Source organism: Panicum virgatum, chromosome 9N, assembly GCF_016808335.1.
Source record: "Panicum virgatum strain AP13 chromosome 9N, P.virgatum_v5, whole genome shotgun sequence".
In the NCBI taxonomy this organism is placed as follows: domain Eukaryota; kingdom Viridiplantae; phylum Streptophyta; class Magnoliopsida; order Poales; family Poaceae; genus Panicum; species Panicum virgatum.
This window is the reverse complement of record NC_053153.1, coordinates 17271866-17414004: the sequence shown is the minus strand read 5'-3', so window position 1 is coordinate 17414004 and position 142139 is coordinate 17271866. Positions and strand designations below refer to the sequence as shown.

General features: G+C 46.3%; 8 protein-coding genes, 2 long non-coding RNA genes, 1 other non-coding gene and 2 pseudogenes across 16 annotated transcripts; 7 read left to right on the top strand and 6 right to left on the bottom strand.

The window, feature by feature from the left end:
- Positions 1-4221: 4221 nt before the first annotated feature.
- LOC120692137 (fructokinase-like 2, chloroplastic) lies at positions 4222-7910 on the top strand. Of its 2 annotated transcripts, none has more exons than XM_039975373.1 (5): positions 4222-4409; positions 4589-4884; positions 4976-5634; positions 6533-7004; positions 7434-7910. In XM_039975373.1, the coding sequence occupies exons 1-5, from the start codon at positions 4393-4395 to the stop codon at positions 7697-7699; spliced, it is 1710 nt and encodes a 569-aa protein (XP_039831307.1). In that variant the 5' UTR covers positions 4222-4392; the 3' UTR covers positions 7700-7910. The 2 variants fall into 2 exon arrangements, with proteins under 2 accessions (XP_039831307.1, XP_039831305.1); XM_039975371.1 differs by having other exon boundaries at positions 4257-4409; positions 4538-4884.
- A 7712-nt stretch (positions 7911-15622) lies between these two features.
- On the bottom strand, positions 15623-17888 carry LOC120693435. The gene is made up of 2 exons (XR_005682986.1): positions 17181-17888; positions 15623-17102 (listed from the first exon to the last, which is right to left on the bottom strand). It is a non-coding gene; the product is annotated as an uncharacterized LOC120693435 (long non-coding RNA).
- A 50526-nt stretch (positions 17889-68414) lies between these two features.
- Positions 68415-68487, top strand: TRNAR-ACG. Its single transcript has one exon. It is a non-coding gene; the product is annotated as a tRNA-Arg (tRNA).
- Positions 68488-68894: 407 nt separating this feature from the next.
- On the top strand, positions 68895-71735 carry LOC120691458 (mitochondrial import receptor subunit TOM5 homolog). Its single transcript, XM_039974532.1, has 2 exons — positions 68895-69076; positions 71395-71735. Exons 1-2 carry the CDS (start codon positions 68996-68998, stop codon positions 71470-71472), a joined length of 159 nt encoding a protein of 52 aa, XP_039830466.1. The 5' UTR covers positions 68895-68995; the 3' UTR covers positions 71473-71735.
- A 1127-nt stretch (positions 71736-72862) lies between these two features.
- Positions 72863-75796, top strand: LOC120690723 (glycerophosphodiester phosphodiesterase GDPD6-like). 2 transcript variants are annotated; one of them, XM_039973503.1, is made up of 8 exons: positions 72863-73075; positions 73516-73709; positions 74046-74229; positions 74317-74391; positions 74518-74627; positions 74748-74966; positions 75050-75205; positions 75312-75796. In XM_039973503.1, the coding sequence occupies exons 1-8, from the start codon at positions 73063-73065 to the stop codon at positions 75546-75548; spliced, it is 1188 nt and encodes a 395-aa protein (XP_039829437.1). In that variant the 5' UTR covers positions 72863-73062; the 3' UTR covers positions 75549-75796. The 2 variants fall into 2 exon arrangements, with proteins under 2 accessions (XP_039829437.1, XP_039829439.1); XM_039973505.1 differs by having other exon boundaries at positions 72867-73075; positions 73528-73709.
- A 367-nt stretch (positions 75797-76163) lies between these two features.
- LOC120690725 lies at positions 76164-78438 on the bottom strand. Of its 2 annotated transcripts, none has more exons than XM_039973507.1 (3): positions 78143-78438; positions 76577-76653; positions 76164-76458 (listed from the first exon to the last, which is right to left on the bottom strand). In XM_039973507.1, the coding sequence occupies exons 1-2, from the start codon at positions 78316-78318 to the stop codon at positions 76578-76580; spliced, it is 252 nt and encodes an 83-aa protein (XP_039829441.1). In that variant the 5' UTR covers positions 78319-78438; the 3' UTR covers positions 76164-76458; position 76577. The 2 variants fall into 2 exon arrangements, with proteins under 2 accessions (XP_039829441.1, XP_039829440.1); XM_039973506.1 differs by having other exon boundaries at positions 76164-76444; positions 78143-78436.
- A 3002-nt stretch (positions 78439-81440) lies between these two features.
- On the top strand, positions 81441-94462 carry LOC120687981 (annotated as a pseudogene).
- A 350-nt stretch (positions 94463-94812) lies between these two features.
- Positions 94813-96466, top strand: LOC120687982 (presenilin-like protein At2g29900). The gene has a single exon (XM_039970098.1). The coding sequence runs from the start codon at positions 94880-94882 to the stop codon at positions 96224-96226; it is 1347 nt and encodes a 448-aa protein (XP_039826032.1). The 5' UTR covers positions 94813-94879; the 3' UTR covers positions 96227-96466.
- A 4113-nt stretch (positions 96467-100579) lies between these two features.
- On the bottom strand, positions 100580-102056 carry LOC120688786. Its single transcript, XM_039971159.1, has one exon. It carries the CDS (start codon positions 102054-102056, stop codon positions 100881-100883), a length of 1176 nt encoding a protein of 391 aa, XP_039827093.1. The 3' UTR covers positions 100580-100880.
- Positions 102057-104614: 2558 nt separating this feature from the next.
- LOC120692779 (UDP-glucose 6-dehydrogenase 2) lies at positions 104615-109333 on the bottom strand. Of its 2 annotated transcripts, none has more exons than XM_039976165.1 (3): positions 109182-109333; positions 106351-108822; positions 104615-105811 (listed from the first exon to the last, which is right to left on the bottom strand). In XM_039976165.1, exon 2 carries the CDS (start codon positions 108798-108800, stop codon positions 107355-107357), a length of 1446 nt encoding a protein of 481 aa, XP_039832099.1. In that variant the 5' UTR covers positions 108801-108822; positions 109182-109333; the 3' UTR covers positions 104615-105811; positions 106351-107354. The 2 variants fall into 2 exon arrangements, with proteins under 2 accessions (XP_039832099.1, XP_039832098.1); XM_039976164.1 differs by having other exon boundaries at positions 109008-109321.
- Positions 109334-111735: 2402 nt separating this feature from the next.
- On the bottom strand, positions 111736-112997 carry LOC120691423. Its single transcript, XR_005682222.1, has 2 exons — positions 112811-112997; positions 111736-112742 (listed from the first exon to the last, which is right to left on the bottom strand). It is a non-coding gene; the product is annotated as an uncharacterized LOC120691423 (long non-coding RNA).
- Positions 112998-126572: 13575 nt separating this feature from the next.
- LOC120687556 lies at positions 126573-128262 on the top strand (annotated as a pseudogene).
- Positions 128263-129208: 946 nt separating this feature from the next.
- Positions 129209-135690, bottom strand: LOC120691752. 2 transcript variants are annotated; one of them, XM_039974933.1, is made up of 5 exons: positions 135338-135690; positions 132154-132318; positions 131756-131928; positions 129695-131645; positions 129209-129599 (listed from the first exon to the last, which is right to left on the bottom strand). In XM_039974933.1, exons 1-5 carry the CDS (start codon positions 135602-135604, stop codon positions 129540-129542), a joined length of 2616 nt encoding a protein of 871 aa, XP_039830867.1. In that variant the 5' UTR covers positions 135605-135690; the 3' UTR covers positions 129209-129539. The 2 variants fall into 2 exon arrangements, with proteins under 2 accessions (XP_039830867.1, XP_039830868.1); XM_039974934.1 differs by lacking the exon at positions 135338-135690 and adding an exon at positions 133305-133755.
- Between the last annotated feature and the right edge of the window lie 6449 nt (positions 135691-142139).

Below are 142139 nucleotides of genomic sequence, written 5' to 3'. Positions count from 1 at the left end.
TGGGGGGGGTGTTGACGGCCATTATCTCACATTTTGACCGTCAACTTCTTGGGAATAAATTGAGTTTTGCACCATGTTCCATGCATATTTTATTTGATTCTAATAAGTTCCACAAGTTTTGGATGTGTTGTGCTTGCAGGAATTCACTGTCCAAAGATGGTCGAAATCAGAGAAAATCCCGGCCGCCCAGCACATTCTGTGCCGACCGACCTGACACCTCCACATACATGGGTCCAATACTTTTACTGGAGCAATGTGACACGTTCATAAGGTTCCAGAACAAGGCGAACATCTCATATCCTGTCGGTGGACCCGAAAGGCACAAGATTCAACCCAAAGACCCACATGTCCATGCCAAGATCGTCAAATGGGGAAACCACCCATCCCAGAGGCAATGTGGAGTGTTGATCTGCAATGTCGGCAAAACGGAGGGCTGAGAGGCTCCTGAGGTAGTCCGCCCGGCCTCCCCCGGGCCGCCCGGCCTAAGGAATAAGCATCAGAGGAATATACCCGAAGAACCGACGTCCAGGAGGGATCAAAGGCCGTCCACAGAAGGTCGGTGCCAGGTGGCACAATCCTAGACCGGCCGGCCTAGGATGGGCCGCCCGGCCCCACTTGGCAGCCTCTCAACTCCCGGCTTCGCGTGGAAGTTAAGCACCGCCTCTACAGTTGCGTGCACCGGGCGCTACCTGAATTTACGGCCTTCTACCGACCTTGGAAGCCTATAAATAGCACTCTCCCCCTCACTTGTAAACACACACTCAAAGGAGCAATTCTCTCTTCTCAAGTCTAGAGTAGGTAAGTAGTTGGGAGTTAGAGTCGAGTCGAGCTTGTCTCGGGGATCCGGAGTCGTCATCGGAGCTCGGTATAAGCTCTTGTATCTTTTCCTTTGACTATTTAAATATAAGTTATCTTCTTTATTTATTTGAGTCAGCTTTACTTTCCGCAAGTATTTATCTTTCCAAGTACTAGTACTTGTCTGCGGTAGTAAGTTTTTACCTCTAGTTCAGTTTAAGTTCTCTTTCTTGCTTGTCGGAGTTAGTCTTACGGGTTTTCTCGCCCGTACTAGTGTAACTCAAGTTAGTTCACAAGGTTGAGGGGGATTTCTCTTGAAGGCCTCAAGAGAAATCCTAGTACCGAGAATAGACGTGGTGTCTGACTCAGTGCTAGCTAGAAAGTGTGTTCCACCCCACGGTACTGCAGTGGTCGGCGGCAAGTAGTGACAGCCTTGTCCGTCCCTCGTAGTGCACCATGTTCGGGTGTTTTCATAGCATTAGGATTGCCAAAAGTATATTGGGCCCCTTCTCACCCCTGTTTGCGCCCTTCGCTTAGGCCGCCGAAGTAAGCTCCTGGTTCCGACATCAAGTTAGAAGCTTAGATTAGTTCCAGTGAGGCTAGCTCAGTAGTTTAGAAGTGTTTCAGGAGTCCTTTCTCGCTCGTTGTCCTCCCAACTGCTACATCTCTAAGGTATAGAATCTCTTGTGTGTCACGCGGTCATAGTTTGGCCATTTACCTAATCAGTTATCTGGCTTACCCCTGCTGAATTAGTCGGTCGATAACTCCAGTAAAGGTTGTCACTACAATTTACGATACACTTTACCATAGTGCTTCCCTGAGGATTTCACGATACCCTGGAATACTCCAAGGTGAAGTGCTACACAGGTGAATTCTGTGCGCTTGTAGAATACCTATTCAGATTGAGCATAAGAGACACCAACACTGAGCATTCACGATTTACCCTTTATCCCTATGTAGGGTTAGCAGAAAGAGATTTACTCCTTTTAAGGTGACTTAGATCTTATATTTGCGTAAATTACCAACATGGACCGTTGGATCCCGTCTGGGATCGATCTGTGTGTTTTGTTTTCTTTTGTTTTTGTTTTCTTTTGTTTTGCTTTTATGTCCTGTTTTTGTGTCTAGTGTTACAACTGACAAACGAGAATGTAATATCTAATTCACGTAATGAGGAGACAGATCCCAGCAGAAAAGCTTAAGACTCACGAGCTATTTATATATAAACATGCTAAAAATTCAATTCAAACTAAGCACTATACTTAGAATTAAGCCAAGCTTTGACCTAACCTGGAGCTCGCAAGCTCCATGATCCGATATTGAGGTATTCGATGAAGCTCGACTATTTCAATTTTGTGTGCCATGTGCATGCACCATGCTATCTCTATTAACTAAATTTCCAACCATTGAAAACTAAAATAATATAGCTCGAGGTGAGTCTTGCATTAGCCAGCCAGCTACTATATTGCACAAGCTAAAATAGATACAAAATAATACTTGCTCAATTCTATTTTGATAGTTCTATTTCACTTGGTATGAAAATCAAGAGAAGAACTATGCTTAATCACGAATCCTCGTTTCGATGTTATCATATACTACGCTGATATTTTTTTTCAACATAAGTCACTTTGCACAGGAATCGAACGACCGTCCATATTATTTCTAAGATATCATCTTGTATGCGACTATCAAAATAGAATAATGCAATTTTGGAGACATGCCTATAAAAAGAAAATAGAGAATAAAGTTAAATATTCAAATATGCTTCTGTTTCCATTATTTATCGAATTAAATTTGTCTTTTAGGTCAATCTCCATGCATAGTTTCAGTCACTATTAGGAAGACTATGAATTTGGTAACCGAACCGGATGAGTGTGTATGAGGATGAAACTTCTCTCATATCCATGGAACTCCCCGTCTCTTCTCGTAGTGATCATACCATATTAGCAATTTTTTTTATGTTGTATAATATTTACTGAAACTAGCCTTATATGTGCGTCTCCTTATATATAATCAATATTGCTATCGTGAAGGTTCTATTGTGGTCTTCATAAAACTTAAAGGGTCTATTTGGAACGTAGGAACGCAAAATATAGGAACACAGAAAATGCAGGAATCATGTGAACTAAAACATGGAAAACTACAGAATTTTAAAACACAAGAATGAAAAATTTAGGTCGTTTGGATCCTAGAAAAATATAAAACTTTTTCAAATGCTAATGAAACAAGGTTCCAGCAGTTCACTCTAATTAAACTAGATTTACATGCTAAAACATGAGAATAAATTCTTATTATATATTCCTTTCTCAAATCTCCTCTTTGTTTCTTCCATAATAATCATATCCTTTCTCATTCCCTTTTAGTTATTCTTGTTTCTAAAGCTCGCACGTGTTACTATTTAAATTGATGAGACATTAGGCTCAATGCAAAGATTCATAGTTAGACCTAAACACAGTAATATAGTTAGATATACTCTCCAGTAGGATATCTTGATGAATTGCCGTAGGATTTTTTTCCCCTATCCTGATTCTACAGTCGACCGTGAGTTCCCAACCTCACGGTCAATTCAACTTCCGCTTCCCCTTCCCACTCACTCTTCCCGTCTCTCCTCTCTTTTCCCCTTTCCTTTACTCCCTCTCCCCCCTCCATTTTCTCCGGCGGAGGTACCCTCCAGGACGCGCTCGCTGCGGCATCCCTCCCCCTCCGTCGCCGCACCTCTGCGGCCTCCCTCCCCCTCCGCCGCCGCACCTCCTGCCTCCCTCTGGTGGCCCGACGACCGGCTCTCCAGTAGCGCCGGATCCGCGGTGGCAGGATCCGCAGCGGCCCGTGGCGCCGAATCCGCGGTGGAGCGACGTGCTCGGGTGGGGCCGCAGCGGTGGAGCGGCGCGCGGCGGGGAGGCGGCTCGCCGGTAAGTGATTTTTTTTGTTGCAAAATTTTTCTACAAAATGTTTCATCTGAATTATTTTATTTTGGATGCAAAAATTTTTACCTGATCTTTTCTTTTTGTTTTGGATGCAAGAAAAATTTTATCTGAGTTTTTTTGTTTTGAATGTAAAAATTTTCTCTTCATGTTTTAAAGTTTGTTTCTTAAAATTTTTTCTTCCAAAATTTTCTCCCTCAAATTTTTCTCGCCTCTTGATTTTTTCCCTTGAAAATTTTTTATCAAAAAACAATAAAAAAGTTACTAAAAAACGGTCGATAAATCGACCGTACAAATCGCAAGTTATGGTCGCCCGTAAACTAGAATCACCCATTTTTTGGATTCTGTTGAATGCTTTTTTCCTTATGTTTTGTGAAGGAACAAAAAAACCTTTCCTTAGGGATGATGGAAATCAGTTTTCCTCCCTCCGAAACACCTAAGCAGAAAATTTTCCTGAAAGATATGTTTATTTGGGTTTTTTCTATGAAAAAATACTCCATTCTAAACAGCCCCTGTTTGATGAACCTCGGCTCGGGATCCCGCTCAGGGCCTCTGGTTATCCTCCCTCAGGTTCATCTTCTCTCGGACTCTCTCCTCCCTTGCTCTTCCTTCCCCGGCGGCGACGACTTGGCGAGCGGCGGCGCCATTTGTCCTATCTTCGCCCAGCCCTTTGCCGGCGATGAGCGCATCCTCCAGGTATGCCCGCCCCTTCTCTTCCCTTCTGCTGTGCGAGACGGAGCACCCCAAACCCTATAAAAACTATTTGTATTCGGATCTGAATCAGTTACAATATAGTACCTACTAACTTCAATTTCGTTTGCAAGAATTATCGGGTGTCCATGTTCTATGCTGGGTCCGCCCCTGCCTGTGTGCAGGAGTCAAATACATTACAAGACAAACATTTTGGGGAAGAACATGGCTAAGCCTACATTCCGGTTGCTTAACCGAACTGTGAATGCTGCGTCAAGGACTTCTCAAAATCCTGTGGAAGGTTCAAGCGATGAAGATAGTGACAGTGAAACTTCAACTAAAAAGAAAAGAGCTCCAAGACGCGGGAGAAAGAAAGCCACCACAGAAACATTGGAAGGTGAAAGAAAAGAAAGCCAAATAAGCTCTGGACAAGAATCCCCTGAAGAGACTAAGAAAGTTAAGAGGCGAGGCCGTAAGAAAGGTAAATTTATGTACTTGTTGCAGTTCTAGTCATCTGGAGCACTTTCTTTCTATATGTTGCAGCATCATATTTTTTCTCTGTTATGTTACAGCTGCTACTACTGCAAGCTCAGAGGAGGGGATGGACAAGGCAAAGGAGCCAAAGAAGAGGGGAAGAAGAAAAGATAAGACTACAGTGGAATCTAGTGACAATGAAGGAGATGACCAGGGCAAAGATCTGATGCCCTCTAATGAAAGAGAATATCAGACTGTGATAAAGAATTTGGCCGATGACCTGGAAACTAAAATAGAGTTAACATTGCAGGAAGATATTGGAACGGTTGATAGTTTAATGCCACTAGTGTGCTGCTTTGGACCTGCTAAGTACTCATTTATTCCTTCTGGAAGACCTGCTAATAGGCTGATAGATCATGAGATTCATGATAGAATGAAGGACATGTTTTGGTCTACAGATAAATTTATGAGGGCACCAGGAGGGCCTTCATCCAATGTTGCTCTAGCTTTAGCAGCGATTGGTGGCAGGGTTGCATTCATGGGAAAATTAGGTGATGACGAGTATGGTCAAAGTTTGCTGTACTACTTAAACATCAATGGAGTTCAAACACGAGCAGTCTGTATGGACCCTTCAGCGCCAACTGCCGTGTCCTTGATGAAGGTCACAAGCAAAGGCAGTCTGAAGACAAACTGTGTTAAACCTTGCGCTGAAGATTGTTTTCTGCAGTCTGATATCAACCCAGCGGTTCTAAAGGAGGTACGTATCAAACCATCAAATATTAAATTTGTGACATACTTTCTTCTCTATAATACTTTGTCATTTTTAGATGCTCTGTGTAATTATTATTTGTTATTTATTAATAGTGGTATGAAAACATCCGATTCTAATGTGTCTAGTTTATGTTCCTGGAAAAAGTTTAGGTGTTCACTTTGTACACATAGAGATGTGGGTTGCCTCTTATTTCAGTTTATAAGGATGTATTTTCAAAATATTTAATATTGCAGTAAGTCGTATTCTCAACTTGCATTCATATTTTTCTAGTTCTCTTATCCAGGTGCTCGCATGTCATGGGAGTACCCCCCCTAAAGGATTTGGTACTCCCCTCTCCTAAACAATATCAGCGGAATGTCTTGTCCCCATGGTTGATTTTTTTCTTTTATTTTTCCAGTTCTTTGATATATTCTCATGTAGTTTATGTTGTGTTACATGTTCTGAAGCAAATACTAACAGTTAACTGCTAGATCTAATAAAATTTGTCATAATCAATTGTAAAGCATGACTCATGTCGCTTTAAGTTTGCTAAAGATGATATCCATCATAAATGGATAAATATCATTATGACATCGAAATATTTGATGCACAGGTGAGGGTTAACCTGTTTCATAGTTAGGCCCAGTAGGAACCAAATATAGGAACCCATTTATTGTTCTGCTTTACTATCCGTTTTTGCAGGCCATGTCTTAACTTGATTCTGTAATCCACATTAAAAATCACTATACCAGTGATATGTTCTATACCATATCACATGTGCGAGAACAAATAAATGATACTAAGAATTGCATAAGAACCTATTAGTGTCAAGGCACTGACAGCTGCTGCACACAGAACATGTATGATAATATCTTCTCTAACTTTCTTCTTCATCTTAATACAGGCTAAGATGTTTTATTATAACTCGACAGCTTTGCTTGAGCCCACTACACAGTCATCATTGTTAAAAGCCATTGATGTTTCAAAGAAATTTGGTGGTATAATATTCTTTGATCTTAATCTTCCACTTCCACTATGGTCATCCAGTAAAGAAACCATGTCACTCATCAAGGAGGCATGGGAAGCTGCCGATATCATTGAAGTCACGAAACAAGAACTCGAGTTTCTCTGCGATATTAAGCCATCTGAGAAATTTGACACAAATGATAATGATAAGTCCAAATTTACGCACTACAGTCCAGAAGTTATTATGAAATTGTGGCATGATAATCTCAAGGTCCTCTTTGTGACAAACGGTACCTCCAAGATTCACTATTACACAGAAAAGCACAATGGCTGGGTTTGTGGGACAGAAGATGCACCGATCACTCCTTTCACCAGTGAAATGTCTCAATCGGGTGATGCCATTGTTGCAGGTACCTCATTTTTTTTGCCCTTTATACTCCTAAAGGATATTTTACTGTTTCATAAATGATGTCATACATTATAGGCACTGAATCTCTAAATATGACCTTGTGCATTATAATGTCAGTCACAATAAGCTTTACGATAACTGGAAAATAAATCTAGCAGACATAGCCTATTACTATATCTCCACCTGTGCTTGGCAAAGAACTCAGAGACTGTACCCTCCTAAGTTCTGCACGCAGTGAGGGCCATTTTGCGGTCATCCTCCAGCTGCAATAAAGACCATATAACGTGCTTTCTGGTGACAATATTCCAGCTTGATTACAAAGTGTTTGACTCCACTTCATCTTTTCTGTTTATGTGATTCTAAGGCCCATGTTGTTAGTCTGACATGCATTCGTCTGGGTTAACATCTAGTGTCTTTTTAAATTTTTCAGCCCTCATGAGGATGCTCGCAATTAACCCTCACCTGATGACAGACAAGGTTTACTTGCACAAGGCAGTGAAACATGCTATTAAATGTGGTGTCATCGATCAGTGGGTGCTTGCACGAGAGCGGGGCTTCCTCCCCAAAGAGAGAGCAGACGACCCAACCAGTGAGCAATATGAAGTGAGGTCCATCACAGAGAGGGAATATCGCACACTTCCTGATGCCTTGCAATCAGAACACTCGTCAACCAGTGAACTTGCATATGTGGAGTAAAAGGAGAGGCCATCAGGGTCTATATACTGGATTCCTATATTTTTTACGGGAATTGGCCTGGCTGTGGTTAGCTAAAGTTGGGATTCAGAAGTATTAGCATATATAAACCGCATTGAATGTTCATGGACAGACGTATAAGTTCCTTTCTGATTCAGTTTAGACATTTCAACTGCCAATGAGTGCCTTCTTAACATATTTTGCCATCTTCTAATCTGAATGCTTCTTGGAGTGGGAAATCGAAGTTGCAGTTTCTTTTACAGAGTATTTCGTTTAGATTAAGTTCCTGCTTCTGATAGGTTCCAGATACAAATTTTACTTTATCCAAGCAGGAACTCCTTTCTAATATAATATAACACAAAACTTCAGAATCTTTATCATATAAATAAGCGTGGTTACTTGTAAAGTCTAAGTGAAAACATCTAGGTCAATACGCAGAGATGATTCAGGGAGGTTTCTCCTTACTTTATTTCTTCAGTCTTTCATTACTTGCAGCAAAGCAATGCTGATACATCGACTAATAAAGTATTTACTGCTTGTACTTGTCAACCAACTAACCACTATGTGTACTTAGCAACTATATGTATATTGTCCTTTCAAATCATGGTACAATAATCTATGTATGAATCTTGCTACACTTGTGTCATACAGACGGCTAAAGGGCACTGAAACATTTTCCATCAAATATTAATGGTACATTCATCTGTTACCGGCAATGCTGAGGCGAGCAGTGACAAACTGAGTAATAACTGAGAATGGTATCATCCATCTCCATTGTTATCCTGTTCATCCTGACGAACTGCGCAAAATCCAGCTGCTTGGTGAACTCTAATCTTAGATGGACATCCCAGAAAGACCACTGGATTCACAAGGAAGGCATCGACCAGCAAATATCGAAGAATGGCTCTTAGGTAAAATTGGAGGTATTTAGTGTCCCAGCACCATACAATGCTACTACAGACTACACAGAGTTCTGAGTCAGCAATGCGAATGCCTCTGCCTCACCAGCAGCCACCACCTTTTCAGTTCCAACTGCCCTATCGTAGCTCTAGGTTCAAACTGCCCTATCCTTGATGCGGATACCGAAGACGCACGGTGGGGGCCATGAATCCCTTCCTCGCGGCGGAAGTAGGTGACACTCCACTGTGGTGTCCGAGATGGTCGTTGTTGGCGCCGGCTCAGTGTCGTTCCTCAACCTCCTATCTGCTAACTGAGCATGTTGGTGCTGGAGACGAAACTGGGGAGCTTTTTGCTATTCCTGGTGTCTCCGATTCCTGTTTTAACTTCTCCAAGATGCATGTCATGGGCTATCTTTCCTTCCCCGGTCTTCCATCCCATGGTCACTGGCAGCGATCATAGGAGGATGTATATACATGTTGCCGAGACGCCAGCGGTGTTGGTTGCGCTTATGAACACTGATGGGAACTCATTGATGCGCATTACAATCAGCAGCATGACAGCATCACTTTTCGCACCATGAAATCACTAAAAAAATGAATGCGAAGATAACGTCTTGTTCTGTTGTACGATTGCTTTTTATCATATTAAAATGAAAAGTACCAAAAAATTATCACATCATAACACAACTTTGGATGGCCAACTATGCTATGGTCCATATAAGCGGTCACGTCGACCAACCATTGGTGGGTATAGATATATGGTGACTCCAACTATTAGTAGTTGAAGTGGTATCGGTAAAATAAATTTTTACCGGCCGTTAATTGGGTGGATGGTAATTTGGTGTTTTGGTATAGTGTCAAGCAGAATAACTTAGCTGAGATAGCTAATAATAATGGTGTCGCCTGCCTTCATTCTTTTACTATTGTTCAGGCTAATGAATTGCAAAAAGATCGTTTGGGTTCATAACAAAGGCATCAAACAGCAAATATCGAAGAACAAATCTTAGATAAACTTGATGGAGGCCTATTTAGTGTCACAGCTCTAAGAAGCAACATCACCGGGAGTTCTAATTCTTCAATGTGGATGCCTGGGCTTCGCCGTCCACGGTCCACCACCTCTTGGCCTCCCCTGCTGTTTGTTCGTGTACCAATCGTCACCAAACCATTTTCACCTGCTGCTGCTCAGTGCTTACTCGTTAGGGGCTTTGGACGATCGATCCCCTTCTCCTAAGTCTAAGGCTTGGATGCACGGTGTCCGATCGAGAGATGGTCCTTCTTGTTGGCTCCGGCCTCCGGCTAGACATTGTTCCTCAACCTCTCTAGTCTCTATCGTTGGATCTGGCATGGATTGGATGCTCCCATCCAAGAGATTTGATGATCCTGGTGCCTCCAACTCCCGATAACTTGGTCAGGTAACTGAGGGGGTCTGAGGCCATGGAGTAGTATTTTCCATGTGAGCGTGTGTTTGTTTTATAAGGCGGCGAGATGAAGTGCGCATATTCTTAATGGGAGACTGATCATCAGAATATGCACATTCAAGCACGTAGCAATCAGGAGCATCATCCAATGAATTGTATGCAGACGAAGAGCCTCCCTGAGGCCAAATCATCGAGGGGATTCGCAGGAAGACGTGGCTGAAAAGTTATTTGGCCCAGCTCCCCTGCAGCTCTGCGGTCTGCCCCAACCCCAATTCGGTTCGACGAGAGATTGCGCTGCCCCGTGAGCCGCCACGGCACGAACCGATTACAGATGCAACGGAATCGTCAAGGCATCGAACAGACCCCACCGCGCATAGGCGGAGGCGCGACCTGTGCCGTCGAGTGCTAGTGTCGCTGGAACTGCAAGGAATCGCTGGGAGCCTGGGACCTGCACGCTAGAGCCTGGAGTATGTAGCTCTGTCTAGTTTCACCGTCAGGCTTGTGGCAGGCCCGTCCTGAATCCTGACCCAACAGAATTCGCTAGAGCCTGGAGCGCCATCCGTCATTCCCTCTTCGTTCCACCGGTAACTTGGGCTTGTTTGGATCCAGGAGCTAGAAATTAGCCCCTCTCCTTTAGGAGCTAAAATTTAGAGAGCTAACTCAATATCTAAACTTTAGTTCTCAAATTAGCTCAAGGACTAGAGATCCAAACAGGGTCTTGGTAACAGCTCGTATCCAATTGCCTGATTAAATGTTGATTGCTTCATCCCTTGATGTCCTCATTTGTTCTATTTGTTATTGGCTGCTTAATTATGAAGGGAAGCGCAAGGCCAACACCAAAATGAGAGGTACTTATTGCAATTTGGAATTTATTTTACATATCAATTTTAGCACAAAATTATTTGCTATTTATCTGATGCTAGGTTGGTGGATCATTATATCTTGTGCGTGTATTGTCACATCCTGAAATCAGAATGGGATTGAAATCAAAAGTAAATCAACAATTTTCTTTTATATTTTTTAAAAAATTCTCAACATATATTCTGGAAAATTAGTATAAGAAAAATAATAATAATTGGTTGTTCTAAAGTAAATTTGGTTGTTCTTCTTGTGTTGCATTCATGTTGCACGTACTGTAATGCTTACTTGTTTGAGTTTCAGTTTGAATTTGAATTTCTTGAATTAAAATTTAAATTGAATTTGCTAGATCTTTATTTCAAAACCTAATTCTTTTTCCTTTCTTCCCTTTCTCTCTTTTAGCCCAACCCAAATCCCTCTTCCTTTCCTTTTTCTTTCCCCGCAGCCCAACCCGCGCCAGCCTATTCTTTTTCTTTTTCCTGGCCCAGTCCGCCACTCCCCTCTCTTCTCCCTCTCTGCCACCGACAGGAAGGTCCCACCTATCAGGGCCGTCTTCTTTCTGTGCTCGACCCAGACTCGAGCAGAGTCTGGTCGGCGCCCGTGCCTCTCCGCGCCGCCTCCCTTGGTGCGCACACCGAGGCCACCTCCTCACCCCTATAAAGGGTAGCACCGCAGCCCCAAACCCTACCGAGCTTGTGTCGCCGCCTTCGCCTCGCCAAACCCTAACCCTAGCGCCACCTCTCCGCCCTAGCCCGCCGTTGCACCTCGGGCCACTGCGGAACCATCGCTCTGCCATCCGTCTTCGACAACCGATCGTCGTTGAAGCTCCACTACATGGTAAAGCCCCTCCTCACCTAGTTTCCCTCTCTCTTGCACATTCCCGAGCCCGGAATGGCTCGCCGGAGCACCCCGACCGCCCCTCACCGCCATGCGCCCTTGACACCGCTCTGTCTCGCTGAGACGATGCCCTAGATGAGTTCGCCCTGACACGCTCTCTCTCCCAGTCAAAACCATGCCCAAAACCGAGCCTGGAGCACCGAAATGGTGAAGTCCGGCGGGTCGCCACCGCCTGTCACCACCGCCGACGAGCGCCCCCCCACCCATGACCGCCGTTGGATCGGGATCTAACGGATCCAATCCGATCTAACCCTGGCCGTCCGATCAAGATCCAAGGGCCCAGATCCAATCTAACCTTAGTCAATGGTCCAATACTGGTCAACCCTAGGTTGTTTTGCAAATAAACCCCTACGCTTTTATAAAATCCAACCCGCAGTCTAGGACCCCTAGTTTTGCAGGCTAGTCCCCGAAGTTTAGGTTTAGTTATGTTTTAGTCCCTAGTTTCTTTTAGTCAGAGCCCTTCTTCTTCCAAATCTTTCACAGATAAGCTCTGGAACCTTGTTTTAGCCATAACTTCTTCGTGTTACCTCTGTTTTCATCAATTCTTGCGCTCACGTGATCCTTGCAACGTGTACAATAGCTTTACCACCATTTTATCTTCTGTGAGCACAACTTGGTGTGTCTTGCAAGTCTTTCCTGCTATCCCTTCACGTCTATAGTTAATCGCAATTAGATCCCCGAGTCACCATTTAGCTCGTAGAATCGTCGATTTAGATCCGTTTCAACTCGCTTTTGTTGCGTTAGTTTTGTTTTAAAGTAAGCTACCATTTAGTAGTATCGTGGTACGCAGTTCTCATTTTAAAATTAAATATAGATTTAATTTGATTAATGTTTCATCATATAGTTTTTCTAAAGAAAATCCATTTAAGTCTCTACCTCCCGTTTTCATAATTAGTGTTAACTTGATTAGTACCAATTTAAATATGTTTTCAATTATACTTTGTTGTTTCAACATGAATCATAAAGTTGTGCGTTTATATGCTCTCATATGTTCATTTTGAATTAATTATTTAATTGGAATAATTTTTACAAAATAAATTATAAATAAAATATGACTAAGTGCTACTTTGCCTTTATAAATACAAATATAATATGAGTTCATCATAACTAGGGATATTTCTTTTAAATATCCTTCACCTTTGTTTTCTAATTAAAATAATTGAAGCTTATAGTTCTTTTATTTTCTTTCATAATGCAAATCTTTTGATAGTTGTACTTTTGAACCCTAGCTTCATTGTTCACGTTTCTAGCGCTAGCGTGACCGTAGCAACGAGCCCAATCCTTTAGTACGCTCTTTTAAAGTTTTTTTTTTGTTTTGGTGTACTGTTTTTAGTTGTGTTTGTTGTTTGTTTTGTATGGTTGCTGTATGATTGAGGATCGTTGTTCGAAGTTTAAAGAATCAAGAATTCCAAATGAGCAAGAGCTGAGCAGTAAGAGTAGTTTTTAGTTGGAGAAAGGCAAATGACACTAATCATCCTTCTATCTATGCTTATTTACAAGAATATTTTGTTTAATCGGAACATGAAGAACCACCCAAGAAAATAATGCAACTACAATACTATATGTCTCTTATCTTGGCTAATTAATTAGACACTATAGTTTGTGAGAGTCTTACTGAAAAAGGGCAAGAGAGGATGCATCAACGTCGTGGTATAGCTCAATCCTGTTGAGGCTTTGATTTTGTTTATGGTCCTTGGCTAAGGTACCGCCTCATTAAGAAGTGTTATGACCGCTTTGTAGCGGATTGTCACTTGTTAGAGAATCTTTGTAAATGCCTCATAGAGTCTCTATGCAATCACACTTCGGAAGTGTGGTATTGTACCTAGCTAGCACAGCACGGTTTTGGGTCCAAAGTTATTCAGAACTTTTATGCGAATTGTGGTGAAAGTGTATAATCTCTGCAGAGTGTAAAATTGATATATTAGCTGTGCTCACGGTTAAGAGCGGTTTGAACCCTCACATGATTAATAAACTTAAAGATGGATTTAAATCATATTCTGGTTATTTCTTGTGGCTTTACTGAGTACCAATCATAAATATACTCACCCTTACTGCTGCTCAGAAGAGAAAGTTATTGTGAAACATTTTGAAGTTGATGCTGAATTCTAGGCTTACGCAACCCCTGGTCGATTGCCTATGAAGTTTGAAGCCTCTTTTCCAGTATAAGCTATATAACTCTGATAGTCTTTTAATCGTTTATAATTCTCTTTTTTGTGATATTATTACTTAATATTCACTTATAATATCACTATATGTATGGAACTTGATTCTACATTTTCTGCTCCAAAAAAGTATCTCACTGCAGTACCTTAATTTTTTTTTCCCGTCCTTCACCACTGACTGTGGACATGGAGCTTGTAGGGTGGCGGCCATGGATCCCCTAATCCGCACGAAGTGTTTGAGCGGCCCACTGTGACGTCGGAGGAAGTCCTTGTTGGTGCCCTCATGATGTTGTTCCTCCAACTCTTATTTGCGAACTGAGCATTCTAGTGCTAAGGAGGAAAGGTTCCGGCACTTTGATGCTCCCGGTGTCTCTGATTCCTATTTTCTTTTGGAACTTTTGCGGATGCATGCCGCCATTGGCTACCTTTCCTTCCCGGCCGGTATTCCACCCATGGTCACCAGTGATCACCGGAGGAAGAAGAATATATATATATATATATATATATATATATATATATATATATATATATATATATATATATATATATATATATATATATGACAGGGCTAATCTCTACTCTGGGTATGAAATAGTTATTCCATACCCGAGACAACCCACCCCGAGCCCACGCACCGTGCTCGCGCTGGCGCTAGGCGTGCGCCTGGTTTTTTTCCCCTCACGTTGGTTTTTTCCCATAGCGGTTTTCCTCCGTCCCTCAAGCGCACATCTCGGTCAGTTGCAGAGAAACTCATCCTCGCTCCTCGGGCCGACGGCGCTGCCATTGGACGCGACGGACGGGGAGCTCGCTGGCTTCTGCGTCTGCAGCGGCGTCCTCTTCGCGGGCGACGCCACGCTCTCGCACATGATGGTCAAGTTCGCCGGCTTTTAGCTCCACAACAGCGTCCTCATCCCGGACAACGCCAACGCCTACACCAAGACGGTGAGGAGGAAGGACGAGCTCATCGTGTTCCCGCAGGGCCTGCTGCAAATCCAGGTCAACACCGACACAACCGCCGTGGCGTTCAGCACGTACATCAGCGCCAACCCCGGCCTGCAGATCACCGACTACACACTCTTTGCCAACCTCCTGCTAGAGGATGTGGTGACCAAGGTCACCTTCATCTGTGAAGCTGAGGTCAGGAGGCTGAAGGCGTTCTTCGGCCTCGTGAACAAGGCTGCCTTCTTCATCAGTATCCCGGACGACGACGCTCCATCCTCCCATTCCCGACGCCGGAATCTGCGATTGTGCACAGGTGCCCGCCGAACAACAACGACGCCCAACCACAGTAGCAGCAGCAGCAGCAGCGAGGTGATGTCCTGCTGCTTCCTGCTGGATGAGCTACTGATCGCCGCCGGTGCCATCATGTCAATTAACAAGCAGCTCTATCTGCTTGATCGATGAGAATATGAGATGATGGCTGCTCCAATTTGATCGATTTATTTGCAGCTAGAAATGGAGGCCATAGTACTGGACAAATTTTGGAGGCTAGCTAGATCGTTCGCTCGCTTATTATTAACTAACAGGGGGCTGGCAATAATTTGACCGGCAGCAAGTTGCTTTTAATTTCAACCGCGATGACTCCTTGCTGTGGAACGTGCATTGGTTTCCTTCCATCCACTGGTCAGCTATCTCTAGTACTAGCTAGTATCTATCCTTCTTATTAATTGATATAGTCGATTGCAGAGACAATAATACAGAGACAAAGAGCAGCATATAGGATCACATGGAATATTCCTAAATAATTTACTTGTACAAGCCACATCGATTCTTGTGGTTCTTCAGAATTTCTGGTACAGCTGTAAAGGTTCCTGCAAATTCTTACATATTGTATTCCAAACATGCCCTACATGGTTAACACAACACTAACAAAATTTTGCCTGCCATATCATTGTTCCGTGTTTCCACCAGACATCTCCATCAGGCGAAGAACACTTGGAACAAAATAACTAAGAGAGATTTAATTTCTCTATGCTCTTTGGAGCTCTTACGGAATCATGACACCATCAAGACATGTTACAAGTACAAAGATGCAGCGAATACTATTGCCTCTTGATCTTGCTGATGGTCAAGCTCAATTATGTACTTGTTCAAATAAGCATTCAGCCCATTCTGTTCCAAGTACCTGACAATAAAGGAATGTGACAATAATTAATGCTGATGCTTCAAAAAGTTCTGCAGATATAGCAGCAGTAATGGTCTCATGACAGAATATATCAGCAGATATGAACAAACGTATCAACAAGTAAATGTGCCGGCATGGACTAAAAGTAAACAACTAATTAATTTCCAGAGTATAAGTTCACTCAAAAACGAATAGTCCAAACTGTTGTTTCTGAATGCAATGGGACTAAGAGTGACAGATAAAACGATGTTACTGGATAGATCACATGGGAAACATAAGCAACATATATAGTAGAAAGATTAATAAGAACCTAACTCAAATTTAGATTGAAGGGATATATTTTTTAGAAAGAGTTTAAGATCGCAAATGGAAATTAGGAGCTGAACGAGTGGACATGATTACCCCATATGCAGGGACATGTTTCTGCCATGTGAAATTAAATTCCACGATAGCATAATAAATTGCAAGAACAGAATGAACACCGCAATACCATAGCCCTAATCGACCACACAAATCCTTCACCTGCATCCCAAAACTTTCTTCACCTATAGTAAGTAATTTGCAGCCTTACAGCAGGGAAGGAATAGTATCATAGCACGGAAGTCGGAAGGAACAAAAAGAAATGAATTCACTCATATCTAAGCATGAGCAGAGATATCTACTGGAAAACGCAACATGAAAATTAATCAATCCAAACCAAGAACCCCTACTGCTCAACCACGATATACCTTATGGATGTGGATCCTTAAGTCTAAAGCACATACACTAGCCAGTATGTCTCTCCTCTCCCTTACCGCTGTCGCTGCTCCGATGCGCCTCTACAGAGTCGCACAGTTGGATGAGGCGCCAAGGTGGCATCGTCAGCACGGCAGTGGAGAAAAACGAGGAACTAGGTGTCCAAGAGTGGTCCGCTGACGCGGGCGAGATCGAACACGGGTACGATAATGACGGCCACCGGCAAATCCAACACTAGATGCTCAGATTGGGAGATTATGCTCACAATTAATCAACAGATCAGCTCCTTCTATTTTCGGAGAGGGTCTCTGACTGCAAGCGACAAAGAAACATTAGGATTGGAAATCCATTTGTCACTCGTAGGATCAAAGAATTCCTCTCTGCAATTACCTTCGGTCGATGCTTCCTTCAACTCCAAAGTCTGGAACAATGGGTTCTGATGCAATTAACCTGGATCTAGCTGTCCTGACGGCGGTGCCGGCAAGAGAAAACGGAGGCAGTGCTAATGACTCCACAATCGCCTCGCCGCCGCAGTCGAGGGCTCGAGGCGGAGTTGGGTGACTAGCTATAAAAAATATGCGCAAACAACTGAACCATCAGGGGCAGGATCTACCTGACGAGTGCCAGACTGCCCATGGCTGGGGTAGCAGGTGGAGTCCGTGTAGACGAGATCCGTGCGTTGCTTCCGCGGGTCCAGTGCAAGCAACCGGAGATGCAGCGTGGTGAGGAAGCTTGATGCACGCAGCGCCGATTCCGGCGGAGCGGTGTCGCGAAACGGATCGCGAATTGGGAGGAGGGAGCTCCGTCGGAGGAGGGGAGCGCCATCGGGAGGGAGGGGCAACGGCGGGAGGAGGGAGCATGCCGTCGGGAGGAGCGGCGGCGTCGGGAACTGGAGGAGGGAGCGCCGTCGGGATCTGCTCGCGACCTGGGGGCACCCTGCTGCATTGGGCGAACGCTCGGGTGGAGGCGGCAACGGTGGATGGCCGGCTAGGGCCGGCGGGAGCAGGCGCGGCAGCTCGCCGGGCGGCACGGACGCCGACGGCGCAGTGAATCGCGCTGCCGGTGATGCAGGGCGGGGCGGGCGCAGGGAAACGCCCGGCGGCGCTGTGCATCTGCGAGCTGGGGAGGGGGGGGGGGACCGCTCGGTCGTGGGGGAACCGCTCGCTCGGTCGTGGGTCGAGGACGGCACGAGCGTTCGGGTCGGGTGCGGGGGTCGAGCGCGGTGGGCGGGCTCGGGTACTCAATAGTTTAGTTTATTCAGTACCCAGGTATCTAATAGATCTACTATATATATATATACATAGCTGTTGATAAGATAACAGCTAGCAGTATTGGTTGCGCATACAAGTGAGAAACTGAGTGACATATGTTGAGATGCATTATTATTGTTTGCACTTTGCAAGTGAGAAACTGAGTGACATCTGTCGAGATGCATTATTATTGTTTGCACTTTGCAGCATCACTCCTTAATTGTAGCATCGAATCACTGGTAATGAATGAGACAAATAACTGATCTGAACATGAAGACAGTCCTCGCCCTGTCGCACAGTAGTTGGTTTTATGAAACTGAATTCTAAAGTGACTAGTACCTCACAATCGCATTTAACTTCATTGGTGATATATTTTTCCTAATAAACTATTGACAAGGTGCAGAAGATAGAAGATAGATATGGAAGATGTTCTTTGGTTGATTGGTCCGATGACTAAGCACTTGTGTTTCAGATTTCTTGACGGGGACTCATCACAAGGACGTTCTGATGCATCAGCCAAACATTTCGATTTTGTGGCAAGGGGTTAGCATTGTTCTTTCGGTTGTGAGCGTAAGACAGTTTAGATGCTTTATTTCATAATAGGAAAAAAGAACCTGTGCTACAAAAACGAGGGCTAAAAATTGCTCCTTTTTTCTTTAAACAAATAATATATACAGTGCTACTGCATGGCAGCGTCATCATGTAGACATATCTGAACAGAATGTCATGTTAATTCAGATAATCCCTACGTGAATTTTGTTGATCCCGGCCTTTTTTATATGTGAAGACATTCAGACACGCTTGCAGGATTGTAGGTGCAGTACTGTACACCTCCGGTTCAAGCAGATCCGAAGCATGACGATAACGTTATGATGCTCATAGCGTGCTTTGCTGTCAGCAGTGGGCCCGATGTTATGTCTGCAAAGGTACTAGCAGCGGAGGCGATTGTCGCAGCGGACTTCAAATTGGAGTTGAGAGATGTCATGCCGCAAGAGATGTCGAGCTAACGATGAACTGGTGTCTGCGGCTGTGGAATCTCACCTGGCCTGGATGCTCCTATGGAAGAGATTTGATGTTCCCGGTGCCTCCTACTCCCTGTCACTACTAAAAAAAGACTTTTATTTCAGGTCATTTGTCCTGGCTGTCTTTTGACCCGGGATAATAGGTGGCTTTTGTCCCGGGTCCAACGGCTATCCGGGCCAGCAGGGAGGGGGGAGGGGACAGATGACTTTTGTCCAGATTGGAGGCACCAACCGGGACAAAAGGGGTGCCTTTTATCCCGGTTGGTGGCTCCAACCGGGACAAAAGGCCCGTGCAGCCTTTTGTCCCGGTTGGAGCCACCAACCGGGATAAAAGGCCCCCTTTTTGTCCCGGTTGGTATCTCCAACCGGGACAAAACTCCTTGGCCCCCTTATCCCCTTCCCTCTCCCTCCGTCCGAGCCATTCAGCTCACTTGTTCTTGCTGTTTTTGGTTCGGGAGAGGGGAGTTCTTGCTCATTTCTTCACCACATTTGTGAAGATCTTTGATTCCCCCGTCCATCCATCGGCGCTAAAGGTTTGGGGCTTATTTTTCTCTTCTTCCTTGGCTTGTATAGCTCATTTCATGCTTTAGAAATAGAGAAAATGTATAGCTAGCTCATTTCTTGGACATTTAGATTGCATATGTAGGTGTGATTTTCTTTTAGATTTAGATGAGTATGTGGATAGTAGAAATTTTTAGAATGAGTGTAGACACTTCATGTGATGTACTTGTATATATGACTATATTGTGGATAGTTGATTTTTGTATTCATGAATGAATTAATGAAATGAGTATATTAGAATTTTTTCATTATGAATGAATTATTTTGACACTCTAGTGATGTATTCATTCATGCTCACACTGAAACCATCTAGAAGCTTAAAAAATCTTTATTTCAAAACAAGTATACGTCGTTAATCTCCATTCAACGGTGATGTCACTACATTTCGGGGATACACGATGCGTTATAAGGACGTCACCAATGGGCTGGTCGCAAAACCAGCACTTGCGGTTAATATGAACACAGCATTTGGCACAGTCAGCGTGGCCGTTGTTGCACTGAGAGCATATCAACGAGCATACTGCCTATGCCAAGTGCTGTGTTCCTATCAACCGTAAATGTTGGTGTTGCGACTGGCCTATTGGTGATGTACTTATATAGCACCATGTCCCCCCGAAAGGTAGTGTCATCACCGCAGGGTCGAGGTTACCGACATATACATTTTCTGAAATAAAGTTTATTTTTTCTTCTAGAGGGTTTCTGGATATTGAAAAGGGTGTTCTCCTGGAACTGAAGGGTGTCAAAATAATTAGGAGTTATAGATATTTCGTATTTTTTATATGATTTTATTGTTATTTGCAAGAGTTATTAATCTGATCATTGTAATTGTAATAGTAAATAATATTTGCATTGTAATGGTAAGAATTTATATTTTTGTGAAAAATAAAGGTATTTTCCAGTAAAATATGGCTTCAGCAGCTGGAGGGAGTGGCGCCAGTGGGGGTGATCGTTGTCCTTCTGGAGAGAAGGGCACAACTCTAGGTCGTCGGTTCAAGAAACCTAGTGCTTTTCATAGGGCACCGCTCCGTTATTTGGAAAAAGAATATAGAGAATGTGTGGCAAGGGGCGAGGAACCTCCGTTTGATCTTGAGAATTTATTGCGGCATTACGATTCGTCACCACCAAACTCGGAGGTTTCAGCTCCACCATCTTCTTCTGCGCCAGCAAGAAATCCGTTAGAGCATTATGTGTTCCCACGCAAGGACGGTTGAAAACCTATGTGTTGTTGTCCGAATTTTTAAGTTTCATGTTGAGTACTCCTTTGTTAAGTTCTGTAATGGATTAAGTACTCCTTTTAATTAATCAAGATATATGATGGATATTGCAGATCTTTTAATTATTCATATTATGTTACATTTAGTTTAATTTAGGTTTGATATATTTTATTTATTCGATACGTGTAAAGAATTCAAATCGATTTCTTTAAAATGTAGATGGACCGGCAATGGATGTACAATGCTAACCGACGTTCGAACGAATTCATTGAAGGCCTGCATTATTTTTTATCTGTGGCTGAGGCAAACAAGCAGAATAGTTTTATGTGCTGCCCGTGTGTTCATTGCAACAACAACAAGGATTACTCATCTTCAAGAATCCTACACAGCCACATTTTCGCAAATGGTTTCATGGAGAAGTATGTTTGTTGGACGAAGCACGGAGAACAGGGGGTTACCATGGAAGACAATGAAGAAGAAGATTTTGACGATCACTTTTCCGGGAATGCTGGGTTCGGTGCATTTGATGACGATATTCCCATGGAAGAGCCCGAAGTAGATGTAGCAGAAAATGATCCCAGCGACGATCTGGGGCAGACATTGCACAATGTGCAGGCAGACTGTGAGAGTGAAACGGAGAGGTTGAAGTTCCAGAAGATGTTAGAGGACCACCGTAAGTTGTTGTACCCAGATTGTCAAAATGGATTGAAGAAACTTGGCACCACCTTAGAGTTGCTCCATTGGAAGGCGACAAATGGTGTATCCGACAAGGAATTTGGTGAATTACTCAAACTTGTTAAAAAAATGCTTCCTAAGGACAACGAATTGCCTGCCACAACGTATGAAGCCAAACCACTTGTTTGCCCTCTAGGATTGGAAGTGCAAAAGATACATGCATGTCCCAACGACTGCATCCTCTACCGAGGCCAGTACGAGAATTTGGATGCATGTCCCGTATGCAGTGCATTGCGTTACAAGATTAGAAAAGATGATCCTAGCGATGTCGAGGGGGAGCCTCCCCAGAAGAGAGTTCCTGCGAAGGTCATGTGATATTCGCCTATAATACCACGTTTGAAGCGTCTGTTTAGAAATAAAGATAATGCTAAGTTGATGCGATGGCACAGAGGAACACAAGCAAGACTCGATGTTGAGACACCCCGCTGATGGGTCGCAGTGGAGAAAAATAGATAGAACGTATCCTGAATTTGATTTGGATGCGAGAAACATAAGGTTTGGTTTGAGTACGGATGGCATGAATCCTTTTGGTGAGATGAGCAGTGGTCATAGCACTTGGCCTGTGACTTTTTGTATGTACAATCTTCCACCATGGCTCTGCATGAAACGGAAGTTCATGATGATGCCAGTGCTTATCCCGGGCCCAAAACAGCCCGAAAATGACATTGATGTGTATCTAAGACCATTGGTCGAAGAACTCTTATTGCTCTGGGGCGATGAAGGTGTACGGATGTGGGATGAATACAAACATGAAAACTTCAACCTACGAGAATTGCTGTTCGTAACGATCAATGACTGGCCTGCTCTTAGTAACGTGTCAGGACATTCGAACAAGGGATATAAAGCATGCACACACTGTTTAGATGATACCGATAATATATGGTTGACTCACTATAAGAAGGTTGTATACATGGGTCATCATCGGTTTCTTCCCATCAGGCATGTGGTACGAAAGAATCGCAAGCATTTCAAAGGCCAAGCGGACCACCGAACAAAACCGATGCACCCTAGTGGTAAAGACGTCTTCAACATGGTAAAAGATCTAGAAGTTATTTTTGGAAAGGGACCTGATAGCCAACCTGTTTCGAACAAAAACGGAATGGCGCCCATGTGGAAGAAGAAATCTATATTTTGGGAGCTACCGTATTGGGAAGTCTTAAATGTTCGTCATGCAATTGATGTGATGCACCTCACGAAGAATCTTTGCGTTAACCTGATAGCATTCTGAGGAGTTTACGGAAAGACAAAAGATATAGTAGAAGCACGTCAAGAATTGCAACGTATGGAAGAACGAGATGCCTTACATCCACAACAGCGAGATAATGGACGAGAATACTTAAGTCTTGCCAGCTATACTTTTAGCAAGGAAGAGAAGGAAACCATGTTTGACTGCTTGAGCAGTATAAAGGTTCCATCTTGATACTCATCCAATATAAAAGGAATCTTAAATTTGGCAGAGAAGAAATTTACAAATCTCAAGTCCCATGACTGCCACGTGCTTATGACCGAACTTCTTCCGGTTGTGCTGCGGGGGATTCTGCCTAATAACGTCCGGTTAACCATCGTGAAGCAATGTGCCTCCTCAACGCAGTTTCTCAGAAGGTAATTGTCCCGGATAATTTGATAAAGCTACAAAACGATGGGGTGCAATGCCTTGTTGGCTTTGGGCTGATATTTTCACCATCTTTCTTCAACATCATGACACATCTTCTAGTGCAACTTGTGAAAGAGATTGATATCCTCGGACTAGTATTTCTACACAACATATTCCCATTCGAAAGGTTTATGGGGGTACTCAAGAAATGTGTTCGTAATCGAGCTCGTCCAGAAGGAAGCATCGCTAGTGCCTACGGAACTGAGGAGGTCATTGACTTTTGTGTTGACTTTATTGATGACCTTAAACCGATTGGGGTCCCTGAATCGCGATATGAGGGGAGACTAACTGGAAAGGGTAAATTAGGAAAGAAATCTTATGTCTGCACAGATGATTTTTCATTTAAGAAAGCGCATTATGCGGTTCTTCAACAATCATCTTTGGTTGACCCGTATATCGAGGAACACAAGAAAATTCTGCTCTCCGAATTCCCGGAAAAGTCTGAGGCATGGATTACACGTGAGCACATGAACACTTTCGGCAGCTGGTTGCGGAAGCATCTAATGCATAACATGGATATAAGTGAACAACTGTTCTTATTGGCTAGGGGACCATCTTGAAATATCTTAACATACCAAGGGTACGAGGTAAATGGAAACACATTTTATACGATAGCCCAAGATAAAAAGAGTACCAACCAAAACAGCAGTGTTCGTATGGATGCCACGGACAATAATGGAAAAAAGGGCACATATTATGGCTACATTGAAGAGATATGTGAGCTGGATTATGGTCCCAATTTCAAAGTGCCTCTATTTCGTTGCCAATGGGTTAAGCTATCTAGAGGAGGGGTAACAAAAGATGAGTATGGGATGACAATAGTTGATCTCAACAATCTTGGATATAGAGACGAGCCGTTTATCCTAGCACGGGATGTCGCTCAGCTTTTCTACATTAAAGACATGTCTAGCAAGGCAAAGAAGGGAATAAACAAGCAAAAGGATCATGAGCTAGTTCTATCAGGGAAGAGAAACATCGTTGGAGTGGAGGACAAGACAGACTTGTCAGAAGAATATAATAACTTTGTTGCCATTCCATCTTTCGAAGTAAATGCTGATCCATACATCCTGCTAGCCAATGATGATGCTCCATACTTGCGCCGTGATCATAATCAAGGGACATTTGTCAAGAGAAAGTCTGTTACCGCTAATCTTTCATGTACTTGAATCAATTTCTATTATTATATACAAAAGTAATGACAATTCGAATACTTTTATTATATATGTACTGTACCATTATCATTTTTTATAATTCTCACTTAATTATCCGACTCCAGTATAATTTTCAAACAATAATATGGATTACTCAACTAATTTTATTTATTTCATGAAATTACATTCAAATTAACACACTATACTCTCTCACTAACACACACAATCTCACTAACACACACACTATCTCACAAACTCACACAATACTCATTAATATCATGAAATTGCTTAATTTTATGTAAAATTCACTTTTTAAATGTTAAATATCATGATAGAATCCACTTTCTGTCGAAAAGCAAGAGTTTGAAAAAATTTGTCTCCGCCACCCCGAGCCCCCACCCCTAGCGCCGACGTCGTCCCTCCTCCCCGCTCGCGCCCGTCATCCACCGACGCGCCGCTTGCGCCGTCGTCGTCCTCGACCTCCGCCTCGCCCGTGCGCCGCCCCGAGCTCGCCGTCCCGACCTCGCCCCGAGCTGCATTAGGTGAAAACGGTGCCGACCATGGGCCGCCGCCACCCCGGCCCCCAAACCCTAAATTTTGTGCAAATTTTAGTGAATTAGGTGTTAATTTTATTTATTATATATTAAGTATAATTCAATTATTAGAATTAGGTGTAAATTTTGTGCAAATATTTTTAGAATTAAATTTTGGATATATTATTAGAATTCAATTATAGATATATTAGTAGAATTCAATTATGGAAATATTATTAGAATTCAATTTTGGATATATTATTAGAATTTAATTATGGAAATATTATTAGAATTCAATTTTGGATATATTATTAGAATTCAATTTTAATGTATCATGTATTTATTATTTAATGTATCATGTATTTATTATTTAATTATGTCATTTATAATACTTCTCGAGCTCGCAAACTCGCGCTAACACACAAATGTTTCCAATAGTTTCCGATCGTTACCAATCCCGACCGAATCGTTTCCTATAGTTTTCGATCGTTACAGATACCGACCGAATCGTTTCCGATAGTTTCCGATCGTTACCGATACCGACCGAATCGTTTCCGATCGTTTCCGATAGTTTCCGATCGTTACCGATCTAAATATGTGGATTATTTAGAGAATTTTCTTAAAGGTTTTATTTGTATTCATATTTTAATTACGATGGACCCGCGACACACAGACGTGGAAGACGAACAGTTCCTGATGAATATGGTTGCCGAAGGTCAAGAAGATGCCCCTGAACAAGCTGATGATGGCTGCAATACCGACATATATTTGAATATGTCCGATGACGGAATTGAGACACCATCTTTTCAGGATGACACTGCTGGTGAACAAAGTGCTAATGTACATATCACAACTATACATACTTGTATTGAAAATCATATTTTCATCTGAATCTATATGAATACTATGAATGTTTTTTTATAGCCATCTGGATCATCGTCGCAGCAGAAAAAGACGAAGTGAGGCCCGACAAAAAAACTGGAAGTGTGGTTCATTATAATCCGGAAGTATTGTCCGGGACCACATCCCGATTAGCTTCAGGCTATGGAAAGCTTCCAATCCAAGCGACGAATGGGATGCGGTACCCGAAAGAGAAAAAGAATGGTGCTGGCAGGAGCTTAAGAAAAACTTCACGGTTCCAGCTGAATCCGAAGAGATATGCAAGCGCTGGACCCTGAGCAAGATGGCCCTGCAATCATTCAAGAAAACTTTGACGAAGAAATATTTCAAGACCGGGACCACGCCCGTGTTTACCGGCGAGCTCGAAAAGCTCAGGGGTCACTGGGATGCATTTGTGCAATACAAGTCTTCAGAGCTTGGGCTACAGAAGATGCAGAAGGCCAAAGACAACGCCTCGAAGAAAGTGTACCATCACACTCTAGGCCAAGGAGGCTACAAGCTTGCAATACCCAAATGGGAGAAGATGGAGCAGGATCTACTTAACAGAGACATCCAACCTGCTACCATGAACTGGCCTGAAAGGTCAAGGACCTGGTTTTATGGTCACGGGGGAATCTTGGACCCATTGAATGGAGCCTGCATCTATGGGCCAAACATCCAGCTAGCAGCCCAAAGACTATAGGAGGCCATACAAGCAGCGGCCGAGGGAACATTCCAGCCGGATAGAGAGAGGGACGAGCTGACTTACGCCCTTGGGAATCCAGAGCATCCGGGCCACACAAGAGGCAAAGGCGTGGTTCCGTGGAAGTATGGGTTCAGGGATTACATTGAATCATATAGAAGCCGGCAAAGAAGAAAGAATGATGAGCAGGAGCACTTGCAAAGGCTAGAGGAACGGCTCATGTCACACGATCAAAGACTGGAGGAAGAGGTTCAATGCCAAGTGGCCATAGCAATGAGCCAGCTATAGCAAGCACAACCGGTGCCTCCAGAGCCTAATGTCGCAGCCGACCATCTATCTCAGCGGAAAAGCAGCTGCGCTTCCACAGACGTCGCAGTCGAGCCAACGGGGATCCAGGCCACAGTTGAAGCGACGGCCCCGCAGTGATTTCCAGTGGATGAGATCACCCAGCAGACACCTTGTGACCTGCAGACTGCCATTAAGAACTTAATGTTCACTGTTGCGTACGGTACCGCCATGCCAACCCAACCAGGCGATGTGTACCACGGGCAGCAAATTCCGGCAGGATATACAAGAGTTGGCGTGGAGCATATGTGCCAGAGTTGGGAGACGCTCGAGCTTGATATTCCTGGAGGTGATGGGAGAGGACACTAGTAGAAGCCATTCATGGCTACATCCTATGGGATAAGCACTACATTGCCCTAAAGTCGGATGATCGAACACCAAGACCGGCATCTTAGCATGCCTCTCCAAGGCCGTCATCTCCGCAAAACTCCCCAAGGGTAGCACGGTCTCGGCAAGGTTCACCGGCACATTCTCCATCACCATCATCTCATGCGCCGATGAATACTCAAGCGTCACCGTCGCCTCCATGGTCACCCTGTCCGCCGCTGGCAAAGAAGCAGATAAAGCCGCCGGCAAAGAAGGTAGCTGCACCGGCTAAGGAGCCTTCAAAGAAGAAGGAAAAGAAGAAAAAACCAAGGAGGCTCCTATTAAACCCTGGGACCTGAGTATTGAAGAATGCAATCAGAGGACTACTGAAAGAGTTAAAGAGCACTTCAAGCCGAAGCTGAAGCCGGAGCCCGAGAAAGTGATAAATCCAGGAGATTTGAAATTTTTTAAGGGAATGTGGGAAGCAAATAAGAGAAAATTCATTCCGAGAGATCCCCCTTCAGACTATGACCGCACAATTATCAAAACTACTGAGAAAAAGAAGAGACAATCAAAGTCGTCGTCATCCGACGTTCCACAGCTCGGAGCCCAAAAGAAACAATCAATAGAGCCTCTCGTAGTTGGACAGACGACGCAACAACAAGACTTTGTTACATTTTTGAAAGAATCAAACCTGACGGCGGTTCAGATTGCAGGGGGAGAAGATATTCCAAAGGCCGATGTGCTCGTCAAATGGACGTATGAGCTGGACAAATCTCTTGTACCCCCCGAAGTAGTGTCCGTGCTTCCAACACAAATGTATAAGCTGCACCAGCACTACATGCGTGCGATGGCCGATTGCATCTTCATGCAGGGTGCAAAGATTAAAGATGATGATTTCTTACGGGGGGAGGCCATTATATGGATAAACTAGGAAGAAGTTTACCAACTATTCCATCAGGAGGACCTCGACATCTCTATGGTCGGCTTGTGGGTTCTGTAAGTATTTTACTCTCCTTACGTATTGTTTTGCATGATCTCAACATACTGATCCCTTGATTTATTCGGTATCATATAGAATGGAGATACAAACTTGCAGGAGAAAGGGATACTCTCACCTCGGCTTCATTGACCCAAATACTTGTAATTGGAGGCTTCTACGCGATAATTCTGATGAGATATTCCAAAACTTGTTCAAGTACATAAGCATTCATCACAACAAGCAAATGATATTGTTTCCTTACAACTTTGCGTGAGTGATTCCTTCCGTCTAACTCTTTCTATTCTGTAATCGAATTGTTTAAATCTTAACTATTAAGAACTGCCTCCGTATAATCTTGCAGTGAACACTGGGTCCTAATTGTCATAATTCCCTAGAAGAGCCTACTCGTGGATATGGACTCATTGAGCAGAAATCCAGAACAATACGAAGATCTTCTTAATATGATAAAAAAGTAATTCTACCACTACTCCGTCGATGACCGATAATTTGAATCACGTTGTTACTTGACTATAATTGTTCTAATCATGCACAGGGTTTGGAAACAAGTCGCTAAAAATCATCCAGGCAAATTGGACAAGGAATTAAAGATCAAGACAGATTTTGCGGTACGCACTTGGATGATTCGTTGCACATTTCATTAGTTTTATTATATATTCATGTAAATACCTGATAATTTCTTCTCTCTTAAAGTGTATGAGGCAGAAACAAGACACTAATTTATGTGCATACTATGTATGCGAGAACATCCATGGTCTGGTAGGTCCTCCAAAGGCCTTGGCAGATTGGGAGGAGGAAGTAAGTAAAAAACTTGTTAATGTTTGAACTCATATTTTAATTAGTCGAAATTAATTATCCTCCTTTTCCATAGGTCGAGGAGATGCGCAATAAACTCATACCGGAGGAAAAGATTATGGCGATTCAAAAACAATTGTCCGGATTTATTGTTGAGCAAGTGCTCGATCCAAAAGGCGAATTCTACGATGATGGGCAATCTCACATTGACGATCGCAACAAATATGATAATATACGCGTATATATATAATTAAGAACGAATATACCTATGTAAATATATATGTGTGTGTATGTATTATATTTCTATTTATGAGTATGTATTTATTATATATTTAAGCCCTCCAATAATATATGTGTGTGTGTGTGTATATATATGGAAACTATCTAGGACAAATATTATATAATTAACTATATATATATGTATATATTAGTGGAGATCTTACACACTGAATTCCAAAACATAAGTTTAATTGAAATGTAAAAGTATAATTGAAATAGAAAAATAATTGAGAAAAGAGAAACAAGAAAAAAATGGACCTTTTGTCCCGGTTGGTAACACCAACGGGGACAAAAGAGTGCTTTTTGTCCCGGTTGCCAGACCCGGGACAAAAAGGCATCCCTTTTTTTCCCGGCCTGGCGTTCCCGGTTGGGAAATCGAGACAACAGGAGTTTCCCAACCGGAACAAATCAGCATTTCTGTAGTAGTGAGTAGCTTGTAGTTGAAGCCCTGGAGTAGTACATTTTCCATGTGTGTGCGTTTTACGAGGAAACTAAGAGAGATGAAGTGTGCCTATATATATCTACATAAGAGACTGATCAGAGCATGCACATTCAACCGCCTTGCACGGTCAGGAGCATCAACCAATGAATTGTATGAAGTGCAGTCTACGGTAATTTTGGCTTATCATGAATGGATGCAATAAATAAATGACTATATGGGTAATGTACCTGGATTTGTTGTTGAGACTGCTTTCATCAAACACCCAGTTATATTTATAGATATTACTAGAGTCGCGAGGAAAACATTACGGTCCTGCTTACACCCATAGCATCTGTATCTGATCTTCTTTTGTTATCTTTGTGTTCCCTCATGTAGTTTTTGGTATTATGATATTGATATTGGTTACGTTTTCTTATCCTTTGTCGTACATAATGACTCTTAACCGCCTAAAAGCTGACTATAATGGAGAAACAAGGAACAAAGTAGACTGGTTATTAAAATTTTAGCAGATATGGCGATGTACTTGTATCAATAATTATTCACATGGTAATACAGGGCATTATTGCCAACTGTCGTAGAGAAACCTTGATCGACATTACCATGTCATCTATCAAGCTCCGGATTTGTGGTGAGAGTTAAGAATTGTGTTTTCGATGCATGGTTCATTTCATAGAAGGAAAAGTGAAATTATTAATTATGCCATAATGGAGGATTAAAATACTCTCTTTGTTGTCCAAAAATAATGTCGTGCGCTTGCATGGCTACAACATATATGTGTGACACTACTACGAAAAAGATTTTCATGGGTGGATAAAACACATTTGTAGGGGCAGGTGCGGTACCCGCGCCTGCTTCTCACAGTTAAATAGGCGTCTTTTTCAAGGGTGAAATGCTTTTCTAGGAGCGGTGCGGTAGGTATAGTACCCAGCTCCATTTCTAGGAGCGAATTATATTCTTGACCCACCTCTGGAAACAAAATCGGGATGTTTCTACAAATTATTTTTGTAGTAGTGACATTAGAAATGCATGAGTAAAACATCACAAAAAACATGGTATAGGAGATTACCCCCACGTGAATTTTGAGTTTTTGGTATGCGAAGAAATAATTAGAGGTCGGGAGCCCTACTTATTCTGAGCTATTTGAAGTCAGTGCACCTTAAATTATAACCATAAATCATTGCCAAGTTACAGAAGACCACAAGGCAACACTAGATGGAGAAAGTTGCGGAGCTCGAGGCAATAATTTGGTAAGATACAGTAGACAATTTGATAAAATAAAGTTTAATACCAAGCAATTTAATACACAAGGGTAAATAACTGAAACCATGGTGATATATTTAAATGATCTCTTAATATCTAAAATCGCTCAACGAACAAGAGGAGGCTAGCATGACTGCTAGGTCGCCATAAGGTTGAATTGAATAAGCACTTTCTAGAACACAAGAATGAGTTATGTGATTAAAATTATAAAAGTATGTTACACCTGAGCAGAGTATCTTACTATTACTAATTAGAGGTTTATTTGAAACCTCCACGTGATGCCATCTATTGATCCTAGGTGGATACTCTAGATTTTCTAGAGTATCCTAGAAATTTTCACAAAAATCAGATTCATCTAGTCATGAATCCAATAGAACTAATCATAATAGTTGTTGGATTTGTTATCTTTTCTAATTAATTACCCACCTCTACCACTATAAAGTAGACTAATGTAACCCACTAAACATGTATCTAAATTACTCACCTCTGCTATTATAAAACAAAAGTAACCCCCTAATCTTTATATAAATTACCCATCTATACCATTATAAAAATAATACAAAATAATCCCCTAAATTTGCAAACAAATTATCCAATTATATCATTATTAAAAGTTAAACTAACCTCTAAATATGACTCTAAATTATATAATTATAATAAAATATTAAAGTGCACCAATATAAAATTTTAAATTACTATTTCTACCATTTTGAATATATTATTATGTTATTGTTTATATAAAAATACTACCCACTATATGCGTCATGTATGGTGGAAGAGATAAGAATACTAATTCGCAAACAAATGATTCAATTAAATATATATATCAAACACACATGGAGGTGTGTTGTAAAACAAAAACTATTGCAACTAGATAATTATGTATTTTAGAATATAAATATTTAATAGATGAAAGAGAAGGTGAGATAGATAATTCTAATCATTAGCTATAAACTTTATTTTTATATTAATTATATTAGTTCGTGCAGGAGCACGGTTGATAGGCTAGTTTGGATTAATTTGGACATGACCTGGTGTCTGGCAGTTTCTCAAAATCAGAAAACTAGCAAACTTTGCAACTATAGTAACAATTGCTAGTTGTTGTATCTTTTAAAAATAAGTCTAGAAGTTTGATATAACAGATGCAGTCCAATCGGTGGTGGTCTGGTCATTTCATCACCAGCACCAATGCTGCCATTCCCATCTACAGAAGCATGCAAATCAACGGACATGCAAATCAACAGATGTCCTCGCGTCCAGTTTTGCTACTTGAGCTAGCCTGAGGGTTTAGTCCAGATGCTGCCGCTTGCAGTCACTGGAGGGTGGGCGAGCAGCACTCAAAAGCGAAAAAGTTGGGTGGGCACGAATACTGATCAGCGGCAAGTACATATGGGCTGCCTCTATTGGCCGGATTTTGCAGGGTATGCCGAGGCCTAACCGGCGTACCCAGTAAATCCACCTCTACCTTGCCTTGAATCAGGCCCGTTTTTAGGCCCGTGCGGTCCGTACAATCGCATAAAGCCTCCAAATTTTAAGAACCCCAAAATATACGGTATAGTCATATAGTAGGTTTTGTTTTAGTTGTTTTTTAGTTCAATACGAAGCAAACTGTAGTCCAAATATGCCACAGAAGAGGAAACGTGGCACTCGATTGTTGCCTTTCGATCCAATCCGCAGACCGCAACGCAATTGTTTCCACTTCCGTCGTCACCACTCGCCAAGCATGATGCGAGTCGCGACGTTTGCACTTCCATCTTCCAAACTTTGCTGGGCACTTGCAGGTCACAGCGACTGAGCAGCGATTGAGCGACCCAACACTCAAGTGTCCCGCTTGCATGGTGACTGTGTCTGTCACTAGGGCCCCAATTCATGATTTCGCACAAGGCCTCCGGATTTGCCGGTACGACCTGCCTTGGACGTTACAGTAGACATCAAGGATATTACAGTAGACATCAAGGATATCGTCAGGGTTGCCACGCAGCAAGATACTGAGCTTGCCATGAAATTGTCCGAGCGGTCCTTCAAGGTCTCGTAGCACGGATGGCCCCCTCAATGAGCCTTGGTGTTCCTGGTGGCTCCTAACCCCCGGTTACTTGGTAAGAGAGCTGAGGCCATGGACTGGTACTTCTATTAGCACGCCTCCTAGATCTCCCATCTCATCTCATGGTTACTATTAACCACTTGAGTGATATATGTGTGTTTTATTTATGAGACCGCGGGATGAAGTGTGCATATATAGATGGGAGACTGATCAAAACACACACATTCAGCAGCACTACAATCAGCAGCATTAACCACTGAATCTGTACAAAGTGCATTGATCAGTGCGGGTCCTAACGAATCACTCATAATGTACCGAACCTTGCCCGCTCCATTGTTCAGATGCTTTCATCAAATACCGCGGGGGGGGGGGGGGGGGTGTAAACAATTGCGCTTGGACCAGATGTTATTTTGGTGGGATAACTGTACTTTGCATTGGCAACTATGTTATCCTTTTAAAAGGATTCATGTATGAATTTTCTTAATTAACTTGTATCATACAAACAAGACTAAAGGGTACTGAAATATTTTCCACCATATATTAATGGTACATTCATTTCTGCCTTCAGTGCTGATCGAGATAACGACTATTGGCAAATTGAGTAACCAACAATGGTGTCGCCTGTCTCCATTGTTATGTTGTTCATAGGCTAATGAACTGCAAAAAGACCAGCTGCTTGACAAACTCTAATCTTAGATGGACAATCTGGAAAGATCACTGGATTTATAACAAAGGCATCGACTAGCAAATATGGAAGAATGACTCCTATATAAACTTGATGGAGGTACTTAGTGTCACCAACTGTTAGAAAGTGCCATCACCGAGAGTTCTGAACTTCTGATTCATCAGTGTGAATGCCTTGGCCTCGCCATCCACCACCTCTTTGGGCCCACCCTGCCTGCCATTGTTTATCTGTGTATCAATCGTCACAGAACCATTTTCACTTGATGTTGCTTACTCACTGGGGGCATTGATCCCCTCCTCCTAAGGCAAGCATTGGTTGCACGCAGTGTCCGAGATGGTCCTTGGCTCGGGCTAGACATTTTTTTATGAAACTGGAGGGGCAAGCCCCTACAGAAAATAAATAAAATTATAAAAGGTTTTAAGATTACAAAGGAAGCAGCAAAGAGAGGGTGTAAAGGGAAAAAAAGAAAGGGAGGAAAAGGGAGGAAATCAGACTAAGCAAGAGGAAAACAAAAATAAAACCCATGGGTTACAAAGAGTTGAGCCAGTTCTGCATAGCCAGGGAACAAGAGCTACTTGATCTGAGAATGACAAAATTGAACTCCTTGAAGAAGTGTGCCCTGCAACTTTGAACTGAAGGATCAATACCCTGGAAGAGCCAATCATTCCTTTCTTTCCAAATACACGATGCCATAACAATGATGATCTCCATAAAAAAGGATACCTGTAGCTGGTTCTTTATGTTGTTGAAGATTTGAAGAGGGGTTCTGGTTCTAACAAATGAAATGCCGATGGATTCCTAGCAAGCCCTAGCAAAATTACATCTACAAAACAAGTGAGCAACTGTCTCTCTTTTCTGTAAGATGCACATTTCGCAGGTGTATGATTCCAAGACCATGTTTCTCTGAAGAAGATCTCTTGTACTGAGCCTATCCTTGAGTAGCAGCCAGAAGAAGACCTTGTGCTTCATTTGGCATCTTGATTTCCAGATCCAGTTATAGATTGGATGAATTTGCCTATGTCCAATAAGTGCTTTGTATGCTTTACTAACAGAGAAAATCCGACTTCCCCAAATATAGACCCACTGGTCCTGATCATCTGAGAGATTTAAATTTTGCAAAATCTGACTTAGCTGAAGGAACAGATTGTGAGCTTGTACTGATAATGGTAGGTGGAAGTGTTTTGTGAGAGGGCTATTCATGATATTGCTGATCGATATTACCCGGTTGATTGCAAAGGAGAAGAGCTCAGGAAAGACAAGCTGTGGGACTTGTCCATTCCAAAGGTCCTGCCATACGAGGATTGTGGCTCGGGCTAGACGTTGTTCCTCAACCCCCTATTTCCTACCGTTCGACGTTAGTGCTTGGGATAGAAGATGGGAGTTCTTCACTGTTCCCGGTGTCTCCAATTCCTCTTTTCTTTGGGAACTTTGCTAATTCGCGCCATGGACTCCTAAGTGACAAATTGATTGAAACTATCGATCATTGAGGCACATTACAATCTGCAACATCACTCCTTTTTTTCCTAGAAAAAGGAATGAGCCCCAGCCTATGCGACTGCACACAGCCTACTTTCTAAAATGACAAGTGCCTCACATAGATCAAAAGGAGTAACTGAGCTGAGATAGAACTTCTAGGGGATGGATTTATAAGGAAGTGTTCCCATAGGCCATAGCATAAGGTGTTCCTACATCCCACCTATCAGGCTAACACAACATGCACGGTCCCTTCCTCACTGTAGGTGTGCAATTTGCGCAAAGAATGGCAAGAACTATCGATGTGAACTAGTTTGAGTAGAAAACATTTTTTGTCACAAAAAAATGGCTTAAGCCGACTGAGTTATTAATCTAATTATTACAGTGCGTTTGTCGCATAATGAACCGCTCACAGAGAACAACTGCAATAGTCCCTTATCACAGTAATTTCTTTGGCGGATGGCGGAGTTGTTATAAGCTGTGGAGCTGTTGAATATTATTGAAGATATTCACGGTAATTATCCTCACATGGATGTTCCGCACTTCTGTTCAGTGTTCACCACATTTGCTTCCTCACCAACTAAAACGGTCTGCTCCTTGAATATTATTGAGTCACGGTAAGGTGCAAATTTTACCACGACTCATTAAACCAATTTTACTACTATTAGTCTTTTTCTCAACCCCTATAAACAAGTATCTCGCATGGAGACACGGTTCTAATTTTTTTTCTATCTCTAATTGAAGATATTCAGAGTATCTCTGACATAGTTATTCTAAAAGCCTAAACCTGATAGGAGAGGCCCTCAATCCACTCCCATGAACACACAACAGTTGTAGTTTTTTATTTTACAAAGTTTTCTTCTATACACACTATTCTATGAAAAATAAATTAGCAAATGTGGTGAAAATTTTCGTAAATAATCATAATCGTAGTTTTAGCTGGGTCTTTTATTTTTTTTACCGGCTGGCAAGCGTCTTGTCCTAGCATAAGCATATTATTAGGAGAAAAAAAAAGATCTTCAAATTTTATAAGGACCTTGACTTGTCTAAGGAAATTGATGGTGGACTAGTGGTTGCCACCACACGAAATAAAAAATGAAACAAAATGATTTGCTTTCTAAGCTCACTAATTAGTTAGCCTATTACTAGGCAAATACGCTCGTGCATAGCTACGGACAAACAGCCTGTTCGGCTGGCTTGATCAGCCACCGCTGGTGGCTTATTTGTTACTGTAGCTATAGTGCTTCATCTCGGCAAAAGAAACCAGCACCAGCGGCTTGGTCTGGCTTTTTTTCCGAGCTGAGCATGGCCAAAGTTGATATAAGTATTGGATAAGTATAGTTGTTCGTGCGTTAATTTGTAGAGATCTACGTTATCGAGTCATGGATTGAGATCTAGCCCAACTCGCATACAGGATGTCCTAAGGCCCATCTATCAACGACACGAGATGGACCAAACCAAAAATTTAGGTGAAAACTTTATATGCTTTAGAAATATATAATATAAATTAAAGCATCATGCTACAACCCATGAACCCCTTAACAACATGGTATGCTCAACTCTCAAATTTGTTGACACTCTCTAGTGACATGTTATTTGTATCGCAAGATGATGTTCCATTAACGTCAGTGAACATGCCCAAATAAATGTGCCCCGTCGAACCAGCATGTATTGATAGGGCAGGACAAAGACATGTACAAATAGATAAAGAAAATTAAAGCAAGCAAAAAAATAAAACCAAAAAAGCTCAGGTGCAGCTCCAAGAGCAAGATAGAAGCCTAAGCCCCTTGGCACCGGCCAAGCAGCACGCCGCTGCCTCCTCGTTAATCCTAGCCAACAGTGGTTCTGTTCATCACTACTATAAAAATGATTTGTAGGAACATTTCGATTTTTTTTAGAGCGGACCAAAATTTCACCCGTTGCTACAAATAGAATGTGGTTACTGTAGCATTCAACCCGCCCCTAGAAAAATATTTTTAGGGGCGTGTTACCCCCTCACCCGCTCCTAAAAATGAGCACCACTTTTAGGGGTGATTTATGGCTTCATTCGCCCCTAAAAAAGAGCATTTTTAGGGGCGGGTGATGCCATGAACAGCCTCTAAAAACGGTGGCATTTGTAGGGGCGGGTCATGGCCTCACCCGTTCCTACAAATCTATTTTTAGGGGCGGGTGATGGCATGGCCCGAACCTACAAATGGTTCCACGCAAAAAAAAATCATAACTATTTTTTATGATCTTGGATGAAGTCAAATTGTAGAGAATTATGAGATCTAAAACTTTGTAGTTCACAACTTTTTCATTTAAGGTCATCTAATAGTCCAAAAAAATAATATAAGTTCTCCAATAGCTATAACTATATAGTATCTCATATAACTCAAGTCATAATTTGAAGTTTCCACAATCTTAATCTTTATATACACTGAAATATTCTTAGCATATTTTTTATGTTTCTACTGTTCACAATAACCATAGTGTAGAAGTTTCACATTTTTAATTTGATTTGCTATATGTAAATAATTAAATAAATTTTCATATAAAATAGAAAAAAAAATTAGGCGCGGGTGGTGGCATCACCTGCCCCTACAAATGATTTGTAGGGACGGGTGATGGCGTCACCCGCCCGTACAAATCAATTTCAAAATTAATATAAAATAATAGCATACCTTGTAGAGTCACGAGTGACTGTGTAGTGTGGTGATAAGGAATGTACGCGCGAGTCTTGAGGTTGGCGGTTCGAATCCCGGTTTACGCAAGTGTGCATATCTCGTTAAAAAATTGTAACTCAATAGGAGAGGGGCTTGTGGCGGTAGCCAGTTAGTAGGGAGGGTCGGTCAAATCTGATTTTTAGTTGCAAAAACTAGAGGCGGGTATCACAGCCGCCCCTAAAAATCGTTTTTGACGAGTGACTGTGCTTTAGTGCTTGAAGCTGAAAAACTCTCGCATCGTGTTTCTTCCAGATCTCCCAAACCCCACGAGGAGCAACAATGAGGATGGCCGGCGTGCTTGCGGACTTGCCAACCGTACGCCACCAGTCGATCTCAGGATTGGTTGCCAATTGCCATGGTGCAAGCGATGTTGAGCAAGCCAAGTAGCCATGACTTCTGTCTCTACCCTCTACTGCAGGAGGCCATGGAGTCGTACCATTTCCATGTTGAGAAGCCAAGTAGCCATCCAAGAGAGATTTTGATGTTCCTGGTGCCTCCAACTCCCAATAACTTGGTCAGATAGCTGAGGCCATGGAGTCGTACCGTTCCCATGCGTGCGTGTGTGTTTTATGAGGCAGCCAGATGAAGTGTGCATGTTCTAGCTAGATGGGAGACTGATCATCAGAACATGCACATGTTCTAGCTAGATGGGAGACTGATAATCAGAACATGCACATTCAACCACATTCAACCAATGAATTGTACAAAGTGCAATCTACAATCTTCACTCATCATACAAATGAATAAATGCAATAGAGATAAGTGTGTGAACATGCAGATTTTGTGCCTTGCTCTGTGTTCAGATGCTTTCGTCAAATACTCTGTGTTTATGTCCAGGAGGTTTGGTCCAATTTACTTCGCAGATAGAATTGGTTTAGGTTGGCCGCTGAGTTGTCAACTCACTTGAAGTTTACTGATTGGATATGGTCAAGGAAGCAAGTGCACGCGGACGACAGAAAAGCTTTCGACACTCTGCTAGTGTTAGTTGTCTGGCTGCTTTGGAAAGAAAGGAACAATCGCATCTTCCAAAACTCTAACATGCTAGCTTCTGATTTGGTACTGAGGATAACTGAGGAAGGCAAGGCTTGGGCTTATGCTGGTTTCAGGCATCTTCAGAAGTTTTCCAAGATGCTCTTAGATTAAGGTCGCAAAATTTGTTGCATGTAATAGCGCTTTGGACCACGACTTGGTTAAAGGAGCTCGCCATCGCGAGTTCCTTTGAACCTGCTGTATTTTCTCTTTCTCCTCTTAATGAAATACGTACTTAGACACGGTCGCGAAAAAAAATACTAGAGAAAAAAGTGGGCTCGGACAGGCGATGCCTCTGTCCCTATATAATATAGTGCTCACTTAAATATAAGTCGTGAGAACAACATTGTGGCCCTGCTTTACTGCTTACACTCGTAGCATCTTCTGTATTCTTTTTGCCAGAGCTGACAAAGGCAACGTATGGAGAGAAGGAAACAAATGATGCCGTGGCCCAATGACTAGCGATGGTCTATGGAACCAGAGATTCCAGGTCTGATCCTTCAGCCTACTTGGTTTATTAATTTCTCAATTAATTAAAAATTCCATTTTTAAAATTGAATCCACACGTTGATTGAATTGTAGCGGGTTTCAGAAAGCCGCACTCGTCTCTACCCCATCGAAGGCAACTCACGACCCGGAAATTCCCGATCCCGAGTCCTGACGCCATGGTATGCTCTTGAGCACGCATGGCTGGTGGAGCGCGGCACCAGTCGCCATTGCTAGCGGGGAAGAGTGGATGCTGGAGAGTGGGTGCGTGTGGCTATGCACGCGGATCTGGCGGTGACCTCGCCCGATCGACCTCGGCTTGTGCGAATGGTCGAGAATTGCTTGCGCGACTGATCGAGAATGGAGATAGAGCATGTATGGTTGCGGCAATGACTCCCCTGATCCGGAGGAAGTTTTTCGGCGGCGCACTATGACGTCGAAGATAGTCGTTGTTGGTGCTTGCGACATGTTGTTCGTCAACCTCCTATTTGCGAACTAAACAAGGTTGGGGACCTTTGATGCTCCCGGTGTCTCTGATTCCTATTTTCTGTGGGAACTTTTGCTGGTGCATGCTATTGACTACCTTTCCTTCCCCGAATTCCACCCCATGGTCACCGAATTCCACCCCATGGTCACCGGTGATCACCAGAGGAAGAGGAAGGATATATATAGATGTTGCTAAGAGAACAACAGTGTTGCATTGGTTGCGCATACAAGTGAGAAACTGATTCATGGAACTCCATGAGGCGCATTGTTATTGTTTGCAGCATCACTCCTTGTACCATGAAATCACTCGTAATGAATGAAACAAATAAATGAACATGAAGACAGTCCTTGCTCTGTCTTATACAGTTGCTTTTCTCTCACTTTTTTTAGATAATAGAAATGAATTCCCGCTTCTACAAAGTATACACAGCCAAATGATTATTACAAAACATAGTCGCTTATTGGCTACCTGGTGGAGTGAACAAAGGGAAAATGATCTAAACCAATTTTAAGGTTATGCTTCCACTCATGATTGGCTATCTCCAACGTGACAACCTCCATTGCAAGATTCGCCCTTCGAAACATCACCTTTATCGTATCTTTATGCTGCAGTTGCGCTCATAAGCGCAACTGGTAGGTCTCTCTGAAAACAGCCTGCATAAATGATGAATAGTTGGTTTTGTTAAAAATAAAATTATTACGGCATCTCAAAATAGCCCAACACAATGCAGCTCACACTTGAAGTCTAAAGTGACCAGTACCTCACACTAATCTCATTCAACTTGTTGATATGGTTGTATATGTTTCCTAATAAACTATTGGCAAGGTGCAGAAGATAGGAGAAAGAGAGACGGAAGAGGTTTTGTGGTTGATTGGTCCGCTTCACTAATAAGCACTTCTGTTTTTCAGATTTTGTGACGTGGACTCAAGAGATGGTCTGATGCATCAGCCAAACACAATTAGATTTTGTGGCAGCATTTTTCTTTTGGTCGCATTACTACAAAAAAATAATTTACTACAACCCTTTTTTAGCACCTCTAAGGCGGGCATAAAAAATAACTGTCTCAGTTAATGCTATTAACTGAGGCGGTCATTTCTTTTTAACTGAGGCGGTTAAAAAACTGCCTCGCAAAATCGATTAACAGAGACGGTCACCTTTACGATGACCGCCTCTGTTAATACTCCTATTTTCAAAAATGGTTTTCTTATAAACCTCGCTTCAGTTAATGGACCGAGCCTAATAAAACCCATATACCCGAGCCAAACCCTAACTTCAATCTCTCTCTCCCTCCCTCCACTCAGATCCGCTCCCTCCATTGCTGCCGCCCCTTGCTCCGCTTAGATCCGCTCGCTCCACTCGTGCTCGGCGGCAGCGCGGCGGCGAGCGGCGCCGGCAGCTCAGATGGGCTTGGCGGGCCCATGATGGACTCAGCGGGCTCGCCACGAGTTTTTCCTTTTTTTATTATTTTTATTTTATTAACTGAGGCGGGCACAAAACCGCCTCATAAAATATGCTATTTACTGTGAAGTTTGGTTTGAGGCGGTTGCGAAAACCGTCTTTGTTAATCATTTTTGCCCGCCTCAGTTAAGTTTTTTTAGTAGTGTCGTGAGCGTTAAGGCAGAGTTATGTTTTAGATGGTTTATTTCATAGTTGGAAAAATGAACCTATGCCTTATAAAGGAGGTTTAAATTACTCCTTTTTAAAAAACAAAATAATACAGTGCTACTGCATGGCTGTAGAAATGCATGGACAAAAGGTAAAAAAATACATGTTAAATCAGATAAATCCCTACGTGATTTTCCCACCCTTCCTGATATGTGAAGAGATGCATGCAAGCACTCTTTGCATCCAGACGTGCACTCAAAGGATCAGTACACTTCCGATTCAAGCAGATCCGAAAAGCATGGTGATGACGTGTTATGGACGCTCGCAAGAGACTTGATGTCGGCAGTGTGCGGGGGCACCGGGCATTGTGTTTCCAATGTACCAGCAACCGATGCGTTGTGCCACCCAGCACACTCTAAGGACGAGGCGAGGGTTGCCACACGGCAGGAAATGTCGAGCTAATGATGATGAACTGGTCTCTATGCTGGCTGAAGAAGAACACCTGGCCCGGATGCCCCCATGGAAGAGATTTGATGTTCCTGGTGCCTCCAACTCCCGGTGCCTGTAACACCGAGTGTTAAAAATTGGGCTTAACTGATTAATTAGTGACCTGAGTTAATCCGTCGCAAAATCAAGTCGAAAACTCTGCTCAAACTCAGTTTCATTTTCTGGAGTCTGCGGAAAACCGGAACCTCCGGAATTTGTACCCGGAACTTCCGGAAATATCCGGATACTCCGGGTATTAAACCGGAAACTCCGGATTAACCCGGATACTCCGGACCTGGAGTGGTATATCACGTGTTTTGGGTTTGGTGACTGTTCCCAAACGTTATTACTCCGTTTTTCACTCCTCCTCACTCTCTCCACGAGCTCTTCCTCTCTCCTTAGCCCTAAACTCCAAATCCTTCCCTCCCAATCCATTTCCAAGGCCAAAGAAGCTCAAATCGACGTGGGGAATCATCTTCTCCAGGTATTCCACCTTGGGGTGGTTTCATTTTCGAGTTTTTCTTGCAAGGGAAGCTTCCTCAAGGTACCCAAGCTAGGGCTAAGTGGTTTGATCGTTTTAGGATGTGTTAAGCGATTTCCTTTGGGTCAATCATCTTCTTATGAATCACTTTACTAGGGTCTAGAAGGGTTTCAAATTTTGTGGGTTGGTTTTGCCTCAATCAAAGTTTCAGTTTTGGGGGCGAAAGTTGTGCCAAACCCGGATACTCTGGGTATTAATCCGGATACTCCGGAAATTCCGGATATTCCGGGTATTAATCCGGTTATTCTGGGTTTTGCAGGATTTTGAACGTCGGGTTGTTCGGGTAGCAGTATTGGTACTCGGTTAAGGTTTATTTCAAAGTTTCAAATTATGTTGCATACATTCTCATATCATATGCATATGTGTAGACGCCGCCGCTGAAGGAGTCGTGTACGAGGTGGTTGCGGAGCCACAGGAGCCGCAGGGGCAAGCCCCGCAACAGGAGGGTCGCGAGGAGTCGGCCCAAGGCCCATCTCACCCTAGTACTGAGCAGCAGACGCAAGTCAAGCCCCGGTGCATGTCCTATTATTTTAAATTATGATTCACTATGTATATGTTTTATTTATTACTTGCACATTACGTATTAGGAATTGATTGGAACCCTAGCTGCATAATCCCTAGGTTTCCTTGAGTTTTTACTAGTATGTCTAGGTCGATAGCGGTGCTAGGCTAAATAAGTCCGGTAGAAGTCGGGTGACTTCGTGTCACTTGCGAGACACAAGAAAACTTTAGAAGACGAGTAATTGCCGGTTACTCGCGAGATGCATTATTATCTTTATACTTCAGTATTTGAGAAATGGATCGAAATGGATACGAAGGTGGGAGACCGGGCGGGGATGATGGTATTAGGTTTGGCAGCAGGACAGGGTTCCTGGGTGTCTTAGCCCCGCCCGTGTCGGTTAAGGACCGGTCGTTGTGGCAGTGCTGATCGGGGATTGAATTGTATTAACCGCATGCCGGGAGTAGGAGGTAGTCGAAACCGGTAAGCCGAGTACTGCTTTACTTCGAAAGTACAGGAACCCGCACCCAACTCCTGGGGCGAGTAGAGTAGTCGCGGAGAATTGGGATGCATATGTTTACTTTTGGTGGTCCCACGTTGAGCTTGGCTGACCATATGTCGTTGGGCTGGTTCCTGTAGTTCGAGGCGGGGTGGGGAAAGGTTGGTGCGTGGAGTCCGACGGGGCTTTTGCGTGCCGTTGGTTAGGTCCACATTGTAAGGTTAAATCGGATCGATTCGCCATATCTCGCGGTCATGAGGGCCTTGATCTCATTGCTGCATCGTAGCAGAATGTTATAATGTTAGTTATGTATAATTATATAAAATGTTGAGCACATTGAATCATGTTTGCTTGCACCACCATGATTGTTATAGAGGGTCTATGCAAATATTAGGTGAGAGTTCATTTATATAGAACCTGGAGCTAAAATAATGAAAGTAAGGAAACTACTTTAGTCGATCTTTCTGCAAAAATAACCACCAGCCAAAAGCCTTGCATGTCTAGTTATGTGGGCTAAGTTATACCCACTGGTCGGGTAAGCCTTGCTGAGTATTAGAATACTCAGAGTTTGTTGCCACATTTATTATTACAGGACACCCGGACGTCGACTTCTGCCCCTGTTGTGTCAAGTTCATCCGCCGGGATGCAGAGGGGTGGCATGTCGAGGAGCGAGACCCTTAGGCTAGGGCTTTGTCGGGTTGTACACTTGTGGGCAGAGTGTTCAGCCTTTCTGTTTTTGCGCAGGCCGGTCTGACCGGTCATGGTTAGTCAGGGCTTTTGAAGACTAGTGTAGATGTAGGATCTAGTCTATTTGAATTCCAGTACGTCGGATGTAAAGTTTGTAAATTATGCAACTTTTGTAATTATGTGTATATTTGAACTCGGGATGTAAAACCTAATGTTTCGTCCTCCTATAGTGTTTGTATTTTCAAGTATCATGTTGTGCTTGTACCATCTGCGCCCTCCTTCGCGGGGGACTACTGGTGTTGTTTCGATCGGGCCGTGGGTTGAGAAAGGATCGCCAAATTAAGCCGTTAAGCTAATGCGCCCGATGTGTTCAAATGACGGCCATTACGCTTAATTAGAGATTTAATTTGGCGGTTCTATCACAGCTGGTATCAGAGCCGAAACGCACTGGGGATGGTACGAGTACGACTATTTTGTTAAAAATTTCTTGAGTTAAAAGTGAGTTTCTGATTTAAAGTAAAATTGGGTGGGGTTATTCGTACTAAGCCCTATAGAGTTAGTATTAGAGTCGCGTGTAGACAGTGGATTTGGGCTGAGAGGTTACCGTAGGATGATCATGCATTGTGCATCATGCCATTCATTGATTTAAAAGGATTCTTGCATTTAGTGGGTGGGAATAATGTAAACGTGACATGAATACCCGGATACTCCGGATATAGTTCCGGATATTCCGGGTGGGGGTACCCGGATATTCCGGGTGAAAATCCGGATAGTCCGGATTTAGTTGCAAAAAGAGTTCCGGCTTTTTGATTTAAATTGCGCTTTCTGCCTTCTTTCATGGTTGATTGTTTGTAATCAAAATTATGGGACTAATCCAACCATGGCTGGATGCAGAATGGGGGAACCACCGAACCCTCCGGATTTGGCTCAGGCCATTGCGGCCATGTTGACTGGGCGCGACGAGCAGACGGCACTCCTTCGTCGGCTCGTGGAGTAAGGGGCAGCGCCACGGCCATGACACCACCCACCACCTGTTCCTGGGTACCAAGAGTTCCTGGGGACCCAGCCGCCGCTCTTTCACAAAGCGGACGAACCATTGGAAGCCGACAGCTGGCTTAAGACCATCGAGTCCAAATTCACGCTATACCCATACAATGATGGGGACAAAGCTGCCTTTGCAGCACAGCAGCTCCGAGGTCCCGCACATACGTGGTGGGACAACCACATGGCTATGTTTCCTGCTGGCACTCAATTCTCGTGGGCAGAGTTCAAGGAAGCCTTCAGGGCGCATCATGTTCCAGCAAGGGTAATTAGAACAGTGTGATGCAGGGCAACAAAATTAACCGAGTTCTTGGCCCTAAAGCAGGGCAACAACAGTGTGATGCAGTATGCCCAGACATTCAACACCCTATCCCAATATGCTGGTTATCATGTAGACACTGATGAGAAGAAACAAGCGTGTTTCAGGCAGGGGCTTAGCAGCAAGCTTTAGGATCGCCTGGCAATGTTCAAGTTCAAAACGTTCAGTGAGCTGGCAAATGGGGCTATCATACAGGAGGACGCCCACCTGGCTCATAAGGCTGAGAAAAAGAGAAAAGCACCGGCAGCAGGATCTTCGAGCAGCGCCCCACAGCAGTTTTGCCTTGTCCAGTTGGGCCCACAGCGAGCCTCTTTTCAGCACCAACCACAGTAGCAGTGGGGGTATCGGCCACCCCAGTACACACAGTCTCAGGGGACGGTCAGGCCTCCTGTGCCTCAGCAGAGCGAGTAGAAGGTCTGGGAGCAGCAGCCGGGGGTATGTCCCAATTTCTTTCCGTGTTACAACTGTGGGCAGACGGGGCACTTTGCACGGAACTGCCCGATGCCACCAAAACAGGGCCAGCAGTCCGGTCAGCAGAGCCAGAAGCAGCACGTGGCCCATTTTTAGCCGGGGCAAGTGCACTACACCACCCTCGAGGGTATTCCTGAGGGCGCTCCAGTGATGGCGGGTACGTTATCAGTAAACGATCGACCCGTTATAGTATTATTTGATTCAGGGGCATCCCATACTTTTATTAGCAAAGAATGTGCAGTTAGATTAGGGCTGAAGATAGAGAGTATGCCCAAGCCGTACCATATTCACTCACCTGGGGGAAAGTTAATCACCAATTAATTTGTCAAGCAAGTACCCCTACAGTTAAAAGGAAAAAAATTTCCTACAGCCCTGATAATGTTACCCACCCAAAGGATTGATTTGATATTGGGCATGAACTGGATGGAGGGTCAGGGAGTTAGTCTGGACACGACCTCACAGTCTGTGCACATCAAATCTTCTATCCATGGTAGTATGACCTTGAACTTGAGGGATCACATGTCAGTGTGTAACATCCCGAAAATTACCTAAAATAAATCGTGCGCTAAAATTTTGCTTCGTCGTTGAGCTCGAGATCCCTCCTTAAAACCCTAACCCCAGTTTTCCGGAATCCTCCCTGTTCCGCCGGATCTCCCGATTCCCCAAAGACCCGACACCCGTATCTAGCACCCTGTTTTCCCTCGACCTGCGCGTCGCGCTCTCGCGCGCCCGGACGCCAAGCGTGGCCGACCGGCTCCGCGATCAGCGCCGTGATCCCGGCGCGGATCCATCTCTCTCCCCCTCTTTTTCTCCCTCCATTTCTTTTTTTTCCATTTTCTTTTCTTTTCCTTTTCCCTCTCCTTCCCTCTCTCTCTCTCCTTCCTTTCTTCTCTGCCGCGCGCGTGACCCGGCCCCTCCTGCCCCCTGCTCCACCCGGCCGCGCCCTCCACCGGGACACGCCGCCTTGGACCCCGCTCCGGCCACGCAGCGCGCCTGGCCCGGCCCGGTCCTCCTCCCCTCGCACGCCGCCCGGTCCCGCTCGGCCCCCCCCCCTCTGCGCTGGCCCGCTCCCGAGCACGCCCCCGCGCGCCGCTCGCCGCGCGCGCATCAGGCTCGCCCCGGCCCGCGCCACCGGCCGCTCCCTCGCGCGCCGCCGGTCCCGCTCAAGCCGCTCGCACGCAGCCGTACCGAGCGAACCCCGCGCGCTCATGCTACGCCGCCGACCGTCGTTGACGCGGTACAGCGGTAACGACCCACGCACAGCACCACCGGCGACCCGCCGTCGTGTCCCATCCCGCTCGCCGGCCCCGCCTGCCCCGCTCCACCGCCTTGGCTGCCTATAAAGGGGGCCAAGGAGCACCCCCAGCGCTCCCACGAACCGCAGAGCCACCGCCCGCTGCCTCCTTGCCCTCCTAGCGCCGCCGCCAGCACCGCCTAGCGCCGCCGCCACTGGTACCGCGGAGGCCCCTCCCCACTGCTCAACGGCACGAATCAAGGTAGGGGATGGCACCCCTATGGCCTCCTGATGCTTTTCCCCCTTCCCCCATCCGCTATCGTGGCCCAGAGCCGCCGGCCAAGCTCCATCGCCGCCCGTTGCCGCCGGCCACCGTGGCTAGGCCACCTCGGGCCACCTCGGTCTGAGCCATGGCCGGGAGTCGAACCCTCCCAGCCCCCACCTCCTTTTTCCCTTACCCCGGAGCCGCCTCGGGCCCTTGGCCGCCGGGTTTGGCCACACCGGCGAGCCGCCGGCCCCTCCCCTGTTTTCCCAGCGCGGGGAAGGAAGAGGACTGGCATTTTGCCAAGAACCCCCTCCACTTTCCTATATTCACTAAGGAAACCCCACCCCTTTAAAGCCTTTTTCAATTAAAACCCCTTCTTTTGTTATATTCTCAAAATAAACCCCCACCATATAAAGTTAATTACAACTAAGCCCCTGACTCTTTCAGATTAACCCAAGAAACTTCTAAAATATAAACCAAGCCCCTGCCTACTTAATCTTAATTACAATTAGGTCCCTGGACCCCTGTTTAGGGCCTAAACGCTTCCCTGACCTATCATTTTATGTGCCTAACGACCCCGGCTTAACTTAAAATTTTACCCCGCCTCTCCTAACTCAGTTTTGGCCATACCATTCAGAAACCATTCAAAAATAACAATCTATGCTTTATATTTCATGTGTTCCCGTTTCGAGCTCGACGACAAATCTTTGTTTTGATTGTGTGCTTGTTTGTGTGCGCTGTAGACCACGGAGTGAACGAAGGAGAACCCGTCAACGAGCCGTGCTGTGAGCAGGAGAATGAGGACCAATTCCACGACCCCGAGACCGAAGGACAAGACCTCCCCGAAGGCTACAAAGACGGCAAGTTCAATCCCATCCTTTGATGCATGTTTCTGTCCTAGTTTTTATAAACACAACCCAATGGCCTGTTTTACAAAATTGCATATGTTTTACTTGCATGAAAACACGGTTGGATAGCCACCCCTTGATTTGTGATGACCATTCCTTGACTACCTAGATTAATGTCTAATTTTGCTTGGACGTTAATCGAGAACGCTTAGGGCTCTACCCATAATACTATTTGATTTACAAAGAAAATGTGTGTGTGTGGGAAGGGATAAAATGTGGATTTTCGAAAGATGAGTATGGACGAGATGGACGGCATTTCTGTGTGATTTGCCGATTGGTGTGCTTGTGCCTGTGTGGCAAGGCAAAGAAGAGAGATATCCATCTTGTCGCGTCTAAGGACCGAGTTGGTGTGTCATCTCACCTAACTCCACTATCATGCAAGCCACTCGACCGTTGAATGGGCAACGGCGTAGCATAAATCCCACTAGTTGGTGTGATAGCCATCAGGAGAGCTGAGAGCAACGGGTGACTAAAGAGAAGGGATAAGCCCAGAGTGACTTATGCCCGGTTATACCTAAGTGAATGGTCGATGACCCCTTGGTGCATCCCGTGATGGCTAGTCAGGCTTAGCTATGGTGGGTAATGGCTATGTTGGGATCTACACCGACACGACGGTGTTCGAGTTGTGGTATCCTACTTGTGGGTAAAGTTGCACACCTCTGCAGAGTTAAGAATCTATTCGAATAGCCGTGCCCACCGTATTGGGCGAGTTATGGTGTGGTCACATAACTAGTGTTTCTTTGGGACGGGCTGGTGTGAGTTGTTTTGGAATTGTGTCCGGCAGTTGTGCCGTGTGCTACGACGGACGGGGAGTCCGGTAGCAGTTTAAAATTTGAAACCCCGTGTTACTCCTGGAACTGGTTGTTCATAAAGGTTTTTTTTAAAATAAACCCCTGCATAAAATATCGTTTTTCTGCAAATTAAACCGTAACCTTATCCTTGATTTATCTATGCATATTATTCTGTTTTAACCCCCTCCGTGGGTGTGGTTGGACTTGCTGAGTACGTTTGTACTCACCCCACTCTTACTTTTACAGAAGAAGATCCAGACTTCGTGCCAGACGACACCGAGTAGGGTTATCGTTCTACACCCAACCTTGCATATGGAACCGGCCCTGTCGAGATGCCTCCGCTGTCGCAGTACTCTGAGCCCGTGGTAGACCCTATGTGGTTTGCAGTCTGGTGTTATGTCGTAGCTTGGTTAGTTATTATCATCATCTGTATCGAGTGTCCTCCAAGGTTTGTACGGTTTTGAACCATCTGATGTAATAAATGTGGCATCAGCCTCCTGGGACTGATGTTTTGTATCACATTTAAGTTCTCTCTTATGAGGGGACGCTTCAGGTGGTATCAGAGCCGTAGGTTGGCCGTAGGACGTGACCCTAGGAGCGAAACCCGTTTTTAGGACCTAGCATCTTAGGACTTTTCTATCCTTAATCCTTTTCTCACACAAACACTTACCGTTGGTTCTTGCCCTGTTCCAGATGGCTGACAATGGATGGATCGGCGGAATCTGTTTCGCAGAGCCCGGCCTTCCTAAGTTGTTGATACTCAGCCTGGAACGCATTGGAGTTGTGGATCCGCCAGAGTTTCTTTACCGGGAATACGACTCCAAGGGCACTCTTCGGTGTGACCTGATGATCTTCATAGCAAGGAGCACCCGCTACCCTGATGTGGACCCTTGGTTCATCTCCACCACTGGATTCCGTTTCCCGGATACCTATCGGAAAGCCGCCCGCAAAGCCCTACGACGTCTGCGTGTGATCTACAGGCATCACCTCTAGCGGACTCCTATGGGATTTTTCCCGCCGACTGAAGGAAGAGGACGCACATGGATTGCCAGGATGAGAGGACTTGGAAGAGAAGAAGAAGACCTAGAAGACACGGTCTCTCACCTATCCATCTATCTCACCGGCCTGGATGAGCTCTATCGCGAGCAAGCAGCACAACTGAAGTAGCAAGTCCACAGAGCAGAAAAGGCAACCCAGGAGCTGGATGAACAACGGTCGAGGACCGTACATGCCGAGTATTCCCTAGCCGCCCTCCAAGTCCAAATGGATGAAAAAGAGGAAGAACTGGAAGAACAGCAGGCAAGAGCCGCACGCGCCGAGGACTCGCTAGCCGCTCTTCAAGCTCGTATGCGGAGGTACGAGGCTCGCTGGGGAATAGGCGGATGGATAGAAGAAGACGCAGAAGAAGAACCCGAAGAGGCTCAATGGGATGTAGGCATTCAGGCCGAAGAGGAAGAGCCCATGGAAACCCATTGGGATGTTGGAACTCAAACCGAAGAAGAAGAACCCGAGGAAACCCATTGGGACAAAGGTACTCAGACCGAGGATGACTTGATGGATCAGTATCTTCCACTGAAGAAGCGCTCCCTTAGGTTTGAGGAAGAATCCCCATGATAGGAGTTGTCTCCAAGCTAGAACCTTTGCTCTAATAATAATCATGTACCCATGAAGTTGTACCCCACCATGGTGCCATAAATAAAAATCATCTATCCCTTTGTGTACCCCAAAAAAATTTGTGCAAGTTCTTTACCCTACCTTTGTTTTCAGATGGCTGAGGAAGGTTGGACCCAGGGCGATTGCCAAGCTGCACCTGGCTTCCCCAGCCTGTTGATCAACGCCCTGGAGAGCCTTGGCGTCACGGAACGCCCAAGGTACTACAGCAGAGAGTACGAGCACCAAGGCACTCTCCGCTGCAGGGTGATCCTAGTCGTCGCCAGAAGTGACCGCTACCCCGACATCCTGTCATGGCGAGTGACCGCTACAGGGTTTAGGCACCAGGACACCTATCCCCTAGCCGTCAGGAAAGCACTTCGTTATCTGTGCCGGATTTTCGAAGGACACCTCGCCCCCACACCAATGAGGTTCTTCCCACCAGCCATCAGAACTCCAGTTTGGGAAGCTCGAATGAGAAGCCTGGAACGGTGCCGCCATGAAGAAGTCCTCCTGTACCAAGTAGCTACCTACCTAGCCTCCTTGGATTAGCTCTTTGACGAGCAAGCCAACTTGCTGAGGGAACAGACCCATCGAGCCGAGCAAGCAGAGCTCGCGCTAAGATTGCAGCAGATCCAAGCAGTCCAAGCCGAGGCAAGGGCCGCAGCAGCGGTTAGCAGTGAAGCAGTTGCTCAGGAGAGCCTCAGGCAAGCCCGAGACCGGCGTATGCAAGAGTGGACTAGTAGTGGAACCCCAGTCCCGGCAATAGGAGAAGACCATGTTCTGCTCGGAACGCACGTCATAGGATGGGGACCACTCGTTGGAAACCCACTAGCCCCACCCGAGAACCCTGGAAGGTCTACGGCCGCCGCCGCCAGAGAAGCCACAACGCAACCCCGGGAAAACGGAGATCTTGAGAATGGCGAGCCAGGACCACTCATTTCCCCAGAGAACGCGAGTTCCTTTCCGAGGGAGGAACCCACACAAGCCAATGAGTCTGCCTGAAGCGCGAGCAACCGACAAGGAATGAAGCCATGCGGTCCGAAGGAGATCTGTGCCCCCTTTTCTTTTGAAGTTGTGTACCCGAACGTGTAGTACGCGTTCTAGTCGTGTCCCCTTGTTGTACTACCCTTGCTGTAATAAAGTTGCTTGTGCTTGTTGTTTGTGATGATTGCTTGTTGATTGTGTGCTTGCCGGCAGTAAATAGATACTGCCTTTTCAAAAATACGACTTAACCAACTTAAACATCACCTAATCTTAGTCCCAAACCACTCGTTCTGCAGATGGTTTCCCGAAGCATCACAAGGGCCTCTCGAGTCAGGGACCCTGCAGCCGCTGATGCGGGAGTACACCCTGACGGGCAAAACCATCCTCAGGAAGAACAAGAAGTGAGTCAGGGCAGAGGAGAAAATCATGGTGCACAGCTGCCACCACCACCACCACCACCTTTCGTGGACCTGGCACAAGTAATCCATAACCAGACTCTCATACTGGAGACACTGGCCAATGCTCTAGTGAACAGGCAGCCACGAGAGCAGACCTTTAATGACAAGCTGACAGCTTTTCTGAGGGCCAAGCCACCCACTTTTGCCGGATCCAGCAACCCCTTGGATGCAGATGACTGGCTCCGCGTGATCCAGAGGAAGCTCGAGCCATTTGGGTGCCAGGATCGAGATAAAGTTCTTCTGGCTGCACATCAGCTCACCGGGACTGCCTTAGCCCGGTGGGAGAATTACTGCGCTGCTGCCAGAGATGCCTCCACCATCACCTGGAATGAATTCGTGAGGGAGTTCCGCCGTTATCACATCCCCTCGGCCACCATGAAGCGCAAGGCAGATGAGTTCTGCGCACTTCAGCAGGGGAGTATGTCGGTGGAAGAATATACTCACCAGTTTATGGAGCTGTCTCGATATGCGCCAGATGAAGTGAACGACGACGAGAAGAAGCAGGACATGTTCAAGAAGGGACTAAACCCAGAACTCAGGACCCTGCTCACCCCTCAGATCTACCCTGATTTCAACACCTTGATGAACAAGGCAATCCTCACCGAGAGGGCTAAGATTGAGGAAAGAAAAGAGAACAAGCGCAAGTTCCTGGAGAGTAAGTCTCGCCAGCAGGATCGTTTTCAGAAGACCAGAAGTCTCAGCTACAACGCACCAAGGTCCCAAGCCCCAATGCAGTACAAAATTCAGTCTCAAGTGACAGGACCACGGGCCCCTAACACACAGCCCAGAAGCCAGAACACCATGAGGGCCTCACAGAATAATGCGAGCCAGGTCACCAACAACAACAGCAACGTGAGAGCCTGCTTCAACTGCCGTGAGACGGGTCACTTCATCGCCGACTGCCCCTATGCCAAGAACAAGCCTGCTACTTCGGCTTTCTCCAACACAGTGAACGGACCCAAGCCAGTTCTAACCGGTGCCAACCGAGTGCCCCTCCGTGGCAACAGCAACAACAACAACAACCAGCAGAGGCAATCCCAGCAGTCTTTTGGACGAGCCCGCGTCAACCACATCGACGCACAGGAAGCTCAAGGAGCCCAGGGCGTTGTACTCGGTGAGTACCTAGTTAGCTCAACTCTTGCAACAGTACTGTTCGATTCTGGAGCATCACACTCATTCATATCCTCAAGTTTTGTGGAGAAACATAAAATACCTACAGTACTACTAAAAACACCCCTATTAACCCGGACGCCCGGAGGAGACATCAGGTGTCAACTAGGTTGTCTACGGGTAAGGATCAATTTAAGTGGGGTAGAGTTTTTAGCAGACCTAGTAGTACTTAAGTCAGAAGGGATAGATGTAATCCTTGGAATGGATTGGCTGAGCAAACATAATGGCCTCATAGGTTGTACGGACAAGGTAGTACATCTGACAAACCCAGAGGGAGTCCGAGTGACCTGTCTTACCCGGGAAAGTGGAGCAAACCCGATGGTGTTTAGCATGGAAGCCAAGTCCTTGGAAGAAGTCCCAGTAGTGAATGAGTACCCCGATGTCTTTCCCGAAGAACTTCCCGGTATGCCACCAGATAGAGACATAGAATTTGTCATTGATCTTGTTCCTGGAACCGCCCCCATAGCCAAAAGACCCTATAGGATGGCAGCCTCCGAGCTGGCAGAGTTAAAGAAACAACTAGAGGAACTACAACGAATCGGCTTCATCGGGCCAAGTTCGTCACCTTGGGGAGCCCCGGTTCTATTCGTCAAGAAGAAGGACGGAAGTATGAGGTTGTGTGTAGACTACCGGGCACTAAACGAAGTCACTATCAAAAATAAGTACCCCCTTCCCAGGATCGATGATCTCTTTGATCAGTTAAAAGGAGCCAAGTACTTTTCCAAGATTGACCTAAGGTCCGGATATTTTCAGCTCAAGATTAGGGAAAGCGACATCCCGAAGACAGCCTTTGTCACCCGATACGGACAGTTTGAGTTCACAGTGATGTCTTTCGGACTGACAAATGCACCGGCATATTTCATGAACCTCATGAACAAAGTGTTTATGGACGAGCTAGATAAGTTTGTCGTAGTCTTCATTGACGACATACTTATTTACTCAAAGAGTATTCAGGAGCACGAGCAGCACCTGAGGGTAGTTTTGGAAAAGCTGAGAGTGCATAGGCTATACGCCAAATTCAGCAAGTGTGAGTTTTGGCTAGAGAAGGTAGCCTTCCTTGGTCATATTCTGACCGCAGAAGGAGTAGCAGTGGACCCCGAGAAGGTCGAAGCAGTCTCCAACTGGCAACCACCGACCAACGTCAGTGAGATCAGGAGTTTCCTCGGATTAGCTGGGTACTATCGGAGATTTATTGAGGGATTTTCTAAGATAGCCCGGCCCATGACAGAGCTGCTCAAGAAAGAGAAGAAATTCACCTGGACGGAGTCGTGTGAAAGAAGTTTCCAGGAGTTGAAGCGAAGATTGACGACAGCCCCAGTGCTAACCCTGCCGGATATTCATCGGGATTTTGCCATCTATTGTGATGCGTCCCGACAAGGATTGGGTTGTGTGCTGATGCAAGATGGGAAAGTCGTTGCATATGCTTCCCGTCAGCTCAGGACTCATGAGCAAAATTACCCGACTCATGATTTGGAGCTTGCAGCCGTAGTGCACGCACTTAAGATCTGGAGGCCCTATTTGATTGGAAATAAGTGCGAAATCTTTACCGATCATAAAAGTCTGAAGTATATCTTCACCCAACCAGACCTAAACCTGAGGCAGAGAAGATGGCTGGAATTAGTCAAAGATTATAATTTGGAAATTCATTATCACCCAGGTAAAGCCAATGTAGTAGCCGATGCCCTAAGTCGGAAATCCTACGGGCCCAAGAATGACCATTTACGAGAGGAAATGGCACGATTAAATGTGCACATTGTCCCTCGAGGTTCCAGCCAAGTGCTGAACGTTCAATCCACTCTAGAAGAAAGAATCAGGAAAGCCCAAAAATCGGACAAGGGACTGATGGAAATCCGGAGGCAAACCGGAGAAAATAAGGCCCCAGACTTTCGAGTTGATAATAAGGGAACGTTGTGGTATAAAGACAGAATTTGTGTGCCCCAGAAAGGAGATTTCAGGCAGATAATCATGGATGAAGCCCACAACTCAGCCTACTCCATCCACCCAGGATCCACCAAAATGTATATGGACTTAAAACGGAAATATTGGTGGAATGGGATGAAGGCAGATATTGCACGATTCGTCGCCCATTGCGATACTTGCCAGAGAATCAAAGCTGAACACCAGAAGCCGGCAGGATTGTTGCAACCCCTACCCATTCCGGTTTGGAAATGGGATGAAGTGGGAATGGATTTTGTAGTGGGCTTGCCCAGAACCCAGAAAGGACATGACTCCATATGGGTAATAGTGGATCGCCTTACTAAATCAGCTCACTTCATACCCGTACGGACCAATTACGGCGGAGAGAAGCTAGCCAAGCTCTATGTGGAAAACATAGTGAAGTTGCATGGTGTGCCCAGCCGAATTGTTTCAGAAAGAGGGACCCAGTTCACCTCTAGATTTTGGAAAAGTTTGCATAAAGCTATGGGCACCAAGCTAGACTTTAGCTCCGCTTATCACCCGCAGACAGATGGTCAGACAGAAAGGGTGAATCAGATTATGGAAGATATGCTGAGAGCGTGTGTCCTCACTTATGGCAAAGATTGGGAACAAAGCTTACCCTATGCCGAGTTCTCATACAACAACGGGTACCAAGCAAGCTTGGGCATGTCACCGTTTGAAGCTCTCTACGGAAGAAAATGCAGAAACCCTCTGATGTGGTCGGAAGTCGGAGAACGTGCCCTAGTAGGCCCCGCACTCATAAAAGAAGCAGAAGAAAGAGTCGCCGAGATTAGAGAAAAGCTGAAAGCAGCCCAGTCCCGACAGAAGAGCTACGCCGACAAGAAAAGACGGGAAATAAGTTTCAACCCAGGAGATTTCGCGTATCTCAAGGTATCACCCATTCGAGGGACCCGAAGATTTCAGGTACAAGGAAAATTGGCCCCTCGGTATATTGGACCATACCGAGTTCTGAAGAAAATTGGAGCAGTAGCATACCGTTTGGAGCTACCAGAAGAAATGTCGGATATACACCCAGTGTTTCATGTCTCGCAATTAAGAAGGTGTTTGAGGGTACCCGAGGCAGAGCATGTGCCAGTAGAAATGATAGATCTGCAGCCAGACCTACAATATCAGGAAATACCGGTCCAGATTCTAGACACCGTCACCAGGAGAACCAGAAACTCCGAAGTACGAATTTGCAGAGTTCAGTGGAGCAGACACGGAGTAAAAGAAGCTACATGGGAGCGCGAAGATGCTCTGAAGAAGGAATTTCCCCACCTGTTTAGGAACCAGTCGAATCTCGAGGACGAGATTCATTTTAAGTGGGGTAGGTTTGTAACATCCCGAAAATTACCTAAAATAAATCGTGCGCTAAAATTTTGCTTCGTCGTTGAGCTCGAGATCCCTCCTTAAAACCCTAACCCCAATTTTCCGGAATCCTCCCTGTTCCGCCGGATCTCCCGATTCCCCAAAGACCCGACACCCGTATCCCGCACCCTATTTTCCCTCGACCTACGCGTCGCGCTCTCGCGCGCCCGGACGCCAAGCGTGGCCGACCGGCTCCGCGATCAGCGCCGTGATCCCGGCGCGGATCCATCTCTCTCCCCCTCTTTTTCTCCCTCTATTTCTTTTTTTTCCATTTTCTTTTCTTTTTTTTCCTTTTCCCTCTCCTTCCCTCTCTCTCTCCTTCCTTTCTTCTCTGCCGCGCGCGTGACCCGGCCCCTCCTGCCCCCTGCTCCACCCGGCCGCGCCCTCCACCGGGACACGCCGCCTTGGACCCCGCTCCGGCCACGCAGCGCGCCTGGCCCGGCCCGGTCCTCCTCCCCTCGCACGCCGCCCGGTCCCGCTCGGCCCCCCCCCCCCTCTGCGCTGGCCCGCTCCCGAGCACGCCCCCGCGCGCCGCTCGCCGCGCGCGCATCAGGCTCGCCCCGGCCCGCGCCACCGGCCGCTCCCTCGCGCGCCGCCGGTCCCGCTCAAGCCGCTCGCACGCAGCCGTACTGAGCGAACCCCGCGCGCTCACGCTACGCCGCCGACCGTCGTTGACGCGGTACAGCGGCAACGACCCACGCACAGCGCCACCGGCGACCCGCCGTCGTGTCCCATCCCGCTCGCCGGCCCCGCCTGCCCCGCTCCACCGCCTTGGCTGCCAATAAAGGGGGCCAAGGAGCACCCCCGGCGCTCCCACGAACCACAGAGCCACCGCCCGCTGCCTCCTTGCCCTCCTAGCGCCGCCGCCAGCACCACCTAGCACCACCGCCACTGGTACCGCGGAGGCCCCTCCCCACTGCTCCACGGCACGAATCAAGGTAGGGGATGGCACCCCTATGGCCTCCTGATGCTTTTCCCCCTTCCCCCATCCGCTATCGTGGCCCAGAGCCGCCGGCCAAGCTCCATCGCCGCCCGTTGCCGCCGGCCACCGTGGCTAGGCCACCTCGGGCCACCTCGGTCTGAGCCATGGCCGGGAGTCGAACCCTCCCAGCCCCCACCTCCTTTTTCCCTTACCCCGGAGCCGCCTCGGGCCCTTGGCCGCCGGGTTTGGCCACACCGGCGGGCCGCCGGGTTTGGCCACACCGGCGAGCCGCCGGCCCCTCCCCTGTTTTCCCAGCGCGGGGAAGGAAGAGGACTGGCATTTTGCCAAGAACCCCCTCCACTTTCCTATATTCACTAAGGAAACCCCACCCCTTTAAAGCCTTTTTCAATTAAAACCCCTTCTTTTGTTATATTCTCAAAATAAACCCCCACCATATAAAGTTAATTACAACTAAGCCCCTGACTCTTTCAGATTAACCCAAGAAACTTCTAAAATATAAACCAAGCCCCTGCCTACTTAATCTTAATTACAATTAGGTCCCTGGACCCCTGTTTAGGGCCTAAACGCTTCCCTGACCTTTCATTTTATGTGCCTAACAACCCCGGCTTAACTTAAAATTTTACCCCGCCTCTCCTAACTCAGTTTTGGCCATACCATTCAGAAACCATTCAAAAATAACAATCTATGCTTTATATTTCATGTGTTCCCGTTTCGAGCTCGACAACAAATCTTTGTTTTGATTGTGTGCTTGTTTGTGTGCGCTGTAGACCACAGAGTGAACAAAGGAGAACCCGTCAATGAGCCGTGCTATGAGCAGGAGAACGAGGACCAATTCCACGACCCCGAGACCGAAGGACAAGACCTCCCCGAAGGCTACAAAGACGGCAAGTTCAATCCCATCCTTTGATGCATGTTTCTGTCCTAGTTTTTATAAACACAACCCAATGGCCTGTTTTACAAAATTGCATATGTTTTACTTGCATGAAAACACGGTTGGATAGCCACCCCTTGATTTGTGATGACCATTCCTTGACTACCTAGATTAATGTCTAATTTTGCTTGGACGTTAATCGATATTAGAACGCTTAGGGCTCTACCCATAATACTATTTGATTTACAAAGAAAATGTGTGTGTGTGGGAAGGGATAAAATGTGGATTTTCGAAAGATGAGTATGGACGAGATGGACGGCATTTCTGTGTGATTTGCCGATTGGTGTGCTTGTGCCTGTGTGGCAAGGCAAAGAAGGGAGATATCCATCTTGTCGCGTCTAAGGACCGAGTTGGTGTGTCATCTCACCTAACTCCACTATCGTGCAAGCCACTCGACCGTTGAATGGGCAACGGCGTAGCATAAATCCCACTAGTTGGTGTGATAGCCATCAGGAGAGCTGAGAGCAACGGGTGACTAAGGAGAAGGGATAAGCCCAGAGTGACTTATGCCCGGTTATACCTAAGTGAATGGTCGATGACCCCTTGGTGCATCCCGTGATGGCTAGTCAGGCTTAGCTATGGTGGGTAATGGCTATGTTGGGATCTACACCGACACGACGGTGTTCGAGTTGTGGTATCCTACTTGTGGGTAAAGTTGCACACCTCTGCAGAGTTAAGAATCTATTCGAATAGCCGTGCCCACCGTATTGGGCGAGTTATGGTGTGGTCACATAACTAGTGTTTCTTTGGGACGGGCTGGTGTGAGTTGTTTTGGAATTGTGTCCGGCAGTTGTGCCGTGTGCTACGACGGACGGGGAGTCCGGTAGCAGTTTAAAATTTGAAACCCCGTGTTACTCCTGGAACTGGTTGTTCATAAAGGTTTTCTTTAAAATAAACCCCTGCATAAAATATTGTTTTTCTGCAAATTAAACCGTAACCTTATCCTTGATTTATCTATGCATATTATTCTGTTTTAACCCCCTCCGTGGGTGTGGTTGGACTTGCTGAGTACGTTTGTACTCACCCCACTCTTACTTTTACAGAAGAAGATCCAGACTTCGTGCCAGACGACACCGAGTAGGGTTATCGTTCTACACCCAACCTTGCCTGTGGAACCGGCCCTGTCGAGATGCCTCCGCTGTCGCAGTACTCTGAGCCCGTGGTAGACCCTATGTGGTTTGCAGTCTGGTGTTATGTCGTAGCTTGGTTAGTTATTATCATCATCTGTATCGAGTGTCCTCCAAGGTTTGTACGGTTTTGAACCATCTGATGTAATAAATGTGGCATCAGCCTCCTGGGACTGATGTTTTGTATCACATTTAAGTTCTCTCTTATGAGGGGATGCTTCACAGTGACTCCCACGGTCAATCAGGTTGAAGGCAAAAAGTTAGCAGACATACCAGTGGTATGTGAGTATACGGATGTCTTTCCGGATGAGTTGCCTGGAATGCCTCCTGATCGTGATGTGGAGTTTGCCATTGAGTTGCAACCAGGCACGGCACCCATTTCCCGAAGGCCCTACCGTATGACACCCAATGAGTTAGCCGAGCTAAAGAAACAATTGCAAGAGTTGCTTGATAAGGGTTACATTCGTCCTAGCACTTCACCTTGGGGCTGTCCTGCACTCTTTGTGAAAAAGAAAGATGAAAGTCTCAGGTTGTGTGTGGACTATAGACTTCTGAATGCCGTCACAATCAAAAATAAACATCCCCATCCCCGGATTGATATTCTGTTCGATCAGCTATTCGGGGCCAAAGTATTTTCCAAGATTGATCTCCGCTCTGGCTATTATCAGATAAAGATTAGAGCTGAGGATATTCCCAAGACGGTTTTTTCCACCAGATACGGACTTTTTGAATATCTGGTCATGTCTTTCGGGCTAACGAATGCCCCTGCTCATTTCATGTATCTCATGAACTCGGTGTTCATACCCGAGCTAGATAAGTTCGTTGTGATTTTCATTGACGACATCCTGATATTTTCCAATAATGAGGAAGAGCATGCAGAGCATCTCCGCATTGTGCTTCAGCGTCTGCGTCTGCGGGAGCACAAGCTGTACGCCAAGTTTTGTAAATGTGATTTCTGGCTCAAGGAAGTCCAGTTCTTGGGCCACATCATCTCAGACAAGGGGATTTCTATTGATCCTAGCAAGATTCAGGATGTCCTGAATTGGAAGACTCCAGAGTCTGTTTCAGAGATCCGGAGTTTCCTTGGGCTAGCAGGCTATTATCGCCAGTTTGTACCAGAGTTCTCAAAAATTGCTAGACCCATGACTGAATTACTCAAGAAAGGGGTGAGATTCAATTGGGATGACAAATGTGAGCAGGCTTTTCAGACCCTGAGAAAGCTTCTGACGTCTGCCCCTGTCCTGGCTTAGCCGAATATTACTCGGCCCTTTGATGTATATTGTGATGCATCAGGTACGAGTCCCCACTGTGTCCTCACCCCTGTTTAATCCAGCCGGCTATTATTCGGCCTTGATATGTATTGAATGTAACAGGTACGGGCCTCGGCTGCGTACCCATGCAAGACTAGAGGGTAATTGCTTATGCTTCCAGAGCCCTCAGGCCACATGAGGAGAATTAATGATCTAGAATTGGCAGTCGTGGTGCATGCATTAAAAATATGGCGCCATTATCTTCTGGGCAACCCTGTTCATATATACTCAGACCATAAGAGTCTTAAGTATATTTTCACCCAGAACGAGTTGAATTTGCGCCAGAGACGGTGGTTAGAATTGATTAAGGATTATGACCTGGAGATTCATTATCACCCGGGCAAGGCAAATGTTGTTGCTGATGCATTGAGTCGCAAGGCAAGTTGCAACTGCGTCTCAGCTATAGTTTTGCATGAAACCTTGTGTCAAGAAATGGAGAAGATGAATTTGGCTATTGTAGCTGAGGGTACTCTTGCTAACATTGTTCTCACTCCAACTCTTCGAGATCAAGTTATTGCGGCTCAGAAAGACAATATTGGCATAGAAAAGATTAGACAAAGGCTCAGAGAAAATGACCCTCGGGTGACATGTTTCCATCTAGATGACGAGGGTGTTCTATGGTTTAAGGACCGACTAGTGGTGCCTAAAGATCTGGAGCTTCGAAAGCAGATTCTCGATGAGGCTCATCTCTCTAGGTATTCTATTCATCCTGGCAGCAACAAGATGTATCAGGATCTAAAACAGCGATTTTGGTGGACAAGGATGAAGCAGAAAATTGCCAGATATGTGTCCGAATGTGACACTTGTCAGAGGGTTAAAGCGAGCCATTTGAGATCAGCCAGACCTTTACAGCCCTTTAGTATTCCATCCTGGAAGTGGGAGGACATCAGTATGGATTTCATTGTCGGCTTACCCAAAACTTCCAAGGGGTATGACTCGATATGGGTTATTGTAGATCGTCTTACCAAGTCGGCTCATTTTCTGCCGGTAAAGACAACACATACGGCAAAACAATATGCATAATTGTATATGGACCGTATTGTGAGTCTCCATGGGATTCCAAAGACCATCATTTCGGACCGGGGTACTCAATTCATATCCCGGTTTTGGGAACATTTCCATGCCGCTATTGGTACACAACTGATCCGCAGTTCCGCCTATCATCCCCAGACAGATGGCCAGACAGAGAGAATCAATTAGATTCTGGAGGATATGCTCAGAGCGTGTGCCCTCACTTACAGTCAAAAATGGGATGAATGCCTACCTTTAGCCGAGTTCGCCTATAACAATAGCTATCAAGAGAGCATCAGAATGGCTCCATTTGAGGCATTGTATGGACGAAGGTGTAGGACCCCACTGAATTGGTCGGAAACCGGAGAAAGGAACTTTTTCGGACCTGATATTGTCTGTGAGGCTGAAGAACAAGTTCGGGTTATTCAGGAAAATTTAAAGATTGCGAAATCCCGACAAAAGAGTTACGCGGATAAGAAACGGCGGTCTGTCCTTTTTCAAGTGAGAGATCATGTTTACTTATGGGTCTCTCCAATGAAAGGGGTTCAGCGATTCGGTGTAAAGGGAAAACTTGCACCTCGCTACGTTGGGCCTTTTCTTATCGTTGAGCAATGTGGGCCGGTAGCGTATCGCCTGGAACTTCCTGCTCAATTATCCGCGGTTCATAATATTTTCCATGTCTCCCAGCTCCGGAAGTGCCTCCGTGTTCTAGAAAAGGTGATCGACATCGAGAAATTGCAACCGGAGCTCGATCTTGTCTATCCGGAGCACCCGGTGAAAATTGTTGATCACAAGACCCGAGTTACTCGGAATCAAACCACTAATTTTTATAAGGTTCAGTGGAGTACTCATTCCGAGCGGGAAGCCACTTGGGAAACAGAAGAATTTCTTCGGTCCAAATATCCTGAGTTGCTACAAACTCATCGAGGTATTTAACCATTCCCTCTTTGTTTTAAATCCTTGCACCTTCACTAAATCTCGGGGCGAGATTTCTTTTTGGAGGGAAGATTGTAACACCCGAGTGTTAAAAGCTGGGCTTAACTGATTAGTTAGTGACCTGAGTTAATCCATCGCAAAATCAAGTCGAAAACTCTGCTCAAACTCAGTTTCATTTTCTGGAGTCTGGGCAAAACTGGAACGTCCGGAATTTGTACCCGGAACTTCCGGAAATATCCGGATACTCCGGGTATTAAACCGGAAACTCCGGATTAACCCGGATACTTCGGGTATTCTTCCGGATACTCTGGACCTGGAGTGGTATATCACGTGTTTTGGGTTTGGTGACTGTTCCCAAACGTTATTACTCCGTTTTTCACTCCTCACTCTCTCCACGAGCTCTTCCTCTCTCCTTAGCCCTAAACTCCAAATCCTTCCCTCCCAATCCATTTCCAAGGCCAAAGAAGCTCAAATTGACGTGGGGAATCATCTTCTCCAGGTATTCCACCTTGGGGTGGTTTCATTTTCGAGTTTTTCTGGCAAGGGAAGCTTCCTCAAGGTACCCAAGCTAGGGCTAAGTGGTTTGATCGTTTTAGGATGTGTTAAGCGATTTCCTTTGGGTCAATCATCTTCTTATGAATCACTTTACTAGGGTCTAGAAGGGTTTCAAATTTTGTGGGTTGGTTTTGCCTCAATCAAAGTTTCAGTTTTGGGGGCGAAAGTTGTGCCAAACCCGGATACTCTGGGTATTAATCCGGATACTCCGGAAATTCCGGATATTCCGGGTATTAATTCGGATATTCGGGGTTTTGCAGGATTTTGAACGTCGGGTTGTTCGGGTAGCAGTATTGGTACTCGGTTAAGGTTTATTTCAAAGTTTCAAATTATGTTGCATACATTCTCATATCATATGCATACGTGTAGACGCCGCCGCTGAAGGAGTCGTGTACGAGGTGGTTGCGGAGCCACAGGAGCCGCAGGGGCAAGCCCCGCAGCAGGAGGGTCGCGAGGAGTCGGCCCAAGGCCCATCTCACCCTAGTACTGAGCAGCAGACGCAAGGCAAGCCCCGGTGCATGTCCTATTATTTTAAATTATGATTCACTATGTATATGTTTTATTTATTATTTGCACATTACGTATTAGGAATTGATTGGAACCCTAGCTGCATGATCCCTAGGTTTCCTTGAGTTTTTACTAGTATGTCTAGGTCGATAGCGGTGCTAGGCTAAATAAGTCCGGTAGAAGTCGGGTGACTTCATGTCACTCGCGAGACACAAGAAAACTTTAGAAGACGAGTAATTGCCGGTTACTCGCGAGATGCATTATTATCTTTATACTTCAGTATTTGAGAAATGGATCGAAATGGATACGAAGGTGGGAGACCGGGCTTGGATGATGGTATTAGGTTTGGCAGCAGGACAGGGTTCCTGGGTGTCTTAGCCCCGCCCGTGTCGGTTAAGGACCGGTCGTTGTGGCAGTACTGATCGGGGATTGAATTATACTAACCGCATGCCGGGAGTAGGAGGTAGTCGAAACCGGTAAGCCGAGTACTGTTTTACTTCGAAAGTACAGGAACCCGCACCCAACTCCTGGGGCAAGTCGAGTAGTCGCGGAGAATTGGGATGCATATGTTTACTTTTGGTGGTCTCACGTTGAGCTCGGCTGACCATATGTCGTTGGGCTGGTTCCTGTAGTTCGAGGCGGGGAGGGAAAAGGTTGGTGCGTGGAGTCCGACGGGGCTTTTGCGTGCCGTGTTGGTTAGGTCCGCCTTGCAAGGTTAAATCGGATTGATTCGCCGTATCTCGCGGTCATGAGGGCCTTGATCTCTTTGCTGCATCGTAGCAGAATGTTAGAATGTGAGTTATGTATAATTATATAAAATGTTGAGCACATTGAATCATGTTTGCTTGCACCACCATGATTGCTATAGAGGGTCTATGCAAATATTAGGTGAGAGTTCATTTATATAGAACCTGGAGCTAAAATAATGAAAGTAAGGAAACTACTTTAGTCGCTCTTTCTGCAAAAATAACCACCAGCCAAAAGCCTTGCATGTCTAGTTATGTGGGCTAAGTTATACCCACTGGTCGGGTAAGTCTTGCTGAGTATTAGAATACTCAGGGTTTGTTGCCATATTTATTATTACAGGACACCCGGACGTCGACTTCTGCCCCTGTTGTGTCAAGTTCATCCGCCGGGATGCAGAGGGGTGGCATGTCGAGGAGCGAGACCCTTAGGCTAGGGCTTTGTCGGGTTGTACACTTGTGGGCAGAGTGTTCAGCCTTTCTGTTTTTGCGCAGGCCGGTCTGACCGGTCATGGTTAGTCAGGACTTTTGAAGGCTAGTGTAGATGTAGGATCTAGTCTATTTGAATTCCAGTACGTCGGATGTAAAGTTTGTAAATTATGCAACTTTTGTAAATTATGTGTTTATTTGAACTCGGGATGTAAAATCTAATGTTTCGTCCTCCTATAGTGTTTGTATTTTCAAGTATCATGTTGTGCTTGTACCATCTGCGCCCTCCTTCGCGGGGGGCTACTGATGTTGTTTCGATCGGGCCGTGGGTTGAGAAAGGATCGCCAAATTAAGCCGTTAAGCTAATGCGCCCGATGTGTTCAAATGGCGACTATTACGCTTAATTAGAGATTTAATTTGGCGGTTCCGTCACAGCACCTCATAGCTGAGGCCATGGAGTAGTACATTTTCCATATGTGTGTTTTTGGGGCAGAGAGATGAAGTGTGCACATATATCGATCTAGACGGAGGACTGATCACAGAACATGCACATTCAACCACCTTTGCGGTCAGGAGGATCACCAATGAAGTGCACGAAGTGCAGTCTGCTACAATTTTGACTTGTAATGAATGAATGTAGTAAATAAATGACTACACAAATAATGTAAATGTATCTATTGTTTAGACGCTTTCATCAAACACTCGGTTATATTTATACATACATACATACATACATACATACATACATATATATATATATATATATATATATATATATATATATATATATATATATATATATATATCACTAGTCGAGTGAACACGTACTGCAGCTCTTGCCCGATCCGGGAATCTGATACGCCTAGCTTGTAGGTGATGTAGAGCGTATGAACGAAGCACAACTAATAGTATATGATACAACTATTACACAGTTTCGAACCAAACAAACCAAGTAACCAGCAGGGCCACAAATTATTGGTTTGAATCTAGCTGCCCTTTCCTTTTGCATTTGACTTCACCATTGTCACTGCCCGACGTTTGCCTGCTTTTGCTGCCTTTCTCCGGCATCGACCGTGAAAAGATCACTGTGGGCACCGTGCTTCTTGGCTCGTACTGTTAAAGAGGAAAGGTTGCTGACCTTTCATGCTCCCGGTGTTTCTGATTCCTATTTTCTTTGGAAACTTATGCATGCCATGATCGTCACCAGTGATCACTAGAGGAAGAGGAAGAATATATATAGATGCTGGCTAAGCGAACAGAGGTGTTGATTGCGCATTATTATTGTTTGCAGCATCACTCCTTGTAGCATGGAATCACTGGTAATGAAGGAAACCAATAACTAAACATGAAGACAGTGTCCTTGCTCCATTGGTACGGTACAGTTGCTTTTATCACACACTGAAGTCTAAAGTGACCTGCAAAAAATAATAATTAAGTGACTAGTGCCCCACCAGGATCGGAGCAACTTTTTTTTAAAAAAAAAGGAAAAAATTACTGCGATAGAGAGATGAGCAACGGAGCTGACATTTAACTTGACATGATGATATATTTCTATATTTTACTAATAAACTATTGACATGGAGCAGAAGATAGAAGGAGACTGCATATCGTGTAGAAAATATAATACAGTACTGTTGGAATGCTGTGTCATGTAGAAATGCATGAACAAATAAAAGGTAAAAACACATGTTAAAGCAGATAATCCCTACGTGAATTTCGTTGATCCCAAGCTTTCTCTCTCTTTTGTGAACAGATGATTACAAGGGCAGGGAATCAGCCCTCCTTATTCTGCGGTATATGGAACCAGTACACGTAATCATAAAAGCATACTGCCAAGTTACACAACTGAAGACTGCGCTTCCAATGCAAGAAGGCGGCCATGCATGCATGGATGGATATACAGTAGTGGCAGAGTTTGAGGTAATTTCTAGGCTGTTCCTTCTATTTCTCCAGCAGGCAAAGCTACCGAAACATATATATCATCAAAATTTAAGCCTGGTTAAGTGAAAAGGAACTATATTTGTCGTTGGTTCTGTAATGCTCTGTTTTTTCTTTGAAGAAATTAATGGAGCAGGGTGCGTGTTGCACCGACTCGCGCACAGGATACAGTCATACAGATACATGCATGTGATTTCAGAGACGATTTCCACCACGATCAAGTCATCGTCAGGCCCAACCCGCACTTGCATTCAGTGCATGCCAGGATCGAAGCAGACGAGGTGATAGGTGCAATGCACCTCGTTCAAGCAGATCCGCTCGAAAGCACGTCGGGCGTTCGGTCGCGAACGTACTTACAACCGATGCTACCTTAATGTTCACTGTGTTCGGTCCACCATTCGGTCGCGAACGTACTTACAACCGATGCTACCTTAATGTTCACTGTGTTCGGTCCACCAGCCTCCAGCTCAATAGTATTTTTCTCTCACACCGCTCTAGCCACCAGCCAACCAATAGTATTTTTCTCTCACATCATTCCAGCACTAGCCACCAGCTCCAGCCTAGCGAACAGAGTTGTTATAGAGCCCTCCAAAGACGTGGCGAGTGTTGCCATGCCGCGAGAGATGTTGAGCTATCCATTAATTGGTCTCTGCGCCTTACGAAAATCGTCGAGCCCGGATGCCCCCATGGAAGGGATTTGATGTTCCTGGTTCCTCCAACTCCCATTAACTCATAACTGAGGCTATGGAGTAGTCCGTTTTCCATGTGTGTGTGTTATGAGGGTGAAGAGATGAAGTGTGTGTGTGTATATATATATATGGACTGATCAAAACATGCACATCCAACCACCTTGCGATCAGGAGCATCAACCGATGAATTGGGCCAACCTCAATGGCTGAGTCCTTTATAATGAATGAATGCATTAAATAAATGACTATACATGTAATGCACCTGATGTATTGTTGAGATGCTTATCAAATACTAATTTATATTATATATATTACTAGCCGTTTGAAAACAAAATTCCAGCCCTGCTCACACCTGTAGCATTTGTATCCGATCTTCTTTTGTTATCATTGTGCCCCATTATGTAGGTATTATATTGATATTAGTTACCTTTTCATATCCGGTGTCGTACATAATGAACTCCAAACCACCACCCATCACAGTTCGTGGGGAGAAGGAACAGAAAATAAGAATTTATGGAAATATAAATATTAAACACGTAGTCTGTCATCAAATGACTCTGTGGCCCAATGGATAAGGCGCTGGTCTACGAAACCAGAGATTCTGGGTTTGATCCCCAGCAGAGTTGAATTTTTAATATAATCTAGACTTTTTCCTTGGAGTTTCCATCCATTTCGTGGTTGAGTTTCATGATAAAAATCAGTTTTAATATTCTCAGAGTCGATTATTTTTTACAGATGGTTGCTTAAACAAAGTATGATTCTGTACGGCCCCAACAGTTTAGACTCTGTTTACTGTTAACTTCTTTTTTGTTGTGTATTGATGCATCGAGCAAGTTTCTCTTGCATACATTTTAATTTTGAGGTTGATTCCATTTAGACTCGATAAATTGGACAAAAACATAGAGTATGATTTATGCGTTTTTTGAGGGTATCTTTCTATTTGCCAGGCCCACAAAAAAGAAATCTGACCCGGAACCAGATCCTGGCCAGCCAGCCAACCCAATAACGGTCCGGCCCAAGATGCTGGGGGCCGAGACCTTGCTGTGAGCCGCGGAGAAGAAAAAGGGCCGAGAGAGAGAGAGAGGCTGTGGAAGCGAAACCCTAACCCTCGAGGAAGGCGATCCGACCGGGGAGATGGCGGCGTCGGCGGTGGAGAAGCTCAAGGCCCTCTGGGACTCGCAGGTCAACGACGAGGAGCAGTGGGCGCTCAACTATGTCCGTACCCCTTTCCCCACCCACCCCGCTTGTTCCTCCTCTGCTTCTTCTCGGAATCTCGTTCTTCTCCCTAGTTCGTGCGAACTCCTGTGGTTCGAATCCGTGGCGGTAGGTAGTCCTTGCTGCCGCGTGGTTTGAGGTGGGACTGGGTTGGTGATGATTTCCCACTCCAGCGATTTTGATTCGACCGCGCGGCTGCCGCTGTAGCTCGCATGCGCAGAGGGGGTAGACTGTTGCAGTGTTTGGTGTTAGTTACTGCGATTACTGTCCATTCTACTTGCGCGGATAGGTTTTCTGTCCCAGTTGTGGTGGGCATTCATATATGTGTGTTTTGTTCCCAACCTCCTAAAAGTTCCATGAATATTCAGCAAGGTATAGTTGAGTCCATTTAGTCCCGGGTCATCTTTGAGACGCTAGATAATTAGGATGGAATTTCTAGAGTGATTTCGATGCCCGCCCAACACTTTGGCATGATACATGGTTCTGGGTTCATTGCAATGATTTGCCTTATAATATCTTTGTCAATTTGTGGATCCAGACAGATTTAACGGATAAAATAACTATAAGTGTGGAATCACCTAGGCTTATTATTTGCTACCTCGTCTTTATTTTTTTATTTTTTTTTTTGGTACCTGTTGGGCACTAAGTTTCATAGCTTTGAGCAGGGCCATTTGGCTCTCCAATGCTTCCTTGTACTCTTGATGAGCCTAGAATTTACTCTCAGCCTACTATGCACATCTGTTTGTCCGCAATTATGCTACAGTTTATACTTTTTGCTGCAAAAGGTTATAAGAGATAGTCTCATTGTTTACTATTTGTTATTCTTGCTTGTGTTGTTTCTTCCTGTTGGGTGTAACATAAACTATGAGCCGATTGTGTGGCGATTGTGATTTAACTTACTTGACTAGTTACCCTTTTCTTCCAGTTGGGTGTAACATACATCTGGCAGACTTGATAATTGATACTATATAGGAAACTTCGCTGAAAGATGTTCAGACTTCAGAACCGTAATTAGTGGATTCAAAATAATTTTGGCTAACAATTAACTTCCAGTTGTGAGATTCTAGATGATAATGTACCAGCTAGTATCTCCGTTCTCTCATGTGACTGATATGAGTAGACAGCGTTCATTTCTTGTTTGTTCATGTTAGGTTTTGATAAGTTGCATACTTATATCTTCCTATACTGCCATTACATAATTATCAGTATATTTTATGATACTCCATCTGTTGTTTGTTGGTCATAAATTGGGTTTAGAAGATAAAGGAATCAGATAAGCTAGCAGGGACAGAGCTATAATAGGAGCATATAGCCATCTTCTGTGTGCGCGTCAAGAATTGATTTTTTTTGGCTGATTCTACAATTGTTGAGTTTGATTTTAGATAGAGTTACACTTTAGATTGCATGTTGGACATCTAAAACCTATTAATGGTCTAGGGCTTAAGCTATGCCGAAAGGTCCTATGGTGATCATGCTCAGATGTGCCTCTTAGGTGGGCCGGGCAGCTGAATTTGGGGCATGGTTGGTTGAGGGATCAGCTGGCTGGGGAGCTGAACCAGGCCAAGTGTGGCCTTCTTGTTGCATGCAGGCAGCTGTAGTTGGTTTGGTTGTCTTGCTCGGGCTAGGCTGCATTGTGCTGCTGATTGGTTGCCTTGTTTCTGGGCTTGATTGCATGGAAATCGCTTAACAGTGTGCGCGCAGCGCCATGTGAGCAAGGCCCGTAAGAAACGGAATTCATTTTTGTTTCAGCGGAGCCTGGATGGGAAGTCCCCTTTGCTCCCATAAAGTCAGGTCCGGCTCATCATCAAGGGTGCCAGGCAACCAAACAGCCCGCTCTTGCACCCCGCGGGCTTTGCTGGGTCAAATACACTCAACCAATCACCCTTGAAGCAGTGAAGTTTATCCACACAAATTCATCTGATTTGACGTAAATTGTGTCCTCCAAGAATGTTTTCTTTATGGTGGTTGGTACTGTTGTACCAACTACCAACTTGAGTGCCTGGATCAAACCATGAAGTTTGCAACCCAGGTGTCGCAAGTGGTAGTGTCTCTCGCATGTGATGTAATTAACTGTGTTAACCTCATTGACAGTTGAATTCTCAGTTGAGTGCTCATTTTACCAGTCTATCTTTTACTTAAAGTTTGAGCAGAATCCAGAATGCAAAGTCTTGATATTCAATTTCGGATTAGGTAGTTGGGGTAAACAGATAAAAACTTTTGAGCCATGTTAATTATTGCTCTTATTTTTGTTAATGATCACTCTGAGTATTGTAGCACGGGATGCTAGCTAATCTTTTTTTGTTGTTTTGTATTTACAGAAGCTGCTAAAAGCTGCGGGTCTGTTTGCTGGATCCATCTTCCTGATGTGCAACTATGGTGACCTGATGGCCATTTAAACAGGGTTATTATATAGTTCAGAGGCATAGTGGTTTGGCATTCAATTGCCATATGGAGTTATTGTACTTGGATTCTTTGAGTTCAGTTGTTCCGAGAATTCCTGATACTCGTATGAAAGTTATTTTGGTCTAAAAAGAGGTGTGCATCTGGATAAAGCTAGTTTATGCTAGTTCAGTTTTGTTTTGTTTAATAATGGCAGGCATCTTTGTTACGAGTATTATGAGCACAATGAGAATATGATTGCTGCAATTGGCTCACTAAAGTTTTTGTCAAACACAGCCCATGCCATTATCATCTGGAAAGAAAAAACTATTTTCCCGGGGCTAACAGGTAAAGGATGTTGCATGATGAATTATAATGAATGGAAGCAAGAGACAGGAGGGCTGGAACCCTCCCCATGTATGATGTTCACCATTCATCCAGTGCCGATCAGTTATGAATTATGATGATAGGTTTTGTATTCCAGCTGTAGCCGTTTTATTATCTCGTGTCAGCTTTGACGTATTTTTTTTTTAAAAAAAAACAGGTAGTCAACCCATGATAAGCCCATCATACACGCACAGGCGCCAGAATATGCTGCATCTCTCCGTATAACGCTGCTCCTCTGTTCATACCATCAGGAATTCAGAATTGTATCCAAGACTTGAATAAAGTGCACGGAGATCAGAAGCTCGCTAGCAAGAATCTTTCGTGTGCGGAGTCTTCCAGCTTAAAAAAAAAAAGGTCAAAGAAGAAGAAGAATAAAGTACAGTCCCCATCAGGCCTTCCTCCTTGTCCAAGGGAGGGAGCACTTCGTCTAGATGGGGATGGCCGACTTGCATGACACGGCCGGGTGGTGTCTTTCGTTGACCCGCTCCAATGCTGGACCACTGCTGCAATGCCCTTGCACAAGTGTCCCTGCTGCCAAGAGGACTGACGAGTGGACACCGGGGACCGTCAGGCCACTGATCGCTCACGCTTTGAACGGCGACAACAGCGCCGACTGCACTGCACTGCACCCATGGTGTCCTTGTTCATGCTTGTCTGTTGCAATGTACATACGACATGCTCTTTCCCAAGAACATGCGGCACGCAGCGCATGACTGCATCCCCTCCCCCTTTTAACTTCAAGGTTTTTCTTCTGGTTTTAGACCTTTGCAAATGCCATTGTGTTACCCATCTTCGTTCTCCATCAGAATCCTATGGAATGAATAATCTGATGCCGTGGCCAGGAGCTCAAGTAACAATATCTTAATCGAACACAAGCCTGCACAAAGAGGCCGGGTCGTATAGTATTCAGGTGAGGGAGGAGTACGAACACGTTACCAACATCTGTTTCAGAGTTGTCCTAGTTCCCCTTGGCTCTCAGCTTCACACCTTGTGCAGAAAGCAGCCGGTTGATCGGAAACAGCGTCGCAGATCGCTGCACACCTGTCGGTCAGTCTCCGGGGAATATTCCGAGGCAGGCCTCTTCTAGTTCTACATCTACATAACAAGCTCGTCGACGCCCCCTCGCGGACAGAAACAGTGTCCCTCCCTCGAGGACCTTGCCGTGTAAACTCTGCTCCGAGTCCGAGCTGAGCAGGAGGAGCAGAAGCCGCGAGACCAGCATGGCCTCCTCGTGTGAGTTCCATCTCTTCTCCGTTCCCACTCTCTCGGTCGGTTTCATCTGAATGTCGGTGTATGCTTACCAGATTCTCAGTGCTTAGTAATGATCTCGATCTCCCAACAGCTAGTATTTGCTCCCTGAGGTTCAATGATGTATTTCCTTGCTCGCGTATAAGCTCTAGTTCTTGTGATTCTGGCAATCTTTGTACAATTTCTTCCTGAGAAATCGATATGATCTTTCTAATGGCAAGATATGATAGTAGGGCTAAGTCAGTGTATTTCATCTTCTTCAAAAGAGTTTTTTTTTAATTATTTCATAGGCCTCAGAATGGAGCATTCCCCATTCCCTTTTTCTGTGCAACCGAAAATTCAGAAATTCATGTGTCGTTCGTCTGTCTTTCAATTCTTCGGTGGTGTCAAAGATCTTATCTTTTGCTACTGATGAAGAGGGGTAGCATCTTTGACAGGGCACATCTGTATCACTGTCCTTGTGCTGCTTTTTGGGGGATCCAAAGCCAACCCAGCTGCACTTTCCCATAGCCAGCTCGATGTAAACCGCAAGAAGCCACTACAGACGTTCAGACCTTACAACATTGCTCACAGGGGCTCAAATGGTGAATTACCCGAAGAAACAGCAGCAGCCTACCTGGTAACTAAATCTTTATTTTTCTCACATACTGGCACTGAACTTTTCTCGAATCTGCATAAACATAGCTTAAAAATGGTAATTGCTCGGATATGTGGTGATATTGTTTATTGGCACATAAAACTCAATTACATGAATATTCTAGTTTACAACACCCAAGTAAACTATGGTCTATCTCGCTGGAGACACCAGCACATCTGATACATTAAAAAAGCACTTAATATGCCACGGCAGTATCTTTGGGATCGTTCCAGAGTATAATGCTGCTCTTAGAGATTCTCTGAAGATTGAAGCTCAATATGTTAATGTAAATTCAGAGATGCTCATCGGTTTTTGCAGAGAGCTATTGAAGAGGGTGCAGACTTCATCGAAACTGATATACTCGCATCAAAGGATGGACATCTTATCTGTTTTCATGATGTAACATTGGACGCAACAACCGATGTTGCGAACCGGACGAAGTTCGCCCACAGGAAGAGAACCTATGAAGTCCAAGGAGCCAAAGTTACTGGATGGTTTGTTGGTATGTGAATAACATTCTTTGTTGTGATTCTCAAGATTAGTTCCATGTGAATCTTCTGGTGACTTGTGGACTTATGTTTGCTTCCAGTGGACTTCACTCTTAAAGAGCTTAAATCACTGAGGGGGAAACAACGGTTCAGTTTCAGGGACCAACGGTACAATGGTATACTTCCCTTCACTTTCTTTCTTAATTTCATTGTACCTGACAGCCATGTGTATTTCGAGTTGACTTCCATCCACTCTGTACCTGAATGCAGATATTTCATAATGCTTTCCTATTGGATTACAGGGAAATACCAGATTATTACATTTGAGGAGTATATCTTGATTGCGCTTTATGCGGACAGGATAGTGGGAATATACCCTGAGATCAAAAATCCAGTTTTCATCAACCAGCATGTAAGTAGCTTCGACATGGCAAGACTCCAAAGAAAATTGTTCACTTTAGTAATGTAACAACATTAGTGTTTAGACATTTCGCAAAAAGGTCGACAGTATGATTATGGTATAATTATTCAGGTCAAGTGGTCGAATGGAAAGAAATTTGAGGATAAGTTCGTAGAGACACTACTGAGATATGGCTATAAAGGTGCATATATGTCTGAAGACTGGCTCAGGCAGCCACTCTTCATTCAGTCCTTTGCTCCGACTTCACTCATTTATGTCTCAAATATGACAAACTCTCCCAAAGTGTTCTTGATTGATGACACGAACACTCCAACTCAAGACACCAATCAGGTATGATCAGTACCGTCGTTTTCATCTTTCCTTTTATGTGACAGCTCGTCAGCCTTCATCTAAAATCAATTTCTGTTGCGCAGTCATACTATGAGATAACTTCAAATGCCTATCTTGCATTCATAAGAAACTATGTTATTGGAATTGGTCCATGGAAGGATACAATTGTTCCTACAAAGGACAACTATTTAGAACAGCCGACCGATCTCGTCGCACGAGCACATGCTCTTAATCTTCAGGTGACTGATCTTATCCGACAGCTGCATATTTCTCCACTATTGCATGAATATTATCCTTCATGTGGTCGTCAGATGACGGATGCAGTAAATCATTACAACATTGCAGGTGCACCCGTACACTTTCAGAAATGAGAATTCATACTTGCACTTCAACTTCCATCAAGACCCTTATGCCGAATACGAATATTGGCTCAATGAGATCGGTGTCGATGGGCTGTTCACTGATTTTACTGGTAGTTTGCACAAGTACCAAGAATGGACTAGGCCATACCCAAAGAAGCAGAAGAAGGCGGAAGCATTGTTGCATGAGATCGCGACCATGTTGAAGAATAATGGATACTGAGCATAGGTTCCCTTTCCTTTTTTTCAGATTTGTGTTATTTTTGCCACCACCAGAAAGCAATGTTTTTTTTAACACTCTGTAATTGTTACCAATAAAGCAAGGGGGGAGGTGCTAACTGTGTAGCAGAATAGATTCAGATTAATCGTTTGTGCCTTAAGTGGCATCCTAAAAGAATGCATATAGAGAAAGGCCACAATGTGTGTCATGCAGTTTATCCTTGGCTTCCAATAAAGACAAGGGCTCGATCAGCTTGTATGAAAATTCAGTTGCCTCTTCAAACAATCAATTCATCGCAGCTCATAGTAGCATCGAAATGAAGGTAAAATAATCCTTTATAGAGTTCTCTGAGGTACAGGAGGCAGGCAAGGGTCAATGGAGCATGTTCTTTCTATACAGTGCACTTTGCTCTTCCTTTTCTTGACGTTCTTCGATGACTGTTCAGTAAAGATAAATGAATACCCAAAGACTACCCATATGGATACCTAGTGACCCATCCTGGCGAACAACGCCCTGCTTACTTAATCAGCAATCAGGCAAAGAGCATACACAACGACAAATCAGTAATCGAGCTAATCCAGCCTGTAAGGTCGACGGTTTGGAGTACACAACATAGCATGGAAATATAACAAACGCCCCAGATTTATATGACATGTCGCATGGTCAATAGATAACAAAGATTTTAAGAATGGACAAATCATCCATTATGCCATCAAGGATTTGAGCTGGAGCAAACACCACAATATGTGCTGCTTAACAAAATACATCCGTTTTGACAGGCAAGTTCTAACACTACGCAGGAAAACCAAAAGTTGGACGCTCTGAAACTTTCTGCACCACAATTGATGACTTGAGACAAGTTCATCCAACCGGCCCGAGAAGCTTGGAAGTATAATGATCTGTAGCGCACAAGCTTGGAAGTAAATAAGTAAAAATATGAGAAGGTAGCATATTCACCCAACGTTTGACTGCATAGTCTGAGCAGGTGACAGATAGCAACTAAGCTAATACAAGAAAAGAGATTGATTCACCTTAAGCTTGCTGTTGCTTCTTCTCGAGGATTTTCTTCCAGCGCTTTTGATCAAGCATCATCGTCATGTCTTGCCAACTAAGATGAATGGTAACATATGTCAATCATCTTGTATAGGGCAAGGTAAACAACAGAAGGGATTTCAAACACACAGGCATAACATTGAAAGATTCTATAAGAAAATATATCATTCATTCACAATGGGGATATCATTCATTCACAATGGGGAAATAATACATGTACCTTAGATGCTAATGGATAACAGCTATAATAAAGAATGACAGTGCAGGATAAAAATAACAATGAATGCCAACACCTTAGATTTGGAGTATTTCAAGGCTGAAATTTGATGGGTACCACAAAATCCAAAAGCATTAGATTGAAACCCCAGACCAGATAATCCAACTGTTTAGATACATACATGGCAGCTCAGTAACAGAAGATTCTTTCAAATCATGCAAGTTTTATAGATAGAAGCATAGTGAAATTTAACTTATAAAAATTTATGACAACGCATTTTTTAAAATGTTCGCATTTAAGCACCTAAAATTTAATATGGTAATTATAGTGGTTAATCTACTACTATTCTAGCTTTCATTTAAACAATGAATGCTAGAAAGGCCTATCAGAGGAGTAACAATGTCCTACATGTTGGAATATCCGAATGTGAACTTCATAAATGTTTGTCAATCATAGCTGTTTACATTTATATGATTGAACAGAAGCCTCAAGAACCTAAAACCATATATGGACCAAATCATGATACAAAAAGGAATGACTGCAGACCCACACATTGACGATCAACATTTTCTAGGTCTAGCCCAAATTCCATTACATAAACTAGCACAAAATTGGGCTGCACTGGGCATGCACCAAGTTTATTTAATATTGACCCAAAAGTATGATTATGCATAAAGAGGAATTCCTGACACACTACAGTCGCTAGGGAGAGTGTATCAAGATGATATGTCATGTTGTTACCTTATCTTTGCATGGTCACGAAGTAGTGGACTATTTGGTCGTTATACAAGATTAGGGTATGAATCATTACTTGTTGTGTATCTAGTCTGGGTTCAAGATTTTTCAGCAATGTCAAGTTGTTAGAACCGGAAAGGTTTAACCATAGATAGAGTATAAAAAAATCCGTATTGATAATATTATGGACCAGCGCCTTAGAATATCTCCAATGGAGAGGTCTCTTGATCTGGTTGCAAAAGAACAGCAGTTCGGAGTCACAGAGTAAGTCCGATGAAGAAATTTCCTAAATCCAGACATAATGGGCTCAAGAGATCTAGTGGTCGGGTCGATATACTAAATTCACCAAGTCTGGAATGCAATTGCGCAGCTACTCCAAGAACACATGCATCTAACCCAGATTGGCTCAACACATCACATAAAATCCTCTCCAAACACGTAGGAGTAGGACGAGGCCCAAACAGATCTATCTAGAGACACATGGCAATTCATGGTACGAATATGTTCTCAACCGCAAGCGAGAACACGAGACTGTACATATCCTAGCGCGAGCGAGAGACCAAAAAAACGAGGGAGGAGCCGGGGGGCTCACGCGGCGGGGAGGGACTTGATGTGGGAGGCGAGCGCGGAGGCGTGGTGGTGGACGCAGGCGGCGGCGCCGAGGGCGAAGGCGCCGGTCCAGGTGGAGACGAGGCGCTGCGGGTCGGAGTGCGGGACCCCGGAGTCGCCCCTGTAGGCCCGCGCCCAGTAGTCGTCGAACTCGCCCATCCTCCTCCGCTCTCCTCGGACCGGGACCTTCTCCTTCCCCTGCGTCGGCGGCGAGGCTCCGGGGAGAACTAGATGGATGGGGTTTTGCAGCTTTGCTTGCGGGGCAGAAGACTTGTGGGGCAGGGACGAACGGATATACGGAACCGGGGGGCGGGGGGCGGGGGGCCGCTAGACCTCGTCTACAGCCTACGGCATGGGGCTGGTGAACCACTGTTGTTTGAGTCTTTGAGATTTGTGCTGGGAGCCTAGGATCGGTCCATTGGATGGCTGGTGTGTTTAGTTCCTCCCAAAATTTTAAGATGTTGTTATTGCAAACGGGTTGATGTTTGACCATTAAGAGGGGTGACAGGAAATAAACAAAGAGTCAAAGATACTACAAAGCAACTTTTTATGGTGGTTATTTAGTTTGAGTTTGTTGTGGGAGGAACCATGTAATAAAGAGTAGACAAAGGAAAACTCTTGGAATGGCACACATGCTATAAAACCCTAAATTTAAGGGTTATGCTTGCTTACTCGAGGTGCCAAATTTCAAAGGTAAATGTGATGTTTTGTTCATTGCCCTAGCCCGTAGCTGATTAACCTAACCATTCCCTCCTTTTTGTGTTTCTCTTAGCTGTTTTTTAATTAGTGATTAGGTAGCAAGGTTGAAAACGTGTGTGTTTTAGTTTATTAGGATGATCTTACTTTTATAGCCTTTTGTTTCAAAGGTTCACATTGAAAGTTGAGCATTAACTCCATTTTCCATTAGCATATTAAACTTAATGTAATAATATCTTCGTAGAGTAATTCTACGTGTATACAGGCTTTTTGTTGATCACATGGTTCTAGTAGCACTAGTAGACTAGTAGTTTAGCACATTTATATATCTTATTTGTGTAGATGCCCAACTCCAAGCATAAAATGTAAGCATGCCCAAGTTACCAAGCTTAAAGAAAGGATCATTACATTTTTTCAGGAATAGATCTGATCACAGCCGCCTCATCTGATAAACCTGATCCAACCCGTCTGAATAAAAAGAGTAAAGTCCATTTTTGGCCATCCAACTATCCACTGTGTCCAGTTTTGACAATGCAACTTCAAAACCAGACATCCGCAGCCATTCAACTCTCAAAACCGTTCACATTTGACCATCCTGGTGGTTTTAGGTGTGGTTTTGCTGACGTGGCTGCCACATGTCGGTGGGACCCACCTGTCATCTTTTTCTCTCTCTCTCCTATTTCTCTCTCCGACGCGCGCGGCGCCGACGGTGAGGTGCGCGCGCTCGGCCGGGAGCAACCCCCCGCGCGGTGCTGGCGGCGATGCACGCGTGCTCTCGAGCGGGTGGCGGTGCCGGGGCTCGTGCTGGTGCGGAGGCGCAGGCGGACGCCCGCGCAAGGCTGTGGCAGTGGGGGACGAGGCGCGGCGAGGCAAGCCGCGGGGCCACGCCGCCCCCTCCTTGGCTCCCTCGGCCAGTGGCCTGCACGGCGCGGGCGCGGAGGCCGACGCGGGCGGGCGGCTCGACCACAACGGCCGTTCTTCCCTCTCCTCACGGCGAACGCCATCGCCGGCAGGTGGTCGGACCTCGGCTCGCGACGACCCACTGCGACAGCCCCTCCCGACCTAAACTAACTACTCCTACAGCACCATGGCGCCCCCCTGAGCATGCTGCACCCCTTGCCCACAGCCCTAGATGGCTAGAGGTGATAGCTCCACGGCGGCGCCCATGGCCGCGGCTCGGGAATGCGGCGGCCATGCGTTCCGATCCACCCCGACACAGCCCCGGCCAACAAATAGCTCAAACAGATCCATGGGTACCCATGGGAGCTTATGGCTTAAGGAATTAGACGGAGGTGCTTCACCGGCGTCGAATTTCTCCGGTGAAGTGAGGCTCGGCCATGGGAGTTCGAGCAGTGCTTACCCACGGCGGAGCTCCAGCGCCGCTGCAGCAGCCTCCTGCTGCAGCTGCTACTGCCCTGCTCCCGCTCGCGTGCTACACGCCGCCCGGATCCGCGCCGCTCCCGCTCCTCGCCGCGCCAGCCTCCTGCTCTGCTCCTGCTCCAGCGCTGCCGTTGCTCTTGCTCTGCTCACGCGCCGCTGCACCGCGAGCTGCTCGCGCCACCACCTCGCGCCCTGCTCGCGCCACCACCTCGCGCCTTACGCGCGCCGTCGAACGCGCCGGTGAACACCGCGCCGCCGCTGCTGGCCCCGCCCAAGCACGTCCGTGCGCACCGCACCCATGCACCGCACCGCTCGTCCCCCTCCGCGCACCTGCGCCTCCTTCGCCACGGGCCAGCACCGCTCGAGCTCCGCCGCAGGCCAGCGCCGCCGGCCTGGCGAGCTCGAGAGGCGCGCGGGAGGAGGGCGGCTTCCAGCGCAGGGTGAGAGGAGAGGAGAGAAGAGAAGAGACAGAGAGGAGAGGGGAGGGCTGACAAGTGGGCCCCACCGCCATGTGGCGTCCACGTCACCAAAACCACCACCAAAACCACCCCAATGGCCAAATATGACCGGTTTTGAGAGTTGAATGGCTGCAGATGTCTGGTTTTGAAGTTGCATTGTCAAAACCGGACACAGTGGATAGTTGGATGGCCAAAAATGGACTTTACTCGAAAAAAAATCCCAACCTGACCCGACCCGACCAAGTGACGAACCGGATACGGACCGAAATATTTAATCTGAAACTCAAAAAAAAATCCCAAACCCAAAAATTACACACAAAATACGGGCCAATCTAATCAAACCTGAACCCGACCCGCCCGACCATGTCATGGGTCGGGTCGGGCGTGGGCCAACATTTTTGACCGGAAACCCGACCTGATCCGGATGATCAGGTCTATTTCGGAAACATACTTAAGGCCCATTATATAACTGTAAAAAATTTTCTAGATCGACTTAAGAAAAGAAAAGATTTATAGTTTAATGAGATACGAGCCCTGAAAAAATAATAATTAACTTTGATCTAAAATAGACTAATTGCAGCCCACGTGATCCCTCCCATGCTTGCAGCCCACATACGGATCAAACACAGGCCGACTAACGTATGGGCCGCGCGGGGGTCGCGCACTCGCACGCTCCGAAAGTCCGAAGCAAGCGCGCGGTAGCCTTTTACCCTTCCAAATCGTCCTCTCGCCTCATGATGGACTGGGCTCATCCAAGATTTCGAGTAGCTTTAACACGGACGGAGAACGTCCAGCTCAGGCCACTCGCCGCTCTGCTTCCCCCAAATTCCGCCACCGTGCGCCGCCGCCCCGCCGCCCGCCGCGGTCCCTCCCGGCTTTCCTAGCCTCGGGAGCTCGCGCAGGTGCGCCCTCGGCCCTCACCTCGAACTTCCATTGTTATGGAGGGAGAGCGAGGCCTTCGCTGACCTTCCCGGACCGTAGCTTCACCTCCGCGGCGGCGAGCAGTGGAGCACCGCCTCGCCGGTGGCGGAGTTCCCCTTCCTCGTCGGTGGCTCGGCACTGAACCTTCTCACCATGTCGTCGTCATCGCTGGCACACTCCTTGTACCGCCGTCGTATCGTCGAATACAAAGCAGCAGCCTACTGCTCGCGGCTCCCCTTCCGCGCGAGGCCGCCCTCGCGCCCTCGCATAGGCGCTGGCGCCAACACCACCTCAGGTAAATCCTCCATCAGAAACTCGATCCAATAACCACTTACTATTGCAATTCGGAGCAGTGTGTCAGTGAACCTGTATATGTGGTTCATTTTTAGGGGAAGGAAATCGCATACTTACTATACTCTATTTTAGTCCATCTTTGTTTTTGCAAAATGCAAATCCTAGGCCGGTAAGAATTTGCATTCGACAGTTCGTTACAACTTACAAGTAGGCAGCAAGTGTATGTTGACTTCAGCGTGATGGAGTGACTTGTGGAAGAAGTAGCCACTTCGTGCAAACTTCACACTGCTGGCACCGCTTGTTTTGCCTCTCATGCATGTTTGCTTATCATTCTATCTTATATGCCTTCTTGATAAATTTGTAGCACCTTATGCAGACCATTTCATTAATGTGTACTTGATTGGAAATTATGGAAGTCGGAATATGTAGCTCTCTGAAGTAGGATTATTTTTCTGGTTCATTTTTCTCTGTTTGGACCCATCTCAAGTGTAGATCATCTCCACATAACTTGAGAAATCTGAACATGTTGCTCTTTCTTCTGATAACATATACTGTTCCTGTGTGCTATTGCTTCTTTTTGGGTGGCATTGTTGGTGTATATGTGAGCCCATGTATAGAGGCTCATGTATAGGAACTATATATCCCACCCTTCTAGGGTTTGGAGGAATAGAGACATAATTATTATCTCCATCATGGTATCATTAGCCTAGAGTTAGGTTTCCTTTCTCCTCCCTCCTACCCCAGCCGCCGCCGCTGTCGCCGGCAGCCATGGCCGGCCGCCGGCGCCCCCTCCTCTCTCCTCCTTCCCTCCCCTCCCCTCCTCCTCTGCTGCCACCGCCGCCTGGTCCTCTGCAGCCGCCGCCGGGCCGGCCGCCAGATCCCCTGCCGCCGCCGCCTGGTCTTCCTCTGCTGCTGCCGCCGGGCCGGCCGCTGGCACCCCTGATGCCGCCGCCGCCTGGTCCTTGGTCGTGCAGAGGCGGCCGGCTCCCGCTGCCGCGGATCTCGCCCTGCACGTGCCGCCGCCGGCTCCCGCCCCGCCCATGCAGGATCCCGCCGCCGCCGCGGGCGCAGGGGGGGAGGGCGCCGGTGCGGGGGGCGCCCAGCAGCATCCGCTGCAGCTGCAGCGGCCCATGGCCGATGCGGCAGCTGCCGCCGCCGCTGCTGCCGTTGCCCAGGGCGCGGCGGGGAGCGTCGCCGCCGCCGATCCCGCCGCCGCGGGCGCCGATCTGGCGGCCCTGCAGGCCATGCTGCAGGCCGCGGGCGCCGATCCAGTCGCCGCGGCCGTTGCGACGCACCGCGCTGCTGTCGCGGCGAGCAAGCAGCCCGCCGCCGACGCTGCCGCCGCCGATCCAGCGTGGCCTGGCCTCGGGATTGTCTCCCGCCGATGCGCCGCTCGCCGCCGCCGCACTACGTGGGCAGCAGGCCGACGCCGCTCTCGCCGCGGCCTTCCTCGCCGCCAAGTCGGAGGCTTCGGCGGCCCAGGAGCGGGTCCGCGTGGCTGCCCTCGCTTGGTAGCGCGAGCTCGCCACGGCCGACGCCCTCGCTCTACAGGTCGCCAAAGCGGAGCACCACCTTCGTGTCTCCTCTGGCCAGCTGCCTGTCGTCCCCGAGCACGGCGCCTCCTTGTCCCACCAGGCCCCGCCCCCTGGATCTGGACCACGGCACGACGCGACCGACCCCATGGTCGCCCAGCTCCACCTCCAGGCCGCCGGTGTCCAGAACATCAGGGCCCTGGTCACCGTCCTCCTCGACCCCACGTCCTCCTCCTACGGACGCTGGCGGGACCAGGTCCTCCTCGCCCTCCGCCGCAACGCCCTCGACGACCACGTCCTCCTCGACACGCCGATCGAGGCGCGGGACGTGGTGTGGCTGCGCCTCGAAAGCGTCGCCATGTCCTGAATCTTTGGGACCATCTCCCTAGATCTTCAGGACATCGTCAGGACCCACGATGGCACCGCGCGACAGGCCTGGCTGGCGCTCGAGGGGCAGTTCCTCGGCAACGCCGAGTTCCGCGCCCTCCAGCTCGACGCCAGCTTCCGCACCTTCGAGCAAGAGGACCTCACCGTCGGTGAGTTATGCCGGCGGATGAAGGGCATGGCTGATGCTCTTCACGATCTCGGGTGTCCGGTGTCCGATCGGGTCTTGGTGCTCAATGTCGTGCGCGGCCTGAGCAGCACCTATGACCACCTGAAGACCTGGATCACCCGCCAGAGGCCCTTCTCCTCCTTCCTACAGGTCCGGGACGACCTCGCTCTCGAGGAGATCACCAGGGGTTTCGCGCCCGGATCGTCCTCGCCCACCCCCACCGCGCTTGTCGCTGCTCCTCCGGCCTCCTCCGCCGCTCCTGCCACCTCCCTCCTTGGTGCTGCTCCCGCCGGGCAAACTGGAGGGGGGGCGTGGATGTCGTCGGCGGGGTGGACGGGGTGGTGGTGGCACTGGTGGCCCTACTTCTGGGGTTTCCGGTGCCGGTGGGGGCCGTCCGGGCGCGCCGACTCCGGCTCCTGCCCCTGCCCCTGCCCCTGGAGGTACGCCCTGGCCATCCTTCAGCAACCCATGGTCAGGGCGCATCTCGATGTGGCCCTTCCAGGGTGGGGGGGCTCGTCCTCAGCTCCAGCCAGCGGCCATGTTCACTGGTGCTGCTCCCCTCTTCGCGCTGTCCTGGACCCCGCCTGCTCAGCCCAGCCAGCAGCCGATCTGGCCTGGGGGGTGGGACCAGGCCGCTCTGGTGCAGTCCTTCAGCACCATGGTGGGGCTGACGCCGCCGGTCAGCACCGAGTGGATCGCCGACTCGGGTGCCTCCTTCCACACCACCCCAGATGCCGGTATCCTCTCTTCTGTCCGACCCCCACACCCCTCTTGTCCTTCGTCCATCATGGTTGGTGATGGGTCTTGCTTTCCTATCACCGCTGTGGGTTCTGCTCCTGGTTCTTTTCGTCTTTCCAATGTCCTTGTTGCTCCTCAGATGGTTCACAACCTTCTTTCCATTCGCCAGTTTACTGCTGACAATTCTTGTTCCATTGAATTTGACTCTTCTGGTCTTACTGTGAAGGATTCGGCTTCCCGACGTCTGCTCCTCCGATGTGACAGCTCGGGACCCCTTTACACTCTTCGTCTTCCTGCTTCCGCTGCTCCGCCTTCGACTTCTTCTTCGTCTGCTGCATTTGCCGTGATGCCGTCTTCCACCACCTGGCACCGCCGGCTTGGTCACCCCGGGCGCAACGTTTTGGCTCAGCTGAGTCGTAGTACCGATGTTCCATGTACTAGGGCTCCTGCTGAGCACCTTTGTCATGCGTGCCAGTTAGGTCGTCATGTTCGACTTCTTTTTTCTTCTTCTTCTTGGCATGCAGTGCATGTCTTTGATCTTGTTCATTGTGACCTGTGGACATCTCCTGTACTCAGCATGTCTGGCTATAAATACTATCTGGTGGTGATTGATGATTTTTCTTATTACTCTTAAACTTTTCCTTTGCGAGCAAAGTCTGAGACCTTCCCCACCCTCCTCTACTTCTTTGTCTGGGTGTCCACTCAGTTCGGCCTCACCATTAAGGCCGTCTAGTGCGACAACGGGCGTGAGTTCGATAACTCAATCTCCCGTTCCTTCTTCCTCTCTCGGGGTGTTCAGCTTCGTATGTCTTGTCCGTATACCTCTCCTCAAAACGGCAAGGCATGGCTGAGCGGATGATTCGCACGACGAACGACGTCGTGCGCACCCTTTTGATCCAGGCCTCTCTGCCCCCGCGCTTCTGGGCTGAGCCTCCACACCGCCACCTATTTGCTTAACCGTCTTCCGTCCACTGCTTCTCCTGCTCCCACTCCACACCACGCTCTTTTCGATACCCCTCCTCGCTACGACCACCTTCGGGTCTTCGGGTGTGCGTGTTACCCTAACACCTCCGCCACTACTTCCACAAGCTGGCGCCCCGCTCGACTCGTTGTGTGTTCCTTGGGTACTCCCCTGACCACAAGGGGTACCGATGCTTTGACCACACCTCTCGCCGCGTCATGATCTCCCGACACGTCATGTTTGATGAGTCGGATTTCTCCTACTCCACCTCCTCCACACCTTCTCCTGACCCCAAGCTGGAGTCACTGTTTCTGACTGACCCGGTGGTTCAGCCACCGTTACCTGTCTGTCCTTTCCCTGCAGGTTCTCCCGTTGCACCGGCACCGCTTCCAGTGATCTCTGCTGCGCCGAGCGCGGCCTCGGTGCCCGTGGTCGCGCCACGCGCGGACCCGGTGTCTCCTACTGCGCCACGCGTGGCCCCGGTGCCTCCCCCTGCACCTGAGCGGTACGCTCAGCCGGTGCAGGTGTACCAGCGTCGTTCGGCGCCGGCACCGGCGCAGCCGCGGTACGCTCAGCCGGTGCAGGTGTACCGGCGTCGTTTGGCACCGACACCGGCGCCGCCTCCGGCTCCGGAGACTCCTGCGACGCCTACACCGGAGCCATCGCCACCGCCACCTCCGCCGCCTCACTCTCGAGTCGAGCCGGCGGTGTACCACCCGCCAGTCGTCCATCGGGATCCTCGACATATCCATCCTATGGTGACTCGGCGGATGGCGTCTCAGGCTGCGACTCTCTCTGCCACCGAGGGAGAGCCGCAGTTCTCTCAGGTACCCTCCTCTGTCCGCGACGCCTTGGCGGATCCTCGCTGGCGTCGTGCGATGGAAGAGGAGTACACGGCTCTTCTTGCTAACCAGACGTGGGACCTCGTGCCGCGTCCGTCTGGTGGCAATGTGGTCACAGGCAAGTGGATCTAAACGCATAATTGTCGGGCTGACAGCTCACTGGAGCGCTACAAGGCTCACTGGGTTCTCCGGGATTTCACCCAGCGGCTTGGTGTGGACTATGATGAGACCTTCAGTCCAGTGGTGAAGCCTGCTACTGTGCGCACGGCCCTCTCGCTTGCACTCTCTCGCTCTTGGCCTGTGCACCAGCTCGATGTGAAAAATGCGTTTCTTCATGGCACTCTGCTCTCAGCCAGCGGGATTTGTGGACTCCAGTCGTCCGGACATGGTCTGCCGGCTCAACAAGTCTCTCTATGGTCTGAAGCAGGCTCCTCGGGCTTGGTATTCTCGGTTCGCCACGTTCTTGCTGACTTTGGGATTCACCGAGGCCAAGGCTGACACTTCTCTGTTCATTTACCGCCGTGGGGATGAGACTGCCTACCTGTTGCTCTATGTTGATGATATTGTGCTCACAGCCTCTAGTCAGCAGTTGCTTGAGCGCGTCATCTACTCTCTGCAGCAAGAGTTTGCTATGAAGAATCTTGGTCAGCTCCATCACTTCTTGGGCGTCACTGTTGAGCCTCGCCCGTCTGGCCTTCTCCTTCACCAATGGCAGTACGCGCTCGATATTCTGGAGCGGGCTGGGATGACTGATTGCAAGCCCTGCTCTACTCCTGTCGACACTCAGGCGAAGCTGTCTGCTGATCTGGGTGCTCCTGTGGCTGATCCTACTGCCTATCGGAGTCTGGCCGGTGCCTTGCAGTACCTTACCTTCACCAGGCCGCACCTCACCTACGCTGTTCAGCAGGTCTGTCTTCATATGCATGATCCCCGGGAGTCACACCTTGCTGCCCTGAAGCGTCTCCTCGCTACGTCCGTGGCACTGTGGACCTCGGCCTGGTGCTTCACCGCTCGTCCTCTGCTGAGCTGGTGGTCTACAACGACGCTGACTGGGTTAGCTGCCTGGACACTCGCCGCTCCACTTCCGGTTACTCCGTCTTCCTGGGCGGCAACCTGGTCTCCTGGTCGTCCAAGCGGCAGCCGGTTGTCTCCCGCTCCAGTGCCGAGGCGGAATACCGGGTTGTCGCTAACGGCGTGGCGGAGGCGTCCTGGCTCCGACAGCTCTTGGCGGAGCTCCACAGCCCGCTCGCCAAGAACACGCTCGTCTACTGCGACAACGTCAGCGCCGTGTATCTCTCCACCAACCCCGTTCAGCATCAGCGGACGAAGCATGTGGAGATCGACTTGCACTTCGTGCGCGATAGGGTCGCCATCGGCGATGTTCGGGTACTCCATGTTCCGACCATCTCCCAGTTTGCCGACATCTTCACCAAGGGACTACCCTCCTCAACCTTCTCGGAGTTTCGCTCCAGCCTCAACGTAGCAGGTGGCTAGTTGTGGTTGCGGGGAGGGGGGTGCCCTTTGTACTTTCTTCTTGTCCAGTCTTGAACACTGCTGCACCGGTAGTTCAGACTGCGGGGGGGTGTTGGTGTATATGTGAGCCCATATATAGATGCCCATCTAGAGGCCCATGTATAGGAACTATATATCCCACCCTTCTAGGGTTTGGAAGAATAGAGACACAATTATTCTCTCCATCAGGCATCAATTCCCTATTTCATTAATTTGGTTCTTTCTTTCAGCGCATGGGATTGATAGTAGCATCATCACCATCCAGACTATGAAGCGGTGGGAGACCTTGAATCACATGGCCTACAAATTTGGGAGGCTTGACAAGTCTGATGGAAAGCTGGCCTTGAAGATACTGAGTTCTATTGTGGAGCGACCAGGTTTAGACCGAATTACCTATATTTACTGTATGGCTGTTCCAATTCTCATCCAGGCTCAAATGCATTCACAAGCAATGTCAGTGTTGAGGCATCTTGCCTTGGCAGGCTTTTCCTGCAGTGTTATTTTTAGCTCCCTCTTGCGGACCATTTCACATTTTGATTCCACCAATCGTGCCGTCTTTGACCTCCTTGTCAAAGCATATGTAAAGGAAAGAAAAGTCCTTGATGCAGTTTTGGCAGTTTTCTTTATGGATGAATGTGGATTTAAGGCTTCAGCTGTTGCTTGCAATACCATCCTTAATGCTCTTGTGGAGGAAGGGGAATCAAAACATGCCTGGTTATTCTTGAGAGAAAGTTTGGCCCGTAAATTCCCTCTGGATGTTACCACTTGCAATATTCTTCTGAATTCCCTGTGCAGTAAGGGTGAATTTAGAAAGGCTGAAGATATGATTCAGAAGATGAAGAGCTTTCGCTTAGCTAATTCTGTCAGTTATAATACAATACTACATTGGTATGTTAAGAAGGGGAGGTTTAAGGGTGCCCTGTGTGTTCTAGAAGATATGGAGAGGAATAATACACAGGCAGATGTGTATACTTATAACATCATGATAGATAAATTATGTAAAATAAAGAGGAGTGCACGTGCTTTCCTTTTACTCAAAAGAATGAAGGAAGATAACTTAACACCTGATGAATGTACATACAATACTTTGATCAATGGCTTTTTTGGTGAAGGTAAGATAAACCATGCTCAGTATGTCTTCAATCATATGCTGAGACAAACTTTGGCTCCAAGTGTAGCTACTTACACTACAATGATTGATGGGTACTGCCGAAATGGGAGAACTGATAAAGCCCTAAGTGTTCTGTCCGAAATGCAAATTACTGGTGTGACGCCAAGTGAACTAACTTATAGTGCTTTGTTGAATGGTTACTGCAAATTTTCCATGCTGAAACCTGCTCTTGATCTCGTTAAAGATCTGGGTTCAAGAGGCATAACCATCAATAAGACAATGTATACCATTCTCATTGATGGTTTATGTCAAGTAGGTGCAATTTCCAAGGCTAAACAAATTTTAAGGACTATGCTTGAGGATGGAGTCGATCCGGATGTTATCACTTATTCAGCATTGATCAATGGCATGTGCAGGATGGCTCGGTTGCATGAAACAAAAGAAATTTTGTCAAGGATGCAGAAAAGTGGAATTCTACCTAATGATGTGCTATACACAACTCTGATTTGTTACTATTGTAAGGCTGGGTATGTCAAGGAAGCACTGAAGCATTTTGTGGACATGTATCGAAGGGGGCTAGTTGCCAATGCAGTCACCCATAATGCATTATTATGTGCTTTTTATAGAGAGGAAATGATTACAGAGGCTGAGCAATTTAGACAATACATGTCTAGGATGAATATATCATTTGATTCTGTCTCCTTTAATTGCATAATAAATAGTTACTGCCACAGAGATAACATAGTTGAGGCATTTTCAGTTTATGATGATATGGTACGATATGGCCATTATCCAAATGTTCGCACATATCAGAATTTGCTTAGAGGATTATGTCGAGGAGGCCACTTGGTACAAGCGAAGCGGTTTATGTCCTGCCTTCTCGACATACCTTCTCCTATTGATGAGAAAACTTTCAATGCACTACTTCTTGGGATATGCAAATATGGAACCCTGGATGAAGCTTTGGATTTATGTGAGAAAATGGTCAAAAACAACTTTTTACCTGATATCCGTACTTACACCATTCTTCTCAGTGGTTTTTGCACGAAAGGTAAAAATTTTCCTGCACTCATTGTGTTGCAGATGATGTTAGAGAAAGGAATAGTTCCTGATACTGTTGCATATACCTGCTTGTTGAATGGGTTTATCAATGAAGGCCAAGGGAAGGCTGCTGCTTATGTTTTCCAGGAGATCATATGCAAGGAAGGCCTGTATGCAGATTGTATTGCCTATAATTCATTGATGAAAGGGTACCTCAAGGGAGGAAAGTTAAATACTATGAAAAAGGTGATGTCTGATATGCATAAGAATGCGGTTTATCCAAACACCGCTAGCTATAACATACTTATGCATGGGTATGTCAAGAAGGGACAAATTTCAAGGTCTTTATATCTGTACAAAGATATGGTGAGGAAAAGGCTCAGACCAAACAATGTTACATATCGCTTGCTCATACTTGGGCTTTCTAAGTGCGGGATGATTGATATTGCAGTTAAGTTTTTGGAGAAGATGGCCTTAGAAGGCATTTTTCCTGATAAGTTTGCTTTCGATATACTGAACAGTTTTCAGTGATAAATCCAAGATGGATAATGCACTACAACTTTTCGATTGTATGAAGTGGTTACATATGTCACCCAGGAATAAAACTTATAGTGCCATGATAAATGGATTAATCAGAAAAAATTGTTTGGATCAGAGTCACAAATTTTTACATGAGATGTTAGAAAGAGGGCTCCAACCAAGCCATACACATTACATTGCATTGGTCAACGCAAAATGTCGGGTTGGTGAGATTGATGGAGCATTCAGGCTAAAAGAAGAAATGAAAGCTGTTGGTGTTGTGCCTCCTGAAGTTGCTGACAGTTCAATTATTAGAGGTCTGTGTAGATGTGGGAAACTTGAGGAGGCAATCATAGTTTTTAGCAGTATGATGCGCTCAGGAATGGTGCCAATTGTTGCTACTTTCACTAGTCTAATGCATAGTCTTTGTAAAGAATCCAAAATTGCTGATGCTTTGCACTTGAAAGGGTCGATGGAGTTCTGTAAATTGAAGGTTGATGTTGTCAGTTACAATGTTATTATTACTGGTTTATGCAACAACAAGCGTATCTCTGATGCACTAGATCTTTATGTAGAGATGAAATCTAAGGGTCTTTGGCCGAATATTACAACCTATATCACACTCATTGGAGCTATGTATGCAACACGGAGAATGGAGGCTGGAGAGAAAATACTGGAGGATATAGAAGAAAGGAGTCTTATTCCATCCAAGCATCCTGAAGGTCTCGAAAGGCGGATGGAGGATGCAATTAGAAGATTAAACATGATAAGAAACTGCAGAAAGGGAATGCCTTTTAAGGAGGCCGAGGTATTGCCAGTAGAAAGCTGCCAGTGATTGAAATTCCACTTAAATTTCGACCATTTGACCATGGTAGAAAACTGTGGGTACTTTTTCTGGTTTATACCATGCGTGTTGGTGTATATGTGAGCCCATGTATAGAGGCCCATCTAGAGGCCCATGTATAGGATCTATATATCCCACCCTTCTAGGGTTTGGAGGAATAGACACAATTATTCTCTCCCACACTTCTCTACACTGTGATACCTTGTGTTTTCATCCTCCATCAAGTGATCCATTCTAGATATGTTGAATGTGATTTGCCTTGCACAGCTAATTCAGGTCAGATCTTGTGCCATGTTTTTTTTTTACCCTACAATTTTGTCACTACTATTTCTTCAATTTTTACCATTGGTTTGGTGTTCTCAGAAAGATAAAGTTTACCTGGGGTGGAACATCTGAATATATTTCAGTGTTTAAGAGGGGAAGGTAAATGGGATTATGAGTAACAATTGGTATGCATAAGCTACAGCAGGGATTCTGGACATGAAGTTTTACCATGTTACTGCAGGTACATTATTGTGCTGATTGACCTCTTTTTTGTTTATGAATTATTGTTAGCAATTATGCATGGACCCTCAGTGGATCTTGTGTCTGCAGTGGTTGGCTAGAGAAATATGTATATAAAGGACTGTGTTTACATCAACATCTCACTGGAACAGCTGCAGTCCTGAGGTTGTTACCAGCTAATTGCTATTGCAATTACACTTTCCATAGTTGCAGGATGAAAAGTTTGACTGTGCAACAGGAATTGTTTATACTCCAATAAATACAAATTTCTTTTGAGTGATCTACTGAACTTTAGCACGAGCAATTTCTGTGTTTGAATCTTTACTTGCCTGTAGTTTGCCATTTAATTCATAAGAACAAGCATAAATCACATCTGACTTCTCCTAATGCCTTAATGTGCAGCAAAAAAGCGAACGGGCCTCTAGCTGAATTAATTAGGTCTTGGGTTTGACTTCCCGTGGGAGTGAATTTCAGGTTGGGGTTAAAAAAAATCCCCTTGTCTGTCACTCTGTCCCACACCAAGCATAGGTCTAAGGCCCGGCCCAGGTTGTTGCTCATCTCACATGGGCTACGGTGCATCGGTGCCGCTGTGTAAGGGTGGGGCAGGGGTTCGGGGGTTTTCTCAACCCGCGTGAGAAGGTCTTCTTATCAAAAATGCCCGGGGGCTGCCTTACCCCTGCAGGTCGAGTTTTTTAAATCTGCAGCAAAAAAGAACACCCCAAAACCTCTGTTTATTAGCTCAAATACTGCTAACAACCACACTTACCACATTTTATCAGCACAGTTTTCGCAGCAGCTGAACCATAAACTGTCTAACATTCTGCTGCAGAGCCAATCAGGTGGGGAGCAACAGTGTTTTGGTTTCAGGCAGGGGCTACTGCACCACAGACGGGGACAGCGGGCGGTGGAACCCAATGCTGTCTCGAGCTCAGCCTGTGCTTGCACTAATGGGAGCTATGCAGAAGTGCAATCTGGGCCCCACTTGTAATTTAGCTCCATGAGCTGGAAATTTTCAGGTTTCACCATGTTTCCATTAACTTGATACATTGCCTACTTGTGGATTTACTTATTGTCAGGTGCTATATTTATGTTGCAGTCAGAATGTACTCATTGCAGAGGTTCAGTATCAATCTCGCATTCCAATTGCGAGGAGCTTTTTAAATGTCTGTCACTCGAGGACAAGACCTTTGATTGACCATTCTGATGTAGTGATGTATACTATTTACAAGATGGATGGCCGTCATGCGTTCACTTAGCCAAATGCTTAAGTTTTTCTGTTGGACAATTTGTTTAGATCTCTGAAGCTGGCTCTGCAACAAAGGTACCACAACCCCACCATATATTATCATTCATGAAGTTGCTATATGCTGCTACTGGATCGGCATTTGCTCTCTCTTGCTACTGTGTTAGTACTTTTTTTTACTAATGTTGATTATTTATGTTCTCAGCAGGTATGAATGCATTGGTACTGTTCAAATAGATTTTTTTAGTTAAAGGGTGCTGCAGCTTGTTTTCACGAGAGGCGAGTTTCTGAAGGTTCAGTACAAAAAATGTTGAATAAAGATGTATGCAACATTGTGTGGCGAGGGCGCGAGGCAGCTGATTTGGATTTTAGATGTGGTGCAAGAGTATAGGGACCTTTGTCAATCTGAATTTCAGTTGAAGAGCGATCTAAAGAACTGGTTTTTTTTTGGTCTGACCACGATTGAAAAACTAAGGGCAAAGCAACAGCCTCGTCTGATGACCATCAAAGCAGCAGAGGCTAGTTTGAGGCTTTTCTTCATGCAGGTAAACGATAGTAGGAAAAATTTTATTCAGCAACTTGAAGCTGATGGTCGTTCTTGTACAGTCATACTGAGAAAGAGGAATACCTGTTTAACCACCCTGCATTCTTCCTCAAGGTTGATATTGCTAAGGCGTTTGACAGCTTTTGACGGGATTTTTTTGCTGGAAGTGCAGGAGCGGTTGGGTTTAGCAGCAAGATGGAGTGTTTGGGTGACGACTCTGCTAGCTACTGCCTCATCCTCTGTGTTCCTCAACGGTTGCTGAGTTCAAAGCAAGATTCTCTGGCAAGACACTGGCCAGGCAACTCGATTTGCTGCCTATGTGATCACTGATCAGGACAGCAATGCGCTTGTGTTTACATTGTGTTTATACAAGCGTGTGGAGGTTCTTTCGTGGCTTTTTATCATTTTCCTTCTGTTAGTTATCATGCTGTTCCCCTGTAAATGTGATGGCAGTGCTCCTGCCGTTTTTTTGATGCAACTTCATGGATCGTGTGTCTACAAATTACAAGGCACGTGTTGTCTTGCGTTTTGTATGCATACGATCATGTGCATCAAACAATATGTATGAATTACAGCACTGAAATACTACGAGGCTTCCATTTTTAACTGACCCGAGGCCTGATGGTTAGCATGGTGTGATAATCAGGCCAGGTGCGTGATGAATAGAGTGATAGTAAATCTATAAGACTCCCACACCTATGGAAAAGGCAGGTTTCCCATGCAACCCAGCTAGCTTGGTGAATTTGTAGCATGGAGCCAAAGGATACCATGATCTGATAAATGTTGTGCGTGCTCCATGACACAGGACCAAACAGAACTTCTTGAAGATTACTGTTCTCGCTAAGATTTTTAACAGAGGCACCACGCACCAGACTGAATACTGGTACTTTTTTCTCTGGAATTTTTTACACAACACTTGAACTGTGTGGAGATGTACAAGAAGACTGTAGTGAGCGGATATGTACAAGTCCATACTCCTGCGCCCGGCCCAACGGAAGCGATCCCCCCATCTCCCACATCCACCAGAATGGCCGACGCGGCGGCCGCCGTCCCCGGCGATCCCCCGGCCAGCGCCACCGTGCTGGACTCGCTCGGCGAGGACATCACCCGCATCGTCTACCCCGTCTCCGCCTGCATGCTCCTCGTCGTCCTTCTCGTCTCCCTCCTCTCCTCGCCCTCCTCCCCGTCGCCCCTCTCCGCCTCCATCGCCGCCGCCACCGGCGGAGGGGACGACATCCCCACCGCGCTCTTCACCGCCCTCACCTTCGTCGTCGCCGTCACGGCCGCCACCTTCCTGCTCGCGCTCCTCTTCTACCTCCGCTGCACGCCCTGCCTCCGCGCCTACCTCGGCTTCTCCGCGCTCGCCGTCCTGCTCGTGCTCGGCGGCCAGGTCGCCCTGCTCCTCATCTCCCGCCTCCGCCTCCCGCTCGACGCCGTCTCCTTCGCGCTCCTCCTCCCCAACGCCGCGGGGGCGCTCGCGCTCGCCGCGCTGGCGCCGGCCTCCGTCCCCATCGGGCTCCACCAGGCCGCGCTCGTCGCCGTCGCCGTGCTCACCGCCTTCTGGTTCACGCTGCTCCCCGAATGGACCACCTGGGCGCTGCTCGTCGCCATGGCCGTCTACGACCTCGCCGCCGTGCTGCTCCCTGGTGGCCCTCTGAGAGTGCTGCTTGAGCTCGCCATAGAGAGGAACGAGGAGATACCGGCGCTGGTCTACGAGGCGAGGCCGGTGGATCCCCGACACGGCCGAAATTGGCGCTTGTGGAGGGAAGGGAGGCAGCCTGGCGCGGATTTGGATGCCAGTTCCACCACGGTCGAGGCGATTGGGGAGGTATTGGGGAGGAATCTTGATGCCAATTCTGGAAACAGTTCGTCGCCCCAAGTTCATGATGCTGCCACTCCAACTGCTAATGTTAACAATTCGAGGCCCAGGGCGACATTGTGGGCTGCTTTGAGCTCAGATTCTACAGTTGAACATGCTGGGGAGGCATCCGCATTGCAGGAGCATAGAGTGGCTGTTGCTGAAATGAGGGTACCTTTGATCCAGCCACGTCCAGAGAGATCTGGGGAAGAGGAGGAAGATGAAGATGGCATTGGGTTGAGCTCATCTGGGGCAATCAAGCTCGGGTTGGGGGACTTCATATTCTACAGTGTTCTGGTCGGTAGGGCGGCGATGTATGACTACATGACAGTGTATGCCTGCTACCTTGCCATCATTGCTGGGCTTGGCATCACTCTCCTCCTGCTGGCGTTCTTCCGCAAGGCATTGCCTGCCCTACCGGTTTCCATCGCCCTTGGCATTGTGTTTTATGTGCTCACAAGAACATTGCTTGAGGAATTTGTTGTGCAATGCTCCACCAATCTTTTGCTGTTCTAGCATTAATGGAACATTGCTTATTGATGTACTATTGTAGCTCACATTTGACACTATTACTGTTTGATTAGCTCTTAATTTTCTGGAAATGTTAATTTGACTGGTCATGCAACCTATATGAAGCTATTCATATTTTCCACTACTGATCTTGTTGTGTATGTCCCAACTTATGTACATTCCTATCTGTTCCCTTTGTAGCACCTAGGATTTTGAAGTAAAACTAATAAGGACATTTTGGATGCATTTTACATATTATGGAAATTTTCTTTAATTATTAAGCCATAAATGTGCCCTTTCAGAGGGATCATTCTTCATTTATTGCCAATTGTGGATGAAAAGAGTTTGCCAGGCTGCACATAGATAATGAAGATGGATTGGTTTTCGGTCTGCTGTGACTTTTCTAAAACTATGTGAGAAAAAAAAATTATAAAGATTTAGGACTGATGTGCCTTTTCTGCACCATTTATATGAAATATACCTCAGTGAAAGTAAATACTGTACCAGATTTTTCAACAAAACGATCATGAGAACCACTTTGGACATCCAATTCAGTATGGATTGCCTCACTTTCTAATTTCTTTATGTATTCTGCTACTAATGTGTTCATGCCCCTATATTTGAAGCGACATAGGACTTGGAGCAAAGCAATGGTTGTTGTGGGGTCTTGAAGTGGAGGCGACATACAGATACCGGCACCAGTGCTTGCAGCTTCATGTTCTCACAACATAAGTGCAGGAAGGAGGAGGGAGTGTTGATTTTGACCTGCTGGGTGTTGTTTCCTTATCCTTCTAGGAGTGAGGATGTGCCATTTATTCTCTGTACATTCATATATTTCTCTTTGCGAAGTTATGTTCAAACCTGGGTGCCTCCTTCACAAAAGTCCAAACCTTTTAAATCTAGTTATACTAGACAAATGGTAAGGTTTGTATTTATCATTTTTCCATTACAGAACATACTTATATTCAGATTTGCTTCAAATGTATAGATCAAGAATGACTTGTTTGTATTTTATCGGAACTAATAGCTCCAGTTTCTTATGTTCATGGTTGGCATGTCTTCGTTGTGGGAGAGCACAGTAATTGCTAGTATGATTTTATTATTAGAGTCTGAAATTTCCGTATGTTGAGTCCTAGTATGCTTAAAGTCTCATCGAATTTTCTCGTTGGCCTTGTATTTCTGTGTTGGCTGGCGCTTAAAACACAAAAAGTTGAGAGTAGATTTGACAGATCTAGATTCACTCAATATAGGTGGTATTCTTTGCATACAGAAATTTCAATACTAATTTGCTGCAATAACCCTGTTATTATTTTGCATCTTCTCACTTCAAAGTTGTGTAGGCCAGTAAAGCATTTGTTGTGATAATTTCAGGCATGGTTTCTTTCATTATGACCCCATTTCAGTAAAGTTTTGGTCAGAATCTTCAATCTTGTGTTCTAGCATCACAAACTTGTCTAATTATTCATGCATATATTCTTATCTTTCTAGTGATAGCTTGGTCCATGCATCAGAACTGAAATTATCCAACCGAGCTATCTGTTATTGGATAAATTAGTTGGTTTCGGTATTATGTTGTCTAATAGAGTTTTTTTAACTCAATTAACTGCCTTAAGCATTTTTACTTTATTGTAGGATGGAGACATTCAAAATTGATTACTGTTATCAAGTTTTTGCCCCCCAAAAAAACCTTGCCTGTGCTACTAAAGTAAGCAATGCTTCTCTTTGAAAGGTAACAAGGCTGTCATAGTCTCTTTTCTAATCACAATCAGTTGTGATTACTAAATTTCTCTTTTGCATTTTGTTCACAGTTGGCTCTTTTTTTGCTGATGCGAAAGCTACTAAGATTAGAGTATCGAACTAGGTGCATTGGAGGATCTTTTTTGCTGGTATTTTCACGATGGAGTAGCCAACTAGCCATGGAAAAGTATCACCGTCCCATCTATTGATCTTGTTTTCGATGGGAAAAATTAAAAAAATAATGGCTCCATGGCCTTCCAACAGTACAAAGGGTCAGCAAGGTGATTTGGAATTGCTTAATATTCCCCCAAACCCAAGCTTGGTCTATTGCGATTCGGAATTTATTTACATTCCCTAACTGGCATTAGACCTGCACCCTAAAACATTAGGGACTTTCCATCATATTGCCATTTTTGCGTAAATTCAAATCCTCGAGTCCCTGGCCTTGCCGAGATCACAGTTCTCAGCATCGGTCATGACGACGTCGACATGGTGCTGTATCACGTAGTATCAGACAAAACTTAACGGATGGATGATGGATCATGTCAATTCGATCTGAATGGTTGGTGGTAATATGTCAAAAATTGTTGAACCAGAATTCTGGGCAATGTTACTAGCAGAGTTCAGGCAAAGGTAACAAAGTAGGCTTGAAGCTTGGCCTTAAAAAAAACTAGGCTTGAAGCTGAAGATAGTTGGTACTCCCTCTATCCTAAATTATTAGTTGTTTTTTTCTTTTCTAGATACATCAATTTTGCTATGCGTCTAGTGATAATATATATCTAGATACATAGCAAAATCTATGCACGTAGAAAAAGTAAACTGACTAATAATTTGGGACGGATGGAATACTAAACAAGCATGGGTCCCTTCACAGTCCTAGCACGAGCATTCAAGAACTCTGCACACTTGGCATCCCTATTGGCATCGAAATAGATGCAGTCCTCTTCACATACTATAGAACTCGTAATAAGCCAGTCGCCACTGTCACCAACTGTCAAGCCACCTAAGACCTTGCAAGCCATCCTCTCAAAGTCAATGTCGAAGCCATTGTACTTCTCTGAATCCGGGTGGACAATCTTGGCTCCTTCGTTCTCACAATGGAAACAACGACCTTTGGCTAAGAGAAATACAATAAAGAACAACCATCAGTTAGATCAATAAAGAAAAGCTCTTTGTGAAGAAAGACAGTCTCACAGCTTACAGAAGAACAAAGGTAGAACTCGCTAACAACAACATACATATAGGTCCTGTTTCGATCCACCCAGCAAATTCATTAACTGATTAGTTGAATTAGCTGGGTTGAACCAGGTAATTGGATAATTAATATTTTACTTGCTAAGAAGAGGTTTAGCTGCACATTAGCTTGTTCCGTTTCAATCCACCATATCTAAAATTAGCTAACTGCCAATTAGCTGGTGGATCCAAACAGACCAGTAACAATAATTTAGAGAGTATTTTTTTTAAAAAAAAACAATAATTTAGAAATGACATTTAGTACACAAAAAAACATAAAATTTAGCACTCTGGCATGTAATAACGTGTTTCAGTCTCCATCTAAAATTTGGTCACGCTCTCATAATGTTCTGTTTATGCTGAAATTGGATATGGCCTAAAATTTGGTTGTGCACCATTTTTTTGTGGCCATAAATTAACGGTCAACAGTGGTGAATAAGGTAGTGGCACCATTGGAAGTATGGTGTGGATTGTGGAAGAGGTACCATTAAGTGCTCTTGAAGCACCATTCCCCACTGTGCTTCGAACCTAAAATGTTTACTATGCAAGTAGAAATACACAAAAATGGAAGCAGATCATACCAGAGTGCCCCGTGATTGGCCAACAGGACGATTCATCATTCACGTCTTCATTGTTGGAGCACTCAGCAAAGAACAGTATAGGAGCTGCATCAGAAGAGTGTGAATCTGCAGGGCTCGACAAGAAGTTGATGTGAGAATACTGATTTTTTCTTGGATGCATATGTCCAGGACCGTAATGGAGACCCCAAACGAAGGAACTGCCTACGTTCCTATTCAAGCCACAGATAACATGAAGCTCGTATGCAGGTCCCTGTGCAGGTTGCAGAACAGGGTAGACAATGAATCAGATGTTGCTAACATTTACAGTCACATTTTGATGATGCTGAAAAGCTCAAGGAATCAACAAGCATACCCCAGTTTGCTGCGTGTATTTCTTCAGCGCGGCATTAACCTTGGCAAGGACAAAACTTTCCTCCTGCTTGAAATCACTCTGAATCCATGACAACACCTTGGATCCCTCCTCAGAAAGCTCAAGAACTGTCTGAGCTGCACCATGGGGGATGGAACAGTGTTCCATCAACATCTGCGAGATGAGCTGCACATCCAACGCCATTGGTTCTGTCTGCAGGGAGACGGGCAAGCCAGGAAACGTTGAGACGAGAAAGTTCACGACTGCATCAGGATCCGGGTGCATTGCAGCGGTGGCCGCCGCCTTCCAGGCACTTTCCCGCCCCACCGTCACCGTGCTTCTCTCCGCGTGCCCTTCCCCTCGCGCCATTTTGATTGCTCCCCAAAGATCGACCTCAGCGAAGAGCAGAAAGCGCATGGCTTGGTGCTCGGAGATGGTGTCAAAGCAGGCGCGGAGGTAGGCGACACTTGGCACGCTTCCCGGAAAAAGAATATCGTATGCATGAAGCACTAAATGAAGTCTATTTGAAAAACCTTTTTAGGAATAAGTGTAATTTTTCGCGATGAATCTAATGACTGTAATTAATCGATAATTTGCTACAGTGATACTACAGTATCATCATCTAATCGCGCGGTCAAAGACCTCGTTGGATTCTTTATAGTCACTAGCGCAGGGGTTCTGAAGTTGGTTTTGTAAACTGACTTTATTTGACACCGTAATTAGCGGTCAAAGTTGTTACTATTCCTAGCGCGCTAGGATTCTAGCCCAACCAAACAAAGCCAAGGCCACGGAGCGAGCGGCACGCCACGAGAACAAGGCTCCTGGAGCAGATCATGGCCACGGAGAGCTCTTCTCGCGGCGGGAACATGGCCTCGTACCACACGGTGTTGAGCACGATGTTGGAGACAGGATCCCTGAAAGGGCCATAGCAGTGGCCGGCCTTGAGGAGGCTCCGGTGGTAGCGCAGCCGCAGGTCGGCCGCCGGCAGCCGGGCGAGCGCATCCACGTACAATCCGCAGACCCTGTCGAGCAGGACGCTCTGCAGAGATTTCGTAGGAACAAACGGCGGCGGCCTGGTCAGCTCCAGATGGAACTGCGGCGGGGTTACTCCGGCGAGGCCGCGCAGCTTTCGCCGGCTCTTGGTCAGCAATCCGGCGATGTCCTCGACGGCGGTGCAGGAGAGGCTGCCGCCCTCCGCGGCGAGGAGCCGCGACACCACCTCCATCCGGGAAGCGAACGAGTAGGACCTGTTGACGAGGGCTCTGGGCTTGGGGTGGCAGGCGGCCAGGGCGGCGCATTTTAGGGCCGTCTTGGTGGTCCGAGAGGCGAAGCTGAAGCTGCGGCCGGAGTAGGTGCGGTCCTCCGAGATGAGCCGCACGGCGGCGAGGGGGTCGGCCCCGGCCAGGCGGAGGTACTCGAGCGCCTCGGAAACCCGGAGGTAGCGGAAGTAGTAGGTGAGGAACGCGACGAGCGCCTTGAGCGACCGCGCCGCGACGGGCATGTCGCGGAGGAGGGCGCGGAGCGGGGGGCAGTACTTGACGTCGCCGGTGTCCGCGACGGCCCGGGAGAGCGCCCTCCTCCGCCGCCGCCTTCCGCTTCGTCTCGCGCCCGATGGAGTCGTCGTCGCCGCCGCTGGGCTCGGACGGCACGGGCGTGATAGCGGCGGGCTTGCGCTCGGGGGCGCGGCTGCTGCAGGAGGAGACGATGTTGGAGACGGGGTCCGAGAAGCCGACGCAGAGGCCGGCCTTGAGGAGGCGCGGGACCAGCGCCGGCATCTCGCCCACCGGCAGCCGGTCCAGCGCCGCCGCGTAGAACCCGTTGATGGTCTCCAAAGCGCCGATCTGTTCTGGACGATGCGCCAAGACCTGTTGCATCTGTAGGGGAGGTCGGCGTAGGGAGGCCTGCCCCGGCAGCGACGCTTGCCCGCCCGCGCCATGATCGATCGGAGCAGCGAAGAGGCGACGACGGGTGGGGACGTAGGTATACGAGTCGAAATCGCTTCCTTGATCGCTTGGAGTTTCCGGGTTTGGCCTCTACAAAATCGTCATTTTATTTCGTTTGAACCATCATGTTGTTAGAATAAACTAGCAAGGTGGCCCGCGCTAATAGCGCTGCTAGTCTGATTTCAGCTATCATAGTAATATGTACATAAAATTCATTTTTTTCTCTATATAGTTTCTTTTTTTTTCTCATAGTGATGAGGTATATGTGTACATTTTTTTAAGCATTCCAGAAGTAGGGCCATTTATTTCTACTTCGATGGAACCAACTGTTCATACTATTATTACTAAGTTTTATAATTTTATTCTAAATTTAGCTTTTTACTAATCAAAGTATCACAATAATATTTTGTGTTATTTATAATTCTAAAATTAGATGTAAACTAAGATTAGCTCATATGGTAGAACTTGTCCACTTGTGTTCAAGACTAAAAGTTCTCGACTCAGCATGAGTCATCACATTCAGTGGTAGTAGATATGCCAGTCGACAGCGAGATGCTTGTAGTGACTTTGGGATCTACTTGCTCAATCCCCTAGAGGTGCTCGAGAGTGGTAGAGTTGCGTGCACGTATTCATAGAGGTGAGTATGTGTGCATGTTTGTGAGCATGTGTGCTTGTAATTTATTTCATAAAATAAAATTATAAAAATATCTATTTAGTAATTGTATTTGTCATAGACTTCTATTGTAGCTATTTGCATCCCAATTGGTATGCAAATTGATTGCTAATTTTCTTTATCCTTTAATTCCATATTTAATTTTTTATTAGTCTGATTTGACATGGAGCCATTGTGTAAACTGCTAATTTCTTTATGATAATTTCCTAATTTTTAAAATTTTAAATATATATAGTATTCTTATTTGATATGGATTTTTTGAGTTAGTCTAGATAGTTAGATCTTCGTAATGCTTCAGCTCGACATACAGACATACAATTTGGCGATGGAAGCCACACTCCACAGCATGAAAGAACACACCCGCACGATGCCCAAATTGAAACTATCTGATATGGATACATGTATCACAAATATTTGAACTACAATTCCATAGCCCAATACGGGCATATGCAAGTCATTCCCGTCGTTTTGTTGGAGTGCTCATTAGCCTGATCAATTTCTCTAGGGCATGCAGCAAAACAATTTTTAGTAGCTATTTACTTTTCGTATTCGGTAAGGATTTTTAATCGAAAGAAAGTTTTATTAATTTATCAATTCTAAAATTATATATACTAATCGTATTTGATGTGGACTCGCCCGTTAGCCTAATCAGTTTCTCTAGCCGTACAACAAAATAATTTTTAGTAGCTATTTACTTATCGTATTCGGTAAGGATTTTTAATCGAAGGCAAGTTTTATTAATTTATAAATTCCGAAATTATATATACTAATCGTATTTGATGTGGACTCTTTGTTACTAATCGTATTTGATGTGGACTCTTTGGGTTAATCTTGACCGTTAGATCTTCATAAAATCCAACAGTGCAAATCCTTCTCTTTTTTAGATTAACGTGGGAATTTCTAGACCCTCTCGGCGAACGTGGTGGCTTCTTGTAACACTCCTTTAATAATATAATAGATACAGCAAAATCAAATCCAATATGATTTACTTAATTTCAAGATTTTTTTAAGTTAACATTTTGAATATATGCATTCAACATTTTGGGTACGCGGTTTCAATATTTCCATATAAATGCTGACAGTTTACCAAAATATCGAATTAGGCTTCTCAGATTGCTGAACCAAGTATTCATATTCATAAATGAAAATACAGAAACAGTTACACGTGTACAAGTCTGCTATGCCTAGGGGTCAACCAGAAATGAGATCATGACCCTCACTTCACTGTCACTCGATACAATTCAGTATTAGGTAAGAACACTGGTCACTCCTAATAACATGTCAGAACTCTGTAGTTTTTGCACTTGACTGGTAGTCTGAAACAGAAAGCGTGCCAATTTCAGACAACACCAAACACTCGCTGATCCACCATGGATTCTGCTCAGACTTTGGACTCGTGCTGCTGTAGTTCTTATCACTGAGAGGCTGAGAACTTGAAGGTTGCTACAGAGCAGCTGGGTATGCACTTCGACTCTTCAAGCAGCTGCTGTCCTGTTTAGCAATGCTGCTTGCAATGCGTCCTCTGTCCATTGCAGTAAGAGGAAGACAGCTACAGAAGAACCACTGGTGCAAAACGGAATATACAAACCAAAAAATTTAAGGACTTTCAGTCACCATACAGTCAGGGCACGGGCATGACGTTACAAACGTAATAACTAATTTTCAGACCTGAGGAAATACCAGTCAAACAATCATACATGCATATCCTGCAGTACACCCAACACTGCTGGGAAGTCAAAACACTCAGTTGGGTAACTGCAGATAATACTAGATAATGATATAAGCATTAGAAAAGAAAGATAAGAAAGAGCAACAGGCTGAACAAATTCAGGAACCACCTCTGTTAACAGAGTCACAGAAACAAAATAAAATGCATTGCGAGTTTGTAACAACCTGAACAAGCTTGTTATGCCCCACAGGCAACTGAAAATGAGATTGTAGCCCTCACTTCACTGTCACTGGATACAGAATCAGTATTTCATATTTGAGGAACAAAAACTGCAGTGCTACATGTAAGAACGCTGGCATTTCTAATAGCAGAATACTATTAACTACCAAGTAAATCTATCAAGGGCATTCATGGCATCAATATCCTTCACCAATCTATTAGTACTTTAGTAGCTTTTGTCACCAGAGGATTTAGACACTATTCAGACAACGCCCAGCATTCGTTCACTCCGAAAAGCTCTTGTGGTCCACCATGGAGTTTGTGCAGACTTTGCACTCCTGCTTCTGTAGTTTCTGTCACTGAAACCTGGAAGGTTGAGATTGAGACGTAGCAATCGGCTATCCACTTCAAGCAGCTGCTGTCCTGTTTGAGATATTTCAGAGTTGTCTTATGGCTCGCCAATCCTTTGCTGGATGTGAACACCTTGCCGCAGAGCTTGCAATCATGGCTTTCTGTCACCTTCAACACTTGCGAAAGACTGATGAACTTCGGCTTGACATCAGAACTGGGGCTTTCTGGCATCATTAACTCAGCATCCCCAGTTTTGCCGTGACAAGAATAGTCCAGCTCCATCTCGCTCTTCTGCACACAGTAGGCCGAGTTGCCACCCATCTCATAATCCTCATCGCAATGCTCGGAAGCTGAATCCATGCCAGAATATCCGGAGATCATCAAAAGAACACGCGCAGCATTCACTTCTTCTATCCCATATGTCAACATCACCGGAGTAGACACAACGACCTTAGGATCAGAGTATCCATTGCTCTCTCTTGATACGTCCTTTGCCACCATCTTCCTCTCATGGCGAGCATGCGCCCTCATGTGCACAGACAGTGCATGGCAGGAGGCAAAGACCCTGAAGCACAACTGGCATTCGTTCTTGGGAACCATTGTCAGGTACTCATCATCACTAGAATCACACAATAACCAGGTACTATGTCGCCTCTCCCGGAGTCCATACCCGCCGGGGCCATCACCAATGTTCGGAAGGCTAAGGGTGCTCCTTGCTTGATTCTTTTGCTTGCGTTTGACGCGGTGAAGATTCATGTGGCCTCCGAGCGAATTGTAAGATGGGAAGCTTTTCTTGCATACCTTGCACCAGTGCTTCCTTCCTCTCGGTGGCATGCCTGAAATGTACATAACGAAAATTGCAGAAATGATGAACACGACATGGATCAACAGAGCCTACGAAAACCAGGAGCTGAAATTCTACACGGACATGGATAAATAGTGTTTCTTGAAAGCACTCTCCGCAAAAAAAGCGGTTCTTTTTGGATGCGGGGAAAATTGGAAAACCCTTGTTTTGGCATATTCAGTACGGATGGAACTTTTGAAATGACTCCAAACTTTACCCCAAATCTTGAGATAGTTGCTCCGCTCAGAAATAAGAATACGGGACCTTTTAGATTAAAAAGAACAGGATATTCGATTAGATTGCTTAGGGGAGAAAAGAGGTAGCTACTGGACGGAAAAACCAAGAACGCTAGAACTAGAGCATAACCGTATTATCCAAAGAACCTAATCGCTCATCAAAACCAAGCAAGTTTACTCGTCATACAAGAAAATGGGTAGGATTCGACAGCATTCTTGTCGCAAGATTGCAAATTTACGATTAATCTGGAAAAAAAAATCAAGAACTCAAATTGCGGGATACTAGAAAACCAACCTCCAATCGTCTCCCTTCGGAGCTGACGGAAACCTGGAGGATTCCTTCAATCGACGGCGAGTAACCTTCCGCCGATTCCCGCAGCGCGCCGGCGGCCTCCTCCCCCTCTCCCTTGCAGCGCCCGGCGGTGGTGGTGGTTCTTGTTCTTGGCGTGTCGCTGCTTTCGGAAGGGAAGAGCCAGGCTTTCGCAACAAGGAGGGGGGGAGGCGAGGAGCTGGGGTTTTCTCGCGCGCCGTGGGATTGGGGGAAGCCGTTGGCGTTCGATCGGACGGCTGTGGAGGCGCCAGAGAGAACGTGGGCGGTGGGCAGATACGGCCAAAAAATTTCTGACAAGACGTGGGCGCGGGGGATTTGGGTTGGGCTTTACGATTTGGGATCTAAATACTATTTTTATGAAAGGAAATGGGATCAAATAAGAGTTTCAACTTTCAAAAAACGTCAAGTTAATCTACTTTTTGAGTTGAACTTTTTTGAACCCCCCCCACCCAAGTTGAAAGTTATTCTATTATATAAAACTCGCTCAACTTCGTTGGTTGAATTTTCTAATGATGGTCAGTTGATTATGAGAGGTATGGATGCATGAGAGAATCAGCAATAGTGAAATTAGGACATCTTTGGTAACTTGGAATCATGGTGGATGTCTGAATAAGAGCCTAGCAAAGGCTTTCATAAATAGGACCATTACATTTGTGGCCCAATTTTCCATGTCCAAATATTAACTTAATTCTTGGCTTGAGACATTTCGAAAGCGCGAGCACGCACAAAAAAATGAAGATAAACTTATTAGTACTACGCAATATAATGAAAAACAATCTCCATATCTAAGTACCCCAAAACTAAAGATGCAAATAAAGAATGTGGCTAATTAATTAATCGTAGGTAACATAAGGCAAGGAAAGAAATGCATACCGAGCCAACTTAAGTTCTGATTTCTGAAGAACAAAATGGAACCGGGAATATTAAACGAGCTATAACTTAGTAGCATAGAAAACGAGGAAGGTCAATCAGGCGACGGCGGGCATGTCCTTGAGCCAATCGTCGAGCGGCTTCCCGATGGAGTAGACGACGAAGCCGATCTCCCGGAGCTTGGCGACGTCGACGACGTTGCGGCCGTCGAAGATGAAGGCCGGCTTGTGCATGGCGTCGAACATGCGCCGGTAGTCGAGGCCCCGGAACTCGTCCCACTCGGTGAGGATGCAGACGGCGTGCGCGTCGCGCGCGGCCTCGTACGCGTCCGCCGCCATGCCCACCTGCTTGGCGAGGTCCGTGTCGCTCAGCGGCTGCAGGTGCCGCGGGTGGTCCCAGTCGAACTTGTTCATGGCGAGGTCCCGCGACACCTGCTCCCCGGTCACCTGCGGGTCGTAGATGCTGACCACCGCCTTGTCCCCGAGCAGGCCCTTGCACACGTCGATCGCCGGCGTCTCGCGGGTGTCCCCCGTGTCCTTCTTGAAGGCGAACCCCAGCACGGCCACCTTCTTGCCGGCCACGGTGTTGAACATGGAGGACACCACGCGGTTCACGAACCGGCTCTTCTGGTAGTCGTTGATCCGGATCACCTCCCGCCAGTAGCCGGCCACCTCGGGCAGCCCGTAGCACTCGCAGATGTACACCAGGTTCAGGATGTCCTTCTGGAAGCACGACCCGCCGAAGCCGACGCTGGCCGACAGGAAGCGCGGGCCGATGCGCGCGTCCCGGCCCACCGAGTGCGCCACCTGCGCCACGTCGGCGCCGGTGGCCTCGCAGAGCGCCGAGATGGCGTTCACCGACGAGATGCGCTGCGCCAGGAAGGCGTTGGCGGCGAGCTTGGACAGCTCCGCCGACCACAGGTTGGTGGTGATGATGCGCTCCTCGGGCACCCACTGCGCGTACACGTCCTTGAGCGCCCTCACGGCGGCGCGGCCCTCGGGGGTCTCGCGGCCGCCGATGAGCACGCGGTCGGGCGCGAACAGGTCCTGGACCGCCGTGCCCTCCGCCAGGAACTCCGGGTTGGACAGGATCTGGTACCGCACGCCGCGGCCGTTGTGCGCCAGGATCTTCTCGATCGCCTCCGCCGTCTTCACCGGCACCGTCGACTTCTCCACCACGATCTTGTCGGAGCGGGACACGTCGGCGATCATGCGCGCCGCGCTCTCCCAGTAGGTGAGGTCGGCGGCCTTGCCGGCGCCGAGCCCGCACGTCTTGGTGGGGGTGTTGACGGAGACGAAGACGATGTCCGCGTCGCCCACGTGGCGGTGCACCTCCGTGCTGAAGGAGAGGTTGCGGCCGCGGCACTGCCTCACGACGTCGTCCAGGCCGGGCTCGTAGATGGGGAGCCGCTCGCTGTTCCACCCGGCGATGCGCTGCTCCGAGATGTCCACCACCACCACCTCGATGGACGGGCACTTGAGCGCGATCACCGCCATCGTCGGCCCGCCCACATACCCCGCGCCGATGCAGCAGATCTTCACCATGCTGAGCTCCCTGGCCCTGCTCCTGCTAAGACGTACGACATCAACATGTACAAATCAAAACAAGAAAAACAGATCTTGTTCTGCAAATCATGTACAAGTAAAATGATTCTGAAACTTAGTTTTCTCCCATCTTGATTGGATTGTAACGACACGAGATGCATATGCTTAATCCGAACTTAAAAAAATGTACTCGATCGTATTCTCTACCTACTTGATGGAGGCGTCCTTTTTCTGTGAGGTGATGAGTGTTGATCAGATCATAAAGAAAAATAAATGGAGAACGGAAGAGAAAGCTGTAGGGTATAGCAACAAGCAGCCAACCACGCGTAAATGAAAGAGAGAAAAAAAGAAAGAGACCAAAAGATCGACCGAGGGCCAAACCTTTGACACCCTGGTGCTAGGAGGAACAGGAAAGGGAATGGAGCATGTGAAATGATGCGAAGATAGAAGAGGAGAAAGGAGACGGGGTTTGCTGTTGGTGTGGTGACAGGTGAACGGCTAAGAGCGATTCTAGTGATGAGCGAGCGCCCACTTTTACCGCTCCAGCTGTGACCAGACTGAGTGATGACCGCCCCCCTCCGGTTCACTCATTCATTTGGTGGGATTAAGGCCTCGTTCGGCAGCCCAGGTTTGCTTCCAGACCTGGTTTTGATCCTGGCCAGGATGGAGTGGTTCCAGGTGTGTCGCTCAATCCAGCTCAGTAGCCATTCCTGGCCAGGATTCGTTCCAGCAAGCTGTTCGGCACGACATATTTGATTCTAGCCAGATTTCAAGCGACATCATTTCAACAGTATTCATACCCTGATCAGTACCATGAGTTCACACCGAATGAACATCCATTGATTACATACGACCCAATAAAAATACAAAATACAAAAAACTAACTTGAATCAAACATCATTTCAACCGTATGATGCTGACCAAACATGTGATATACTGCCAGAATGATGCTCTCCCTCGGTCTAAAAACCGAATGATCAGCACCATGAGTTCGGCAGAACTTAAGCAAGAAAAGCATCCAACCTAAATTGGTTGAATTTCAAAAAATTAACTTGAAGCAGATAAATTAAGACAACATAGTTTAACACTAAGATTAGTAGACACGCCCATCCACCAAATCCTGGTCACTCGACTTCATAATGCCTCCAGTTAGCAGCTAATCTCACAAGCACATGATGCACCAACATGCTACTTCAGGGAGATCTGTACAAATTCAGGGAGATTAATATGACTTGAAATAACAAGTAATTGATCAGCCTTTTGGTGAAATAACAAGCAAAAGAAGTTTGACAAGGATGAGAACTAACCTTTGGTGATGCTAGACCATTTCACTTAGATTTTTGAATCATTCAAAAGACCAGAAGAAATGAAAATATTATAGAACAAGCAAACCAATATTTAAATCTGCACAAAAGTTCTGAAATTTTTCGAGGCACTCATATAATAGACCTAGTCATAACCATAATTCTTTTGGCTGGTAGGTCAGTACCATCCTATATACTGTTCTGTTTTGGTATTCTACCATTTTTACTTTTCTCAAAAGAGAATCTGGACCCTACCACACAGTAACAAAGACAGGCATTGGGCATTCTGCTCAATATGATGTAGCTTTGAACCAATCGTTACCCCGGCTTAAGAAAAGTAGCTCATCTAGATTTTCATCATAAGTTACAGAAAATAATTGTCACCGCATAATATCAGTTGTGAAAATGCATGCCTGCTAGGTAAAAAGAGGACCAGACAAACATGTGGGCATTAATTACAATATATTTAGGATTACTATAGTTGCATATTTCACTGGGCAAAGTAATGAGGACATTCCTAGCATTCACTCATCTCCAAATGAAACTACACTTGATATAGCTGGTCCAATTACAAGGAGTAGAGCTAAACAATTGGAGAAGGAAATTCATTCTCAGGTGAACGCTAACCTTATGTTTAATAATCAGTTTATATTGAATGAGTCTGTCTTTGAGTTCTTGTTCCAATGTCCTTAGGAATGATGGAGTATATGAACCAGCATGGGATGAAGATGGATTCAAGCCTCTGGACATCTGAACCAAGAAGTCTATGGTGTGCATGAATAAAATGGTAGTTCAACACCTTTGCATGGTGATGCAACTAGAAGCTAGATGACTGACACATGGTACGAATTTCAAGCTTCACCGCGGACAGAATACAAAGAGTTAGACGGTGTTCTATATGTGGATGGAAGCGTCTTCAAGTCTACTTTCCAACATCAAACGGCTCATTATTTGGACTTCCCACTAAAGAGTTATGCTCATTTTAGTAACTGCTGCCAGGAGCTGAAAAGACGCGCGAACCAGCCACGAAATCCACTAGTGCATGCACATGCTGCCATTTACTCAAAGCTGAACGCCCCTATTTCTATATATATCTTGTACTAGACAATGAAAGGATAGATTTTCTTGATTGATTGAATTTAGAATACACAAACTCGTAGAGTTTTGTTTATGTGTGAGTCTTGAGAGGCTTACAACACTTGTTCTTTCGATTCCTGAGGGAATTGTAGAACGTCAAACTGCGGTTCACCCAGTTCGTGTCTTTCACATCTATAGGGCGTGATTGCGTGGGCTGTTTCGTCGATACGTGGAAGGGTGATTGTCTCGGTAGTTCGTCGCATGGACAGCCTAGCGGTGCACTGCCTCTTCACCAGGTCACGCAGCAACAAGTTATCAAGTTCGCGGATCCTACGAGAAGATCGGGCCACACAACTTGCTACACGCGTTGCATAGGCGTGTGCATATCACAAAGCATATATATATAATGTATATGACCTAAATTGCTGATCAAGCCAAGCATTATACATAAATGAGATAATCTGAATCAACTAGATTTTCAATACCTTTGTAAGCTGTCATTATATTTTGTTAATCAGCCATTATATTTTGCACTATGCAGGAGCAAATCAAGCAAACAGGGGAACATGCTGCCACTTCCTAATTGAATAACCTCATCACACAGTGTCTTTTGATGATTCGTAAACATAGCAGTCAGTATCACATGTTTGTATCCAAGTCTGTCACTCACAATTGATGGATAGTTTAGAGTAGACAGCAGGAACTGGAAGCACGCCAGTCCTTGACTCAGTAGTACTATCACCCAATGCCTAATATCAAGCCCAAGCAAGGATCGAACTACTGTCGGATAAACCCAATGCCTATTTTCACATATTAGCACCTCATCTCATCCTTTACCAAGGCACCTGCAAGATTACCAAGCCACGACACAAGAACTCCGGAGCTTGAACTTCTTGAATAGATTGAGCTCCAAACTAAAAAAAAAACACAATGAAATACTAGTAGAACATCGCGTGAACTGACATTCTGACAAGAGACGAAGGAAAAAAAAAAGAATTTCAGCCATTGAATCAGTAGCGAATTCCTGCACTCCTCCATCGGCGAATTCCAGCGCGGTGCTTCCTCTCCATCGGTGAGTACCGCCGCCACATGTGCGCCCTCAGCTCCGTCTGGGCATCCTGGCAATTAGCAACAATGGGATCCAAGAACACCACACAAGATCGAGCAAGACTAGATCTAAATCAACAGAACAGGGGAATGAAGAGGAGGGCAGTGCCTTACCGGCGAGAAGGTGGAGGAAGGTGGCGGAGAGCTTGGATGTGCAATAATGCAAAAACGGACATCAACATTTTGCAATATATAGGTCGAGAAGAAAGATGCACGAGAGATGATATACAACTAGCTAGCTTGATTTGGTTCCAGATTATGTCAAGCCGGCCACAAATTGAGATACGAGTAGGAGTGCTTGATTTGGCGACCGATCTGAGTGGATCAGATTAGCGCAAACCTGCCGACCCAATCAAGAATTCAGCCAGCAGAGCACGAGCATGAAGCGCGCGGGGGCATGGCACGCCGCGGTCGTCAGGAGCAGTGCTGCCGCCTCCCTCCCGACCATTCGCACCTCCAGGCCGCCGGAGGTCAACATCAAGAAACACGGAGAGGGGAAGGAGGAGAGAGGCGGTGGCTTACTGGTGAGATGCTTGCCGCCAGTGTGCCGTTGTGCCGCTTCGCCGTCGCCCGCGAACCTTCATGCGCCGCCAGCCCCGCCCTCCCCTCTCCGTGCACCATCGTCGGCGAGCGCGCCGCCAGCCGCGCCCCGTCGCCCTCCCTCTCCGCGTCGATCCGGATTGGAACCGGGCCGGAATGGAGGAGAAGGATGCCGAACCGAGCCCGTTTCCAATCCGGGCCATCCAAAACGAACAACGATTCCGGCCCAGACCTGGTTACGAACCGGGCCAGTTCGTTCCGGCCGGATCGGAGGCCGTTCCGGGCCGGATTGCAACAACCGAACGAGGCCTAAAGAGGATCATATGGAGAGGACGAGAATGGATTTTTAAAATATCCCAATTTATACCCCCTTAATCCCCTTGGAGAAGGGATTTTAACTGAACAAGATTAATCCTCCGTATTCGTGTTCAAGCCCACAAAAGAAAGTTAGAAAACAAACAAGTTGTTGTCTATACATCGCGGCATGCTAGCCTTTGTTCTTTCTTTAGAACAACATCACAAGCAAGTTCACAACACATGCCGCGTGACAAGTCAATTTAAATTCTCTCAAGCCAAATAATGGAGAGCAATCAATAATCAACCACTGCTTATGTCAATTCTTTTTCAAGAACTGCAAAGTGTTACATGGAAACCTAATGATCTTTCGTTGTGAACACTAATACAGAATGTGTTTGCATTATATTGCCAAATTGTTGATTGCATACATCCACCTCTCTCCCTATCTCCTGCAGTACAGCCACGCCATCAGCTTCTAGTCTTCTACCCTTTGTTTGATCCCCGTAATTTTTATTAGAAGACAGAAGGTTAAAAAATACAAACAACTCCAAAAACCCACACAACTGAAGCCGTTAAGGCTTAAGGCGACTACAAAAGAACAAGTAAAACAGGTGAGGAGAAGAAACAATAAAATGGAACTCCAGCAGCAATTAAGCTAAAAACAACAACATAGCTTAGGTTGAAGGTCCGCCTACGCGGCCACGCTCCTTCTCAACCTGGTGGCCGCTTGATAAAGATGAATGTCTTCTTTGATTAGGTAAGCCGCATCTGCAATTTCATCCCCATCGTCTTTTCTTCATCCATCTTCTATTCCACAATGATGTGCACGACGATCCCTATGCCACTGCTGAATCTGTCCGCAATGTGAGGGCAATGCCAATGTGGGAGTACTTGGAAATCCTGATGCCTCGCAGTCACATAGGCCCAGATTATATTTCTGCATAGACACTGTTGTTCCCTGAGAAGAAGCAGCGGGAAAAAATAGTCATCAAGAAATGAGAGGAGAGATGATAGGGGTGATGTGGTGATGATCTGGACATACAACCACCTACCAGAGAACGTGTCGTCGGCTTCTTAGTCTGAGATATACAGGTTACAGGAAGACAAAAGTTTAAAAACTACTAGTTGTTTGTTAATCTTAAGCACAAACCCGCAAAATCATATCTACATATATGCTACCAACAACTTCGATGGTGTTTGATATTTCTGTGTTGTAGCATTATTATATTTCTGGACCTAGTAGCGCTAGTGGGTCGTTTAATATATAGCACTAGTGGTTGGAAGGTAGCTTCACCTTCTGTCAAGAATCAAAGAGGAGTTATGCCAATCAGTAGTGTACTACCATCTCAAAACTCAGTGTGACACAAATTAGCAGCATTATGCGAGCTGCAGTGCAAGGACATTGGTGGAGAGGGAAATTTACCACTTACCAGAGTGGACAAATTTTGATGACACGCAATCTTTATCTTTTAATCAAATATCACACTTTTAATCCAAAAATGAAATATCACATTTTATGCAATATATATTGTCTAGTAGAAGATTAACGTATCCTGACTAAAATAATTGTATGTATCATAGCATAATCGGAGCTTATTAAAATTAAAAACTACACTCATGTAATTTGCAAAAAAAAGAGAGAGACTGTACTCAAGCATATAATTTGTGTTGGGTCTATACTACTTTAATTAAGACATTTTAATATGTATTAACTAGGTGTATATCCCGCGCATTTGCACGGCTAGTATTGAAAATTCAAAAATTTTCATGTCGTTGTATCCCTACTTAAAGATTATACTATTTTTTTACCATATATCACCCGGTTTATTATCATAAATTATGTCTTCTTATTGGCTACAATTCAAATATGATCTACCTATAATAACAATTTGATTTGTTGAGCTTTAATAATATTATGTATATAATTATTCTTATATTTATTTTATTTTGATTGATTGTGGTTGGCTTTAGTTTTTATTCATAGTATATGTTTGTAACTGATACATAGCTAAATGGTATTTATATTTAATTTTATATAATGATATTGGTGGGTGATTTTTAATTTGACACAGGGGTATTTTAGGCTAATTTTTATTATAATGGCGGTGATGGGTAATTTTTATATTTTTGTTTTTCTCTGATTAACGTGAAAATTTTTATGCCTTGAGAGCGAACGTGGAGGTTCCGTTTGTTGGACAAATAATAAGATAATTAGACGTATAGTCCGCGCATTTGCGCGGTTAGTATTGAAAATTCAAAAATTCGCATGTCGTTGTATCCTTACTTAAAGATTATACTATTTTTTTACCATATGTCCCCTGTTCATTATCATAAATTATATCTTATTGTTGGTTAAAACAATTCAAATATGATCTATCTATAATAACAATTTGATTTGGTGAGCTTTAATAATATCATGCATATAATTATTCTTATTTTTGTTTTATTTTGATTGATTGTTGTTAGCTTTAGTTTTTATTAATAATATATGTTTGTAACTGATACATAGCTAAATGATATTTTATATTTAATTTTTATAATGACATTGGTGGGTGATTTTTAAATAGGCACAGGTGTATTTTAGACTAATTTTTATCATAATGGCAGTGGTGGGTAATTTTTATTTTTCTATTTTCCTCTTATTAACGTGAGAATTTTTAGACCTTAAGAGCGAATGTGGAGGCTCCGTTTGTTGGTCAAATAATAAGATAATAGATATATAGGATCAATAGATAAAACTGATGTGCTCACCTGCGCACCCCACCTGTGTCGGTTTAGGAAAAAATACAACTAGTGCTTCTCACACTAGTAGCTCTGTACTTGTAATGCATGTTTTAGTTTGTTGTAGTTTTTTTTTTGAAAGCTTTAGTTGGTGGTTGTGGTTATTATCCTTCTAGCCTCTATATTATTTACTACAAATAAATACTGGTAAATTAAAGTGTTTGGTTGGTATGGCGAGTTATCACACCAATAATTTGGGGAAAAAAATCTAGTTTACACCCTCGAGCATCACAAGATGAAAAACCACCTAAGGGCCCATTGCCTAGTTTCGACATTGGATGACCTCCATTATCTAGTTTTGTAGTTAAAGATTGGAAATCAGACTTTTGTGATAGTTGATGGTAGTTGGGACCCAACTATTAGCACGCCATTTTCCTTGCCAAATTTACCGCATCTTTTTATGAAAGTCTTATGCTACCAAAATACTTACACATTTACATGGAAAATGTTAGCAAAATATGCTCATGGTCAAACCAGGCGGCCTTAACATTCTCCGTTCGACCACAAACCATCACACTCGTAGACATGTGCTATCATCTAAATATATTTTTAGTTTCTCTTTGTTATATGAAATGCAATGTTGATAACTCAAGTCAGTTTGCATTGGGACATTTTTCTTTTTTTTTTGTAGGGGATATGTTGAACATCTAAGTTACTGCAGCCTTTGTAAACTAAATTCCATACACGATTAAGTGAGGTCTACAATCCAGACTCCTAAAAGAGAAGGGTATCGATGGCCTCGCTGCTTTCAAAACGCTACCAATGCATCCCTATACTTTTTTTTTTCATTTTTTTCACAGGCAAGCTGCAGAGGAGCCTCCCGGTGCCAGCTCTAGGGATCAAACCCCAATGGATCCCTATATGGAATGTGGGAAAAAAACTCGTTTCATGTGTGCGGGTTCAAGCTGAAAAAAGGCGGCCAAGAGCATGATGGATCTCGGTTTATCTCCAATTTTCACTAACTAGTCTATCAACTTGTGCTCCCGCACGGACTAATTAAAATTAATATAAAAATAAGATCAATAATTATAATTATCTATCTCACGCTCTTTTCATCTATTAAATATTCTAACACATACTCTAAAATATATATTTATCATTATTTGGTTACAATAGATTTCATTTTGTGCACATCCATATGTATTCAATATATATTTATTTGAACTATTTGTTTGTGAATTTATATTCTTATCTCTTTCATCATGCATGAATATATGGTGACATATATCGTTGGTAGTATTTTTATATAAATAATATAATAATAATGAAAGAAATAGTAATTTTAGAATTTTATATTGGTGCACTTTAATACTCCATCCATTCTCTATTGATAGTCCTATTTCACCTTGACACAATGACCAAGGAAAACAATCTTGCTTATCATCTAATTAATGTAATACAAGACTTTTTGCTAGTCCTCCAATGTCTTTGCTAGAAACTCCTCGTTACTGGTGTTATTTATTGTCATGGTCCTTATCAATAGAAAATAGGACTATCATTTGTGAATATTTGAATTTTAGAAATAGGACTATCAAAAGAGAATGGAGGGAGTATATTATTATAATTATATAATTTAGATTCAGATTTATAAGTATTTAACTTGTAATAATAATGACATAATTAGAAAGTTTATATGCAAATTTAGAGGGATATTTGTATTATTTTTATAATGGCATAGGTGGGTAATTTTCACAAAGATTAGGGAGTTACTCTAAAAAATTTTATAATGGCAGGGGTGGGTAATTATTAGGAAAGATAACAGATCCGATGGTTATTATAATTAGAGTTGTTGAATTGATAGCTGGATGTTTCTGATTTTTGTGAGAATTTATAAGACTTCTATATTTTTTCAGAGTGTCCACCTAGGATCCTAGGTGGCTTCACGTGGAGGCTCCAAAGGAGTCTCCAATTAGTAATAGTAAGATTTGGATGGGAACCATGAATTGCTAGTATCTATTATTCTCACCAAGAAAAGAGAGTAAAAACTATAGTTCAAAAAAGAAGAAAATCTTGCATGCACGTTCTTCCTTAGCTGATATATAGTAGGAATATCAAACACAAACTACTGATTTTGTTTTGAGTAGTTAAAGGGACGGCAAATAATGAACGAAAATGTTCTTTTCTCTTTACTTGGGGTAAACTTAATGGGTTAAAATTATGTTAGTGGTTCCTTGAACTATTACGTTGGTCCGATTTTCATCCTTAAACTATAAAACGAGATAGTTCACACCGTGCACATATCAAAACCGGACAAATTACACCCTTTAGTCAATTTCACCCTAGTTTTGATCCGATATGGCAGGGATTTGCTCACGTTGATAACACGTTGCAGTACACATCATCGTTCTCATTTCCTCCTGTCTCCTCTTTTCTCATCAAAGCTCCCTGATCCCCTCCCATGACAAACCATCATCTTCCTTGGCTCCAGCCAAATCTCGTCAATGCGAGCCACTCGCGTCAAGCTCATGTTCCAGTGGCTCAATTAGAGGAATTGGTAGCCAATCTCTAAACACGATTCTTGCACCAAACCGGAGCCTCTCATAGAGCCACGTCATCTACTTTTCTCTTTAGCGTTGGATGAAAAACGAACGTCATCAAACACATCAACGTGGCTCCTATATACGTGCACTTCTGAAGTCTTGGTGAAGTTTCCGGGATATTCCAGCCACAAGACAGGGCTTTATTATCGTGCTGCTTCTTCCCGTCCTCGCCGCCGTCGCAAACTCACGATCGGAGCGGTTATCCGAAGGGGCAGCCAGCATGCCACTGGACGCTCCGCCCGCCGACGATGCCGCGCCGTTCCGCCTGGCTGCTCCGACGGCCGCCTGCGCCAGGGAACTCCATCCGCTCGGCCAATTCAGGTAGTCGCAGAGTACTGGGCTGGCTCTGCCGGCCGACACGGCGGCGAGCCCCTCCGCCCGGCCGCGCCCTCTGCCTGGCCGCTCCGACAGGCGCGTACGCCGAGCAGCTTGGTCCGACCGCACGCATGCCCAGCCGCGCCATCAGGCAAGCGCCGCCACCCCCCTCAAAAGGGTGTCCGACTGGGTCGCCGCGTCGTCTGCTCCCTGCCTAATCCCCACTGCTCGCCAGACATGGCGCTCTGCTCCTCCCACCGAGCAGCCTGTGATGCTCCGGCACATCTCTGCACCTGCAACCATGTCACTTTGATGCACAACCCTGCACTTCCAAAATATAGCCTGTATCAACTAGCTTGCGGTCAAACAAAGCATCAATGCTCAATACCCCTCCCACCGACCAATCTGAGACAAATTTGGGCAACACAGTCTACGAGTGCAGAGTCCTCAGCTGCTCTCTCCTCTCCTCGAGACAACCATAAAACATTAGATGCTAACGTTTTAGAGTGGACGAGTAATGAGGAAGGTAACAGAAAGAGAATGTGATGGCCCTGCAAGAACTCGCAGCTGCTCTCTCCTCTCCCTGACGAGTCAATTAGCTAGCATTGTTAATCTCCACAGCACGCAATTATTAATCATATTGGAAGACCAAATAATATGCCTTATCATTGATTCATTTAGCTGCATTCTCATTTCAGTTTCACGTTACTTACATATATAAACCTGGTTTGTACAATTGCACATCAAAGGGAAATTTCTCTCGATTATAGCCTAAGAGTACTAGTACTTAGATATGGAGTTTTGCTCAATGTTCTGACAGGCTGATCATCAAAACAGAGACAAAAAGAACATGGGTTAATATACTTGCCTTGGATTCGATCCCACAACTATGATTACTCCTGTGTGCAGTGCTACCTCAAGTCTGATTGTAACGATTGCTCCTGATAAATGAATGAAATTCCTGATGTCAAAACAAAAACTATGATTACTATATGTGGTGCTATGCAATTTCCATAGCTTCAATTTCAGTACTACTTATTGGTTATTGCAACAAAAGCTTACCAAGTTACCATGTATTTTCAGGAACAAGAAAAGTACAATTTTATTATAGAACAATTTTTAAAATTCAAAATGCTTTCACAATTAGTTTGCACAAATGCTTACATGCGATTAGTTATACCTTGACACCAAAACATCTTCAAATTTTAAAAAATGTTCAATACAAACTTGCTCTGAAGTTCAAAATCTAAAGCTTTGCTACCCAACAAAATTTAAATTTAAAGTGTTTTCATAATTCGTTCAACATAAGATCTTATTTTGCTAAAAATGTAATATCGTACCACCGTTTTTCTATGCCTTCTCATGCTACCTCCAAAACAATGTGGCATATTTTAATATAATCACTACTTTCTCAAAAAATACCATAACATCTATCAATTGTCACATGATTAAAAGTCCAAATCTCCTCATTTCACAAATACACTAAACTTCTGGCCAATTGTGCTCCACCTCCCTAATAAATAATATTACCCCTTCTTTCAGCACAATATATATAGCAAAAGAAATATCACAATACCCATAATAATATGCTACCAAAATGATAGCGTCATGATAATAAAAAATTCAAAATATACCATAATAATTATATGCATAAACTAAATTCCCCGTGAACTACAAACCTACAACGCAAAATACAGGCGCCAAGCGGCAAAGCCGCGTGCCTTTCTAGTTGATCCTAAAATTTGTTCAACTAGAGAGGGACGACTTGGGTGCTGGAGCTGGTGGTTGCTTGGCAAAGTAGCATGTAGATGAGATTAAGCTTTAAGCGTGTGACCCGATGCTTGCTCTACTCTAATTTGGGAATGGAGTTGCCGATTGGAGAAAGAAGAGAGCATGCAGAGGTGACATGGCGCGAGGGAGATGGAGGTGCTTGCCGCTTGGTGCAGAGAGAGAGATAGAGAGAGAGAGAAGGGTTGCGCTGCAGCTGTGTGGGTTGGGATGGGACAGAGAGCAGAGGAGATGCGCTTCTGGTGCTGCAGCTCGAGGAGAGGAACCGAGGAAGAAAGGGTAAAGTGCTCACACGAGAGAGAGACGGGAGAGAGACAGAGAAGTACCTATAGGTGGCCAAACGGGCCGCACGGCACGGCACGGACACGGTGGAGCACGGCACGGCGGGGGCACGGCGACACTGCCGTGCCGTGCCGCGTAGTGCCGCCGTGCCGAAGTCGCGGCCCAGGCACGGCACTACGGGGCTTTGCCGTGCCGTGTCGTGCCGATGGGCACGGCGACCCACCGTGTTCATGCTAGCTCGCCGCCGGCCACGCCTGAGAAAAGCAGGGATGGGGAGAGACAAAGAGGAGAGCTCGAGGAAGCTGCCGGCCGCGCCGCCGCGACTGAGAGAAGCAGGGGCAGGGAGACGGGGAGGAGAGCTCGAGGAAGCTTCCGGCCGCCGGCCGCCCAAGCACCGTCGGGGCTGTTGTAGCGAGAAGGCAGAAGGAGGAACAGGGAGGTCGGAGCTAGCGGGCTTTAGGGAGTCGGAGAGACACGCTCGTGAGGGAGACGGAGCGCTCGGAGACGGAGGGAGCGTGCGGCGGCGCGAGGAGTCGGAGAGGGAGGGCTGAGACTCTGGTGTTTTTTTGGTATGGTTTTGATCCAACAGCTATTATTTATTTATCTAAATACATCTAACGGTAGGAAGCTATCGGGCCGCTGCCGTGCTATCGGGCCGCCGCTGTGCCATCCCGTGCTGCGGCCTTAAGCGGGCCGTGCCCGAGCTCGGGCCGCGTGCTGCGATCGCGGCCCAAGCACGGCACTAGGCCTGGCACGGGTTTAAATATGGATCTTTCCCTTTTCTTAATGATGTAATATGGAGGTTGCGTATTGATGAGTTCAGCTATGGTAGGTAACCACAAAATGCTTGAATTGTCCACTTTTTGTGTGTAGTTGGCAGCTAGGGGGCTGGGGGGCTAGGTCTCCATTACTTATAGGATACTGTATATATACGGGAAGAAACTATAGAAAGAGCAAAAGACCAGCAAGCAAGTGGAGCCTAACCATATATAAACACGGTCGTGGTTGTAACTATTGCTTGAGCTTTTGTAGTTGACTAAGTTGAGCATCAGTAACGGCACGGTCAGGCTAAGGAGGTGTCAAATCATTTGATTTAGGCATGGGAAGCAGCGGGATGGGTTTTATTTGGTACTTATGGAGTTATGGGCAGGACAATCAGTGTTGTTGATGAACAAATGAACTCATTCTTTGGCAGAACATTCAGACAGGAAAGGTGTTCTTAGTTTTGTAGTAGAAAAAGATTAGCATGTCATTTCTTTTCGATCGTCAATGGAATGTTTCTGGTCGATCATTTTCTGAGCACTGTGCATGGTTGAAAAAGAAAACGCAAGCTTGTCGGTCTCCAGCCAGGCACATCTCTGAAGTCTGAACACTGGTGTTTGGAGGAGCACGCAGCTTATCTCTGAGACTCTTGACTCTGAGAGGGGAGAGAAAAGGAGGTGAATTCAGTTTTTTTGTTAAGGTTTCGTGGCCGAGAAACACACACCGAAATCATGGTCCCGTTTGGTTTGTTCCTAAAAGATCCTAGAAAGCACTTTGACCGCTAATTAAAAGTATTAAATAAATATAATTTACAAAACCAACTTCAGAACCCCTGCGGTAGGAATCCTGAAGAATCTAAAGAGGTCTTTGACCGCGTGATTAGAGAATAGTTACTGTAGTATCATTGTAGATTCATCGTGAAAAGTTACAATCATCCATGAAGAGATTTTGCAAATAGACTTCATTAAATACTCCATGCATACAAGATGGGGCTGTTCGGCTGATTTAAAAACCGGCTGATTTCGGCTGATTTAATAGTACCATGTGAGAAGAAATAAACCAAAACAAGCCGAAATAAGCCGGGAAAAGAGAAGCGAACAGGGCTGATATCCTTCTAGAACAACTCTAGAACTGGAGGACCCTGAATCGAAGATGGTCTCATCTGGGCCTTCGTCGGCCCAGATGAAATATACAAATATTTAAACTAAGAAGGATTGAAGGTGAATATAAGGGTCACCCATTTGCACTCTAAATTGGTGGTTACGTCTATTAATGAGTTCAGCTACGGTAGGTGAGCACAAAATGCTTGAATTGTCCTCATTTTGTGTGTCGTTGGCACCTTGGAGGCTGGGGCTAGGTCTCCATTAAGAGCAAAAGATCAGCAAGTGAAGGCTAATATATAAACACAGTCGTGGTTGTAACTATTGCTTAAGCTTTTGTAGTTGAGTTGAGCAGCAACGGCACGGCCAGGCTAAGGAGGTGTCAACTGTCAAATCATTTGATTTAGGCATGGGAAGCAGCAGGATGGGTTTCGTTTGGGCCGTCCGACCACATTGGCTAGGGCAAGGGAGAAAACACATAGAAGTGCACAGCCAGTTTATCAGTGTTGTCGATGAACAAATGAACTCATTCTTTGGCGATCATGTATGTATGTTGATATGTGGTCACAGACAATCAGACAGGAAAGGTGTTCTTAGTTTTGTAGAAGAAAAATATTAGCATGTGATCCCTTTTCGATCGTCAATGGAATGTTTCTAGCTTTGTTCGAGATGTTTCAGAGGGCTCTCGGTTTGGATGGCGTTCGATTTTTGCAAGGTAAAGAAAAGAAGTCTGCCGGCACTGAAATTCCTGCTGGCCGCCCGTGGTTTCGGAAGGAGAGCGAGAAGGCCGGGCACGCTGCCCTGGCATGCATTTGAGCGCAGAGGGGCACACCTGCAGCTGCAGTCAGTGCAGAGTAGTAGTAAAGCTTCTCTGCTTTCTGATACTAGCTGCGTAGCCTCTCTCGGCGATGATCGAGCAGTGACCCCGGCAGAAATCGCAAGCTTGTCTGTCTCCAGCCAGGCATGCGTATCTCTGAACATTGGTGTTTGGATGGGCATGCAGCTTATCTCTGAGACTCCTGACTCTCAGAGGGGAGAGAAAAGGAGGTAAATTCAGTTTTTTTTTTAAGGTTTCGTGGCCGAGAAACACACACCGAAATCATCTGAATCGATGATGGTCTCATCTGGGCCGACGACGGGGAGGTAGCAAGTCAATGCGACGGCATCTAATGGCCGTTCCCGTTCGTTCCGCCATTGCTTTTCGACCAAAAAGGGAGCGCCGGGGGGCGGGGGCCGGGAGCCCCGCGCGCCTGCGGCAGTGCGGCGGCCCGATCCGTCCGGTGGGTCCCGGCCGGGCGGCCAGCCACGTACGGCGGCTGCACCTCCCGCTGCCGGCAGCGCGTGCGCCGCCGCTGTTACAGACTTGAGACCCAGCTGAGCACAGTCCGACGGCCCCTTTCAACGTACCTTCCTCCACGCGTTACTGTCAGAATTCATTCATACCAAGCAATGCAAGGATCATCATCGCCATTCACAAGAGTGCTGCACCGCACAGCCTGGGTTTGGGATCACGGGGCAGCAACAGCAATGATCCCTAAAATATGCAGGGAACAGAGAGAGATGCGATGCTTTGCTTGCTCTCAAAGGGATCGACGACGACGATGCCGATGATGGCTGCACGGCACATCCATGGACGATGTAGCTCCAGGCCCTAGAAAGAGGAGAGCCACGCGCTTGCTTTGCTTCGTGTGCAGCTGCGTGCATCATCCCTGCGTGCCAACATACAGTACTACGACATGCACGCACCTTGGCGTGGCTCTCCGTGTCGTCACCAATGCCATGTGGTGGGAGAGGATCGATCTCATTCTCATCGATGGTCGATGGATCCACACGCCGCCCGATGCCCGTGTATGCACGCACTGCCTTTGCTGGTTTTCAGTGACCAACTACTGATTACTCAAAAGTGCATTTCTATCTCAGTTTCAGAGTTTCTGCAGACTGCAGCTGCAAGGCCCCTCCAATCTAGTATTTGTTTCAGGTTTTTCTATGGTCAACGATGCTTTTCGCTTCTGCCAAGTACTTTCTTATCAGAGCAGTACATAAGTGTATCAACCTGTATGTGGTAGAGTAGAATTCTGCTCAAAGAGATGTACTGTAACTATATGCAGAGACTATTGGTGGTGGTAGGGGCTTGGCATGGCATGCATGGTCCAACGGTCAAAGGCAGCCACGCCCTCGACATGCATGCATGATTCAAAGAGGCTTGCAGTCAAGGCATGTGATCATTGTTAATGTTCCCCAGTGCTGCAGCTAATAAGGGAAAAAGGAGCCAGGACGACAGTACTAACTTATACTAGCTGCTGGCCTGCTGCTAATAACTCTCTTAATATTATGACTGTTATAAATCAGCAAGCGTGTTGAACGCTGCCGGCTGTCGATCTGCAGCTAAATGAATTACCACTAGGAAGTGCTTCGTTGGCAAGGCAATTTCCCAATGGGTAGTTAGTTTATATATCGTCGCCTATTTTGAGTTCATTGCTGAACCATCTCACACAAACTTTTTGTCTCGTTCTCATGATCAAAACTATGATATATATGGACCTAATATTGTGGCCTCTCGTCATATACATAAACAGGGCAATGAGGCAAACTCTTAAACTCATGGCATTATTCGATGGGTACGATACTCTTCAACGATGCAAGTTTTCATGACATAGTTTAGTTATTTGGGCCTCAAATATCTTCATGAATCAATGGAAAAGGGTATCCAAGAAGTAGCCAAGTGAGAGGAGCAAATAGCGATCATAATTTGGAGCCAGAAGGGGTGCACATGTACGAGCTAGCACAAGCACTGCCAGTGCATGCATCGCGTTGCACTGCATGCCCAGTTGCCCACATAGGGAAACTGCGCACTGGTACCGGTACTGGTATAGTTGTCCAACGGGCCCAGCCCGGCCCGATCCGGCACGGCACGATTAGCCCGGATAACTAATTGTGCCGGGCCGGGCCGGCCCACGTGCCGAGGCACTGCGCACAAGCACGGCCCGAGAACAATTTGGCGTGCCGGGCAGGCCCGACCGGCCTGTTAGGCCCAATGCGCCGCCGCAGTCCTCCGCGCGCGCCGCCGCTGGTTGGCGCATGCCCGGCCGCGCCTCGCCGCAGATCTGCGCGAGCCCGGCCACGCTGAGCCTGAAGGGGAGGCGACCAGCGGTAGCGACGTGCTGGAGGAGAATGGGCGGCGCCGGCCGCCGCGGCCTGCGGCGCGAGGAGGAGAGGAGGTGGCGGTGTCGCAGCATCACGAGGTCGCTCGCCGGCCGCGGTTCGGGAGGAGAGGAGGGGGCCGCGCGGCGGCCGCGACTCGGGCGGAGAGAAGGGGGCCGCGGGGAGAAAGGGGCGGCGACGACGGCGGCCCGGAGGAGGATGCATCGCCGGCGGCCGCATGGAGGAGATGAGGGGGCGGGTTGCGTGAGGGAGGGAGCCAGGAGGGTCACGGGCTCACGGCCTCACGGAGTCACGGGTGGAGATCTAGGGTTGGCATTTTGGGCTGAGGTGTATGTGGGCTGATTGTTAATTGGGCTGACACATATTCGTGCCGGGCCGGGCCGGCCCACGTGCCTGAGGCACGGCCCAGGCACGGCACGACGCCCGTGCCGGCCCGGCCCGGGCCCGTTTAATCTCGTGCCGGGCCGGGCTTTGTACCGGGCCGAAAATTTGTGCTTCGGGCCGGCCCACGGGCCTCGGGCCGGATGGAAAACTATAGGTACTGACCCCTTTTTTTATGAAAATAAAATACTGGCTTGCCCATGTGGGGCCCACATGCAGTGGGGGCCAGCCAGCGGCTGAGCTAGGCTCCTGCCAGTTTGTCTGCTCCGGGAGGGGCAGCTCATGCCATTGCAAAGGATGCCACCACTGCTGACTGCTCTTGTTCGGCATGCCAAAAGGCCGGGCCAGCGCCCAAATATTCTCTCGAGGCATCATTGCAGTTTTTGCAACCTTTCTGAGATGGCGCTGCCCGAGTTTGGGTTATAAAAACGCCCCTCCTCTTCCTCACTTTGCTCCCCCAGTAGTGGCTGCAGCATCTGAGACATCCTTGCTCTCTCCTCTTTATTTCTCTCGTGTCTCATGCTGCTGCCGGCTTCAACTGACTGAAGAGAAACCTACTGACTGAAGAAGAATCTACTGAAGAGGAGGCGCCCAGAAGAGTTTTAAGGTAAAGGACAAGCATCTCTTGATTCGGTTGGGCAGTAGCCTGTCTCGGCTTGAATCCCAGATCGGTGGTTCTGCATGCCGTGTTGTTCCCCGTGGGCCGTGGGATCCGGTGACTTCTTCAGTGTTCTGTAATTGAGTATGAGGAAGTGTTTGCTCATTACTTGCATGATTATTAAAACGCCCGTATCAAAGCAGCAGACGCCCGTATCAAAGCAGCAGCCTTGACCTTGAGGCCACCCTTTCTTGTTGGCATGTCTTTATGTGCTTGTTCATTATTACTGCCTCATAGTTCGTTCCTCGAATTCAGCAACCCTGAATCCTAGAGAACACACATCGTCGGTCTTCCTTTCCAGCAACTGAAAAGCTTGCTTCCCTTTTGTTGATTTCTGCATCCTGCACCTTTCAATTCTGGCTGCAGCCAACTGGTTGGAGAGCAAGGGCCGGTCAAGGGCACGGAGGATGGTGCAGATGGAGAAGCTTGTGAATCACTGCGACATGGAGCTGATGAAGATGGCCATGCTCAGGCACGAACAGACCTTCAGGCAGCAGGTACACGCTCGATCGAAGAAGACGCAAGTCAATTCTCCACTTCCGAGTACGATGACCTTAATTCTCCTGATTATTTTGCTCCAATTGGTCCACGAGTTGCACCGGATGTACCGCGTCCAGAAGCAGCTGATGATGAGCGGCGGCCGGTGGAGGCCGCCGTCGGAGCTCATCAGCTGCCGGCGGCATCAGACTAGGCGCGGCAGGCAGCCGCGTCGTCGCGCCCTGGACCTAGGCCTGCACCTCCCCGCTGACGACTACATCCTCGTCGCCGGCGCGGACAACGCAACGCCACCGTCGCCGAGGCAAGAGGACGGGCTGGAGCTGACGCTCGCCATCGGCAGCGGCGGCGCCAGCAGGAGTAAGCGGCGGGAGCCTGACGTCGACGTCGACGTCCACCGACACCGCCAGCGGATCGCCGCCGCACCGGAGGGGGACGCCGGCGTTCCATCTCCAGGAAGGGGCGGCGGCGGCGATGAAGCAGCCGCAGCCGCAGCCGCGGTCGCCATGGCTCGTGCAGTGCCTCAGCCTCAAGATGGCGTGAGATGGCCAGCCAGTTGGGCGGCCACGGCGGTGGTCATGGCCGTCGGATTTGCAAGGCGGCGGTGTCTGTAGCTCGTACGGTGAGGACGCGGCAGGTAGTGGTAGCTGCTACTGCTAGAGTGCTAGAGGCTAAGCATGTCGCTTGCTGTCAAGTAATAATCCCGTTTGACCAACTGCTGTTAAACGAGCACTCGCAGACCAACTATTTTCAGTAGTGCTGTTGATCACCACGATTATTGGTGTAGCTCATGATCTACATGTTAACATGTGTGAGCATCAGCATTTCAGAAATGCACTTCAGAAAGTAACCGCAGGCTGCCTGCTTGACGACTCTGCATTTCTGGGAGAGGTAGTCATATAGCTCTAGAAAGCGCATCATATTTTACACAAGACATTTCTTTCAAAAGTATTACGTCAGATATATAACATTTTAATATGGAGTTCATAATTTGGCAGAATTCGGTGTGGTTTGAAAGAATAAACTTGACAACCGTGTAATTATACATAGTATCTTAAGGTTCGTATGTGCATGGTTGTGCATTATTCAGTAAAGTTTCTCGCTAAAAACGTCCTTCCCCTATTCTGCATCCCCTGAAGTCGACACAACACTGGCTATTACTAACTAGCTAGGTCCATCCCCTTTCCCTCCTTTCTGGTGATCCAGCTTTTCACCAAACTTTCAGAGCAGGAGGCAAAGAGCAGAGCAGGCATGCCAAAATGTCAACTGGAGGGAAAAAATGCCCTGTTTAGATCTTTACCCGTAAACCCCGTAAACGTAAAAAAAACATTACATCGAATATCGAATATTTTGACACATGCATGGAGTACTAAATAAAGTCTATTTACAAAACTTTTTGCATGGATGGGCTGTAAATCGCGAGACGAATCTAATGAGCCTACTTAATCCATGATTTGCAACAGTAATGCTACAGTAACCATCCGCTAATTATGGATTAATCATGGATTAATTAGCATCGTTAGATTCGTCTCGTGATTTACAACCCATCTGTGTAAAAAATTTTATAAATAGACTTCATTTAGTACTTCAAATTAGCAAGATTCCGTCGCAATTTTTTTTTGCGTTCTATCTAAACACAGCCAAAGTAACATTGACACCTAAAAGTTTCAAAACAGTAACTGAAAGTAGACCACTGGTATCGTGCACATCTCTGAGTATTATCCAAAACACAGGCTATAAGCAAAACACAATGCACGGAAAAGTGTATGCAAACAGTCATAGTGGCAAAGACGTCTCAAAGATCAAGAGTGCATCGGAGAAAAATTGGTGAATGTGCAGCGCGTTCATCCTTATCTGTGATCAGGCAATGCAAGAAGCAACCGGATAAAAATGCATGCATACAAAAAAGAATTAGTAACTGCAGCTAGACAACTGCATTGAGCAACAAGCGGGGGATAAATAATAGTAGAGTCTAGCAAATCTATCGTGGATATCATCTAGTAACCTGTTGACAATGTCAAGCTTTACGGCAGGTCAAGATGCCCTGGATACTGATCCTAACAAACAATCGCTAGTTGTGTTCGGCAGAAGGAAGGAGTTCAGAGCTTGCATTTTTCCTCCGAGCTGGAGCACCATCCGATTCAGACAAGTCATAGCTCCCTTGCAGCAACCATCTGCTTCTGTTCATCCTCAGCTATCCTCCAAGCAGCCTGGAAACCAGTAGAAACAATTTAGATGTCAGCCTGAAAGGAACGAATGTTTCTTTTTACACTTTTCAGATGATGCATTGATTTAATAGAATTACCTTAGCTCTCTCAATCTTTGACACACGAGGCTTCATCGAGTTCCCAAGGCCCATTCCTCCCCACGCATCCAGAAGCTCCTTCTCTCTTGCTCTTCTACGCTCTTCCACAGGGTTTAAGCCACTGGGTGGTGTTTCTTCGGCAGCAGCTGCTAGCTTGGCCTGCTCAAGTTTCGTTGGACGCTTGACAAAGATGTCACTCAAAGTTTCCTTTTCATGCTCAATCTTCTCCTTTTCAAGCCTGGAGATGCGCTTGACTAAGACTTGATCTAAACTGTCCGCAGCAATGGCACTGTTGCAGGGCCTTTGCTTGTCACTCTGCATGTTGGTTCCTCCTCCCAATGCATTCCTCTTCTCATATTCCATCTTTTCCCTTTCTAGTCGACTTACATGTTTCACTAAGACTTGATCTAAACTTTCAAATGGTTGGGCATTGTTACCAATCTTTCGCTGATCATATGGCACATTGGTCAATCCTTCACCCAATTGATTCCTCTTCTCGTAATCAATCTTTTCCCTTTCAAGCCTAGATACATGCTTCACTAAGATATCATCTAAGCCCTCTGTCACAGTTGTGCTTTGACCATGCTTCTCAGGATGTTTGGGCACATTGGTTTGTCCTTCGCGTGCTTCCCTCTTTTCCTTCTCCAATCTATGGATTGGCTTAATGAAGATCTTATCCAGGCCAACATCTACTGAGTTGCCATCTACAGTACAGAAGGATTTAAGTGCTTCCAGCTTAGCAGCTTCGATTCGAGTTAATCTTTTACCACTCTGTCTAACCATTGCACCAGAGGGCGGTAGCTGATGTGAATATAAATTTCTGTTCTCTTTATCTTCTTGCACATAATCAGAAAAGTCTTGGATATGATTGCTGCCTTCACCTGATCCCTTGGAATCACAGTTTCCCTTTGAATCACCTTTATTTTCAGCTTCTAACTGTGCCCTGGTGAACTCCAATTCTCTGTTTCTGGACTGCACATCACTGGCTTTGACAATGCTTTGATTATTCTTCTTTGCTTCCAAGATCTCCTTCTCAAGCTTAGATACATGCTTCACAAGAATGCTGCCCAGGTCTGAAGAAGATTCTGCCTTTGCATTGCTGCTGGAAAATTGGCTAGGGGCATCATGTGCCACAGATTTTATCAAAGTGGCTTTTCTGCTTGCTTCTCTTGCTTCCTGAACTTCTCTTTCGAGTTTTGAAAGATGCTTCACCAAAAACTTGTCCAGACTTGGTAGCTCAGAAGCGACTTCTTTCTCTGGTCCTTGGACATCAACTAAGCTTGCTGCAGTAGAATACCTCCTTGATTGTGATCTGAGTGACCCAGCACTAATGTTGTTTGCAGGATCTGTTTCATGATATTTGCCCCTTTCACATTGAAGTGCAGTGTTAAGCCCAGATGTGGCTACAATGACTGCCAGGGAAGCTAGCTCATCTTCATGAAGAGCTTTTAGCCTTTCAAGCATAATGCTAACTACATCTATGGATTCTCGAACAGATGTGGCATTGAAATCAGAAGGAGCACTGGTGCTGTTGATGTCTTCTTTATTGAGTTTCGATCTAGTTGTACCTTCATTGCTACAGTCACCAGGCTGCTGTTTGTCGTCATAATTCAAATCAGCCTCTTCCAAATCAGGATTTTGGCTTATTTTCCATAACAGCTCCTTAAATTCTTCTCTCTTTGCTGAATCTGGAGAGTTCGCGAGTCGAACAAATGCCTTTTTAACTGCAGCAGAAACCTCCATATCAATCTGAAATGCAGTCTGAAAGGATGCAGTAACTTTATGGGTTGATCGTCCTCCACTATGTGACGATGATTCCACCTCATACTGCTGATTTGGGCAATCTGGTCTGTCATACATCATCACGCCCATTGCTCTAGCTTTCTCAAATGCTTCTGTTGCTCGAAGCATGGCCTTTTCCCTATCTTCTTCAGCATTTTTATTTTGGACCCTGTAGCAAAATAAAATAAAAGAATTGAATCACGAACAGACAACATAATAAAAGAATGAATGCATAAGGTCCAGCACAAGAGATTAAAAGAGCATGTGGAGTAATCTCACCTGGCTGCTCGAAGAATTCTACACCATGAAGCTTCAACCATAGCTGCTTTGCGAGCTTCTGTCGCCTTTCTGGCAGCCTCTCTAGCTGCAATCTTCTCCCTTGCCATCCTTGTATAGTGAGGATTAGCATTTCCTAGAGTCTCATGAAGGGATGTGGTCATTCCATCTGTTTCCTACAGAAGACAGAAAGGCAGAGCTTTAATCCTTCATGCTAAAGAAATAAATCTGATTTCCCTTCTCCTTTTTTTTTTGGGGATCTCTGTGGACAAGAAATATTCAGGTAACATTGCAATTTTGTAGTCAAACATTGCATTTAATAAGGGCACTAAAAAACATTGAAATCAATGCTCATGCACTTCACCAAAGAGAAGCATCATTTGACTTTATTCATTAGATACCTGAAGATGCTTTATCTTCCTCTTCATGTATGACTCAGTCTTCTTCCGAGGGGTCCAATTGATGGGTGAACCACTTCTGCGATTCCTAGATTTTTTGAACTGCACTGTTGACTTATTCACAGATTTCAAAACTGAACCTCCTCCAGAATCTCTTGACCCTGGACTCTGCATGAAACAGTTGAATGAAACATGGTAAGGATAACATTAAAAAACTCACATATATACAGAACATTAATAATTTTACTCAATTTAGTCGCACATCGTAAACATTGATAATGATAAGGACCTAAAAATATTCTTGAATCCGCTTATTTATGTCAGCTAAGATCCCACCCAGCATTTCCTTTGACCAAAGCTATCACAAAAAAATATTCCTGCAAAGTGTATACCTCTTTTAGATCTAAAGAGTAATGATTTAGCCCTTCGTAAATGGAATAGTTTGGTACATGATTTATATTTTGTATGATGCTGATAATTTAAGAGTATTTGATGTTCAACCGTTCGGAAACTGCATACAAGTATGACTGTATGAGTCCTTTTTATCCGTTGACCCAGATCCTCAAAATCAATTAATTCAGCTGCCTTCTTATAATCGTAAGCTTATGATGGTAGCAGTTCAAATGAGAAAAGAAATTTTGTTTTACTGACTTTCTGTAGGCTATAAGTTGAACGAAGCATCCATTAGTGATGGCATATAAGCCTAGTGTTTGTATCTTAATTATGCAACTTTGTTCTGTCTTTGCAATTGCCTTGGCTTCCAAGTTGAAGGGCCTTGGCTACTTTTGCTTTTGCACTTTAGTGGTTGAGCTGCTGCCTATATAAGCACAGCTAACCCCTCTCTTGTAAGGTGAACTCCACTTTCATTTCAATCAAGCGGCCTCTGGTCAAACTGACCTCTGGCCTTTACCCAAAGGGTTAATTGGATCTGTGCCATTACAATTTCTAGAATTCACTGATCTGCCGTTACAATTCACCTATTTGGAGATATGCTAATACAATTCGTTATTTGCTTGAGATGTGCCATTTTGTACGTATTTGATGCTCCTGGGTCCACTCGCAAGTCTCTGTATTTCCGTATGGTCCAAACTGCCCCTGCTGCCTCTATTCTCTCTCCACCCACTGACATTAAGGCCCCACATGTCATCCCCTACCTCCATCCCTTCTTCTTTCCTCTGCTTCTTCTTCATCTCGCCGCTGCTGCTGCCGGCCATGACCGGACGCCTCCGAACCCGCCCCAGAACCTTCCAGAACCCCAGCCCCTCCAAGCCTCCCGAGCTCCTCCCCCCGCACCCTCCCCTCCCAGCTCCGTAGGCCGTCGCCGAGGCCATGCTCGAGCTCAAGGGATGCTGCCGCAGGGGTGGGGCAACACAGACCTCAAGACGGCGTCCGCTGCAAGGTTAGGGATAAATTAGCCGGCAATACAAATTGAAGGGAACAATCGTCGTCCCTAGAGTTCAAATCGAAATCTTGTTGTCCAAATCAAAGCACAAATCAACGCACAAACACATTAGAATGTAGTACTCGAGCTATTGATGGCTTGGATACAGTGCACGAGCTAGCGAAGCACACGAGAAAGATGAAGCTTGCAGCATCAGCAAGTTGCAGGCTCGTTGATGCATAGGGAAAAATGAAATTAAGAGAACTCCCATGTCGCATTGCTGCTTCCCACTGCTGCGTCACTCGCCATAGTGCCGCACGCCGCTGCTCTCGCCGTAGCTGCTGCGTCACTCGCCGAGCTGCTCGAGAGCATGCCGGCGCCGGAGACAGCGGCGCAGCTCGGCATCATGGACACAAGCAAGTTGTTCTACACCGCTAATCACAGCGAGGCAGCAGCTAGCAGCTCCACGGCGCAGCAGCAGAGCTCGCACAAACAGAGGTGTCCCACGACAGGCACACGACGGCGGCGGGCAAGCCGGCGCGGCGACGGGGGCGTTCCTGGCGGCGCGGCAAGGGAAATGGTCGGGGATGGTCAAGGGCTCACCGAGGATTCGGTTTTTAAGGTTGAAGGGCGAGGAAGAGGGCCAGAGGTGGGGGTTCGACGGGAGTAGAAGCTTTGGGTGGCTCCAATGGCGGCCGGCGGTGGCGGAATCGATTCCCATCGATTCAGTCGAGAGGAGCTCGGCCAAGGTTTGGGGAAGATGGAGGAGGTGGTTGGGGGAGCCTTGTGCGCGAGGAATCGGAGAGGGAGGAGATGGGGACGGCGAACTTGCCGTCGCCATTGGGACGGCGGGTCTGTCCGGGGACGCGTCTCCGGCGCCGCGGGCGGGTGGCGACGAGGTGTGGCCGCTCTTGGAGCAGCGGAGCAGGCGGAGCGTGCCCCGGCGACGGTGGCAGCGGCCGCTGCTGCAGTGCCTGCGACGCGGGGGCTAGGGGACTCGCCGGGGGAGGAGAGGCGCACCATGGGCGTTTGAGAGAAGAGAGACTGGTTGGAGAGGAAAGGAAGGAGAAAGAAGATGATGTGGTACCCACATGTCAGCCAGTGGAGAGAAAGGAGGTAGCAGGGGCAGTTTGGACCATACGGAAATATGGAGACCTGCGAGTGGACCCATGAGCATCAAATACGTATAAAATGACACATCTCAAGCAAAGAACGAATTGTAATGGCATATCTCCAAATAGATGAATTGTAATGGCAGATCAGTGAACTCGAGAAATTGTAATGGCACAGATCCAATTAACCCTTACCCAAATGTGTGTGTTTTCTGGGCATCAATTAGAGGTGAGAGGTAAAGAAATTAAGGCGGTTCACAACCAGTCATGATCCTACTGCTCCATCGAGTTGTAAACTGCGGGCGCTCCCGCTTAATTGCCAATTGGACGAGATCACCATGGAAAGGGTGAATAAATAGGGTTTTAACCAGGCATTTGGACTCTAAGCAATCCAGATAAACTAAAATGCAGTAATTCTACCAAGAACGAGAAGCAATAACTGCATCAGCACTGAAGGATTCCACAAGACACATTCGGTTGCTGCATCGCTCCAATCGGGCGGCACATACCCTGCCCGATTTCGTTCTCCGCACAGGTAAACGCTCCAAGGCGGAGCCGCGCCTCGCGCACTCCCAGTCCCAGCGAACTCGATCTTCCCCAACAATTAGCCGCGCGAATCTCAACGAGGCCATGACAAAACAAGATGTAATCGACGCAGCCACTAAATCGAGGTAAAGGGGTCGAGCGGGCGAACCTTGCGGGAGCTCCCGCCGCTGCGGTTGGGGGAGGTCCTCCTGCGGGGCGCGGGCGTGGGCGAGGAGCAGCGGGCGGCGGCGCACCCGACGCCGTCGCCGTCCCCGTTCCCGTCCCCGTCCCCGTCGCCTGCGCTGGGAAGAGGCGGAGGCGAGGAAGCGAGAGGCGCGGGCGTGGGCGAGGAGCAGCAGGCGGCGCCTTCGCCGTCGCCTTCGGCTGCGCTGGGAGGAGGCGGAGACGAGGAAGCGGGAGGCGCGGTGGCGGCCATGGCGGTGGGAGCGGTGGAGGAGGACTCGATGGGGAGGCGGAGGCGGAGGGGGAGGCGAGGATGGTGGGGGGATTGGATTCAAATGGAAGGGAGAGGGGATCGGGGGAGAAGTAGCCGTTACAGAAGATGAGATTGGGCAGGGCTCCGTGGAGTAGGGTAGGACAAGATGAGATTTGGGTCATAATAAATCCGTTTTAGGCTGTTGGGTTTTCTTTTTAGTGGTGACTGGAGAGTACTGATTCCAGCAACTGCAATACTGCGTCTAGATTAGAAATTAATGTTTGTCCTATTTCGTTTTGAAACCCTTTTTTCGGGTTAGAAATGCAAATGCTTGTAGTAACGTTGTAGCATTTGTTTTCCCCATTCGGATTCGGGAGACATTGATTGGATCCCATCCAAAGTTTATTTTGAAAAACTTTGAACACTACTCACGCGGGCTGGGCTCAGGCCTCCGGCGACGACTGGTCCGCCGCGGCCCGGTAGCAGCCGGTTCAGATCTGGATCCAAATTCTTTCCTCGAAGAATCCTTCCCACATTGCGTGCGCACGCACGGGCACCTCTCCCTCCTTGAAACTCACTCACCATTAGAGATGGTAACAGTTACGTACTCGCCGAGTATTGGTCACTCGTATCCGCAGCCGGTAGAACTAAGTTTTACTCATACCCGTATAGGTAGAAAATGTTTTCATAACTGTACCCGCACGGGTAATTTGTACCCGACCCGAAAACATCACTACTACAGAACAGATCTTTGTTCCAAACCATTTGTCCCGACTGTCTTTTGCTGAGCAACCACCTTGCTGGACCCGCCATCCAGTCGCCAGGATCGTCGTGCCGTACGGGCTTGTTTGCTTCCGACCCTGGGAAAGCTGCCTGGCTCAGGCAGCAATCCCAGGCGTTGGATTTGGGTGGCCTGGGACTGGATGATGCTGCCTGGCCGGCGAGCTGCCTGGCAGGCAGCAACCAAACAGGCCCTACATCTCGTCGACCAGGAGCTACCACCAGTCGATTGCTCAATTGATTAGGCGGCGCCCGGAACTGCATGCTCGGCACGTAATGACGTAACAGATCGACTAATCAAAATGGATGTGATTACTCGTACTCGTACCGCACGCAGCTTGGTTCGAAAATTATTTGCGTATCAGCTCATCAATTTAGTAGTCTGTTCGAAATTATTTATTAGTATTAGAAGCCCCCTCTCTTGTCGCGTCAGGAACTGCCGAACTGAAGCCGAAACGTACGGCTCTGATGTAAACCGGCACCCATCGATAAAGCAAGTATTAAAGCAAGTATTATATTATAGTGCCACATAGGCGAGCGGTATACGAGTACACGTCTGAAAAGTCCTCGTTGGTAGAAAGAGAAAAGAAGGAAGCAAACGGAGCGGGCGCTCTACTACTCGCTCGACTGAATCATCGCTCCCGAGGACAAAACGCTCGCTCCCAGCCCGACACAGGCGTAGGAGCCGCCGCCTCCGATCCCGTGCGCCTCCCCGTGTTCCTGCTCCCTCCCGCGCCAAATCAACCCTTCCCTCCCGCCAAATCGTTCCTCCTGCACCTGAAATCGATCTCTCCCGCGCCAAATCACATAGTAATCCCCCCAAAATCGACCCAGGCACCACCAAATCGCCCCAAAATTTCCAATCCCCAAACCCTAGACTCCATCCCCAACCTGCGCGATGAGCGGCCAGTCCAAGAGGATGTGTGCGCCCCCTCCCTCTGTTTATATAGCCCCTTATGTGGGCTGCCTTGGGCCCCACCTTGGGCGCCCCCTTTTAGGCCGAAAAGGCCCATTAGTGCACCTAAGCCCAGTCTAATTTGGATCTCATCTTTATCAGGCTTCTTTCCCTTAAGTGTGTGACCCTATGTGCTTATTTGCGAATAGACATGGCCCGAGTACTCTTACTCGGCCCAATAGTAGACAGTGGCCTCTAGCAAGACATGTCAACTCCTATACGCACACAAAGATCATATCAGACGAGACGCCACAATATCATATACATGTTGTTCCCTTTGCCTCACGATATTTGGTTTAGTTTAAAGCCGACCATTCTTTCTCGATCATGTGATTCGAAATACTTGGTTAACTCTTAACCCCAGCATGGCCATGCATTTTCTTATCCGAATCACTCGAGGGGCCCAGAGATATCTTTCTCTTGTAGAGAGGGGCAAATCCCATCTTGACTGACTATGTCTCACAGCATGCTTCTTGACAGACCCGAAAGCCACCTTTATGACTATCCTGTTACGGTGCAGCGTTTGATGGCTCCTAAGTAAGTCGGTTCACATCTTGAGTACATACGACGATCTCAGGTCTTAGGACACAGCGTACATATTGTGTAATGAGAAGTCATCATCTCGTGTTGGGTCAGTCCAGTCTCATGTCTCATATGAGCCCACATTATTAGTTTGACATCCACATGTCCATGACTTGTGAAACGTAGTCAATCAACTAATACATGTGCTAGTCTAATATTCATGTGTGTCCTCACATGAACTCCGACTAGGAACATTTTAGAATATTCATACAAGTATAGAGTTTCACAAATACTTCACATAAGCATTAATCAATACAAGTTATCATCCATGAATATTCAAGGTACACTTTATTAACCATGAATACAAGGAAATATGATTGCCTCTAGGGCATATTTCCAACAACGTAAATGGATATCGCTTCCACACAATGAGATACGAGCAGAGTTGACCCAATCGAAGAACCCGATTACAACAATGATAGAGAGTTTTTTCAAAAAGAGGGGCTACAAGAGAGTTTCGAGATAGACTTATCCGACAAGATCGGAATGGAAGTCGACAATGAAAGGGAAGTTGACGAGGAAGGTGGAGATGAGGTTCAAAATATTCAGGACTTATAATTACTAGAGCAACTACGTTTAGGCAGAGACAGTGAAGACGACATTCCTCCTTCGGATTCTGCTGGTTATGTTGACATAGCTGATAGTGATGATGAGGATTACGATCCAGCTAATCCCGATTATGATGACTACTTTTAAAACATGTATGACTCGCAATATTTAATATATATTATGTTAATTTGTAGTTATATTTTCTTTATTTTCATTTATTTGCAAGTATTGTTTATTAACTTGACTAATTCGTTCGCTCCTTTTGATTTCAGGTAACCAAACAAAGATGCCAGGCAGTGGTAAGATGACTTGGCTGAGCTCCTTGTACAGGGGCAGTGGTGGAGGAGGCGGTAGTGGGTCCGACGCACCTGAGGGGTTCGGGAGCCGTAGTGTTCACAAGGGTGGTGGAGGAGGGGGAGGGAAAGGGAGAGGGAGAGGGAGAGGGAGGCATGGAGGAGGAGGTAGTGGGAGTGGTGGAGGAGGTAAGGTGAGGAGGAGAAGGAGGAAGAGGACCCCTTCTCCTGTAGAGGAGGAGGAGGAGGAGCACGTGGAGGGGGAGGAGGAGGAGGAGCACGTGGAGGGGGAGGAGGAGGCCAAGGAGGGGGCGACAGGAGGTGAGCGGGAGGTGTGGTTGCGTGGACCGTCGCAACTCCCGCGACGTCCGATACCTCTAGTGAGACGCCCGATAATTCGGCCACTAGATCCTAAGTAAGTATGTTAGTACTTCTTTATTATGCATTACATATATTTAAAATCGCAATACTAACTAAAATTTTACCTTAAACACTCTTGCAGGGGGTGGTTTTTTATGCAGCCTGGTTGAGGCGTCCCCTCATAAGAGGTGACTCAAATGTGATACAAATATCAGTCCCAGGAGGCTGATAACACATTTATTACATCAGATGGTACATCACCGTACAACTCTACACAGTAATGGGCAATGAAGCGCCACTATCGCGAGGACAAGAACTAAAACCCAAACAAGAACGTGAACCATATAGAGGTCATCAGAGTCTTGCACCATACGAATCTTCCTGCGGGTGACCCTAACCACAGGCAAGGTTGGGTGCAGAACGGAACCCCTACTCAACGTCCTCGGAAATAAATTCTGGATCTTTCTCTATAAAAATTAAGCAAGGGTGAGTACAAACGTACTCAGCAAGTCCAACCCCACCCACGGAGGGGGATAACACATATTTCATGCATATGATTAATTAAGGATAAGACTATCAGTTAATTTGCGGTAAAGCTAATTTTATGCAAGGGTTTATTTTGAAAGAAGAGTTTTGATAAAGCAATTTTTATCGTAGCCGAGTAACAGAATGTGGTTGATTCTCACAAAATCCAAGATTTTTAAAAGTTGCTACCGGACTCCTCATCCGCCGTAGCACACGGCACTGCTGCCGGACACTTTTAAAAAACAACTCATGCCATCCCAACCATCCCCAGAAGAAACGCTAGTTATGTGACTAAACCATAACCCGCTCAATACCATGAGCACGGCTATTCGAATAGGTTTTATACTCTGCAGAGGTTGTACACTTTACCCACAAGTGGGGTACCGCAGCACGATCACTTTGGTGCCGGTGCGGATCCCAACAAGGCCATTACCCACCTTAGCTGAGCCTGGCTAGCCAACACGGACTCCACCAAGGGGTTACCCTACCAACGAGGACTCACTGGGGCATAAGTCACCAAGATTCTATTCCGTTTCCTTGGCCACCCATTGCTCTCAGCTCTCCTGATGACTAACAGGCCAGCTAGTGGGACTTATGCTAAGCCGTTGCCACATACAACGGTCGAGTGGTTGCACGATGGATTGGGTTAGGCAAGATGTCACATCAACTCGATCCATAATTGTGACAAGATGGACATCTCCCAACCTTGCTCAACCACACAGGTACGAGCACACCATTTGGCGTTCCACACTGGAATCACCATCCATCTCGTCTAAGCATGTCTTTCTTTTATTTCCCAAAAATCCCATTTTTCCCATTTTGATACTCACGCTTTTCTTTGTTTTAAAAACACATTGTAATAATATTTGAAGTGTAATGAGTAACCCGGTCCTAAGCATTCTAGCAGGGTTTATCATCCAAACAGAGTAAATCATATTTAGAGACAAACCTAGGTTATCAAGGAATGGTTATAAAAATCAAGGGGTGGCTATCCAATCGGGTTTTAGCAGTAAAAGCATATGCAGTTTTGTAAAACATGCCAATATGTTGTGTTTATAAAATTGGGACAAAATATGCATCAAAGGATGAGATTGAACTTGCCATCTTCGAAACCTTCCGGGAGTTCCTGCTCGCGGTACTCGTTCTCAGGCTCCGGCTCGCGGTACTGCTCCTCGCACACTTGCTTGCGGTACTTCTCATCGACGGGTTCCTCCTCTGTCACTCCGTGATCTACGGCGCACACAAACAAGCTCACAATAAAGAAAAAGAAATAAAAGCTTTTCCGTTGAGCTCGAATGAAGAAATGAAGGTAGGAAGATTATTTTTGGGAGATTTTCTAATGGCACGGTTGAAATTATATTGGAAAAGGTGTGGTCGACTTTCGGAGCAATCGGAGGATGTTTGGCGCATGAAATGATATGGTAAAGAGGTGGTTAGGGCTAAACTGGAGTTCAGGGGCTTATTTGTAATTATCTGTGGGGGGGGGGAAGGACTTGATTAGAAATTCAGAAAATATCTGGGCTACTCTGGAAAAAGGACATGGATCTAGGTGTAATTATTTTGTATAGTGGAAGGGTTGATTTGAAATAATTAAAGATGGAGGGGTTTTTTTTAAAAGGAAATAGAGAGAGGGGGGCTCTTAATAGGAAAGGGAAAAGGACAGGGGCAAAGGGCAAAATAGCCCTTCTCCTTCCTCATGACAGCAGAACAGGGTAGGGGGCACAGGGGTGGCGGCGGCCGGGGAAAGAGGGGGAAAGGCACGAGGGGGTTCGATTCCCCTACTCACCATGGGCTGAGGCGGAGCGGGAAGGCGGCGCCACGAGGGCGGGCGGAGGTGGCCGGTGGTGGCTCTGGTGGCGGCGCCGTGGGTGTGGGGAGGGAGTGAGCGTAGGAGGCCGGTGCTGTGGTGATGGAGGGCGTCGGGGAGGGCCTATTTATAGGTCGGTGGAGCAAGGAGGAGGGGGGAGAGGTGGCCGGCCGACGAGCACCTCGGGCGGCCATTAATGGCGCCCGGTGTCGCGGAGCGGCGGTGCGAGCGGCGAGGCGGGCACAGGGCGACGAGACAGGTCGGGCAGGGGCAAGCGGCGCGGCGAGCATCCCGGGGCACGTGGAGCGCGTGGGAGCAGGTGCGCGTGCGGCGCGTGGGAGCACAGGAAGCCACGCGTGGGCAAGGACTAGAAAGGAGAAGAAGGAAGAAAGGAGAAGGAAAAAGAAAAAGGAGAAAAGAAAAAAGGAGAAAAGAAAAAGGAGGAAAGGGAAAAGAGGAAAAAGGGAGAAAAAGAAAAGGAGGCGTCGGCGGGGTTCTTGGTGTTGGTCGCGAGCCGAGCGTGGCGTCGACGAGAAGCGATGTGCACGAGGAACGAGGAGAATAGGAATGGTTTAAACGATGATTGATTTCGGTGTCGGGACGGAGATTGGGTTTGGTGTCCGGGCGACGAATCGCCGGAAAAGATTCGAGCTCGGCGATGAAAAGATTTTGAAAAAACAAATA

Bases quoted from the DNA above. Each gene is read 5' to 3' on its own strand.
- LOC120691458 (XM_039974532.1), top strand. From the start codon at position 68,996: ATGGCGGCGTCGGCGGTGGAGAAGCTCAAGGCCCTCTGGGACTCGCAG. The intron at 69,077-71,394 runs GTCCGTACCCCT...TTGTATTTACAG, and splicing joins AGCAGTGGGCGCTCAACTAT to AAGCTGCTAAAAGCTGCGGG.
- LOC120688786 (XM_039971159.1), bottom strand. From the start codon at position 102,056: ATGGCGCGGGCGGGCAAGCGTCGCTGCCGGGGCAGGCCTCCCTACGCC.
- LOC120690723 (XM_039973503.1), top strand. The intron at 74,230-74,316 runs GTATGTGAATAA...GTTTGCTTCCAG, and splicing joins AGTTACTGGATGGTTTGTTG to TGGACTTCACTCTTAAAGAG. The intron at 74,628-74,747 runs GTAAGTAGCTTC...ATAATTATTCAG, and splicing joins CAGTTTTCATCAACCAGCAT to GTCAAGTGGTCGAATGGAAA.
- LOC120691752 (XM_039974933.1), bottom strand. From the start codon at position 135,604: ATGGCCGCCACCGCGCCTCCCGCTTCCTCGTCTCCGCCTCCTCCCAGC. The intron at 132,319-135,337 runs GTTCGCCCGCTC...TGTTTCATGCAG, and splicing joins GCGGCGGGAGCTCCCGCAAG to AGTCCAGGGTCAAGAGATTC. The intron at 129,600-129,694 runs GTAATTCTATTA...ACTGGTTTCCAG, and splicing joins CAAAGATTGAGAGAGCTAAG to GCTGCTTGGAGGATAGCTGA.
- LOC120690725 (XM_039973507.1), bottom strand. From the start codon at position 78,318: ATGGGCGAGTTCGACGACTACTGGGCGCGGGCCTACAGGGGCGACTCC. The intron at 76,654-78,142 runs GTGAGCCCCCCG...CATTCATCTTAG, and splicing joins ATCAAGTCCCTCCCCGCCGC to TTGGCAAGACATGACGATGA.
- LOC120687982 (XM_039970098.1), top strand. From the start codon at position 94,880: ATGGCCGACGCGGCGGCCGCCGTCCCCGGCGATCCCCCGGCCAGCGCC.
- LOC120692137 (XM_039975371.1), top strand. The intron at 4,885-4,975 runs GTAAATTTATGT...GTTATGTTACAG, and splicing joins GAGGCGAGGCCGTAAGAAAG to CTGCTACTACTGCAAGCTCA. The intron at 5,635-6,532 runs GTACGTATCAAA...ATCTTAATACAG, and splicing joins ACCCAGCGGTTCTAAAGGAG to GCTAAGATGTTTTATTATAA.
- LOC120692779 (XM_039976165.1), bottom strand. From the start codon at position 108,800: ATGGTGAAGATCTGCTGCATCGGCGCGGGGTATGTGGGCGGGCCGACG.